The following is a 144,179-nucleotide window of genomic DNA, read 5'->3' as shown; positions in this document are numbered from 1 at the left end:
TGGTTCTTCCTGACCAGCACACTGCCGTGGAGGACTTCTGCCTGAAGATCCACAAGAACCTCATCAAAGAGTTAAAGTAGTACGTATACAGAAGATCTTTCACTCTCCAGGTGGAATGATGATTAGATGGATGAAATCGAGTGGAACAAATAGATATAGAAATAATATAGGAAATAAAAGGAATAGATAAAATAGACAGAATAGATTACATAGAAAGAATAGAGAAAATACAAATAATAAATATAATTAATAGATGAAATAGAATGAATAGATTAAATGGAAAAAATAGATAAAAGAATAGAGTAAATAGGAATATATTAAAAAGAAAGAATAGATTAAATGGAAAGAATATATTAAATAGAAAGGATAAAATAAAAAGAAGGAATAGAAAGAATAGATTAAATAAAAAGGATAGATTAAATAGTAGAAACTCAATCTGCTCAAAAGAAGGTCAGTTTTGTAGCTTCTGTAACGAGCTAAACTGTTTTCAGATGTGTGAACATGATTGCACAAGGGTTTTCTAATCATCAATTAGCCTTCTGAGCCAATGAGCAAACACATTGTACCATTAGAACACTGGAGTGATAGTTTTTGGAAATGGGCCTCTATACACCTATGTAGATATTGCACCAAAAACCAGACATTTGCAGCTAGAATAGTCATTTACCACATTTGCAATGTATAGAGTGTATTTCTTTAAAGTTAAGACTAGTTTAAAGTTATCTTCATTGAAAAGTACAGTGCTTTTCCTTCAAAAATAAGGACATTTCAATGTGACCCCAAACTTTTGAATGGTAGTGTAGGAAGTATATTTGTGCTGGGACCCTGCAGACGTAGAAAATGTATATTTGTGCTGGGACCCTGTAGACGTAGGAAGTATATTTGTGCTGGGACCCTGCAGACGTATGAAGTATCTTTGTGCTGGGACCCTGCAGACGTATGAAGTATCTTTGTGCTGGGACGCTGCAGACGTAGGAAATATCTTTGTGCTGGGACCCTGCAGATGTAGGAATTATATTTATGCTGGGACCCTGCAGATGTAAGAAGTATATTTGTGCTGGGACCCTGATGATGTAGGAAGTATATTTGTGCTCGGACCCTGCAGATGTAGAAAGTATTTGTGCTGGGACCCTGCAGATGTAGGAATTATATTTGTGCTAAAACTCTGCAGACGTAGGAAGTATATTTGTGCTAGGACCATGCAGACGTAGGAAGTATATTTATGCTGGGACCCTGCAGACGGAGGAAGTATAGTTGTGCTTGGACCCTGCAGATGTAGGAAGTATATTTGTGCTGGGACCCTGCAAACGTAAGAGGTATATTTGTGCTGGGACCCTCAGACATAGGAAATATATCTGTGCTGGGACGCTGCAGACGTAGGAAGTATATTTGTGCTGGGACCCTGCAGACGTAGGACGTGTATTTGTGCTGGGACCCAGCACAAATACACGACGTCCATTAATCGGTGCAATGGACGTCGAGTGGATCTAGTTAAGTGGGAATTGAACTCCCTTTGTCCCAACACAAAGGGAGTATCTTTGTGTTGGGACCCTGCAGACGGAAGAAGTATATTTGTGCTGGGACCCTGCAGATGTAGGAAGTATATTTGTGCTGGGACCCTGCAGACGTATGAAGTATACAGTATTTGTGCTGGGACCCTGCAGACGTATGAAGTATATTTGTGCTGGGACCCTGCAGACGTAGGAGGTAAATTTGTGCTGGGACCTTGCAGACGTAGGAAGTATATTTGTGCTGGGACCCTGCAGATGTAGGAAGTATCTTTGTGCTGGGACCCTGCAGAGATAGGAAGTATCTGAAGCTTGGCTGAGGTCTCGATGTGCTCATCAATCAGCCAACACATTAGTGCTGCTGAGCATTAGGAATCCTCTCGGGAGAGGAGGCTGGCCTAACCCTGTCATAGTGGTTTGTTGTTCACTAGGTGATTGATGTGAACACCAACCTTGCTTTCTTTTTTAGTGCGCTGGTGTGGGGATCGTCTGTGAAACACAATCCTCAGAAGGTGGGCAAGGACCACGTGATGGAGGACGAGGACGTTATCCAGTTGGTGAAGAAGTAAACATTATAATTTTTTAATGTTTGCTTTAAAGAGAATATGGAATTCACTTAAATAGCAGGATTGGTTCATATTGAATATTGACAATAAAAACTCCAACAAATGACTTATTTCTTTCATCTAAACTTTTTTTTCTGTCTAATCAAACGATTTTTGACCTTAGCATATTTTTAAATAATGATAAATGGGTTATACTTGTATAGCGCTTTTCTACCTTCAAAGTACTCAAAGCGCTTTGACAGTATTTCCACATTCACCCATTCACACACACATTCACACACTGATGGCGCGAGCTGCCATGCAAGGCGCTAACCAGCAGCCATCAGAGGCAAAGGGTGAAGTGTCTTGCCCAAGGACACAACGGACGTGACTAGGAAGGTAGAAGGTGGGAATTGAACCCCAGTAACCAGCAACACTCCGTTTGCTGGCACAGCCACTCTACCAACTTCGCCTGCTGAAATAATTCTTCCTATGTTCATATATGACAACTTTCGTCAACATTTATTTTTAATTTGGTTTCTTTGTAGTTTTGCTCCAAGCTACCTTTTCATAAAGGGGTGATACTGTTAAATATTATTGAGTGCTAATATCACATGATGGTTAATTATTATATTAATGTATTGAGTGCTATGTCACATGATGATTCAATATTTTATTAATCGGTGCAATGGACGTCGAGTGGATCTAGTTAATCGTGTGAGAGTCCAGTCCATAGTAGGGCCAGCAGGGGATCATCTTGAGTGGAAACAGGTCAGCAGCACAGAGACGTCCCTAACTGATGCACAGAGGAGTGGTCCACCCCGGGTCCCGACTTTGAACAGCTAGTGCATCATCTGTGGTCACCTAATAACCCCTCCACGCAGGAGAGGGGGGCAAATAGAGTTTAGACACAACAACACTACACTATATATTAAAAAAAACAGTGGAAGATAGCGGAGGGATTCTATTCCTCTGATTTTTCTTTTAGCGATGTAGACAACATCCAGGAAACCCACAATGGGCCACCCAAATGTGGCCACATGTAAGGATAAAACAATGCCCAAAACATTCATGTAAGCCCAAATCAAAACTGGAAGACGTGACTTTGGCAGACATGGGATGACTTTTGCTACAGTATAGTCTGTCTAAATCAGGGGTGTCAAACTCATTTTAGATCGGGGGCCACATGGAGAAAAATGTACTCCCAAGTGGGCCGGACTGGTAAAATCACGGCACGATAACTTGGGCGGCGTGGCGAAGTTGGTAGAGTGGCCGTGCCAGCAATCGGAGGGTTGCTGATTACTGGGGTTCAATCCCCACCTTCTACCATCCTAGTCACGTCCGTTGTGTCCTTGGGCAAGACACTTCACCCTGGCTCCTGATGGGTGCTGGTTAGCGCCTTGCATGGCAGCTCCCGCCATCAGTGTGTGAATGGGTGAATGTGGAAATACTGTCGCTTTGAGTACCTTGAAGGTAGAAAAGCGCTATACAAGTATAACCCATTTTTCATTTATTTATAACTTAAAAATAAAGACAACTTCAGATTGTTTTCTTTGTTTAAAAATAGAACAAGCACAATCTGAAATTGTACAAATCATAATATTAGGTTTTTTTTTTTATAATTACTTGTTGCGGTTAATAGAATATATACTTTATTTGTCGTTATTTATATTTTTTGAATAAATTATGTGATAATGTTCATCAGTCAACTCATTGGTGTTCATTTTCAATCTATCAAGATAACAAAATGATATCAAACTCAAATTGCAGTATATTATTTATGTAGTTTGATCATTTTCTCGACTGATGTACTAACACAGGGGTCACCAACGCGGTGCCCGCGGGCACCAGGTAGCCCGTAAGGACCAGATGAGTAGCCCGCTAGCCTGTTCTAAAAATAGCTCAAATAGCAGCACTTACCAGTGAGCTGCCTCTATTTTTTAAATTGTATTTATTTACTAGCAAGCTGGTCTCGCTTTGCTCGACATTTTTAATTCTAAGAGAGACAAAACTCAAATAGAATTTGAAAATCCAAGAAAATATTTTAAAGACTTGGTCTTCACTAACTGACAAAGAAACAGATAACAGATTTGGTGTCCAATTCAAAGTGTGACATGATTTATCTAAAAATTTGAGAGTTGACTTCTGTATTTTACATGAGTTATTATTTGTACAAACATGGTGCAAAGTAATTCATGATTTGTTAAAAAATGTTAGTGGCTATCTGGTTAAAATGGGATATTGTGATTTCACAAGACTGTCTTAGAAGTGATCATTTGAAAATGTTCAATTTGAAAAATGTGCACTTAGAGAAAATATAAAAATAAAGTGTTGATATTGATATTTATCTGTTTCCATATATATTTATTGTGAGAAATCATTAAGTTGATCACAACGATAAATATCATTAATTATTAATAATAACATAGAGTTAAAGGTAAATTGAGCAAATTGGCTATTTCTGGCAATTTATTTAAGTGTGTATCAAACTGGTAGCCCTTCGCATTAATCAGTACCCAAGAAGTAGCTCTTGGTTTCAAAAAGGTTGGTGACCCCTGTACTAACATCATGTTTTTTTTTTTGGTTCATATGCAGCATCATCTACAAAGATACAAATAATTGCTATTGCAACATCCAGTGGACACATTTAGAACAGCTGTTTCTATCATTCAAAAATTTCAGGTTAATTTTTATACTTAGCAAACTCATCCCGCGGGCCGGATAAAACCTGTTCGCGGGCCTGATCCGGCCCTCGGGCCGTACGTTTGACACCCCTGGTCTAAATGCTACATTTCATTTTCATCTGTGTTTTAGAACAAGACAGTAGCTGGAAATTAAAAAGTGCCTGCCTGCAAATGTATTTTATATCTGATTTTGATACATTTTGTATTATTTGCACAGCTATGTCATTTATTTTATGCAGAAATAATATTTTTCTTTTTTATGTATACATTCTTTGTTTTTCTATTTTACTCATGTCATGTGATTCTGTGCTGCTTAAACAGTTTCTTTTTGTGATGTTAATACCAGTATTGGGTTAGTTACTGAATACCAGTAACTACAGTTACTAGTTACTTTATTTCAAAAGTAACTCAGTTACTTACACCAAAAAGTAATGCGTTACTGTGAAAAGTAACTAGTTACTTGTTTTTCTTCTTTTTTTTTAAGGCTCCCATTAATGCCCTTTTAGCCTTCATTTCAGTACTGTTATTGCACTGGAGAATAATACAATCTGTTGATCAACTTGACATGCATTTGCATCACTGAACTCAGAAAGCAATGTGGTCTACAAACTCCGTTTCCATATGAGTTGGGAAATTGTGTTAGATGTAAATATAAACGGAATACAATGATTTGCAAATTGTTTTCAACCCATATTCAATTGAATGCACTACAAAGAAAAAGATATTTGATATTCAAACTCATAAACTTTTTTTTTTTTTGCAAATAACTTAAAATTTCATGGCTGGAACACGTGCCAAAGTAGTTGGGAAAGGGCATGTTCACTAGGGTGACCATTTCCATTACACCAAAAAGGAGGACAATTTGCGGCATATGACACCAAAAAGGAGGATATTATGCGGCATATCAATAAATTACTATGGTGTACATAGGACTCTGGTATACTCTTATTTATAGTACAATTTTGAGTGGTTTAAAGATGATGTTTGTGTGGCTGAATAGGAAAAAATATTAAAGTCAAGTGTTTGTTAACAGTATTTGTATTTATTCAATACATTGTGGTGTTCAAAAAGTGACCACTGAGATAAATGGGTTATACTTGTATAGCGCTTTTCTACCTTCAAGGTACTCAAAGCGCTTTGACAGTATTTCCACATTTACCCATTCACACACACATTCACACACTGATGGCGGGAGCTGCCATGCAAGGCGCTAACCAGCAGCCATCAGAGGCAAAAGGTGGAGTGTCTTGCCCAAGGACACAACGGACATGACTAGGAAGGGAGAAGGTGGGAATTGAACCCCAGTAACCCAACACTCCGATTGCTGGCACAGCCACTCTACCAACTTCGCCAAGTGCAGAGTGCCACAAAGCATAACATGTGTGGACTTAAATGTAAACAACAATTAACAGGTAACATATACAATTTTTTAAAAATGTGAGCGACATCAGACGTGCACACTGTGGCCACACCAGCGTCACACCTGTCCCAAACCTGACATCATAACAATTTAAATGTTTTATTAAAATAATTTTCTGATATAAGTGATTTTGCCCTCTTACAATGACAATAACAAAAAAACATGTTTTTCATGACCTATGTGCTAGTATTGTATGTCTGGCTGCGGGTCCTGCCTTTAAAAGAAATGTTACCCCTTTCAGAGATTACATTTAGTTCCTGTCACTTTCTGTCTGTAAAATACATCTTTTTATTAGCATTTATGAAATCTAGTGACAATATTTCATGAGTAATATCCTTAGATTAACATTCTTAATAAATGGCAGTAAAATAAGCACACATCTGATTGAGGAGTCAGTGTTACAACCTGTCATTTACACATTGTGTGGCGTTAGGGTTGTCCGACTTTTTGTGTGGCCATAAACGCAGCATTGGCTAAGTGCCATAAGTGCGTGTGTTGGTGCAGGTGAGCGAGCGAGCGGCTTCTGTTGAAACGACGGATGACAACGTTGGTTTAAGCCTGGTTTGTATGGCAGAAAATTACCAGTTTTTATAGACAAAAGTTTTTTTTACTCATGTTTTTGGTGTGGTTACAAACTTTTGCTCAATAAAGTGATTGATGGAATTCCTGTCCGTAGTGTCTCGACAGACGATAATTGAACTGTGTTGAGTGACAAAGATTGTTGTATTCATTGGGGCCACTCTTGTTGTCACCTGTCACTCACAGAGTTGCATTGCAAAATCATACAGAATAAATTGTAATGTGTTTATTTTGTTTAAAGTTCAGATGGGATTTTTGATTTCCTGCGCGGCATTAATTTGCTGTGCGCAGCGCGTGAGCGGTGCGCCATTGCGCAGGCGCGCACCATAGAGGGAAGTTGGACCCTTGTTTACCTTTTTAACCAATGATAAGCAGATTTGTATCGGACACCGCTCTTAGCCAATCATTTGATATGTTACTGCGTTGGGGGCATTTTTTTACGGTCTTTGATTGGCTATTGCGCTGCAGCCCAGCAAAGATGAAAAAACTCTAGTGCCTCAAAAAGGAGGACAAATACGTGTCCAGCTTGATGCTGCGCCGGACGCCGGACAGGGCATTAAAAATCCGGACTGCCCGGCCTAAATCCGGACACCTGGTCACCCTAATGTTCACCCTAATGTTCACCACTGTGTTACATGGCCTTTCCTTTTAACAACACTCAGTAAACGTTTGGGAACTGAGGAGACACATTTTTTAAGCTTCTCAGGTGGAATTCTTTCCCATTCTTGATTGATGTACAGCTTTAGTTGTTCAACCTTCTCCGTTGTGGTATTTTAGGCTTCATAATGCGCCACACACTTTCAATGGGAGACAGGTCTGGACTACAGGCAGGCCAGTCTAGTACCGGCACCCTTTTACTATGAAGCCACGCTGATGTAACACGTGGCTTGGCATTGTCTTGCTGAAATAAGCAGGGGCGTCCATGGTAACGTTGCTTGGATGGCAGCGTATGTTGCTCCAAAACCTGTATGTACCTTTCAGCATTAATGGCGCTTTCACAGATGTGTAAGTTACCCATGTCTTGGGCACTAATACACCCCCATACCATCACAGATGCTGGCTTTTGATGGCCGGATGGCTCTTTTCCTCTTTGGTCCGGAGGACACGATGTCCACAGTTTCCAAAAACAATTTGAAATGTGGACTCGTCAGACCACAGAACACTTTTCCACTTTGTATCAGTCCATCTTAGATGAGCTCAGGCCCAGCGAAGCCGACGGCGTTTCTGGGTGTTGTTGATAAACGGTTTTTGCCTTGCATAGGAGAGTTTTAACTTGCACTTACAGATGTAGCGACCAACTGTAGTTACTGACAGTGGGTTTCTGAAGTGTTCCTGAGCCCATGTGGTGATATCCTTTACACACTGATGTCGCTTACATGCAGTGATTTCTCCAGATCCTCTGAACCCTTTGATAATATTACGGACCGTAGATGGTGAAATCCCTAAATTCCTTGCAATAGCTGGTTGAGAAATGTTTTTCTTAAACTGTTCAACAATTTGCTCACACATTTGTTGACAAAGTGGTGACCCTCACCCCATCCTTGTTTGTGAATGACTGAGCATTTCATGGAATCTACTTTTATACCCAATCATGGCACCCACCTGTTCCCAATTAGCCTGTTCACCTGTGGGATGTTCCAAATAAGTGTTTGATGAGCATTCCTCAACTTTATCAGTATTTATTGCCACCTTTTCCAACTTCTTTGTCACGTGTTGCTGGCATCAAATTCTAAAGTTAATGATTAGTTGCCAAAAAAAAAAAGTTTATCAGTTTGAACATCAAATATCTTGTCTTTGTAGTGCATTCAATTGAATATGGGTTCAAAATTATTTGCAAATCATTGTATTCCGTTTATATTTACATCTAACACAATTTCCCAACTCATATGGGAACGGGGTTTGTACATACAACACACAAAGACAAAGATATGTTTCAAAGGGCCAATTTATTTCAGGGCAGAACAAATTGACAAAACTATTTTAAATAGCTGCAACATAACATACATAAGTAACAAACAGCTTAATAACAGCATAGCTGTAAACCTGGCTTCACCCAAGGAAGGCACACATGACATACACAAAGCCTAACCAGGCATTTTTTTTCTCTCAAGGAATTTGGAAAAAAAATAATGTATTCAGGAGATCAACTCTGTACTGTAGCCCAGAACACTACACATTTCCCCAGTTTTAGTTTAGAGATAAGGAAAGATTGCCCCGGCCCACTAGGATCCCTCTTTATGTTTGTGAACATTATAGTCTATACATTTAGAGTGATGTGATAATCAAACACTCTAGAAGTCTAGAAAGAAAGAGTATATAAGAGAATTGACAAGAGTGTGTACCTTCAATTATGAATGATGAGCAGAGGCAGAGTTTGGAGTGTTTTATTTAGCTCGCTTTCCATAAACATGGAAAGCGAGCTCACACGAAACCTCACTGTCCAGGTACTTGGAACATGTTTTCCATGCCATTTGCTGTTTGACGCCGGTATCATGCTAATTAGCTGCCTGAAAGCGGGTGCCTCCACTGTAGAAATAGCCTGCATGTCTTCTAGCACATACACTGATTGCAGTGTATGTGCTAGAAGACATGCAGGCTATTTCTACAGTGGAGGCACCCGCTTTCAGTCCCTCCGTTAAAATCCTTACGTGGAGCTGAAGTGGCATCGGAGTCTGTCCGATGCCGCTCTCTTTACTAGCTTCGTCGAAGCATGTTGCTTTTGTAGCTGTTTCAGCAGATTTGAATTGCTGTTTTGGGCAGTATTCCCGGGAGCTCACTGCTCCCCTCCCCTTCCAGGGGGTGATCAATGGTGATGGGTCAAATGCAGAGAATAATTTCGCCACACCTAGTGTGTGTGTGACAATCATTGGCACTTTAACTTTAACTTTAAGTAGATGCTATCTTTGATCCAAGACACAACTTACATTTACCTAAAATGTTACTTTCTTTGTGCTCGACAAAAGAAAAGCAGTGAGAATGTCTCCATGTTAACAAACTCGACTTCTGGCTTTGTTTGTTGTTATGAGAGTAGCGTATGTGTGTGTGTGTGTGTGTGTGTGGCCCTTTAAGATATGACAGCATGTGAGGTGAGTGACGTCAGTGCGTGAGTGGGCGAGAGAGGTGAGGGAGCAGCAACAGTGAGTGCGTGCAGGTGCTCTAGCTTGGTGGATGGCTGCGTGCAAGACACCAATAAAGTCACAAAGTTGCAACAAACCGCCGGCCTCATCATTCACCCCCGAGTCCGAAGCTGTAAAGACCCACTGCCTGGTAAAGTGAAGGTTGATAGCCCGGAAGTACATAGGCCCTGGAGGAACGTCTCCCCTGCGCTCCTCGACTACGGTCTGGGAGCCCCCCGCCCCCGCTCCCACCCACACAAAGCATGCCTTTTCTTTTCCTTGTGACACAGAAGGACGACACCGCAGCGCTCTAATAAAACACACTCAGATCTTCTGTTTGTAGCTGATACTACATAAAAAATTACGTAAAATAACGCAGTAACACATCATGTAGTAACGGTAACTGAGTTACTGAATATAAAAAAATAATGCGTTACAATACTAGTTACCGCCAAAAATAACGGCGTTACAAAGTAACGCGTTAGTCCCAACACTGGTTAATACCCATCTTGACTAACTGGGTTTTAATAGAAGTGCCACTGACAAAAATGAGTATATTTTATATTTATATTTTCACCGGAAAATATATTGAGATTTTTCGTCCATATCGCCCAGCCCTAATGTGTGCTATGGCTATGAGTTTTTTTCCCCCCTGGCCTCAGTCTGGACCCCCTCCCAAGAGTCCAGTCTTTGACTGAATATTTTTCACCCTCCTCCTTCCCCCAATATTCACCTGTTTCCCACATTTTTAAGGGGCACCATAAGTGGTCCTGTCTTGTCTCCCTGTAATGTATAGACATACATTACTCTTAGTGGGACTGTGCTGAAAACTTAATTTCTGTTCCTATATGTCTTGTACATGTGAAGAATGGACAATAATAAAGCAACTTGAACTTGATGGTTAAATAATATATTCATGTATTGAGTGCTAATGTCACATGATGGTTCGCTCTCGTTTGAAAAGGTGTTTTCATGCCAGTGATTTATGTGACATTGATGATAAACACACTTACTCAGAATGCTGGACCCATTCTCTCTCTCTCTCTCTCTCTCTCTCTCTCTCTCTCTCTCTCTCTCTCTCTCTCTCTCTCTCTCTCTCTCTCTCTCTCTCTCTCTCTCTCTCTCTCTCTCTCTCTCTCCTCCCTCTGCCAGCCACTCAGGTTAATCAGTTGATTGACTCTCATGTGTTGTCATGCAGCAGTTGTTTACCACTAATGTGTTGTATTGTGCACCAAGAGCAGCGGCCATTTTACGCTCAAGCATTGGGGTCCAAGTATGTAGTGTACCATAGTAGTCAACATATTTAGTGTACTACAGACGATCGTAGTCCAAGTATTTAATATACTACAGTATATAGTAGTCAAAGTATTTAGTCTACCACAGTAGAGAGTAGTTGAAGTATTTAGTGCACTACCTGTAGATAGTAGTCCAAGTATTTAGTGTACTACAGTAGATAGTAGCCAAATTATTTAGTGTACTACAGTAGATAGCAGCCAAATGTTTTCTGTACTACAGTAGGTATTAGTATATATATATATATATATACATATAGTTGGTAGTCCAATTATTAGTGTAACACAGTAGTTAGTAGTCCAAATTATTTAGTGCACTACAGCAGATAGTAACCAAATTTGTTAGTGTACTACAGGCGATAGTTTAGTGTACCACAGTAGATAGTAGTCTTAAGTTTTTAGTGTACTACAGTAGATAGTAGTCCAATATATCTAATGTACAGTAGTAATACCAGTGACGTGCAGTCAGGGGAGGCAGGTGACGCAGTGCCTCACGTGCCATCATGGAAAGAAAAAAAATGTAAAAAGAAAAAAAAAAATTACATTTTTATATGTATCCAGTGATTATACTATAAAGTTATTTTCCATTTAACTTAACCAGTTTTAGATTATTTTTATTCAAAATCGCAGAATTTTCATATTTGCCGTTCAAAAACTGAGAAGAGACTTGCGGTTAGTCAGCAGCCAGTTGAGCCTCACCATGGATAACGCAATGACTGCTGGCCTGCTGTGCAGTGAGACCGTATTGCTATATGAATTATATTATACATTTCCATAGTTTAGTTAGCTGAGGTATATAATGTACAGTGTATTTTGTCAACAACTGTATGTGTGTAACGTATTTCTTGTGCTGAGCAATCATAAAACGGCTGCGAAGACGCACTGGGCGAGGCACGCAGTTCTCCCGCCTCATGGTGGTAGAGGGCGCTAGTGATCCCAGGGATCATTCTTGCGACTACTTTGGCTGCAGAATAAGTGACAACAAGCTACAGTTAGCAAGTCAAGTGCAGCGGTAGCGATCGTTTAGTTTTTCCTCCCTGGACTTTTAACATGGAGGATTACATATCTAAAATAAAACAGTTTTCTAAACTGGACTTTCAATCGAAGCAGGAGGTAATAATTAAAGGAAGACTAACACCGGAGCTAAAAGGTTTGCTTCAGACTTCGGGACAGAAGACCCGTTCTTTTCAAACGGCGTGGTACACACGAAAAGGCTGGCTGTGTGGATGTCCAGCAAGAAACCGCCTTTTCTGCTTTTCCTGTCTTCTTTTCTCTTCTTGCGACAATGTCTGGACTCAGATGGGATATTGTGACCTGAAGAATTTGCAGAGAAGCCTCATCAAACATGAGCGGTCGACCACTCATTCAAAGCCAAATCGCGCTCAAAACGTTCGGGATGTCCAAGATAGACTTGGCTTTGGATGAACAGCGAAGACTCAACATCAGCACCCACAATGCTAAGGTAAAGGAGAACCGAAAGATTTTAAAAGACCTCATCAATGTCACCTGCTTCCTCGCCAAACAGCAACTGGCATTCCATGGAAATTATGAAAGTACAGGCTCTACCAATCGTGGCAACTATGTTGAACTCTTGCATGCTATTGCTGAGAAAGATGACAGGCTAGCTAGGCATTTGGAGACATCCAGTGTATTTTCTAGTTTGTCAAATAGAATACAGAAGGATTTAATCGAAGCAGTTGGGGATGTCATTAGAAATTACATTAAAAAGGAGATCAGTGCAGCCCCATTTGTTGCTGAAACTGAAGAAAGATAGGGAAGACTTCTATAAACAAGTTATTGATGCTTTTGTTCAGAAGAGAACAAAAGCATAAATGGACTTCATTTATAAGTAAAGGTAAGACCATAATAAAGTTTTTTTTTATTAAATGTGCTTTTTTGTGTGCTACAGTTTGTATGTGTAAAGAATGCTGGTATGAGCTTTTAAACATAACTCGTTAACTGCTGCCAATCAAATGGTGAATAAGATACTCTTTAGGGTTCATATGTTTGTAAATCTGACTGTGAAGAAGTCAGTGCCTCACCAGCCATGAACCTCACCGCACGTCACTGGGTAACACAGTAGGTATTAGTCCAAGTATTTAATGTACCACAGTAGTCTAAGTATTTCTTTTACTACAGTAAATAGTAGTCCAATACATTCAATGTACAGTAGTAATACAGTAGATAGTAGTCTAAGTATTTATTTTACTACAGTAAATAATAGTCCAATATATTTAATGTACAGTAGTAATACAGTAGATAGTAGTCCAAGTATTTAGTGTACTACAGTAGATAGTAGCAAGTATTAAGTGTACTACAGTAGATCATAGTCCAAATTATTTAGTGTACTACAGTAGATAGTAGTCCAAGTATTTAGTGTGCCACAGTAGATAGTAGTCCAAGTATTTAGTGTACTACAGTAGATCGTAGTCCAAATTATTTAGTGTACTACAGTAGATAGTAGTCCAAGTATTTATTGTACTACAGTAGAGAGGAGCCAAATTACTTTGTGAACTACAGTAGATAGTAGTCTAAGTGATTAGTTTACTGCAGTAGATAATAGTCCAATATATTAAGTGTACTACAGTAATCCAAGTATTTAGTGTACCACAGTAGATAGTAGTCCAATTATTTAGTGTACTACCGTAGATAGTAGTCCAAGTATTTAGTATACTACCGTAGATAGTAATCCAAGTATTTAGTGTACCTAAGTAGACAGAAGCCACCAAAGCAGATAGTAGCCAAATTATTTAGTGTACTACAAGTAGATAGTAGTCCAAGTATTTAGTTTACTACAGTAGATAGTAGTCCAATATATTTAATGTACAGTAGTAATACTGTAGGCATTAGTCCAAGTATTTAGTGTACCACAATAGATCATAGTCCAAGTATTTAGTGTACTACACTAGATAGTAGTCTAAGTATTTAGTGTACTGTACAGTAGATAGTAATCCAAGTATTTAGTGTACTATAGTAGATAATAGTCCAAGTATTTAGTGTACCAAAGTAAATAGTAGCCACCAAAGTAGATAGTAGCCAAATTATTTTGTGTACTACAGTAGATCGTAGTCCAATATATATTAATGTACAGTAGTAATGCAGTAGGCATTTGTCCAAGTATTTAGTGTACCACAGTAGATAGTAGTCTAAGTATTTATTTTACTACAGTAAATAGTGGTCCAATATATTTAATGTACAGTAGTAATACAGTAGATAGTAGTCCAAGTATTTAGTGTACCACAGTAGATAGTAGTACAAGTATTTAGGGTACTACAGTAGAGAGTAGTCCAAGTACTTAGTGTACTACAGCAGATAGTAGTCCAAGTATTTAGTGTACCACAGTAGATAGTACTCTAAGTATTCAGTGTACTACAGTAGATAGTAGCCAAATTATTTAGTGTACTACAGTAGATAGTATACCATGTATATAGTACAACACAGTAGATAGTAGTCCAAGTATTTAGTGTACTACAGTATACAGTAGTCCAAGTATTTTGTGTACGACAGTAGATAGTAGTCCAATTATTTAGTGCACTGCAGTAGATAGTAGTCCAAGTACTTAGTGTACTACAATAGATAGTAGTCAAAGTATTTAGTTTACTACAGTAGCTCGTAGTCCAAGTATTTAGTGTACTACAGTAGATAGCAGCCACATTTTTAGTGTACTCCATCCATCCATCCATCTTCTTCCGCTTATCCAAGGTCGGGTCGCGGGGGCAACAGCCTAAGCAAGGAAGCAGACTTCCATTTCCCCAGCCACTTCGTCCAGCTCCTCCCGGGGCATTCCCAGGCCAGCCGGGAGAGACAGTCTTTCCAACGTGTCCTGGGTCTTCCCCGTGGCCTCCTACCGGTCGCACGTGCCCGAAACACCTCCCTAGGGAGACGTTCGGGTGGCATCATGACCAGATGCCCGAACCACCTCATCTGGCTCCTCTCGATGTGGAGGAGCAGCGGCTTTACTTTGAGCTCCTCCCGGATGACAGAGCTTCTCACCCTATCTCTAAAGGAGAGCCCCGCCACCCGGCGGAGGAAACTCATTTCGGCCGCTTGTACCCGTGATCTTGTCCTTTCGGTCATGACCCAAAGCTCATGACTATAGGTGAGGATGGGAACGTGGATCGACGGGTAAATTGAGAGCTTTGCCTTCCGGCTCAGCTCCTTCTTCACCACAACGGATCGATACAGCGTCCGCATTACTGAAGACGCCGCACGGATCCGCCTGTCGATCTCACGATCCACTCTTCCCTCACTCGTGAACAAGACTCCGAGGTACTTGAACTCCTCCACTTGGGGCAAGATCTCCTCGCCGAGAACCATGGACTTGGAGGTGCTGATTCCCATCCCAGTCGCTTCACTCGGCTGCGAACCGATCCAGTGAGAGCTGAAGATCTTAGCCAGATGATGCCATCGGGACCACATCATCTGCAAATAGCAGAGACCTAATCCTACAGCCACCAAACCAGATACCCTCAACGCCCTGACTGCGCCTAGAAATTCTGTCCATACAAGTTATGAACAGAATCGGTGACAAAGGGCAGGCTTGGCGGAGTCCAACCCTCACTGGAAACGGGTCCGACTTACTGCCGGCAATGCGGACCAAGCTCTGACACTGATTATACAGGGAGCGGACCGCCACAATAAGACAGTCCGTTACTCCATACTCTCTGAGCACTCCCCAAGTCCACAAAGCACATGTAGAGTGGTTGGGCAAACTCAAGGACCATGCCGAGGGCCCTGACATATACTGTAAATCAATTATTCTCATTTGACTGACATATACTGTAAATCAATTATTTTCATCTAACTGACCTATACTGTAAATCAATTATTGTCATCAGACATATACTGTAAATCAATTATTATCATTTAACTGACATACTGTAAATCAATTATTGTCATCTAACTGACATATACTGAAATCTAATTATGGTCATCTGACTGACATGTACTTCTGATTCTGATTCTGATATACTGTAAATCAATTATTGTAATCTCACTGACATAAACTGCACACCTAGTGTGTGTGTGTGACAATCATTGGCACTTTAAATTTTAACTTTAACTTTATATACTGTAAATCAGTTATTGTCATCTGACTGACATACAGTATACTGTGAATCAATTATTGTCATCTGACATACACTGTAAATTAATTATTGTCATCTAACTGATCATACAGGGAGCGGACCGCCACAATCAGACAGTCCGATACCCCATACTCTCTGAGCACTCCCCACAGGACTTCCCGAGGGACATGGTCGAATGCCTTCTCCAAGTCCACAAAACACATGTAGACTGGTTGGGCAAACTCCAATGCACCCTCAAGGACCCTGCCGAGAGTATAGAGCTGGTCCATAGTTCCACGACCAGGACGAAAACCACACTGTTCCTCCTGAATCCGAGATTCGACTATCCGGCATAGCCTCCTCTCCAGTACACCTGAATAGACCTTACCGGGAAGGTTGAGGAGTGTGATCTCACGATAGTTGGAACACACCCTCTGGTTCCCCTTCTTAAAGAGAGGAACCACCACCCGGGTCTGCCAATCCGGAGGTATCGCCCCCGATGTCCACGCGATGTTGCAGAGTCTTGTCAACCAAGACAGCCCCACAGCATCCAGAACCTTAAGGAACTCCGGGCGGATCTCATCCACCCCCGGGGCCTTGCCACCGAGGAGCTTTTTAACTACCTCGGCAACCTCAGCCCCAGAAATAGGAGAGCCCACCACAGATTCCCCTGGCACTGCTTCCTCATAGGAAGACGTGCTGGTAGGATTGAGGAGGTCTTCGAAGTATTCCTTCCACCGATCCACAACATCCGCAGTCGAGGTCAGCAGAACACCATCCCCACCATACACGGTGTTGACAGTGCACTGCTTCCCCTTCCTAAGGCTTCTGCCTTATATGTCAGGCATCGTTAGCCTGACATATAGCCATTCTGCTTGCCATTACGTTCAACAAAAAATATAAACTCTACCACTCTGTTAAAAATATCCTGTGTTCTTCTTCATATTTTCTGTGGGGAGGCGGGGCCGGTAGATCGACAACGAGGCAGGGCACGCCGGAGCCCGCTCCAAGATGGCGGCGAGGAGGCGTGGCCGGCGGACCCGCGTCCAAATGGACTACAGGTGCGTGGATCGCGCAGCTGGGCAGAATTAAGTGATCTCTTCTCAGTGTTTAAAAGGACGGGAGCTGAGAACGACGGGGGAGAAGGTGGTGGAGAGCCAGACACAGAGCGAGAGACAGGGCGAGCAGTGGATGCAGAGCGGAAGCGACCAAGAGCACGAGAGAGCCCAGGGGAGACGACGATGCGCTGCTGGAAAGCAGACGGAGGAGCGAGCAGAGCGAGGCGGAGCTGAAAAGCAATCCGCAACAGACTTTCATATTGCAAAATAAAGGAAAGTCAACCCTGCTCCCGCCAGTGTTTTCTTTTGTTTATTTTTGCCGGGTCAAATTTCTGTCCCCGTTTATTGCGTTTTTATTTGTCATAAATTTTGATTCGCCGAAAGTTTTATCAATGACAAATTTGCACTCAGACAAATTTACCGCGACTGGCTGTCAAAATAAAGACTTCATGGTAAAAACTAAGGCACTACTATTAGTGCCTTAGTGTTTGTTACACCTTTCCTGCTTCCGACTCCCAGACCGTAGTCGAGGAGCGCAGGGGAGACGTTACTCCAGGGCCGATGTACTTCGGGGGTAACACCCTTCACTTTACAGTGGGTCTTTACAGCTCCGGACTCGAGGGTGGATGACGAGGCCGGCGGTTTGTTGCAACTTTGTGAATTTACTGGTGTCCTGCACGCAGCCATCCACCAAGCTACTAGCACCTGCACTCACTGTTATCGCTCCTTCACTTCTCTCGCCCACCCACTCACTGACGTCACTCACCTCACATGCTGTCATATCTTAAAGGGCCACACACACACACACACATACGCTACTCTCCGACCAGAGTTAAGAGCCGCATGAAACCAGCCAAAGAGCCGCATGAGGCTCGCGAGCCGCGGGTTGGCCAGATCTGATTTAGTGTAATACAGTAGTTAGTAGTCCAAATTATTTAATGCACTACAGTAGATAGTGAACAAATGTGATAGTTAGACTGACCATACGTCCTTTTTTTCCCCGGACATGTCCTCTTTTGCGGGGCTGTCCGGGCGGGGTTTCTTAAATGCCTCAAATGTCCGGCATTATGAGTCTGGGTTGCGTGTATTTTCAATGTACGTCCAGGATTAAGAAGGGGTTAAAAACAAAACAAATTGTGAATGTGTGCGCACGCAGCAACATTCGCGAGGGAGGGGCATAGACAGAGAGAGCGAGGGAGAGGATTGATTGACATACTTAAACCGCCTCGATTTTCCCGGGAGACTCCCGCAATTCAGTGCCCCTCCTGAAAATCTCCCGGGGCAACCATTCTCCCGGTTCCCCCCCAGACAACAATATTGAGGGCGTGCCTTACAGGCACTGTCTTGGCGTGACGGCCGCTTTTCACACACACACACAAGTGAATGCAATGCATACTTGATCAATAGCCATACAGGTCACACTGAGGGTAGCCGTATAAACAACTTTAACACTGTTACAAATATGCGCCACACTGAACCCACACCAAACAAGAATGACAAACACATTTCGGGAGAACATCCGCAACATAACACAACATAAACACAACAGAACAAACACCCAGAACCCCTTGCAGCACTGACTCTTCACCCCCGCTACCCCCTAAAACACTTTTTACACTTATATACTGAAATAAATACACCTACAACTTATTAAATAAAAACATAGAAAAAACTTCCAGCAGCGGTAAAGTTTAGATCCATGAAGAATAAAAAGAAAGTGTATAAATTTGCATATGCATGCATACAAATTTGTCTTCTTTTTTTATTATTTCTTTTAATGAATTAAGTAACGTTTATGACAACCTTTTTCCAAAACACAATATAAAATGTGAGATATAACAGGACAATGCATACGTTTATCATTTGTTTTCGAAACGCTTACAAAAAAGTGGGACACCAAAAATTTACTGTGGGACCCCATTTTATGACTTGATGGGGTCCATGAGACTCCATTTTGAAAATTCCTAGCGCCAACACTGCTGTCAACAGAGGAGAAAAAATGCTTTATTTAAATAAATATATTATTTATAAAGCAAGTTCAAGTATCATTGGCAAATTTTCACCTAGTCTCGGCCTTGGCGTGCTGCCCGCCTTGGCACGCATATGTGTCCTCTTTTTGGGATTTCAGAATATGGTCAGGAGATAGTAGTCCAAGTATTTAGTGTACTACAGTAGATAGTAACCAAATTATTTAGTGTACCACAGTAGATAGTAGTCCAAGTATTTAGTGTACTACAGTAGATAGTAGTCCAATATATTTAATGTATAGTGGAAATACAGAAGATAGTAGTCCAAGTTTTTAGTGTACTACAGTAGATAGTAGTCCAATATATTTAATGTACAGAAGTAATACAGTAGGTATTAATCCAAGTATTTAGTGTACCACAGTAGATAGCAGTCTAAGTATGTATTTTACTACAGTAAATAGTAGCAAGTATTTAGTGTACTACAGTAGATCATAGTCCAAATTATTTAGTGTACTGCAGTAGATAGTAGTCCAAGTATTTAGTGTGCCACAGTAGATCGTAGTCCAAAATATTTAGTGTACTACAGTAGATAGTAGTCCAAGTATTTATTGTACTACAGTAGAGAGTATCTTAATTATTTAGTGTACTACAGTAGATAGTAGTCCAAGTGATTAGTGCATTACAGTAGATATTAGTCCGAGTATTTAGTGTACCACAGTAGATAGTAGTCCAAGTATTTAGTGTACAACAGTAGATGGTAGTCCAAGTATTTAGTGTACTACAGTAGATAGTAGTCCAAGTATTTAGTGTACTACAGTAGATAGTAATCCAAGTATTTAGTGTACTATAGTAGATAATAGTCCAAGTATTTAGTGTACCAAAGTAGATAGTAGCCAAATTATTTAGTGTACTACAGTAGCTAGTAGTCCAAGTATTTATTTTACTATAGTAGATAGTAGTCAAATATATTTAATGTACAGTAGTAATACAGTAGGCATTAGTCCAAGTATTTAGTATACCACAGTAGATAGTAGTCTAAGTATATGTAATGTACAGTAGTAATGCAGTAGATAGTAGTCTAAGTATTTAGTGTACCACAGTAGATAGTAGTACAAGTATTTAGTGTACTACAGTAGATAGTAGTCCAAGTATTTAGTGTACTACAATAGATAGTAGTCCAAGTATTTAGTGCACTACAGTAGATAGTAGTCCAAGTATTTAGTGTACTACAGTAGATAGTAGCCAAATTATTTAGTGTACTACAGTAGATAGTATACCAATGGTATAGTACACCACAGTAGATAGTAGTCCAAGTATTTAGTGTACTACAGTAGATAGTAGTCCAAGTATTTAGTGCACTACAGTAGATAGCAGTCAAAGTATTTAGTGTACTACAATAGATAGTCGCCAAATTATTTTGTGTACTACAGTAGCTTGTAGTCCAAGTATTTAGTATATACTACAGTAAATAGTAGCCAAAATATTTAGTCTACTACAGTAGATACTAGTCTTAGTATATAGTAGTCAAAGTATTTAGTTTAGTACAGTAGATAGTAGTCCAGGTATTTAGTGTATTACATTAGATAGTAGTCCAAGTAGTGTAGTAGTGTAGTATGTGTCTGTTGCTGTCGTGCGGGTTCCATGGACCACCAAGAATTGACTTTACGTCGAGCAGGTTTGACTTTCTTTATTTTTCAATAAATACGCAGTCTGTGGTCGGGTCGCTTTTCAGCTCCTTCCTCTTCCTGCTCGCTCTTCGGTTCACTTTTCAGCTTGCCGCGTCAGTGTCTTCCCCTGGCTCTCCGTCTCTTGCGCGCTGCATGTGCTGCGGACTCTTCAATTCTTTCTGCCCCGTCGTTCTCTGCTGCTGCCCTTTTACACATTGCGAGGAGAATATCTGATTGTGCCCAGGTGGGCGATCCACGCACCTGATATTTTTTACGGCGTCGATCCCGGCGCGACCCGCCTCGCCGCTGGCCCGCCTCGCCGCTGGCCCGCCGGCCACGCCTCCTCGCCACCATCTTGGAGTGCCCTGCTTCACTGTCAGTCTGGCGGCCACACCTCCCCACAGTGTACTACAGTAGGTAGTAGGGATGATACTCGAAACCGGTTTACCCGGTTGTTCGATAAGAAAAGAACCGAGTTCTCGGACTCGAATCCCTTTTTGAGAACCGGTACCCGTTATCGAGACCACTATAGTAAAGAAAAAGAGTTGGTTCTTTATTCGAATCCCTCGGAACGAATCCCGTCCCGACCAGAAATGCTCCGTGTGACATCACAAGAAATGACGTCACGTAGCTCAGTCATTAGGCGCAGATAGCGAAAGCAGGAAAAAAATGGACGGGAAAAAGCGCTCCAAGGTGTAATAAAGTTCAAAACAAAAGGTATAATCCAATGAATAACTTTACTGAGAGATTTGAGCAGACTACAAACACATGACGAACACTTTTACGACCAACCGGAAACATAGCCACCAGGCTAGCAACGCACCTCCTTTACGGCAGCTGTCGCAACGTTCTTAAAGCAACCGCAGCATATATGACATCTCCCTTTTTTAACTTTTGTTTTTCTTTCCTTGTAAACAAAACGAAATCACACTGTATATGTGTTGTCTGTCTAATTATAAATAATGCAGACGAGGCGTGTTGGCTTAGTTCTTGACGTTTACTTTCACAGCGTGCTCATAACCTCATTCTTACGTGACGACATGCAACAACACTTTTTGGGGCTACCGCGTATGCTCGTCACTCCCGTTGCATGCTGGGTAGTGTAGTTGTTATATTCCCTAGCTCAGGGGTCGGCAACCCGCGGCTCCGGAGCCGCATGCGGCCCTTTGACCACTCTGATGCGGCTCAGCTGCATACTTGCCGACCCTTCCGATTTTCCGGATCTCAGTGCTTCTCTTAAAAATCTCCCGGGGAAAATATTCTACAATTTTCACCCAAACAACTAAATTAAGGGCATGCCGTGTTGGCACTGCATTTATTATCCTCTATAACCTGTACAAACAGCGTGCCAGACCGGCCACATGTTGTATGTAGCTTTTACTTACACACATAGGAGACAGCAAGGCCTACTTGGTCAACAGCCACACAGCTTACACTGACGGTAGCCGTATAAAACAACTTTAACACTGTTACGTTACAAATATGCGCCACACTGTGAACCCACACCAAAAAAGAATGACAAACACATTTCTGGAGAACATCCGCACCGTAACACAACATAAACACCACAGAACGAATACCCAGAATCCCATGCAGCCCTAACTCTCTACATTATACACCCCCTCTACCACCAAACCCCCCCACACTTCAACCCCCCTCCTCACCCCCCTCCGTGCGTCGGTTTCAGGTGGCTGCAAGCATCATAACAAACAGTTATGTCAAATAGCAGCAGAACTGCACTTTTTGGAGAGCTGTATTATTTTCAGTTTTGTGCCCAAGGGACTGATTTTATTTAACACTATGGTATTATTTATACACCTATAGTGAGACAGGTTGTTTCTGTGTTACTGTATATATTTGTTTTTTCTGAAAAATCCCACTTAATATACTTTGGGTAACAACAGTCAATATTTATTTATTTTTATCTAATTTTTTTAGGGGGTAACAGTCAATATTTATTTATTCATTAGATTAAATTGTTTTCTTATATAATAAAAGTGAGCTTTTGTTAAACCAATTATTGTGTGTTTTTTTTCCATATACAACAACCTGTCTGGACTCGATAAGAGAATCGATAAGGAATCGGTTCGATAATAGGATTCGATAATAGGCTCGAACTCGATAATTTCTTATCAAACATCATCCCTAGTAGGTAGTAGCCAAATTATTTAGTGTACTACAGTAGATAGTAGATAGTAGTCCAAGTATTTAGTGTACTACAGTAGATAGTAGTCCAAGTATTTAGTGTACCACAATAGATAGTAGTCCAAGTATTTAGGGTAGTACAGTAGATAGTAGTCCAAGTATTTAGTGTATTACAGTAGCTAGTAGTCCAAGTATTTAGTGTACTACAGGAGATAGTAGTCAAATTATTTAGTGTATTACAGCAGTGGGAGCCGACCATCAGCTCCCTCATCAAGAAGGCGCAGCAGAGGATGTACTTCCTGCGGCAGCTAAGGAAACTTAAGGTGCCGACCGAGATGCTGGTGCAGTTTTACTCAGCCATCATAGAGTCCATCCTGATCTCCTCCATCACAGTGTGGTTCCCCGGCACCACAGTCCAGGATAAGCATAGACTGCAGCGCATCGTACATGCTGCTGAGAAGGTGATTGGCTGAAAGCTCCCATCCCTCCAGGACTTGTTGTCCTCCAGGACCAGGAGGCGTGTGGGTCGGATCACAGCTGACTCTTCTCACCCTGGACACACACTATTCTCCCCTCTCCCATCAGGCAGGAGACTACGCTCCATCCAGACCCACACCTCCCGCCACCTGAACAGTTTTTTCCCCTCGGCCATCAGGCACATGAACAATAACTCCTAACAGTAGCTCCTTGAATTCCTTGAATTCCTTCTAAGTCTATAAACAAGATCTGATAGCTCAGTTACAGCTCTTTTTATTACCAAATATGTGTTATATGTGTGGTTTATGTTGCACGATTGCACCAAGAAAAATTCCTAGTTTGTGAACCCGTTCTCAAACAATGGCAATAAAACTATTCTGATTCTGATTCTGATTCTGATTCTGATAGTAGTCAAAGTATTTAGTGTGCTACAGTAGATAGTAGCCAAAATATTTAGTGTACTACAGTAGGTAGTAGCCAAATTATTTAGTGTACTACAGAAGATAGTAGTCCAAGTATTTATTGTACCACAATAGATAGTAGTCCAAGTATTTAATGTACTACAGTAGATAGTAGTCCAAGTATTAGGGTAGTACAGTAGATAGTAGTCCAAGTATTTAGTGTATTACAGTAGATAGTATTCCAAGTATTTAGGGTACTACAGTAGATAGTAGTCCAAGTATTTAGTGTACTACATTAGATAGTAGTCAAAGTATTAAGTGTACCACAGTAGATAGTAGTCAAATTATTTAGTGTACTACAGTATATAGTAGCTAAAATATTTAGTGTACTATAGTAGATAGTAGTCCAAGTATTTAGTGTACTACAGTAGATAGTATTCCAAGTATTTAGTGTACTATAGTAGATAGTAGTCCAAGTATTTAGTGTGCCAAAGTAGATAGTAGTCCAAGTAATTAATGTACTACAGCAGATAGTAGTCTAAGTATTTAATGTACCACAGTAGATAGTAGTCCAAATATGTAGTGTACTACAGTACAAAGTAGTAAAATATGTTTAGTGTACTACAGTAGATAGTAGTCCAAGTATTTAATGTACCACAGTGGATAGTAGTCCAAGTATTTAATGTACTACAGTAGATAGTAGTCCAAGTGTTTTAGTGTATTACAGTAGATAGTAGCCAAATTATTTAGTGTATTACAGTAGATAGTAGTCCAAGTATTTGGTTGTCTACAGTAGATAGTAGTCCAAATTATTTAGTGTACTACAGTAGATAGTAGTCCAAGTATTGTGTACTACAGTAGAGTACACTAAATACTTGGAATACTATCGTATTCCAAGTATTTAGTGTATTACAGTAGATATATACAAGTATAATGTGCAAGTATAATATACAAGTTTAATATAAAAGTGTAATATACAAGTATAATACAGTATACAAGTATAATATACAAGTGTAATATACAAGTACAATATACAAGTATAATATAGAAGTGTATACAAGTGTAATATACAAGTATAACATACAAGTATAATATACAAGTATAACCCATTTACCTCCACGAAGGAGAAGTTTACAGATGTCAGTTCGGTATGATTACTTTTATTTCATGTATATATTTATAATATAGCGACAATACTGTCATTAATAATAAACAACTGAAAGAGATGGAAAAATATCATAACAACATTTATTATATTTAGTAATGATCACTGAAAAATTGTCTAACAACGTTTGGTAAGTGGTGTCATTCAGACAGTAGAGTGACCTGATTAATGTTAAAGACAATAAAATATAAATGTTTGTCTTTCTATGAACTCAATGTTTTTGGAAAATTGTACTACAGATTTGTGTTTTGCTGTAAAAAAAAGGCATGTGTGTTCTTGAAGGACCTGGCAGGTCCAACAGCTCGTGGATGAGACTCCGCCCCTTCCCCCTCCCCCTGTAAATTATAGCAGCACTTTAGCTAATGAAAGAGTTGAAGAGCGGCCACTAATAAAAAGCATTTAGTGAATAAAGCACTCCCACTCCCCCTCTAACAAAATTAAAAAAAAACAGCCATTGAGGGGGGTGGGGGGGGGGGGGGGGGGGGTTGCTCTGTATTAATATTTATGAAATGCGGACTCGAAGCCATCCTCCTTCCAAAAAAAAAAAAAGACTCCCCATCCATGTCCAATGGTACACCTATCCCGAGAGAACATCACTGACCCCTCCTAGCTGGAAGGAGGGGTTAGGGATGGAGACTTGAAGGGTGCCCAGGACGCAGCCGGGACAGTCCGTCTCCAGCCGACCAAGAGAGCCTTCACACACTGCTGTGGGGCGGCCAACAGATGGAAGAGGCGCATCTCTTTATTTCCTCCAGTTGTATTGAAATGTTCTTTTCTCCACTTTGCAGACGATGACAGCACCACAGGTGAAGGCGTCAGACAGGTAATGAAGTATCATAATCAACATCTTCACGTCATTCCACCACTAACCCCACCTTTCATGCCACCATTGCTTCGCCATACAAGCCCAGGTCATGGCGTTAGTTCATGAGGTTAGGTCCAAAATGTCGGAACAACGTCCTTACATGGGCGACGGCAGCGGACGTCCTTCGAAAAAGATATCGTTAGTTTGCAGTTTTAGGAAAATCATCCATTTGCAACAAACGCAAAGAAGGCAGGGTGGGCGTGGGCGTGGGCGCGGTCTGGCGCAGTTTTACCGCAGGAAGGGTGGAGCCCCGTTTTTTTTTCCGCAGTGAGCTAACCCTTTTTCAAACGTAATCATGCAACATTTGGACTGCAAGATACCACTTTCCATTTTTCTTATCCTTTATTTTGGATTGATGGGCTGAAAAGGACACAAAAAGACCCAAAGAAGTTGAGGAGGAAAACATTTTGTCATAATTCTTGTAATTGACTCTGGAAAAAAGATTCATAACTAAATATTTCGCAACATTGGGAGGGATTCAACATTACAAATGGTTATTTGCTACTTTCTATTTACAGCTAACATTAAAAAGTCAACAAATATTTTCCTGGTCAAAGTCAGTCCTTCAACAAAATACTTAGAATTTAGTTCTTAGTCATTTAGGGCTGAAGTAGACATTCCTAGTCATTTACTTCTTAGTAATTTAGGGCTGAAGTAGACATTCTTAGTCATTTAGTTCTTAGTCATTTAGGGCTGAAGTAGACATTCTTAGTCATTTAGTTCTTAGTCATTTAGGGCTGAAGTAAACATTCTTAGTCATTTAGTTCTTAGTCATTTGGGGCTAAAGTAGACATCCTTAGTCATTTAGGGCTGAAGTAGACATTATTAGTCATTTAGTTCTTAGTCATTTAGGGCTGAAGTAGACATTATTAGTCATTTAGTTCGGGGTCATTTAGGGCTGAAGTAGTTCTTAGTAATTTAAAGCTGAAGTAGACATTCTTGGTCATTTAGTTCTTAGTCATTTAGGGCTGAAGTAGACATTCTTAGTCATTTAGGGCTGAAGTAGACACTCTTAGTCATTTAGTTCTTAGTCATTTAGGGCTGAAGTAGACATTCTTAATCATTTGGGTCGGAAGTAAACATTGTTAGTCATTTAGTTCTTAGTCATTTAGGGCTGAAATATACATTCTTAGTCATTTAGTTCTTAGTCATTTAGGGCTGAAGTACACATTCTTAGGCATTTAGTTCTCAGTCATTTAGGGCTAAAGTAGACATTCTTAGTCATTTAGACTACGAAGTCATTTAGGGCTAAAGTACACATTCTTAGTCATTTAGTTCATAGTCATTTAGGGCTAAAGTACACATTCTTAGTCATTTAGTTCTTAGTCATTAGGGCTGAAGTAGACATTCTTAGTCACTTAGGGCTGAAGGAGACATTCTTAGTCATTTAGTTCTTAGTCATTTAGGGCTGAAGTAGACATTCTTAGTCATTTAGGGCTGAAGTAGACATTCTTAGGCATTTAGTTCTTAGTCATTTAGGGCTAGAGTAGACATTCTTAGTCATTTATTTTGTAGTCATTTAGGGCTGAAGTAGACATTATTAGTAATTTAGTTTTTGGTCATTTAGGGCTGAAGTAGACATTCTTAGTCATTTAGTTTTTAGTCATTTAGGGCTGAAGAAGACATTCTTAGTCATTTAGTTCTTAGTCATTTATGGCTGAAATAGACATTCTTGGTCATTTAGTTCTTAGTCATTTAGTTCTTAGCCATTTAGGGCTGAAGTAGACATTCTTAGTCATTTAGGGCGGAAATCGACATTCTTAGTCATTTTGTTCTTGGTCATTTAGGGCTGAAGTAGACATTCTTAGTCATTTAGTTCTTAGTCATTTAGGGCTGAAGTAGACATTCTTAGTCATTTAGGGCTGAAGTAGACATTCTTAGTCATTTAGTTCTTAGTCATTTAGGGCTGAAGTAGACATTCTTAGTCATTTAGTTCTTAGTCATTTAGGGCTGAAGTAGACATTCTTAGTCATTTAGGGCTGAAGTAGACATTCTTAGTCATTTAGTTCTTAGTCATTTAGGGCTGAAGTAGACATTACAACCACACAAATGTTTGCTATTTCACTCTAACTCGAAAACATTGCATTTTTAAATGTTTATGGTGTTATTTCCAGACAAAAGATACTTTTTTACTCAGTGGCCTAGTGGTTAGAGTGTCAGCCCTGAGATCGGTAGGTTGTGAGTTCAAACCCCGGCCGAGTCATACCAAAGACTATAAAAATGGGACCCATTACCTCCCTGCTTGGCACTCAGCATCAAGGGTTGGAATTGGGGGTTTTAATCACCAAAAATGATTCCCAGACGCGGCCACCGCTGCTGCTCACTGCTCCCCTCACCTCCCAGGGGTTGAACAAGGGGATGGGTCAAATGCAGAGCACACATTTCACCATACCTAGTGTGTGTCTGACAATCATTGGTACTTTAACATTAACTTAACTTAATACTTTTTTAGCAAATTAAATATTGCACTTCAGCTCCAAATGTTGACTAATAATGTTGGTGAGAGTTGCATGCCAAATATCTGACAATGTTTTGTCATTTGACCAACAAAAGAATGTACTTTAACTAGAACTTTGGCCGACATATGATGACGGTATACTTTAGAATAAGAATACCTGTTTTTTCCACTCTTACTTTTGCCAACAACGGCCGACTCGCCGACCTTGACACTTTTTGGACACCTCCTTGAAGATTTTGATGGCAGACACTTGATTTTGTCTCTCGTTAAAAGTTTGATGTACAAAAATGGTCACGATGATAAGAATGAAATAAAAATGTTCTGCCATTGTGTCATCTCCAGATAGCAGACATCCAATAAATCAGAGTGTTTTCAACAAACAATAAGATTTCTTGTGACGTGTCCAGGGCGCCATTGTGCTTGATCTAACCATGCAGTGCGTCATCCGTCCATGGTTGTGCCAAGCACTTTGGCGCCTTTGTGAGCACCTTCTGCAAATGCTTCCATGAAAAAATATTTTTTCCTTTGTCCTGAACTCCTGTCACCCTGTAATAAAATCCACGTGAACACTCTGCGTCTTTTCATTGGGAGCAAAAAATAAAGTGTTTCCGTCTGAGTGCTCGTTTCCTCTCACCCCCGAAAGCCAACATGGTCGATCAATTACAGTAATCAATTACAGTAAGTGCTTGCCTCTCCATAACTGCAGCCAATCATTGATTAGTGGTTTGATTTAGAGATGTGTAAATCAAAGCAGGAGACGTTGCGTCATGCCGATGTGTGCTTTTAGACCCAGATAATAAAAGTCCTGCTCCTCAGTGTCTATGAAGAATACTGACATCTTGAATAAATCAGGATAATCACTTGGATTTGTGTGCAGTAAAGCAGACAGATGCTGCATGAGGACGTCCGCCTTGACCTTTAACCCAGACAGGCTTTTCTACAAGATGTGATTAGCCTGAACTACGGCAGCTGTCATAGACAAAAAAGTTGATTCGATCTGCTTCGTTAAATCCAATAATTCATTTACTGCTACTTGTTTCAGACTTCAAAGATTATTTCTATTAAATTCTTGTTCTCAAGTTTGAGGAATGAAGGAATTATAGTGCATGTGGATATATACACATGGGAATGTGTGGGTGAATGTGTGGGTGATTGTGTGTGCGTGTGTGAATGTGTGTGTGACTGTGTGGGTGAATGTGTGGGCGAATGTGTGGGTGAATGTGTGTGTCCAGGGCGTCATTTGAATGTGTGTGTGTGTGAATGTGTGGGTGAATGAAAAGGGTGAATGTGTGGGTGAATGAAAAAAAGCATCTTAAAACAAAACTTGAAATGCATCTAAAAAAACCAAATTAAAAGCACCATTAAGTGATGATCCCTTATCAATAAAAATATACAGTAAGTCTACATTTACATTATTATGATGATGTGTATTGTGCATGGACGTATTATTACTAGATACTAGATCATAAATAATATCCATTTCCAGGCGTTCTCCTTCGAGCTCTCATCATTTCCCGTTCTTTGGGTCAGATTCATTTCTTTGAAATGTAATTAGTCTCATGGGTCGCAGTCATAAACTAATGTCTCTCAAGAAGTTGGAGCCTGTGCTATCAGTGGATCAGAAGATCAAAAGATGCTGGAATGAACACAATAGTGTGACGAAGTTCTACAAGCCACATGCAGGTGGAGATGCCAGAGGTGGATCAAAGCTTACTCTGGACTACATGTACTGGGCAGAGAAGGACAGACTCTGGGAGGCCTTCTTGGGGAGACCCTATGGAGCTGACCTAACTATTTGGTTTGGTGGCTGAGGTGGTCTCTCTTTCTTCTTCAGTCAACCACACTGTCGAATAAATCTAAGACGGTGAATCTGATAATTGACAACGACTCTATTAAAAGATTAAACGAACACACCTGGGAGAAAAAATTATCCTCCCTTCAGGAACAGTAGTCACAGACATGGTATGACCGTAAAAGGCCGCCATACACACAGGAGCGGTGGGCTTGCCAATTCCCTGGAAAAGAAAATAATGACACTTTGCAGGGCTGCTCCACTCGATTCTACACTATGGGACTCCAACCAATAAAAAACATTTTTTGGAACAATTCAACATATCAGAATCATAAATTGATGCTAAAAAAAGTAAAGTTCTTATGTACAGTATATGTACAGTATGTGTACATGTATGTTTGTACAGTGAATGTATATGTACAGTATGTGTATATATATGTTTGTACAGTGAATGTATACTGTATGTTCAGTATGTGTATATGTATGTGTGTACGTGAATGTATATGTACAGTATATATATATATATATATATATATATATATATATGCAGTGTTGGGTTAGTTACTGAAAACCAGTAACTAGTTACAGTTACTAGTTACTTTATTTAAAAAGTAACTCAGTTACTAACTCAGTTACTTAAACCAAAAAGTAATGCGTTACTGTGAAAAGTAACTATTAAGTTACTTATATTTATTTTTTTTTATTTTTTTAAGGCCCCATTTATTGCCCTTTTAGCCTTCATTTCAGTACTGTTATTGCACTGGAAAATAATACAATCTGTTGATCAACTTGACATGCATTTGCATCACTGAACCAATTTGTTTCAGGCCAGAACAAATTGACAAAACTATTTTAAATAGCTGCAACATAACATACATAAGTAACAAACAGCATAATAACAACATAGCTGTAAACCAAGGAAGGCACACACTACATACATAAAGTCTAACCAGGCGATTTTTTATCTCAAGGAATTGTGAAATAAAATCATGTCTGAAGCCCAGAACACTCTACACCAGGGGTCACCAACGTGGTGCCCGCGGGCACCAGGTAGCCCGTAAGGACCAGATGAGTAACCCGCCGGCCTGTTCTAAAAATAGCTCAAATAGCAGCACTTACCAGTGAGCTGCCTCTATTTTTTAAATTGTATTTATTTACTAGCAAGCTGGTCTCGCTTTGCCCGACATTTTTAATTCTAAGAGAGACAAAACTCAAATAGAATTTGAAAATCCAAGAAAATATTTTAAAGACTTGGTCTTCACTTGTTTAAATAAATTCATTAATTATTTTACTTTGCTTCTTATAACTTTCAGAAAGACAATTTTAGAGACAAAATACAACCTTAAAAATGATTTTAGGATTTTTTAAACACATATACCTTTTTACCTTTTAAATTCCTTCCTCTTCTTTCCTGACAATTTAAATCAATGTTCAAGCAAATTTTTTTTTTTCATTGTTAACAATAATAAATACATTTTAATTTAATTCTTCATTTTAGCTTCTGTTTTTTCGACGAAGAATATTTGTGAAATATTTCTTCAAACTTATTATGATTAAAATGTAAAAAAAAATATTCTGGGAAATCTAGAAAATCTGTAGAATCAAATTTAAATCTTATTTCAAAATCTTTTGAATTTATTTTAAAATTTTTGTTTTGGAAAATCTAGAATAAATAATGATTTGTCTTTGTTAGAAATATAGCTTGGTCCAATTTGTTATATATTCTAACAAAGTGGAGATTGGATTTTAACCTATTTAAAACATGTCATCAAAATTCTAAAATGAATCTTAATCAGGAAAAATTACTAATGAATTATTTTTTTATTTTTTTCAAAAAGATTCGAATTAGCAAGTTTTTCTCTTCTTTTTTTCGGTTGAATTTTGAATTTTAAAGAGTCGAAATTGAAGATAAACTATGTTTCAAAATTTAATTGTCAATTTTTACATGTTTTCTCCTCTTTTAAACCGTTCAATTAAGTGTAAATATCATTAATTATTAATAATAACATACAGTTAAAGGTAAATTGAAAAAATTGGCTATTTCTGGCAATTTATTTAAGTGTGTATCAAACTGGTAGCCCTTCGCATTAATCAGTACCCAAGAAGTAGCTCTTGGTTTCAAAAAGGTTGGTGACCCCTGCTCTACACATTTCCCCACTTAGTTTAGAGAAAAGGAAAGATTGGCCAGGCCCACTAGCATCCCTCTTTATGTTTGTGAACTTTATAGTCTAAACATTTAGAGTGATGTGATAATCAAACACTCTAGAAGTCAAGAATGAAAGAGTATATAAGAGAATTGACATTCAGTGTGCAGTGCCTCGTTAAAATCCAGCCGCTGTTGGAAGTGGAGGTGAAGTGTGTGTCTCTTTACTAGCTCCGTCGAAGCATGTTGTTTTGTAGCGGTTTCAGCATATTTGAATTGCTAAGATAGGATCTTTGATCCAAGACACAACTTACATTCAACTTAAATGTTATTTTCTTTGTGGTCGACAAAAGAAATGTACTGAAAATATCTCCATTTTAAGAAACCCGGCTTCGGGCTTCGCCATGACGTCTTGTTAGTAAACACAGACACGCCCCCTCCCACACACACACACACACACACACACACACACACACACACACACACACACACACACACACACACACACACACACACACACACACACACACACACACACACACACCCACACACACACACACACCCACCCACACAGACACACACACACACACAGACACACACACACACACACACACACACACACACACACACACACACACACACACACACACACACACCACACAGACACACACACACACACACACAGACACACACACACACACACACACACACACACACACACACACACACACACACACACACCCACACAGACACACACACACACACACACACACACACACACACACACACACACACACACACACACACACACACACATACACACAGACAGCGCGCGGCGCGCCTCTTCCTTGTCGCCTCTTCCGCAGCGCTGCAATAAAACACTTAGATCTTCTCAGTTTCTAGCCGATACTACATAAAAAATAACGCAGTAACGCATCATGTAGTAACGGTAACTGAGTTACTGAATATAAAAAATAACGCGTTAGATTACTATTTACCACCGATAGTAACAGCGTTACAGTAACGTGTTACTGTAACGCCGTTAGTCCCAACACTGTATATATGAATGTATATGTACAGTATGTGTATATGTATGTTTGTACAGTGAATGTATATGTACAGAATGTGTAGATAGATGTATGTTTCTACAGTGAATGTATATGTGTACAGCCAGGGACGTGCACATGATTATAGAGGGGCAGGGGCTCAAAGTCAGAAAAGGGCAGGACATTTTTTTTTGGTCCTTTACACAATATGGAAATTAATGTAAAATTAAATTTGCTAATAGGAAGCTAACTACTTAGCTGTGTGTCCTTTGTAGGTAAAAGTGATTGCCATGTCTTTTGTGTCAACAAATTATACATACAAACATACCATCCTTGTCTGGTGAGTATTCCAACTACGGCCTAGTGTTATACCAGTTTCTTTGAAATGATCGCCATCTGCATTTTTGGGACATCTAAGTACAGGTTGACATGGTCCTCTATCAACACACATTTTGACATAGCTGGCATTACATTTTAGATCAAAAGCTTGTTGGTAGGATACTTTAACAGTACAATATTTGATAAGACCTCTTCTCCTACATCACTTGTAGCTCCTTCAACTTCCCCCTCATCTATGGCTTCCTCTGCAGTAGTATCATCTGCCTCCCTTCCTGTGGATTCTTCCTCCCCAACATTTACCGGGATTTCTATGGCTTCCTCTGTGTCAGGAGTTGCATCTAAAGCCTCTTCTCTCTCAGGTGTTGCTTCTACACTCTCCTCCTCCTCTCTCTCAGGTGTTGCTTCTAAGGTCTCTGCCTCTCTCTCAGGTGTGACACTTTCTGAGGTCTGTGGTCTTTCTTGAATTCTGGTACTAGTACTTGGTTTTAGCCATGCATTAAGAGGTCTGCTACCCTTAACTGCTTCCTGGCGCTCCTTCTCCTTCCTTTTCTGTATCCTTTCTTTTTTTGGCATTGTGCTGCAGGCATAATCAACATGAATCAAGTTTAAATACAGATGGTAATATTCCTAACAGATAACCTACATCTTATATCCCCAGAATGCTGAAATTATTATTATTATTAATAATAATAATAATAATTATTATTATTATCATTATCATTATCATTATTATTCTTTTTATTATTGTTATTATTATCCTTATTATTATTATTATTATTTTGTTAACCCACACAGTAATAGCAAAGTCACAATAAACTTTATATCTAAACCTCTACTGTGAGAGAAATGTGATCCGCCGTAAACACAGTGCATTTTATTTTGAAAATTAACCTGGTGTTTTATTTTGTATTTTGTACACTATTTCCTGTCCCGCACGATCCACTCTGCTCTGTGCGGAATTGATATGCCGTGCTCAATTGATGCGATGGCAAAAACAGAAGCTGACACATTGAATAATAGAATAATACAGCGTTTTTCTGAAATATTACCCATATTAGATGCTGAATAAGTGGACGGCGACTAGACCATAACTCACAGGTTCAAGTTGCTCCACTGTCACGTCTCCTCAGGGGCGCAGTTGGCTCTCTCTCCTCTCACTTACTCACTCACTCGCCCTCTCTCTCTCTCTCTGGCGGAAGCAGCAGGCTCAAACAACCCGGTATTACAAGAAAACGTGGAGTTTTTGTACCGCTGTTTTGTTTTTTTTTACATCCCTGACAGGAATTTATTAATGTTGTTTAAAGAAAAAAGAAAAAAACACACACACAGGCAGAGGGCGCTTTTTAAGACGAGGCAAAAAAAGGGCAGGGGCTCAAGCACTCATAGGGCACTACGTGTGCACGTGCCTGTGTACAGCATGTGTAGATGTATGTTTCTACAGTGAATGTGTGTGTGGATGTATGTACCATGAGTTTTAAAAATAGATTATCTGAACATTTAACACATTATGACTTATAAAAAATGGATTGGTATGATCATGGTAGCAGCTTTGTGTATTGTTGAAATGAGCCTGTTAAGTTTAAGTATTGGGTCTACATTTCTTCTATAAACATTCCCCCAAACTTCAAAACAATGTTACATATGGAAAAATAAATGAATGACATAACATATGCAGACATTTCTTATTCAGCATGTGTTTTACTTTATACCGAATAGCAATGGATTTGGATATTTTTCTTTTATATGTTCAATATGCGGCTTCCAACATATTAATGATCAATTACTATTCTCAAGAATGTAGTTCATATACTCTGTCAATTTCCACTTGATTCAACTTTAATTTTTGTTTCACAATTTGACTTTGCACCCTGGACAGGTCGTCATCTCATCACAGGGCCAACACAGATAGATAGACATACAACATTCAAACACTAGGGCAAATTTAGTCTTATTAATTTCCCCATATTGAGATCTATTACTCAAAACAACTACTTAACCACTATTGTGAAACACCTTTCTAATTTATGGGAGTATTGGGATAGGATTGAGGAAGATGTCTGCTGTGGTGGTGGTTAGTTTGGAAATTAATTTAATAAAAGTAAGTTTAAGTCGGGTAACTTTAAAGTGTAGTCTGACATTTTTAATTTGGAGTAATTTATTTTTATTTAGACATTGCAGTACACCATACTTTTGGATGTTGAGATAGAAGAGGATAATGGCATGACAGAATAAAGTTAGAGTTAAAGTTGGGGTGCCAGTGATTGTCACACACACACTGGATGTGGTGGAATTTGTCCTCTGCATTTGGCCCATCCCCTTGATCGCCCCTGGGAGGTGGGGGGAGCGGTGGGCAGCAGCGGTGGGCAGCAGCGGTGGGCAGCAGCGGTGCCGCGCCCGGGAATCATTTTTGGTGATTTGGCTCCCAAATTTTTTATAGTCTTTGGTATGACTCGGCCGGGGTTTTGAACTTGCGACCTACCGATCTCAGGGCGGACACTCTAACCAATAGGCCACTGAGATGAAGGAGGCAAACCAAATCTCAACAGCTTTCAGTTAGCTATAGATTTTGAGAGTATAATGCGAATAACTATAACTTTACAACTGTTTGCTGTGAATAGTGTTGAATAATAATTAAAAATAACAGTCTACAATAATAATCAGAATAAGAGCCGATATGTAAAGTGTTAAAAAGAGGAGAAGTGTGATTAGGCCTGGCGCTTATAGCATGGCCTTGTGTGTTTGTTGTGACTAGGTTGGATAACCAGTCGGAGACAGGCAAGGCAAGGCGGGGCAGCTTTGTTTGTGTGGCGTTTTTCATGCAAAGGGCAGACTCAAAGTGCTTCACAGACAACAAAGTGAAATGAAAGAAAATAAAAGCAAAATTAAAATGCAGACAATAAAAATAAACACAGTGCGAACGTTAAAAGTTAAAAGATTAAAAGATTTAGCTGAAAGATAAGGAGAAACGTGAATAAAAACATTCTTTTGTTTTGGAGAATATCACGCACAGCGGGAGGTCAGAGTGCAAGCATGACAGCTTGCTCGCGCCTACTGATGGACAAATGATAGTTTAAATTAATTTATAGATAATCTTTAAGTGAATTAAAGGGGTACTTAAATACACATGAAGTAGCACGTATAATCTTTGAATTAGGGTTATTGATTAACATTTAATGGGATAGTTAAGACTGTGATTTAAAACGTGATATGCAAAATTGAACTAACCAAGAGGATATGAAAACGATGGGTGTACATGTTTTGAGTTCCAAATTCTGGAGGAAAAAAAAAAAACCTCAACAAAACGTAAAACCACACAGACGGACTTGGGTGGTAGCCGCGGTTGTCCTAGGTCAAGCGAGGGTGGAAAGGATATGCAGCCGGGGGACTGCCAACTTCTCTGAACAAGACAAGCTCCAAAGTGTAGCCAGAACATGCTCACAAAAAATACAGGTGTGACAGAGGACGCCCACAGCAGGACGAACAGCAGGATACAAACAGACCCCTGCTGGACATAAGTGTCAACGGACAATGTTCAACACAATCTTTGAAGCATTCCTTTGTGGTCAACCTGCACACACCTTGTAATGACCTGCTTACGAACTGTGCCCTGACAATTCAATACCGCACAGAAGGAACTTCCTGATGTTGCCTGACAGCACGACATCAGCTGACAACTACTGGGGACGCCTCCCAGGAACGAATGGAGGACGGGGACTGCTCCAACTGTCCTAGCACTGGCTGACTGAGGTGCGTCCGTGTGCCCTGCCACCCAAACCGCCAAAGTGTATGATCACCAATTAGACGACTCATAATAGGAGCCTTTTGACTCTTATATATGGTGGGACTCAAGGTTTGGCCGCTCATGTGAACTATCCTTACAACAATTAGCATGGTATAAGATGGACAACTAATGACCCACATTGTTCCTTTGCTCTCTGTCCTGCCTACGAAACCAAAAATTTAGGTCAAATGATAAAACAGGGCGTAGCTGCCGCTGATTGGACCGATACGCAAATACCACATTTTTAATTATTTCGGTTGTCTGTTAAAAACATAGCTATTGGCTGCAATTTGGACATTCCTGCTGTAGGCTACAAGGAGCAAGCAGCTACACAACAGCTGAGCTAAAATAACAAATTTAAGCATATCAAATATTTATAGTTGCTTAATACATACACAAAGTCGCAGAGAGACAGAAGTCTGTAGAAAGTATTCAGTAACAAACGTGTCCGCATTATTAAACTTTCTACCACAGGAAACATACTGAACAAATACAGCAGTTACTGTCAGACTCTAATCCGGATTACCTTGTCTATCAGAGACATGGTTAAAACCCACAACACCTTTCGTTCTAATTAATGTCCCGGGGGACAAGATTACAGAAAAGACAGATCGAGTGACAAAGGGGGGAGGAATTATGATTTATGAAAGAGAAAACATTAAAAGTAGATCAATTTGAGTATGTTAAAATTTAATTTAATTAAATTTTCCTCAGAAATGTATTTCAAGGTAATTGTAGTATACCGACCGACCACAGCTAAAGACATTTTTCTCGATTCATTTTCAGACATCCTCAAACAGCATAGTATGAAAGAATTGAACGTCATGGGGGACGTTAAGCTGGACTGGTTAAATAAGACGCGTAGAAAGAAACTTAAGGATATTATAAACGGCTTCTACAATGATACGAAGGATAAGCAGCCCTACTAGAATTACAATTGGATGACAAAAATCAAAGAGATCATCTGTAAATACACTAATACAAAACCAGAAAGAAGAGTGGTAAAATAAAAATACCATTGGATTAATAAAACAATTTGGATTCTAATAAGACGTCGGGACTCAGCTCTCAAAAGAGCAATTAAAACAGGTCTAAATACAGATCGTATGATTTTAAAAGTTTGGAGGAACAAAGTTACAATGTTTATGCGGAAGTCTAAGGCTGACTTTCACTTAGAATTAATCAAAGCTGCAAAAGGGAACATTAGAAAGTTATGGAAACCAGATACAAACTTACGGAAAGAGAGCAAACAAGAAACAACACTATAACATTAAATATCAATGGCGCTACTATCGCAGACAGTCTGGACATAAGTAATCATTTTAATGAACATTTCATCCAGTCTGTACAAACCCTGAATAAAAAGTCCCTCAAAATCAGTGCAAATAATTGTCATTTATTCAGGATGGACTAATTTTAGAATTAACAAATGAAACAAAGTTAAACAAAATCTTCACTGCATTATCAGACTCACGATCTAGAGATATATATACGGGTTGGACACTATCTTCCTAAAAACGTATAAGGATTGTATTATTGCTCGTATAACAACAATTGATAAATAAATCAATAACGAAAAACACTTTCCCTACCACGTCGAGAAACTGCTACTATAATTAAATCCATAAAGCAGGAAATAAAGAAGACCAGAACATGTACAGACCAATTAGCCTTCTCCCCGTTATAACAAAAGGAATAGAAAATTTGAAGTTAAAAAGTGGCTTTGGAGCAATCAAGGATGCTCACACGGTCACTAAGAGGGGCATTAAGTAGACACATCAATTTAATGAGTATTATATTTATCCATGAGAGCATTTTTGTTGTAGATTGTGAGGTATGGCTGTTAAAATCTTGGTTGTTGTTACGAATGATGACAGATGTGAACAAGAGCATGTATTGTCCTTGTGTGATGATGTAAATAAGGTGTGGTTGTATTGTATGTTAAGTATGTGTCCATGAAGGGGAATTTTATGACTTTCCCTAAATTTCATTACATGCTACAGTATGATTATTTTTTGATTAATTATTGATTATTATGAATGTATATATTTATTATGATTAATTAGTGTCATAATTTTATTGCTTGATTTTTGGATCCCTTTAATTTAGGTAGCCAGGGGCTACAGATGGAAAGTAGCTATTTAGATATAATCTGGTACAGAACATATCTGTTTCTGAACTTAATGTTTCTGTGCATTGTCCCATCATAGATAGACTAAATTAAATACAACTATTTAGTGAATTATTGAGGCCACAATAATTCACTGGGTGTTGTAAAATATCAAAGTACTATTGCAAAAGCGAACAGTGACCTCAAACATGACCTGTCCTCCGCCTCTGTTCTTGCTACACTTGACTATCAGCTGCCTTTTCTTTTTCTTGGATGTTTCTGAAACTACTACTACTACCACTACTACTACTACTATTACTATTACTATTACTATTACTATTACTATTACTATTACTACGACTAACACTGTCCCTGTTTCAGGGACAGAGGGGGGAGGTGAGTTTGGATTGGGTCAAGTTTGAGCGTGTTGAGGTTTTATTTAAACGATATGATCAATCCGGTAAAAGGATAAAGGAACGTAATGATTTAGATTGACAAGTGCAGTGGTTGGCGGAAGCAACCCCAACCTCAAAGGAGAATGCCAATTCAGTAATTAAATGTTTTGTGAATGATCTAATATCCCGACATGGTTTCCCCAAAAAGATTAGGTCAAACAACGGCACCCATTTTAAGAAAACAGGTTATCATCTTCAGTCACAAGATCAGCATTTCTCAGGACCAGCAGCTTCCTAGGAAGGCGGAAAGACAATGAGACCAAAATGGTAAGTTTGCAAAATGTAGAATTTGTGTGCCAGTTCCTCTGTGCAGATTTGAGGATGAAAGCAGCCACCCCAGATTCCCTTGCACTCGCTAAGAGGGGCACGGTCAAAGCCAATCCAAGACCAACACCCGATACCGGACTGGGAGGACCCCAAGGAGAGAAAACACCTAGCCAGCAACGATGCATCCATCGGGACTCCAGCAGCTGTGGAAAGGAGGTGTCGGGAGTGCCGAAGCGGCGTAGAGGCTTTGAAGCAAGCAGAGGGCCTGGACCAAAGCCCCAACGCCCCATACTTTGCCCCAGCCTTCACCAAAGCCCCCATGATCCCAAACTCTATCTCAGCTTTCCCCAATTTCGGCCAGCACGCACCGGCCACTGAACAGTCTGCCCAATGGACTGAGCCACACCCCAAAGAGAGACAGACTGTTTGAGTGGATCTCCTTCTCCACCAAGGCAGGCCACCAACTCGAGGCACCATCTGTTAGTCTACACGAGTACTAATAGAGCATGGACTCATACGAAATTCAGTGTTGTGTACAAAATCAACTGGTAATCAACAATATTGGTAACTACATTCATTGCAAATGGCGGGAAAAATAATAATGCAACAGCTTACAGTCATAAGTCTATATTAATTCTAAACCAGATCTTGTTTGATTCATTATTAATGTGAAAATACATCTTGAATAAGCATATATATATATATTCATCTAATTATGTTCAATGATGTTCATGATCAAAGTATTCTGGTATTACTTTACTAAATCAAAGGGTAGGCCACTAATTGTGTTCTGTGAGATGGTTTTACTGCAGGCTGGTAACAGCGATCGCTCTGAAGGAGGGTCATAGACGGAATTTTTGCCTCGTATAAAAACATTGAGGTTTTTGCCTCTATCTGTGGTAGAGATTTAAGTTAGTGGTCTACATCAGAAATTGTTTTGGTCCAGGGTCTTAAGACCCTGGAAGGCGGGTATGTAGTAGAATTTCTGACCTTTGACTTTTATTTCATGTCTGTCAAGAATGTATGCTCATTTTGATTTCTCTTCTATTCTGGGACAAAAGTGAATTTTAAGTCATGCCAACCTGTCTACAGAATGTGTTGACTGTCTAAAGGATTCGAGTTGTTATGGAACAGATAGGGAAAACAAAAAGACATGACGCACTAACAAGAGAGATAAGAAAGGGATAAAGTCAAACGAAGAGAGTGTTTTGGTAGCCATTATTCCATGCTGTCGGGTGCGCCCGGGGGAAAACTTTCTGTGTGCTCGACAACTCAACCCAACCATTGTACCATTTGATTATGAGTAAAATAAAACTCTTGTGTTAAATCTACTTTGGTTCTCATTGACAACCTGGACTTTCCACTACAATTGCAAGCCGTAAAAAATGATATGTTTCGAGTAAAACTCACAAGTATGCATTATTTCAGACATTATTAGCCGTTTTTCATGTGTAGTTTAGGAGTTATGTTTAAAAGACTGTCATATTGAGTGTGGCAGTTATACTGTCATATTGAGTAAAAAAAACAAACTTGTGTCTTTGCAAACCTTACAAAAGAAAATATAAGGGTGTCCATATGTGCACTTGGCACCAAGACACCCTTGGCCGCAGTTCCATGATTGACTTTGTAGTTGTGTCCTCGGATTTGCGACCTCATGATGGAATACATTTTTATTGCTTTTTTCGCATTATCTCAGGATTCTAAGAACATAATTGTCATATTAAGTAAAAAACAACTTTTTGTTTTTGCAAACCTTACAAAATATTTTTTTTCCAGTAAAACTCACAAAGATACATTTCTCCAGGCAATATTAGCCATTTTGCATTTGTGGTTTAGGAGTTATGTTTAAATAACTGTCACATTGTTTGTGGCATTTATACTGTCATTATGAGTAAAACATAATTTTTGTATTTGTAAACCTTACCAAAATACCTGATTCTGGTAAAACTCACATATATACAACATTACAGGCATTTTTAGACATAATGCATGTTTGGTTTTGGAGTTAGGTTTATATAACTTTCATATTTAGTATGACAGTTATACTGTCATATTGAATTAAAAAAACTAACTTATGTCGTTGCAAACCTTACAAAAGATTATTTTTCTAGTAAAACTAACAAAGATACATATCTCCAGGTATTATTAGCCATTTTGCATCTGTTTTTTAGGAGTTATGTTTGAATACATTTTTATTGCTTTTTTTGCATTATCTCAGGATTCTAAGAACATTACAGTCATATTGAGTAAAAAACTCCTTTTTGTGTTTGCAGGCCTTAAAAAAGCATATGTTTAGAGTAAAACTCCCAATGATGCAAATGATTCAGACATTTTTAGCCATTTTGCATGGGTGGTTTACTAGTTATGTTTAATAACTCTCATATTGAGTGTGACAGTATACTGTCATGGTGAGTAAAACCTAATTTTTGTATTTGCAAACCTTACAAAAAATGATCTGATTCTAGTAAAACTCACATGGATTCAATATTACAAGCATTTTAGACATGTTGCATGTTTGGTTTGGGAAATATGATGGAATACATTTGTATTGCTTTTTTCGCAATATCTCAGGATTCTAAGAACATTATTGTCATATTGAGTAAAAAACTACTTTTTGTGTTTGCAAGCCTTAAAAAAGCATATGGTTCAAACAAAACTCACAAGAATGCATCATTTGAGACATTATTAGCCATTTTCATGTGTAGTTTAGGAGTTATATTTAAATAACTTACATATTGTCATATTGAGTAAAAAAAATAACTTGTGTGTTTGCAAACCTTACAAAAGAAAATGTTTCTAGTAAAACTCACAAAGATACATTTCTTAATTCATTTTTAGACATTTTGCATGTTTGGTTTAGGAATTATGATGGAATACATTTTTATTGCTTTTTTCGCATTATCTCAGGATTCTAAGAACATTATTGCCATATTGAGTAAAAAACTACTTTTTGTGTTTGCAAGCCTTAAAAAAAGCATATGTTTTGAGCAAAACTCACAAGAATGCATCATTTGATGCATTATTAGCCATTTTTCATGTGTAGTTTAGAAGTTATGTTTAAATAACTTACATATTGAGCGTGGCAGTTAAACTGTCATATTGAGTAAAAAAAATTAACTTGGGTGTTTGCAAACCTTACAAAAGAAAATGTTTCTATTAAAACTCACAAAGACACATTTCTTAATTCATTTTTAGACATTTTGCATGTTGGTTTAGGAATTATGATGGAATACATTTTTATTGCTTTTTTCACATTATCTCAGGATTCTAAGAACATAATTGTCATATTGAGTAAAAAACTACTTTTTGTTTTTGCAAACCTTACAAAATATTTTTTTTCCAGTAAAACTCACAAAGATACATTTCTCCAGGCAATATTAGCCATTTTTCATTTGTGGTTTAGGAGTTATGTTTAAATAACTGTCATATTGTTTGTGGCAGCTATACCGTCATTATGAGTAAAACATAATTTTCGTATTTGTAAACCTTACCAAAATACCTGGTTCTGGTAAAACTGACATAGATTCAATATTACAGGTATTTTTAGACATATTGCATGTTTGAATTTTGGAGTAATGTTTATATAACTTTCATATGTAGTCATATTGAGTAAAACAACCAACTTGTGTCTTTGCAAACCGTACAAAAGATCATTATTCTAGTAAAACTAACAAAGATACATTTCCCCAGTCATTATTAGCAATTTCGCATGTGTTGTTTAGGAGTTCTGTTTAAAAAGTGTCATATTGAGTGTGACAGTATACTGTCATAGTGAGTAAAACCTAAATTTTGTATTTGCAAACCTTACAAAAAAACTGATTCTAGTAAAGCTCACATTGATACAATATTACAGGCATTTTTAGACATAATGCATGTTTGGTTTTGGGGTTATGTTTTTATAACAAAATATGATTTTTCTTGTAAAACTCACAAAGATACATTTTTCACACATTATTAGGCATTTTGCATGGTTGGTTTAGGAATTATGTTGGAATACATTTGTATTGCTTTTTTCGCATTGTCTAAGGATTTAAAAAAAATTACTGTCATATTATGTTATGTATCATGTTATGTTTGGGGTGGCGTGGCGAAGTTGGTAGAGTGGCTGTGCCAGCAATCGGAGGGTTGCTGGTTACTGGGGTTCAATCCCCACCTTCTACCATCCTAGTCACGTCCGTTGTGTCCTTGGGCAAGACACTTCACCCTTACTCCCGATGGCTGCTGGTTAGCGCCTTGCATGGCAGCTCCCGCCATCAGTGTGTAAATGTGGAAATACTGTCAAAGCGCTTTGAGTACCTTGAAGGTAGAAAAGCGCTATAACCCATTTATCATTATTATTTATCATTTACTAACTGTCATATTGAGTGTCATAGTGAGTAAAACCTAATTTTTGTATTTGCAAACCTTACACAAACAACTGATTCTAGTAAAACTCACATGGATTCAATATTACAGGCATTTTTAGACATTTTGCATGTTTGGTTTAGGAATTATGCTGGAATACGTTTTTATTGTTTTTTTCGCATTATCTCAGGATTCTAAGAACATAATTGTCATATTGAGTAAAAAACAACTTTTTGTGTTTGCAAGCCTTAAAAAAACATATGTTTCGAGCAAAACTCACAAGAATGCATCATTTGAGGCATTATTAGCCATTTTTCATGTGTAGTTTAGGAGTTATGTTAATAACTTACATATTGAGCGTGGCAGTTACACTGTCATATTGAGTAAAAAAAAATAACTTGTGTGTTTGCAAACATTACAAAAGAAAATGTTTCTAGTAAAACTCACAAAGACACATTTCTTAATTCATTTTTAGACATTTTGCATGTTTGGTTTAGGAATTATGATGAAATACATTTTTATTGCTTTTTTCGCATGATCTTAGGATTCTAAGAACATTATTGTCATATTGAGTAAAAACCTACTTTTTGTATTTGCAAACCTTACAAAATATGTTTTTTCCAGTAAAACTCACAAAGATACATTTCTCCAGGCAATATTAGCCATTTTGCATTTGTGGTTTAGGAGTTATGTTTGAAACAACTGTCATATTGTTTGTGGCCGTTATACTGTCATTATGAGTAAAACATAAATTTTGTATTTGTAAACCTTACCAAAATACTTAATTCTGGTAAAAATCACATGGATTCAATATTACAGGAATTTGTAGACATGTTGCATGTTTGGTTTAGGAATTATGATGGAATACATTTTTATTGCTTTTGTCGCATTATCTCAGGATTCTAAGAACATTATCGTCATATTGAGTAAAAAACAACTTTTTGTTTTTGCAACCTTACAAAATATGTTTTTTCCAGTAAAACTCACAAATATACATTTCTCCAGGCAATATTAGCCATTTTGCATTTGTGGTTTATAATTGAAAAAACTGTCATATTGTTTGTGGCAGTTATACTGTCATTATGAGTAAAACATAATTTTTGTATTTGTAAACCTTACCAAAATACCTGATTCTGGTAAAACTCACATAGATTCAATATTACAGGCATTTTTAGACATAATGCATGTTTGGTTTAGGAGTTATGTTTATATAACTTTCATATTTAGTATGACAGTAGTACTGTCATATTGAATAAAAAAACTAACTTGTGTCTTTGCAAACCTTACAAAATATTATTTTTCTAGTAAAACTAACAAAGATACATATCTCCAGGTATATTAGCCACTTTGCATCTGTTGTTTAGGAGTTATGTTTTAATACATTTTTATTGATTTTTTTGCATTATCTCAGGATTTTAGAATCTATTAACATTACAGTCCTATTGAGTAAAAAACTACTTTTTGTGTTTGCAGACCTTAAAAAAGCATATGTTTAGAGTAAAACTCCCAATGATGCATTATTTCAGAATTTTTGAGCCATTTTGCATGGGTGGTTTACTAGTTATGTTTAATAACTCTCATATTGAGTGTGACAGTATACTGTCATAGTGAGTAAAACCAAATTTTTGTATTTGCAAACCTTACAAAAAAATATCTGATTCCAGTAAAACTCACATGGATTCAATATTACAGGCATTTTTAGACATGTTGCATGTTTGGTTTAGGAATTATGATGGAATACATTTTTATTGCTTTTTTCGCATTATCTCAGGATTTAAGAACATTATTGAGTAAAAAACTACTTTTTGTGTTTGCAGGCCTTAAAAAAGCATATGTTTCGAGTAAAACTCCCAATGATGCATTATTTCAGAATTTTTGAGCCATTTTGCATGGGTGGTTTACTAGTTATGTTTAATAACTCTCATATTGAGTGTGACAGTATACTGTCATAGTGAGTAAAACCTAATTTTTGTATTTGCAAACCTTACGAAAAATCATCTGATTCCAGTAAAACTCACATGGATTCAATATTACAGGCATTTTTAAACATGTTGCATGTTGGTTTAGGAATTATGATGGAATACATTTTTATTGCTTTTTTCGCATTATCTCAGGATTTAAGAACATTATTGAGTAAAAAACTACTTTTTGTGTTTGCAAGCCTTAAAAAAAGCATATGTTTCGAGCAAAACTCACAAGAATGCATTATTTGAGGCATTATTAGCTATTTTTCATGTGTAGTTTAGGAGTTATGTTTAAATAACTGACATATTGAGCGTGGCAGTTACACTGATATTTTTTTACTCATATTGAGTAAAAAAAAAAAACTTGTGTGTTTGCAAACCTTACAAAAGAAAATGTTTCTAGTAAAACTCACAAAGACACATTTCTTAATTCATTTTTAGACATTTTGCATGTGTGGTTTCATATTGAGCGTGGCAGTTATACTGTCATTATGTTTAAAACCTAATTTTTGTATTTGCAAACCTTACAAAAACAACTGATTCTAGTGAAACTCACATATATTCAATATTACAGGCATTTTTAGACATTTTGCATGTTTGGTTTAGGAGTTGTGTTTGAATCATTTTTTATTGCTTTTTTCACATTATCTCACACTGTAAGACATGTCACCATTTAATTACAGTAACCTACTGGCAGCTAATGGTTCCAGTATAAAACTGTTTTTAAAAACTGCTATGCAAATGTATTCATACTGCATAGCAGTTTTTAAAAAACAGTTTTATACTGGAACCATTAGCTGCCATTAGGTTACTGTAATTAAATGGTGAAATTCTGTTGTTAGGGAGTTTTTGACGTGGCGACTTGAATTGTAATGGAGCTGTCCAGCTCTTGTCTGTATCCTTCTTCCATTATTTTCAAGAAGGCTTTGTCCTGAATGGAGGGTGCGATGTAATTGTCATATCTGGTTTGTTTGAACACATTACATCCTAAATGATCAGGTTCACAAGCGCTATCCACAAGTTGAGTGCTGAAGCTGAATGGAACTTGTAGCTCACAATGTCTCGCTATTACATTAAATACATTGGGGCATGGCTCAAACATTGTAGGACGCCCCTTCTCAGTTGTATTTGTGAACAGCGTCTTCACAGCGAGAGTTTTGTGGACATCACCTAAACACACGTTTCCTACTATGACCCACCCGAGGTCCAATTTTTGTGCATAGGGTGCGTTGTTAAGGCCACTTATCTGTTTATGGACTTTGTGAACTCTAACAACATCCCGTCCGAGAAGCATGAGTATAGGGGCATTAGAGTCCAGGTCAGGGATAAGGTGAGCTACTGACTTTAGGTTGCATAGCTGCACTGGGTGTGGGAATTTCATCTCTTCGTTTGGGATATATATACATTCAATGAGGCTAGGCAATGGGATGTGGACTGAACCATCCAAGGCTGGCCCTAAACCTGACACCAAGAAGGATGAAGAGAAAAAGAAATGAGCATTTAAAAAGCTCTCCTGCCCATTGCTTTTTTAGTACCAGCACATGTGTGAGTAAGTGGAACTAGGGCCACGGTCATTGAACAATTCAAAAAACTCAGGACATACTAACGACCTGTTACTTTGTTCATCATGGATGGCATAGAGCCTTACTGCTTGTTCAGGATGGCCTGCTGGGTACACTTTAACAAGACTAATTTTAGAGCAGGATCTGCCTGCTTCGTTCACGCCACAAACCTGTGTGCACTTGGACGTGATCTCCTCCGACTTAGCGGAGTCACTTTCCCCGCCATACTCTGCTGCAGGTTCGGTTTCTTTAAACCAGGGTGCTGGTCCTGGGTGAAGAGCAGTGTAGTGTTTTTCATCAAGACACTCAGAGCACTGTATCTTGACCATACAGTTTTTTGCATTGTGTGTAGATGAAGAACAGCATTTGAAGCAAATGTGGTTCTCTTTTAAGAATGCTTTTCGATCATCGAGTGTTTTCATTCGAAATGATCTGCACTTCGAGAGGGGATGAGGTTTCATGTGAATTGGGCAAAGCTTGTCGCTGTTAACAGCTTTGTTTGCCGTTCTTTGTGTATCTAAATTGTAACGGGAGACAACATCAGTTTTGTGCATTGAAATTTATTTTTGTTTATATGCTCTCCAAGGCAGTTTGTCGAGTTTGGGTACGTCAGGGAACGATGTAAAGTTAAAGCTTGGGTCATTTCTTGAGTTAGCTTCTTGCGTTACAAAGTCTATAAAAACATTGAATGGTGGGAAGGGGACACGTTGTGTGCATTTGTATTTAGCTCCTACTGTGATCCACCTTTCTTGCAAATTGAAGGGAAGTTTCTGCACAATTGGATTTAGTCCTCTTGCAGTATCCAAAAACGCAAGACCAGGAAGGTCTCCTTCAGCTTTAGCACTCTGCATTTCCATGAGCAGGTCACTAAACTTCCTTGGTTTTGTGTAGTCTTTGTATGTGATTTTGGGGAACATATCAATTCTTTTGAAGAGTGTATCCTCATCACTTCAACTGAGCCTTAACATTGCTCAAGCCTGTCCCACATCATATTGAGACCTTTGGTTGGGTTGTTAATGTGTATGACTCTAATTTGTTCTATGTGTTCAGAGGACTCTTTGCCAAGCCACTTTAACATCAAGTCCATCCCCTCACTTGTTAAATCTAATCCATTTATTGCATTTTTAAAGGAGTGTTTCCAAGCTCTGAAATTTTGAGGCTTGTCGTTAAATTGCAGTAGTCCTGTTGCTACTATTTCCCGGCGAGCAAAGTATCTAATGAAGTCACTCACATTAGAGATTTGGGCTCTTGGCATGAAAGCCGGACTTTGATTGATTGATTGATTGCGACTTTTATTAGTAGGTTGCACAGTGAAGTACATATTCCATACAATTGACCACTAAATGGTAACACCCAAATAAGTTTTTCAACTTGTTTAAGTCGGGGTCCACTTAAATTGATTCATGATACAGATATACACTACCAGATATATACTATTATCATAATACAGTCATCACACAAGATAATCACATTGAATTATTTACATTATTTACAATCGGGGTGTGGAGGGGGAGGGGGGTGTTAGGTTTGGTTGTTATCATCAGTCATCAACAATTGAGAACAGAGAAATGGATATTGGAACATTGTAGGTCTGACTTGGCCTACCAAGTGTACAGCAAGTAGTGGACATAGAGAGAGAGAGAGAGAGCTCAGAAGGCATAAGAAAAAGTATCTGCATTTGATTGTTTACATTTGATTATTAACAATCCGGGGAGGGTGTTAGTTTAGGGTTGTAGCTGCCTGGAGGTGTACTTTTATTGCGGTTTTGAAGGAGGATAGAGATGCCCTTTCTTTTATACCTGTTGGGAGCGCATTCCACATTGATGTGGCATAGAAAGAGAATGAGTTAAGACCTTTATTAGATCGGCATCTGGGTTTAACGTGGTGAGTGGAGCTCCCCCTGGTGTTGCGGTTATGGCGGTCATTAACGTTAAGGAAGTAGTTTGACATGTACTTTGGTATCAGGGAGGTGTAGCGGATATTATAGACTAGGCTCAGTGCAAGTTGTTTTACTCTGTCTTCCACCCTGAGCCAGCCCACTTTTGAGAAGTGGGTAAGAGTGAGGTGGGATCTGGGGTGGAGGTCTAGAAGTAATCTGACTGGCTTGTTCTGGGATGTTTGGAGTTTAGAATTGAGGGTTTTGGAGGTGCTAGGGTACCAGGAGGTGCATGCGTAATCGAAAAAGGGTTGAACGAGAGTTCCCGCCAGAATACTCATGGTGCTTTTGTTGACCAGAGAGGAGATTCTATAGAGAAATCTCATTCGTTAGTTGACCTTTTTGATTAGCTTGGTTGCCATTTTATCGCAGGAAAGATTAGCCTCTAGAATGGAACCTAGGTAGGTGACCTCATCCTTCCTGGTGATAACAATGACACCCACTTTTATAGTGAAGTCATTGACTTTCTTATGGTTGATGTGGGACCCAAACAGGATGGATTCCGTTTTACCCAACTGTATGGATAGCTTGTTGTCAGCGAGCCAGGTGCAAGTTCTACAGAGTTCAGCACTGAGGATTTTCTCCACCTGTGACTTGTCCCTTGTCTGATACCAGCAAGGCCGAGTCATCCGCAAACAAGAACAATTCACAGTTGCATGCCGATGACAAGTCGTTTATGTATATTAGGAACAGTAAAGGCCCCAATATACTGCCTTGGGGGACTCCACAGCTCACTGAGAGGGGGGGGGGGCACGGTGCCGTTCACCTCTACCACCTGTTCTCTCCCCTCAAGTAAGATTGCATCCAGCTCGATGAGGTTTTGTTAAATCCGATTGCTCTGAGCTTATCCAACAGTATAGCCTGGTGAACGGTGTCAAATGCCTTCTGAAGGTCCAGCATGACCATGCCGCAGTATTTGCCCGCGTCCACCTCATGTTTGATGTGGTCGGTCAGATAGAGAAGGCATGTGTCAGTGGAATGGTTAGTTCTGAAGCCGGATTGGAATTTGTATATGAGTTTATTAGTGGCAAGGCAACTATCAACCTGTTCATAAACGATTTTTTCCATTACTTTCGAAATGGAACTGAGAATAGAAACAGGTCGGTAGTCGCCAGGTTCCAATTTGCTTCCTTTTTCAATTTGCTGTCTTAAAATCTTTTTGCACTTGGCCGTGTGAAATTGAAAGGTTTATTATGTGCGTGATGATGGAGGAAGAGTCCCTGAGGAATCTGAAGGGAATATTATCAAGGCCGGTGGCCTTGTTTGGGTGGAGCGCGCTCAATTTTTTAAGCACCTCATCAGCTGTGACCATTTCTAATTTGAAATCATTGTTGGATACTCCTAGCTTTCTGTAGAAGGCTTTAATGTGTTCTACACCAAAGCGACCAGAGTGGTGGGACAGCTTGTTGACAATCTTGTGCTTTTTCCTTCCAGACCCTAGTGGATTTGCCACTTCAAAGGAATCTTGATAAAGAATTATGCCTAAGCTGTCTGTCCTGTCTTTGAGCAGCATGTTCTTTTAAAAATTTGTGCCATCCCACAAATCCTGAATAACATTATCAGGTTGGATTCTAGTTTTTACTTGCTGTATTTGCTCCCTCGCAGACTTTAAGGATAACAGTGACTCAATGGTGTTTTTCACTGGCACATATTGTAGTAAACATTCTTTGCCTGATTCATTCTGACCAAGACAAATTGGGAGTGGCTCCACATATAAAGTTATTTTTGTAAAACGTTTTTCTTTTATGGTCAGTTTTGAGTGTGTGTGTATTGCTGGCACTGTGGAGATCCTCACTTTTCAGGGTATCAATCACAGTACTTACAGCGGCTTCATCAAGCCCAAGCAGTGTCAACTTGTCTTCAAGTTTGGACAGCAAAAGTGACTGATTTGTGTCATGTAATTCTTGCTAGTGATCAATGATGGTTTGAACAGTAGAAGATGGAAGTAGCAATTTCGCTTGTAGTTTCATATAAAACAAGGCTACGTTTCTGAGAAATTGACCTTCATCTGTTTTTTCTGGGTAGACCTCCATGTCTTCATAACAAGAATAACCTGAATTCTCAAGTTGTGTATCACAATAGTCATCATCAGTGTTGCACAGGAGCTGCTTGGATTTTCTATTGAGCAAGTCAAACTTTGTTCAGTGTAGCCGTAGAGCTTCCTTGACACGTGCGATGTGAAAGTAGACTTGACTGTAAATCTTTTTTCACATTGACTGAAGGGGCACGTAACTGTCCTACCTTCGGTAATATGACTTTTCAAATGCAGGAGAAGGCCCCGTATATCATCGCACTTCGCTCTACATGAGACAATATTACAAGGTAAACCTTCTGCGCTATACAGATCAGTCCTACTCTTGCCATATTTATGGTGACGGCTGTGAGTTTTGAAGGCTGAGAAGTTGAAAAAAACTCTTGTGCATTCAGGGAAAGCACACTTAAACGATGCATTAGGCATTCAACTGAGACTTCGCATGTGTCTAACATACGCAAATACATTGCTGCAAGTCGTAGCACATATGTTGCAAGTTATCATCTTTTTGAGATGACTATGACATTATGATCACTATGACAAAAATGAAGAAAACTTAGCTAGCTAGCATGCGGCGGTACATGTGGTCAACGATAGTGTCTGTGATGCTGACTGTGACGCTATTTAATTTAGGACTTTATAAATATATATATATAAGCAATTCAAACAGAAAATGACACATCAAGGTACAAGTGACTCTGATTGCACGGGAATTACCTTGTTATCAAAAACACACCAGTAGGATGGATTTAGCTGCGGCGGCCAGGTGGCAGCAGGTTATCGCTCGTCCATCCATCGGTACTTGGGCTTCTATGCCCCCTGGTAGGGTCTCCCAGACAAACAGGTCCTAGGTGAGGGATCAGACAAAAAGCAGCTCAAAGACCTTTATGAGAAGTACAAATCGAGGACCTAGATTTTTCCTCGCCCTGACGCGGGTCACCGGGGCTCCCCTCTGGAGCCAGGCCCAGAGGTGGGGCACGATGGCGAGCGCCTGGTGGCCGGGCCTGTCCCCATGGGACTCAGGCTCAGCTCGAAGAGGCAATGTGGGTCCCCCCTCCAATGGGCTCACCACTCATGGGCTGGGTCATAGAGGTCGGGTGCAGTGTGAGCTGGGCAGCAGCCGAAGGCAGGGCACTTGGCGGTCCAATCATCGGCGACATAAGCTAGCTCTTGAGACGTGGAACGTCACCTCGCTGGGAGGGAAGGAGAAGTTCCGGCTTAGATATAGTTGGAATCACTTCTACGCACAGCAAGGGCTCTGGAACATGTTCTCTCTAGAGGGGCCAGACTCTCTTCCACTCTGGCATTGCAAGCAATGAGAGGCGACAGGCTGGGGTGGCAATTCTTGTTGCCACCGGCTCAAAGCCTGCACGTTGGACTTTAACACAGTAGACGAGATGGTAGCTTCCTCCGCCTTCGGGTTGGGGGACGGGTCCTGACTGTTGTTTGTGTTTACGCACCAAACAGCAGCTCAGAGTACCCACTTCTTTGAATTCCCTTGAGGGAGTACTGGGAGTGCTCCCTCGGGTGATTCCCTTGTTCTGCTGGGGGGCTTCAACGCTCATGTTGGCAACGACAGTGAAACCTGGAGAGGCGTGATTGGGAAAAATGGCCACCCGGATCTGAACCCAAGTGGTGCTTTGTTATTGGACTTTTGTACCCGTCACGGATTGTCCATAACAAACACAATGTTCAAACATAAGGGTGTCCATATGTGCACTTGGCACCAGGACACCCTCGGCCGCAGTTCCATGATTGACTTTGTAGTTGTGTCATCGGATTTGCGGCCTCATGTTTTGGACACTCGGGTGACGAGAGGGGCAGAGCTTTCTACCGATCACCACCTGGTGGTGAGCTGGCTCCGATGGTGGGGGAGGATGCCGGACAGACCTGGCAGGCCCAAATGCATTGTGAGGGTCTGCTGGGAACGCCTAGCAGCGTCTCCTGTCAGAGAGAGTTTCAATTCCCACCTCCGGAAGAACTTTGAACATGTCACGAGGGAGGTGCTGGACCATTTTCCGTGCCTCTCTTGTCGAGGCGGCTGATTGGAGCTGTGGCCTCAAGGTGTTTGGTGCATGTCGTGGCGGTAATCTTAGAACCCGCTGGTGGACACCAGCAGTGAGGGAAGCCGTCAAACTGAAGAAAGAGCCTATCTGGAGGGGGGGGGGGGGGGGGGGGGTGAGCAGTTTACTGTCAACACCGTGTAATGTGTGCTGCTGACCTCTACTGCGGCTGTTGTGGATCGGTGGAGGGAATACTTCGAAGACCTCCTCAATCCTACCAACATGTATTCCTATGATTAAGCAGTGCCTGGGGAATCTGTGGTGGGTTCTCCTATTTCTGGGAGCTGAAGTTGCTGAGATCGTGAGATCCACAGGTGGATCGGTGCGGCATCTTCAGTAATGAGGACGCTGTATCGATCCGTTGTGGTGAATAAGGAGCTGAGCCTTAAGGCAAAGCTCTCAATATACCGGTCGATCTACGGTCCCAATTCACCTATGGTCATGAGCTTTGGGTTATGACCGAAAGGACAAGATCACGGGTACAAGCGGCCGAAATGAGTTTCCTCCGCCGGGTGGCGGGTCTCTCCCTAGAGATAGGGTGAGAAGCTCTGTCATCCGGGAGGAACTCAGAGTAAAGCTGCTGCTCCTCCACATTGAGAGGAGCCAGATGAGGTGGTTCGGGCATCTGCTCAGGATGCCACCCGAACGCCTCCCTAGGGAGGTGTTTAGGGCAAGTCCGACCGGCAGGAGGCCACGGGGAAGACCCAGGACACATTTGGAAGACTATGTCTCCCGGCTGGCCTGGGAATGCCTTGGGATCCCCCGAGAAGAGCTGGACAAAGTGGCTGGGGAGAGGGAAGTCTGGGCTTCTCTGCTTAGGCTGCTGCCCCCGCAACCCGACCTCGGATAAGCGGAAGAAAATGGATGGATGGATGGATTTAGTATGACAGTTTTACTGTCATATTGAGTAAAACAACTAACTTGTGTCTTTGCAAACCTTACAAAATATATTTTTTCTAGTAAAACTCACAAAGATACATTTCTCCAGGCATTATTAGCCATTTTCATGTGTGGTTTAGGAGTTATGTTTAAATAACTGCCAGATTGAGTTTGACAGTATACTGTCATAGTGAGAAAAACCCATATTTTGTATTTGCAAACCTTACAAAAACAACTGATTCTAGTTAAACTCACATGAATACAATATTACAGGCATTTTTAGACATAATGCGTGTTTGCTTTTGGAGTTATGTTTATATAACTTTCATATTTAGTATGACAGTTATACTGTCATATTGAGTAAAAAAAACTAACTTGTGTCTTTACAAACCTTACAAAATATTTTTTTTCAGTAAAACTCACAAAGGTAAATTTTCCAGGCAATATTAGCCATTTTACATGTAAAATAATGAATGATAAATGGATTATACTTGTATAGCGCTTTTCTACCTTCAAGGTATTTCCACATTCACCCATTCACACACTGATGGCGGGAGCTGCCATGCAAGGCGCTAACCAGCAGCCATCAGGAGCAAGGGTGAAGTGTCTTGCCCAAGGACACAATGGACGTGACTAGGATGGTAGAAGGTGGGGATCGAACCCCAGTAACCAGCAACCCTCCGATTGCTGGCACGGCCACTCTACCAACTTCGCCACGCCGCCCCATGTGTGGTTTAAGAGTTATGTTTAAATAACTGTCATATTGAATGTGGCAGTAAAACTTTCATTATGAGTAACACCTAATTTTTGTATTTGTAAACCTTACCAAAATACCTGATTCTGGTAAAACTCACATAGATTCAATATTACAGGCATTTTTAGACATATTGCATGTTTGAATTTTGGAGTAATGTTTATATAACTTTCATATGTAGTCATATTGAGTAAAACAACCAACTTGTGTCTTTGCAAACCGTACAAAAGATCATTATTCTAGTAAAACTAACAAAGATACATTTCTCCAGTCATTATTAGCAATTTCGCATGTGTTGTTTAGGAGTTATGTTTAAAAACTGTCATATTGAGTGTGACAGTATACTGTCATAGTGAGTAAAACCTAATTTTTGTATTTGCAAACCTTACAAAAAAACTGATTCTAGTAAAACTCACATAGATCCAATATTACGCTCGTCCATCCATCGGTACTTGGGTTTTTATGCCCCCTGGTAGGGTCTCCCAGACAAACAGGTCCTAGGTGAGGGATCAGACAAAAAGCAGCTCAAAGACCTTTATGAGAAGTACAAATCGAGGACCTAGATTTTTCCTCGCCCTGACCGGGTCACCGGGGCTCCCCTCTGGAGCCAGGCCCAGAGGTGGGGAAATGTGGTCCCCCCTCCAATTGGCTCACCACTCATGGGCTGGGTCATAGAGGTCGGGTGCAGTGTGAGCTGTGCAGCAGCCGAAGGCAGGGCACTTGGCGGTCCAATCATAGGCGAAATAAGCTAGCTCTTGAGACGTGGAACGTCACCTCGCTGGGAGGGAAGGAGAACTTCCGGCTAGATATAGTTGGAATCACTTCTACGCACAGCAAGGGCTCTGGAACATGTTCTCTCTAGAGGGGCCAGACTCTCTTCCACTCTGGCATTGCAAGCAATGAGAGGCGACAGGCTGGGGTGGCAATTCTTGTTGCCACCGGCTCAAAGCCTGCACGTTGGACTTTAACACAGTAGACGAGATGGTAGCTTCCTCCGCCTTCGGGTTGGGGGACGGGTCCTGACTGTTGTTTGTGTTTACGCACCAAACAGCAGCTCAGAGTACCCACTTCTTTGAATTCCCTTGAGGGAGTACTGGGAGTGCTCCCTCGGGTGATTCCCTTGTTCTGCTGGGGGGCTTCAACGCTCATGTTGGCAACGACAGTGAAACCTGGAGAGGCGTGATTGGGAAAAATGGCCACCCGGATCTGAACCCAAGTGGTGCTTTGTTATTGGACTTTTGTACCCGTCACGGATTGTCCATAACAAACACAATGTTCAAACATAAGGGTGTCCATATGTGCACTTGGCACCAGGACACCCTCGGCCGCAGTTCCATGATTGACTTTGTAGTTGTGTCATCGGATTTGCGGCCTCATGTTTTGGACACTCGGGTGACGAGAGGGGCAGAGCTTTCTACCGATCACCACCTGGTGGTGAGCTGGCTCCGATGGTGGGGGAGGATGCCGGACAGACCTGGCAGGCCCAAATGCATTGTGAGGGTCTGCTGGGAACGCCTAGCAGCGTCTCCTGTCAGAGAGAGTTTCAATTCCCACCTCCGGAAGAACTTTGAACATGTCACGAGGGAGGTGCTGGACCATTTTCCGTGCCTCTCTTGTCGAGGCGGCTGATTGGAGCTGTGGCCTCAAGGTGTTTGGTGCATGTCGTGGCGGTAATCTTAGAACCCGCTGGTGGACACCAGCAGTGAGGGAAGCCGTCAAACTGAAGAAAGAGCCTATCTGGAGGGGGGGGTGAGCAGTTTACTGTCAACACCGTGTAATGTGTGCTGCTGACCTCTACTGCGGCTGTTGTGGATCGTCGGAGGGAATACTTCGAAGACCTCCTCAATCCCACCAACATGTCTTCCTATGATTAAGCAGTGCCTGGGGAATCTGTGGTGGGTTCTCCTATTTCTGGGGCTGAAGTTGCTGAGGTAGTTAAAAAGCTCCTCTGTGGCAAGGCCCCGAGGGTGGATGAGATCCTTAAGGCTCTGGATGCTGTAGGGCTGTCTTGGTTGACAAGACTCCGCAACATGGCGTGGACATTGGGGGCGGTACCTCTGGATTGGGAGACCGGGGTGGTGGTTCCTCTCTTTAAGAAGGGGAACCGGAGGGTGTGTTCCAACTATCGTGGATCACACTCCTCAGCCTTCCCGGTAAGGTCTATTCATGTGTACTGGAGAGGAGGCTACGCCGGATAGTCGAACCTCGGATCCAGGACGAACAGTGTGGTTTTCGTCCTGGTCGTGGAACTCTAGACCAGCTCTATATTCTAGGCAGGGTCCTTGAGTGTGCATGGGAGTTTGCCTAACCAGTCTACATGTGCTTTGTGGACTGAGAAGGCATTCGACCGTATCCCGAAGTCCTGTGGGGAGTGCTCAGAGAGTATGGGGTGTCGGACTGTCTGATTGTGGCGGGTCGCTCCCTGTATGATCAGTGTCAGCGCTTGGTCCGCATTGCCGGCAATAAGTCGGACCCCTTTCCAGTGAGGGTTGGACTCCGCCAAGGCTGCCCTTTGTCACCGATTCTGTTCATAACTTTTATGGACAGAATTTCTAGGCGCAGACATGGTGTTGAGGGGATCCGGTTTGGTGGCTGCAGGATTAGGTCTATGCTTTTTGCAGATAATGTGGTCCTGATGGCTTCAACTGGCCAGGATCTTCAGCTCTCATTGGATCGGTTCGCAGCCGAGTGTGAAGCGACTGGGATGAGAATCTGCACCTCCAAGTCTGAGTCCATGGTTCTCGCCCGGAAAAGGGTGGAGTGCCATCTACAGGTTGGGGAAGAGATCTTGCCCCAAGTGGAAGAGTTCAAGAACCTAGGAGTCTTGTTCATGAGTGAGGGAACAGTGGATCGTGAGATCCCTAGGCGGATCGTAGCGGCATCTTCAGTAATGAGGACGCTGTATCGATCCGTTGTGGTGAATAAGGAGCTGAGCCTTAAGGCAAAGCTCTCAATTTACCGGCCGATCTACGGTCCCAATTCACCTATGGTCATGAGCTTTGGGTTATGACCGAAAGGACAAGATCACGGGTACAAGCGGCCGAAATGAGTTTCCTCCGCCGGGTGGCGGGTCTCTCCCTAGAGATAGGGTGAGAAGCTCTGTCATCCGGGAGGAACTCAGAGTAAAGCTGCTGCTCCTCCACATTGAGAGGAGCCAGATGAGGTGGTTCGGGCATCTGCTCAGGATGCCACCCGAACGCCTCCCTAGGGAGGTGTTAGGGCAAGTCCGACCGGCAGGAGGCCACGGGGAAGACCCAGGACACATTTGGAAGACTATGTCTCCCGGCTAGCCTGGGAATGCCTCGGGATCCCCCGAGAAGAGCTGGACAAAGTGGCTGGGGAGAGGGAAGTCTGGGCTTCTCTGCTTAGGCTGCTGTCCCCGCAACCCGACCTCGGATAAGCGGAAGAAAATGGATGGATGGATGGATTTAGTATGACAGTTTTACCGTCATATTGAGTAAAACAACTAACTTGTGTCTTTGCAAACCTTACAAAATATATTTTTTCTTGTAAAACTCACAAAGATACATTTCTCCAGGCATTATTAGCCATTTTGCATGTGTGGTTTAGGAGTTATGTTTAAATAACTGTCAGATTGAGTGTGACAGTATACTGTCATAGTAAATAAAACCCATATTTTGTATTTGCAAACCTTACAAAAACAACTGATTCTAGTTAAACTCACATGAATACAATATTACAGGCATTTTTAGACATAATGCGTGTTTGCTTTTGGAGTTATGTTTATATAACTTTCATATTTAGTATGACAGTTATACTGTCATATTGAGTAAAAAAAACTAACTTGTGTCTTTACAAACCTTACAAAATATTTTTTTTCAGTAAAACTCACAAAGATAAATTTTCCAGGCAATATTAGCCATTTTACATGTGTGGTTTAAGAGTTATGTTTAAATAACTGTCATTTTGAATGTGGCAGTAAAACTGTCATTATGAGTTACACCTACTTTTTGTATTTGTGAACCTTACCAAAATACCAGATTCTGGTAAAAGTCACATAGATTCAATATTACAGGCATTTTTAGACATATTGCATGTTTGAATTTTGGAGTAATGTTTATATAACTTTCATTTGTAGTCATATTGAGTAAAACAACCAAATTGTGTCTTTGCAAACCGTACAAAAGATCATTATTCTAGTAAAACTAACAAAGATACATTTCTCCAGTCATTATTAGCAATTTCGCATGTGTTGTTTAGGAGTTATGTTTAAAAACTGTCATATTGAGTGTGACAGTATACTGTCATAGTGAGTAAAACTTAATTTTTGTATTTGCAAACCTTACAAAAAAACTGTTTCTAGTAAAAATCACATAGATACAATATTACAGGCAATCTTAGACAGATTGCATAGTTGGTTTTGGAGTTATGTTCAAATAACTTTCATATTTAGTATGACAGTTATACTGTCGTATTGAATTAAAAAAACTCACTTGTGTCTTTGCAAACCTTACAAAAGATCATTTTTCTAGTAAAACTAACAAAGATACATGTCTCTAAGCTTTATTAGCCATTTTGCATGTGTTGTTTAGGAGTTATGTTTGAATACATTTTATTGCTTTTTTTGCATTATCTCGGGATTCAGAACATTACTGTCATATTGAGTAAAAAACTACTTTTTGTTTTTGCAAGTCTTAAAAAAGCACATGTTTAGAGTAAAACTCCCAATGATGCATTATTTCAGGTATTATTAGCCGTTTTGCACGTATGGTTTACTAGTTATGTTTAATAACTGTCATATTGAGTGTGACAGTATACTGTCATAGTGAGTAAAACCTAATTTTTGTATTTTCAAACCTTACAAAAACAACTGATTCTAGTAAAACTCACATGGATTCAATATTACAGACATTTTAGACATGTTGCATGTTTGGTTTAGGAATTATGATGGAATACATTTTTATTGCTTTTTTCGCATTATCTCAGGATTTAAGAACATTATTGTCATATTGAGTAAAAAACTACTTTTTGTATTTGCAAGCCTTAAAAAAGCATATGTTTCGAGCAAAACTCACAAGAATGCATTATTTGAGGCATTATTAGCCATTTTTCATGTGTAGTTTAGGAGTTATGTTTAAAAAACTTACATATTGAGCGTGGCAGTTAAACTGTCATATTATTAAAAAAAATAACTTGTGTGTTTGCAAACCTTACAAAAGAAAATGTTTCTAGTAAAACTCACGAAGATACATTTTTAGACATCTTGCATGTTTGGTTTAGGAATTATGATGGAATACATTTTTATTGCTTTTTTCGCATTATCTCAGGATTCTAAGAACATAATTGTCATATTGAGTAAAAAACTACTTTTTGTTTTTGCAAACCTTACAAAATATGTTTTTTCCAGTAAAACTCACAAAGTTACATTTCTCCAGGCAATATTAGCCATTTTGCATTTGTGGTTAAGGAGTTATGTTTGAAAAAACTGTCATATTGTTTGTGGCAGTTATACTGTAATTATGAGTAAAACATAATTTTTGTATTTGTAAACCTTACCAAAATACCTTATTCTGGTAAAACTCACATATATTCCATATTACAGTCATTTTTATGTCAATATGACATAATTGTCATATTGAGTAAAAAACTACTTTTTGTTTTTGCAAACCTTACAAAATATGTTTTTTCCAGTAAAACTCACAAAGTTACATTTCTCCAGGCAATATTAGCCATTTTGCATTTGTGGTTAAGGAGTTATGTTTGAAAAAACTGTCATATTGTTTGTGGCAGTTATACTGTAATTATAAGTAAAACATAATTTTTGTATTTGTAAACCTTACCAAAATACCTTATTCTGGTAAAACTCACATATATTCCATATTACAGTCATTTTTAGACATAATGCATGTTTGGTTTTGGAGTTATTTTTATATAACTTTCATATTTAGTATGACAGTTATACTGTCATATTGAACAAAAAAAACTAACTTGTGTCCTTGCAAACCTTACAAAAGATTATTTTTTTAGTAAAACTAACAAAGATACTTATCTCCAGGTATTATTAGCCATTTTGCATCTGTTGTTTAGGAGTTATGTTTGAATACATTTGTATTGCTTTTTTTTTTTACATTATCTCGGGATTCTAAGAACATTACAGTCATATTGAGTAAAAAACTACTTTTTGTGTTTGCAGGCCTTAAAAAAGCATATGTTTGGAGTAAAACTCCCAATGATGCATTATTTCAGACATTTTTAGCCATTTTGCATGGGCGGTTTACTAGTTATGTTTAATAACTGTCATATTGAGTGTGACAGTATACTGTCATAGTGAGTGAAACCTAATTTTTGTATTTGCAAACCTTACAAAAACAACTGATTGTAGTAAAACTCACATGGATTCAATATTACAGGCATTTTTAGACATGTTGCATGTTTGGTTTAGGAATTATGATTGAATACATTTTTATTGCTTTTTTCGCATTATCTCAGGATTCTAAGAACATAATTGTCATATTGAGTAAAAAACTAATTTTTGTGTTTGGAAGCCTCAAAAAAGCATATGTATCCAGCAAAACTCAAAAGAATGCATCATTTGAGGCATTATTAGCCATTTTTAATGTGTAGTTTAGGAGTTATGTTTAAATAAATGACATATTGAGCGTGGCAGTTATACTGTCATTATGTTTAAAACCTAATTTTTGTATTTGCAAACCTTACAAAAACAACTAATTCTAGTGAAACCCACATATATTCAATATTACAGGCATTTTTAGACATTTTGCATGTTTGGTTTAGGAGTTGTGTTTGAATCATTTTTTATTGCTTTTTTCACATTATCTCACACTGTAAGACATGTCACCATTTAATTACAGTAACCTACTGGCAGCTAATGGTTCCAGTATAAAACTGTTTTTAAAAACTGCTATGCAAATGTATTCATACTGCATAGCAGTTTTTAAAAAACAGTTTTATACTGGAACCATTAGCTGCCATTAGGTTACTGTAATTAAATGGTGAAATTCTGTTGTTAGGGAGTTTTTGACGTGGCGACTTGAATTGTAATGGAGCTGTCCAGCTCTTGTCTGTATCCTTCTTCCATTATTTTCAAGAAGGCTTTGTCCTGAATGGAGGGTGCGATGTAATTGTCATGTCTGGTTTGTTTGAACACATTACATCCTAAATGATCAGGTTCACAAGCGCTATCCACAAGTTGAGTGCTGAAGCTGAATGGAACTTGTAGCTCACAATGTCTCGCTATTACATTAAATACATTGGGGCATGGCTCAAACATTGTAGGACGCCCCTTCTCAGTTGTATTTGTGAACAGCGTCTTCACAGCGAGAGTTTTGTGGACATCCCCTAAACACACGTTTCCTACTATGACCCACCCGAGGTCCAATTTTTGTGCATAGGGTGCGTTGTTAAGGCCACTTATCTGTTTATGGACTTTGTGAACTCTAACAACATCCCGTCCGAGAAGCATGAGTATAGGGGCATTAGAGTCCAGGTCAGGGATAAGGTGAGCTACTGACTTTAGGTGACTGTGTTGCATAGCTGCACTGGGTGTGGGAATTTCATCTCTTCGTTTGGGATATTTATACATTCAATGAGGCTAGGCAATGGGATGTGGACTGAACCATCCAAGGCTGCCACTACATATCCTGTAGCTCTCCTGCCCATTGCTTTTTTAGTACCAGCACATGTGTGAGTAAGTGGAACTAGGGCCACTGTCATTGAACAATTCAAAAAACTCAGGACATACTAACGACCTGTTACTTTGTTCATCATGGATGGCATAGAGCCTTACTGCTTGTTCAGGATGGCCTGCTGGGTACACTTTAACAAGACTAATTTTAGAGCAGGATCTGCCTGCTTCGTTCACGCCACAAACCTGTGTGCACTTGGACGTGATCTCCTCCGACTTAGCGGAGTCACTTTCCCCGCCATACTCTGCTGCAGGTTCAGTTTCTTTAAACCAGGGTGCTGGTCCTGGGTGAAGAGCAGTGCAGTGTTTTTCATCAAGACACTCAGAGCACTGTATCTTGACCATACAGTTTTTTGCATTGTGTGTAGATGAAGAACAGCATTTGAAGCAAATGTGGTTCTCTTTTAAGAATGCTTTTCGATCATCGAGTGTTTTCATTCGAAATGATCTGCACTTCGAGAGGGGATGAGGTTTCATGTGAATTGGGCTAAGCTTGTCGCTGTTAACAGCTTTGTTTGCCGTTCTTTGTGTATCTAAATTGTAACGGGAGACAACATCAGTTTTGTGCATTGAAATGTATTTTTGTTTATATGCTCTCCAAGGCAGTTTGTCGAGTTTGGGTACGTCAGGGAACGATGTAAAGTTAAAGCTTGGGTCATTTCTTGAGTTAGCTTCTTGCGTTACAAAGTCTACAAAAACATTGAATGGTGGGAAGGGGACACGTTGTGTGCATTTGTATTTAGCTCCTACTGTGATCCACCTTTCTTGCAAATTGAAGGGAAGTTTCTGCACAATTGGATTTAGTCCTCTTGCAGTATCCAAAAACGCAAGACCAGGAAGGTCTCCTTCAGCTTTAGCACTCTGCATTTCCATGAGCAGGTCACTAAACTTCCTTAGTTTTGTGTAGTCTTTGGATGTGATTTTGGGGAACAAATCAATTCTTTTGAAGAGTGTATCCTCATCACTTCAACTGAGCCATAACATTGCTCAAGCCTGTCCCACATCATATTGAGACCTTTGGTTGGGTTGTTAAATGTGTATGGCTCTAATTTGTTCTATGTGTTCAGAGGATTCTTTGCCAAGCCACTTTAACATCAAGTCCATCTCCTCACTTGTTGTTAAATCTAATCCATTTATTGCATTTTTAAAGGAGCGTTTCCAAGCTCTGAAATTTCGAGGCTTGTCGTTAAATTGCAGTAGTCCTGTTGCTACTATTTCCCGGCGAGCAAAGTATCTAATGAAGTCACTCACATTAGAGATTTAGGCTATTGGCATGAAGGCCGGACTTTGATTGATTGATTGATTGCGACTTTTATTAGTAGGTTGCACAGTGAAGTACATATTCCGTACAATTGACCACTAAATGGTAACACCCAAATAAGTTTTTCAACTTGTTTAAGTCGGGGTCCACTTAAATTGATTCATGATACAGATATACACTACCAGATATATACTATTATCATAATACAGTCATCACACAAGATAATCACATTGAATTATTTACATTATTTACAATCCGGGGTGTGGCGGGGGAGGGGGGTGTTAGGTTTGGTTGTTATCATCAGTCATCAACAATTGAGAACAGAGAAATGGATATTGGAACATTGTAGGTCTGACTTGGTAGGATATGTACAGCAAGTAGTGGACATAGAGAGAGAGAGAGAGAGAGAGAGAGATAGAGAGAGCTCAGAAGGCATAAGAAAAAGTATCTGCATTTGATTGTTTACATTTGATTATTAACAATCCGGGGAAGGTGTTAGTTTAGGGTTGTAGCTGCCTGGAGGTGTACTTTTATTGCGGTTTTGAAGGAGGATAGAGATGCCCTTTCTTTTATACCTGTTGGGAGCGCATTCCACATTGATGTGGCATAGAAAGAGAATGAGTTAAGACCTTTATTAGATCGGAATCTGGGTTTAACGTGGTTAGTGGAGCTCCCCCTGGTGTTGCGGTTATGGCGGCCATTAACGTTAAGGAAGTAGTTTGACATGTACTTCGGTATCAGGGAGGTGTAGCGGATTTTATAGACTAGGCTCAGTGCAAGTTGTTTTACTCTGTCCTCCACCCTGAGCCAGCCCACTTTTGAGAAGTGGGTAGGAGTGAGGTGGGATCTGGGGTGGAGGTCTAGAAGTAATCTGACTGGCTTGTCCTGGGATGTTTGGAGTTTAGAATTGAAGGTTTTGGAGGTGCTAGGGTACCAGGAGGTGCATGCGTAATGAAAAAAAGGTTGAACGAGAGTTCCCGCCAGAATCCTCATGGTGCTTTTGTTGACCAGAGAGGAGATTCTATAGAGAAATCTCATTTGTGGTTGACCTTTTTGATTAGCTTGGTTGCCATTTTATCGCAGGAAAGATTAGCCGCTAGAATGGAACCTAGGTAGGTGACCTCATCCTTCCTGGTGATAACAATGACACCCACTTTTATAGTGAAGTCATTGACTTTCTTATGGTTGATGTGGGACCCAAACAGGATGGATTCCGTTTTACCCAAGTGTATGGATAGCTTGTTGTCAGCGAGCCAGGTGCAAGTTCTACAGAGTTCAGCACTGAGGATTTTCTCCACCTGTGACTTGTCCCATGTCTGATACCAGCAAGGCCGAGTCATCCGCAAACAAAAATAATTCACAGTTGCATGCCGATGACAAGTCGTTTATGTATATTAGGAACAGTGAAGGCCCCAATATACTGCCTTGGGGGACTCCACAGCTCACTGAGAGGGGGGTCACGGTGCCGTTCACCTCTACCACCTGTTCTCTCCCCTCAAGTAAGATTGCATCCAGCTCTATGAGGTTTTGTTAAATCCGATTGCTCTGAGCTTATCCAACAGTATAGCCTGGTGAACGGTGTCAAATGCCTTCTGAAGGTCCAGCATGACCATGCCGCAGTATTTGCCCGCGTCCACCTCATGTTTGATGTGGTCAGTCAGATAAAGAAGGCATGTGTCAGTGGAGTGGTTAGTTCTGAAGCCGGATTGGAAATTGTATATGAGTGTTTTAGTGGCAAGGCAACTATCAACCTGTTCATAAACTATTTTTTCCATTACTTTCGAAATGGAACTGAGAATAGGTTCCAATTGCTTCCTTTTTCAAAGAGGGGAGTTACTCTTGCTGTCTTAAAATCTTTTTGTACTTGGCCGTGTGAAATTGAAAGGTTTATTATGTGCGTGATGTTGGAGGAAGAGTCCCTGCATGGCACTCCACCCTTTCCCGGGAGAGAACCTCGGACTTGGAGGTGCTGATTCTCATCCCAGTCGCTTCACACTCGGCTGCGAACCAATCCAATGAGAGCTGAAGATCCTGGCCAGTTAAAGCCAAAAGGACCAAATCATCTGCAAAAAGGAGAGACCTAATCCTGCAGCCACCAAACCGGATCCCCTCAACGCCATGACTGCGCCTAGAAATTCTGTCCATAAAATTTATGAACACATTTGGTGACAAAGGGCAGCCAACACGAGGGTTGGACTCCGGTCCAACCCTCACTGGAAAGGGGTCCGACTTACTGCTGGCAATGCGGACCAAGCTCTGACACTGATCATACAGGGAGACACCCGCCACAATCAGACATGCCGATACTCCATACTCTCTGAGCATTCCCCACAGGACTTCCCGGGGTGGCCACGGTCGAATGTCTTCTCCAAGTCCACAAAGCACATGTAGACTGGTTGGACAAACTCCCATGCACACTCAAGGACCCTGCCGAGAGTATAGAGCTGGTCTACCGTTCCACGACCAGGACGAAAACCACACTGTTCGTCCTGGATCCGAGGTTCCTCCTCTCCAGTAGACATGAATAGACCTTACCGGGAAGGCTGAGGAGTGTGATCTACGATAGTTGGAACACACCCTCCGGTTCCCCTTCTTAAAGAGAGGAACGACCACCCCGGTCTGCCAATCCAGAGGTACCGCCCCCGATGTCCACGCGATGTTGCAGAGTCTTGTCAACTAAAACAGCCCCACAGCATCCAGAGCCTTAAGGAACTCCGGAGGGAGCTCATCCACCCCCGGGGCCTTGCCACCGAGGAGCTTTTTAACTACCTTGGCAACCTCAGCCCCAGAAATAGGAGAGCCCACTACAGATTCCCCAGGCACTGCTTGGCCTGTCGGTATGCCCGCTGCCTCTGGAGTCCCATAAGCCAAAAGGACCAGATAAGCTCTTTCTTCAGCTTGACGGCATCCCGCACTGCTGGTGGCCACCAGCGGGTTCTAGGATTACCGCCACGACAGGCACCAAACACCTTGCGGCCACAGCTCCAATCAGCTGGCTTGAAAAGAGAGGCACGGAACATGATCCATTCAGACTCAATGTCCAGCACCTCCTTTGTGACATGTTCAAAGTTCCTCCGGAGGTGGAAAAAGAAACTCTCTCTGACAGGAGACTCTGCTAGGCATTCCCAAAAGACTCTCACAATGCTTTTGGGCCTGCCAGGTCTGTCCGGGATCTTACCCCACCATCGGAGCCAGCTCACCAGGTGGTGATCGGTAGAAAGCTCGCCCCTCTCTTCACCCGAGTGTCCAAAACATGAGGCCGCAAATCCCATGACACAACTACAAAGTCAATAATGGAACTGCGGCCGAGGGTGTCCTGGTGCCAAGTGCACATATGGACACCCTTATGTTTGAACATTGTGTTTGTTATGGACAATCCGTGACCAGCACAAAAGTCCAATAACAAAGCACCACTTGGGTTCAGATCCGGGTGGCCATTTTTCCCAATCACGACTCTCCAGGTTTCAAAGTCGTTGCCAACATGAGCGTTGAAGACCCCCAGCAGAACAAGGGAATCACCCGAGGGAGCACTCTCAAGGGAATCCAAAAAGAGTGGGTACTCTGAGCTGCTGTTTGGTGCGTAAACACCAACAACAGTCAGGACCCGTCACCCAACCCGAAAGCGGAGGGAAGCTACCATCTCGTCTTCTGGGTTAAGTCCAACGTGCAGGCTTTGAGCCGGGGGGCAACAAGAATTGCCAACCCAGCCTCTCATTACTTGCAACGCCAGGGTGGAAGAGAGTCCAACCCCTCTTGAGAGAACAGGTTCCAGAGCCCTTGCTGTGCGTCGAAGTGAGTCCAGCTTTATCTAGCCGGGAACTTCTCCACCTCGCGAGGTGACGTTCCACGTCCCAAGAGCGAGCTTATGTAGCCGATAATCGGACCGCCAAGTGCCCTGCCTTCGGCTTCCGCCCAGCTAACACTGCACCCGACCTCTATGACCCAGCCCATGAGTGGTGAGCCTATTGCAGGGGGGACCCACGTTGCCTCTTCGAGCTGGGCCCCATGGGCACCAGTCGCTCGCCATTGTGCCCCACCTCTGGGCCTGGCTCCACAGGGGAGCCACGGTGACCCGCGTCCGGGCGAGAAAATATCTAGGTCCTCGATTTGTACCTTTCATAAAGGTCTTTGAGCTGCTCTTTGTCTGATTCCTCACCTAGGACCTGTTTGTCTTGGGGGCCCCTACCAGGGGGCATAGAAGCCCCCGGACAACATAGCTCCTAGGATCAGTGGGACACGCAAACCACAAAGGTGGCGGCTCAGAAAGCAGGTTATATAAACATAACTCCAAAACCAAACATGCAAGATGTCTAAACATGCCTGTAATATTGTATCAATGTGAGTTTTACTAGAATCGGTTGTTTTTTTAAGGCTTGCAAACACAAAAAGTTTTTTTTACTCAATATGACAGTAAGTTCTTAAAATGCTGAGATAATGTGAAAAAAGCAATACAAGTGTATTCCAACATGATTCCTAAACCAAACATGCAAAATGTCTAAAAATGCCTGTAATATTGAATCCATGTGAGTTTTACTAGAATCATTTGTTTTTGTAAGGTTTGCAAATACAAAAATTGAGTTTTATGACAGACACAAGTTAGTTTTTTTTACTCATTATAACAGTATAGATGTCATACTACATATTAAAGTTATATAAACATAACTCCAAAACCAAACGTGCATTATGTCCAAAATTGCCTGTAATATTGTATAGATGTGAGTTTTACTAGAATCAGGTTTGCAAATACAACAATTGGGTTTTATGACAGTATACTGTCACACTCAATATGACAGTATAACTGTCATACTAAATCCATCCATTTTCTTCCGCTTATCCGAGGTCGGGTTGCGGGGGCAGCAGCCTAAGCAGAGAGCCCAGACTTCCCTCTCCCCAGCCACTTCGTCCAGCTCTTCTCGGGGGATCCCGAGGCGTTCCCAGGCCATAGTCTTTCCAATGTATCCTAGGTCTTCCCCATGGCCTCATGCCGTTCGGACCTAGGGAGGCGTTCGGGTGGCATCCTGAGCAGATGCCCGAACCACCTCATCTGGCTCCTCTCAATGTGGAGGAGCAGCGGCTTTACACTGAGTTCCTCCCAGATGACAGAGCTTCTCACCCTATCTCTAAGGGAGAGACCCACCACCCGGCGGAGGAAACTCATTTCGGCCGCTTGTACCCGTGACCTTGTCCTTTTGGTCATAACCCAAAGCTCATGACAATAGGTGAGGATGGGAACGTTGATCGACCGGTAAATTGAAAGCTTTTCCTTCTGGCTCAGCTCCTTCTTCACCACAACGGATCGATATAGCGTCCTCATTACTGAAGACGCCGCACCGATCCGCCTGTAGATCTCACAATCCACTCTATCCTCACTCGTGAACAAGACTCCTAGGTACTTGAACTCCTTCACTTGGGGCAAGATCTCTTTCCCAACCTCGAGATGGCACTCCACCCTTTTCCGGGCGAGAACCATGGACTCAGACTTGGAGGTGCTGATTCTCATCCCAGTCGCTTCACTGCGAACCGATCCAATGAAAGCTGAAGATCTTGGCCAGTTGAAGCCATCAGGACCACATCATCTGCAAAAAGCAGAGACCTAATCCTGCAGCCACCAAACCAGGCGCAGTCATGGCGTTGAGGGGATCCTCAAAGCCATGACTGCGCCTAGATATTCTGTCCATTAAAGTTATGAACAGAATCGGTGACAAAGGGCAGCCTCGGCGGAGTCCAACCCTCACTGGAAAGGGGTCCGACATACTGCCGGCAATGCGGACCAAGCTCTGACACTGATCATACAGGGAGACACCCGCCACAATCAGAAATGCCGATACTCCATACTCTCTGAGCACTCCCCACAGGATTTACCGGGGGCCAGGGTCGAATGTCTTCTCCAAGTCCACAAAACTTATGTAGACTGGTTGGGCAAACTCCCATGCACACTCAAGGACCCTGTCGAGAGTATAGAGCTGGTCTACCGTTCCACGACCGAGGTTCCTCCTCTCCATTACACATGAATAGACCTTACCGGGAAGGCTGAGGAGTGTGATCTACGATAGTTGGAACACACCATCCGGTTCCCCTTCTTAAAGAGAGGAACCACCACCCCGGTCTGCCAATCCAGAGGTACCGCCCCCGATGTAGACGCAATGTTGCAGAGTCTTGTCAACCAAGACTGCCCCACAGCATCCAGAGCCTTAAAGAACTCCGGACGGAGCTCATACCCCTGGGGCCTTGCCACCGAGGAGCTTTTTAACTACCTTGGCAACCTCAGCCCCAGAAATAGGAGAGCCCACCACAGACTTCCCAGGCACTGTTTCCTCATAGGAAGACGTTTTGGTGGGACTGAGGAGGTCTCGCTTGGCCTGTCGGTATGCCCACTGCCTCTGGAGTCCCATGAGCCAAAAGGACCCGGTGGCTCTTTCTTCAGCTTGACAGCATCCCTCACTGCTGGTGGATTACCGCCACGACAGGCACCAAACACCTTGCGGCCACAGCTTCAATCAGCTGGCTCAACAAGAGAGGAACGGAACATGGTCCACTCAGACTCAATGTCCAGCACCTCCCTCGTGACATGTTCAAAGTTCTTCTGGACATGTTCAAAGTTCTTCAGGAGACTCTGCTAGGTGTTCCCAGAAGACCTTTACAATGCGTTTGGGCCTGCCAGGTCTGACCGGCATCCTCCCCTACCATCGGAGCCAGCTCACCACCAGGTGGTGGTTGGTAGAAACTCTGCCCCTCTCTTCACCGAGTGTCCAAAACATGAGGCCGCAAATCCCATGACACAACTACAAAGTCAATCATGCGGCCGAGGGTGTCCTTGTGCCAAGTGCACATATGGACACCCTTATGTTTGAACATTGTGTTTGTTATGGACAATCCGTGACACGCACAAAAGTCCAATAACAAAGCACCACTTGGGTTCAGATCCGGGTGGCCATTTTTCCCAATCACGACTCTCCAGGTTTCACTGTCGTTGCCAACATAGCGTTGAAGTCCACCAGCAGAACAAGGGAATCACCCGAGGGAGCACTCTCCAGTACTCCCTCAAGGGAATCCAAAAAGAGTTGGTACTCTGAGCTGCTGTTTGGTGTGTAAACACAAACAACAGTCAGGACCCGCCACCCAACCCGAAGGCTGAAGGAAGCTACCATCTCGTCTATTGGGTTTAAAGTCCAACGTGCAGGCTTTTAGCCGGGGGGCAACAAGAATTTCCACCCCAGCCTCTCATTAGTTGCAACGCCAGTGTGGAATCTCTTCCACTCTGGCGTTGCAAGTAATGAAAGTTCAGCTCAGTCCAGCCCCTCTGAGAGAACAGGTTCCAGAGCCCTTGCTGTGAGTCCAACTATATCTAGCCGGGAACGTCTCCACCTCAAGCACCAGCTCAGGCTCCTTCCCTCCCAGCGAGGTGACGTTCCATGTCCCAAGAGCCAGCTTATGTAGCCGATAATCGGACCACCAAGTGCCCTGCCTTCGGCTGCCGCCCTGCTCACACTGCACCCTCTATGACCCAGCCCATGAGTGGTGAGCCCTGGAGGGGGGATCCACGTTGCCTCTTCGAGCTGAGCACGGCTGGGCCCCATGGGGACAGGCCCGTCAATCGCCATCGTGCCACACCTCTGGGCCTGGCTCCACAGGGGAGCCACGGTGACCTGCGTCCGGGCGAGAAAAAATCTAGGTCCTCAATTGTACTTTTAATAAAGGTCTTTGAGCTGCTCTTTGTCTGATCCCTCACCTAGGTCCTGTTTGTCTTGGGAGACCATAGAAGCCCCCGGACAACATAGTTCCTGGATCAGTGGGACACGCAAACCACAAAGGTGGCGGCTCAGAAAGCAGGTTATATAAATATAACTCCAAAACCAAACATGCAATATGTCTAAACATGCCTGTAATATTGTATCAATGTGAGTTTTCCTAGAATCGGTTGTTTTTGTAAGGTTTGCAAATACAAAAATTAGGTTTTACTCACAATGACAAAATCACACTCAATATGACAGTTATTTAAACATAACTCATAAACCACACAAAAAAATGGCTAATAATGCCTGAAATAATTAATCATTGGGAGTTTTACTGAGTTTTACATTTTGCAAACACAAAAAGTAGTTTTTTACTTGACTGTAATGTTCTTAGAACCCTGAGATAATGGGAAAAAAGCAATAAAAATGTATTTAAACCTAACTCCTAAACAACACATGCAAAATGGCTAATAATGCCTAGGGAGACATGTAACGTTGTTAGTTTAAAAAAATGATCTTTTGTAAAGATATCAAAGACACAAGCTAGTTTTTTTTATTCAATATGACAGTATAACAGTCATACTAAATATGAAAGTTATATAAACATAACTCCAAAACCAAACATGTGTCATGTCTAAAAATGCCTGTAATAATGTATTTACGTGAGTTTGTAAGGTTTGCAAAAACAAAAAGTAGTTTTTTACTCAATATGAAAGTAATGTTCTTAGAATCCTGAGATAATGCGAAAAAAGCAATACAAATGTATTCAAACACAAATTTTAAACCAAACATGTAAAATGTCTAAAAATGCCTGTAATATTGAATCTATATAAGTTTTACTAGAATCAATTGTTTTTGTAAGGTTTGCAAATACAAAAATTAGGTTTTACACATAATGGCATTAAAACTGTAACACTCAATATGACAATTATTTATTTATAACTCCTAACCACACATGAAACATGTCTAATAATGCGTGAAAAAAATTATCTTTGTGAGTGTTACTAGAAACATTTTCTTTTGTAAGGTTTGCAAAGACAGGTTAGTTTTTTTTACTCAATATGACAGTATAACTGCCACACTCAATATGACAGTTATTTAAACATAACTCTTAAACTACACATGAAAAATGATTAACAATGCCTGAAATAATGCATTCTTGTAAGTTTTACTCGAAACATATGCTTTTTTAAGGCTTGCAAACACAAAAATTATTTCTTTACACAATATGACAGTAATGTTCTAAAATTCTGAGAAAATACGAACAAATTAATAAAAAATGATTCCAACATAATTCCTAAACCAAACATGCAAAATGTCTAAAAATGTCTGTAATATTGAATCCATGTGAGTTTTACTAGATTTAAATGATTTTGTAAGGTTTGCAAATACATAAATTAGGTTTTACTTACTATGTCATAACTGACAGTATATGACAGTTATTTAACCATAACTCAAACCACACATGAAAAATGGCTAATAATGCCTGAAATAATGCATCCTTGGCCGTTTTACTCGAAACACATGCTTTTTTAAATCTTGCAAACACAAAAAGTAGTTTTTTTACACAATATGACTGTAATGTTCTTAAAATCCTGAGATAATGCGAAAAAAGCAATAAAAATGTATTTAAACATTACTCCTAAACAAACATATGCAAAATGGCTAATAATGCCTGGAAACATGTATCTTTGTTAGTTTTACTGGAAAAATGATCTTTTGTAAAGTTTGCAAAGACACAAGCCAGTTTTTTTTTATTCAATATGACAGTCATATTAAATATGAAAGTTATATAAACATAACTCCAAAACCAAACATGTGTCATGTCTGAAAATGCCTGTAATAATGTATTAATGTGAGTTTGTAAGGTTTGCAAAAACAAAAAGTAGTTTTTTACTCAATATGAAAGTAATGATCTTAGAATCCTGAGATAATGCGAAAAAAGCAATACAAATGTATTTAAACATAACTCCTAAACAACCCAGGCAAAATGGGTAATAATGCCTGGAGACATTTAGTTTTACTAGAAAATGTATCTTTTGTAAAGTTTGCAAAGACACAAGCTAGTTGTTTTTATTCAATAAGACATTTTAACAGGCATACTATATATGAAAGTTATATAAACATAACTCCAGAACCAAACGTGTGTCATGTCTAAAATTGCCTATAATAATGTATTTATGTGAGTTTGTAAGGTTTGCAAAAACAAAAAGTAGTTTTTTCCTCAATATGAAAGTAAGGATTTTAGAATCCTGAGATAATGCGAAAAAAAGCAATAAAAATGTATTTAAACATAATTCCTAAACAACCCATTCAAAATGGCTAATAATGCCTGGAGACATGTATCTTTGTTAGTTTTACTAGAACAATTATCTTTTGTAAAGATATCAAAGACACAAGCTAGTTTTTTTGATTCAATATGACAGTATAACAGTCCTACTAAATATGAAAGTTATCAAAACATAACTCCAAAACCAAACATGTGTCATGTCTAAAAATGTCTGTAATAATGTATTTATGTGAGTTTGTAAGGTTTGCAACAACAAAAAGTAGTTTTTTACTCAATATGAAAGTAATGATCTCAGAATCCTGAGATAATGCGAAAAAAGAAATAAAAATGTATTTAAACATAATTCCTAAACAACCCATGCAAAATGGGTAATAATGCCTGGAGACATGTATCTTTGTTAGTTTTACTAGAAAAATGATCTTTTGTAAAGTTTGCAAAGACACAAGCTAGTTTTTTTTATTCAATATGACAGTATAACAGTCCTACTAAATATGAAAGTTATCAAAACATAACTCCAAAACCAAACATGTGTCATGTCTAAAAATGCCTGTAATAATGTATTAATGTGAGTTTGTAAGGTTTGCAAAAACAAAAAGTAGTTTTTTACTCAATATGAAAGTAATGATCTTAGGATCCTGAGATAATGCGAAAAAAGCAATAAAAATGTATTTAAACATAACTCCTAAACAACCCAGGAAAAATGGGTAATAATGCCTGGAGACATGTATCTTTGTTAGTTTTACTAGGAAATGTATATTTTGTAAAGTTTGCAAAGACACAAGCTAGTTGTTTTTATTCAATTTGACAGTATAACAGTCATACTAAATATGAAAGTTATATAAACATAACTCCAGAACCAAACGTGTGTCATGTCTAAAATTGCCTATAATAATGTATTTATGTGAGTTTGTAAGGTTTGCAAAAACAAAAAGTAGTTTTTTCCTCAATATGAAAGTAAGGATTTTAGAATCCTGAGATAATGCGAAAAAAGCAATAAAAATGTATTTAAACATAATTCCTAAACAACCCATGCAAAATGGGTAATAATGCCTGGAGACATTTATCTTTGTTAGTTTTACTAGTAAAATGATATTTTGTAAAGATATCAAAGACACAAGCTAGTTTTTTTTATTCAATATGACAGTATAACAGTCATATTAAATATAAAAGTTATATAAACATAACTCCAAAACCAAACATGTGTCATGTCTATAAATGCCTGTAATAATGTATTTATGTGAGTTTGTAAGGTTTGCAAAAACAAAAAGTAGTTTTTTACTCAATATGAAAGTAATGATCTAACAATCCTGAGATAATGCGAAAAAAGCAATAAAAATGTCTTTAAATATAATTCCTAAACAACCCATGCAAAATGGGTAATAATGCCTGGAGACATGTATCTTTGTTAGTTTTACTAGAAAAATGATCTTTTGTAAAGTTTGCAATGACACAAGCTAGTTTTTTTTTTAATTCAATATGACAGTATAACAGTCATACTAAATATGAAAGTTATATAAACATAACTCCCAAACCAAAGATTTGTTATGTCAAAAAATGCCTGTAATAATGTATTTATGTGAGTTTGTAAGGTTTGCAAAACAAAAAGTAGTTTTTTCCTCAATATGAAAGTAAGGATTTTAGAATCCTGAGATAATGCAAAAAAAGCAATAAAAATGTATTTAAACATAATTCCTAAACAACCCATGCAAAATGGGTAATAATGCCTGGAGACATATATCTTTGTTAGTTTTACTAGGAAATGTATATTTTGTAAAGTTTGCAAAGACACAAGCTAGTTGTTTTTATTCAATAAGACAGTATAACAGTCATACTAAATATGAAAGTTATATAAACATAACACCAGAACCAAACGTGTGTCATGTCAAAAATTGCCTATAATAATGTATTTATGTGAGTTTGTAAGTTTTGCAAAAACAAAAAGTAGTTTTTTACTCAATATGAAAGTAATGATCTTAAAATCCTGAGATAATGCGAAAAAAGCAATAAAAATGTCTTTAAACATAATTCCTAAACAACCCATGCAAAATGGGTAATAATGCCTGGAGACATGTATCTTTGTTAGTTTTACTAGAAAAATGAACTTTTGTAAAGTTTGCAACACAAGCTAGTTTTTTTATTCAATAAGACAGTATAACAGTCATACTAAATATGAAAGTTATATGAACATAACACCAGAACCAAACATGTGTCATGTCTAAAAATACCTGTAATAATGTATTTATGTGAGTTTGTAAGGTTTGCAAAAACAAAAAGTAGTTTTTTAGTCAATATGAAAGTAATGATCTTAAAATCCTGAGATAATGCGAAAAAAGCAATAAAAATGTCTTTAAACATAATTCCTAAACAACCCATGCAAAATGGGTAATAATGCCTGGAGACATATATCTTTGTTAGTTTTACTAGGAAATGTATATTTTGTAAAGTTTGCAAAGACACAAGCTAGTTGTTTTTATTCAATAAGACAGTATAACAGTCATACTAAATATGAAAGTTATATAAACATAACTCCAGAACCAAACGTGTGTCATGTCAAAAATTGCCTATAATAATGTATTTATGTGAGTTTGTAAGTTTTGCAAAAACAAAAAGTAGTTTTTTACTCAATATGAAAGTAATGATCTTAAAATCCTGAGATAATGCGAAAAAAGCAATAAAAATGTCTTTAAACATAATTCCTAAACAACCCATGCAAAATGGGTAATAATGCCTGGAGACATGTATCTTTGTTAGTTTTACTAGAAAAATGATCTTTTGTAAAGTTTGCAAAGAAACAAGCTAGTTTTTTTTTTTTCAATATGACAGTATAACAGTCATACTAAATATGAAAGTTATATAAACGTAACTCCAAAACCAAACATGTGTCATGTCAAAAATTGCCTATAATAATGTATTTATGTGAGTTTGTAAGGTTTGCAAAAACAAAAAGTAGTTTTTTACTCAATATGAAAGTAATGATCTTAGAATCCTGAGATAATGCGAAAAAAGCAATAAAAATGTATTTAAACATAACTCCTAAACAACCCAGGCAAAATGGGTAATAATGCCTGGAGACATGTATCTTTGTTAGTTTTACTAGGAAATGTATAGTTTGTAAGGTTTGCAAAGACACAAGCTAGTTGTTTTTATTCAATAAGACAGTATAACAGTCATACTAAATATGAAAGTTATATAAACATAACTCCAAAACCAAACATGTGTCATGTCAAAAATTGCCTATAATAATGTATTTATGTGAGTTTGTAAGGTTTGCAAAACAAAAAGTAGTTTTTTACTCAATATGAAAGTAATGATCTTAGAATCCTGAGATAATGCGAAAAAAGCAATAAAAATGTATTTAAACATAATTCCTAAACAACCCATGCAAAATGGCTAATAATGCCTGGAGACATATATCTTTGTTAGTTTTACTAGGAAATTTATATTTTGTAAAGTTTGCAAAGACACAAGCTAGTTGTTTTTATTCAATAAGACAGTATAACAGTCATACTAAATATGAAAGTTATATGAACATAACACCAGAACCAAACATGTGTCATGTCTAAAAATACCTGTAATAATGTATTTATGTGAGTTTGTAAGGTTTGCAAAAACAAAAAGTAGTTTTTTAGTCAATATGAAAGTAATGATCTTAAAATCCTGAGATAATGCGAAAAAAGCAATAAAAATGTCTTTAAACATAATTCCTAAACAACCCATGCAAAATGGGTAATAATGCCTGGAGACATATATCTTTCTTAGTTTTACTAGGAAATGTATATTTTGTAAAGTTTGCAAAGACACAAGCTAGTTGTTTTTATTCAATAAGACAGTATAACAGTCATACTAAATATGAAAGTTATATAAACATAACTCCAAAACCAAACATGTGTCATGTCAAAAATTGCCTATAATAATGTATTTATGTGAGTTTGTAAGGTTTGCAAAAACAAAAAGTAGTTTTTTACTCAATATGAAAGTAATGATCTTAGAATCCTGAGATAATGCGAAAAAAGCAATAAAAATGTATTTAAACATAACTCCTAAACAACCCAGGCAAAATGGGTAATAATGCCTGGAGACATGTATCTTTGTTAGTTTTACTAGGAAATGTATAGTTTGTAAGGTTTGCAAAGACACAAGCTAGTTGTTTTTATTCAATAAGACAGTATAACAGTCATACTAAATATGAAAGTTATATAAACATAACTCCAAAACCAAACATGTGTCATGTCAAAAATTGCCTATAATAATGTATTTATGTGAGTTTGTAAGGTTTGCAAAACAAAAAGTAGTTTTTTACTCAATATGAAAGTAATGATCTTAGAATCCTGAGATAATGCGAAAAAAGCAATAAAAATGTATTTAAACATAATTCCTAAACAACCCATGCAAAATGGCTAATAATGCCTGGAGACATATATCTTTGTTAGTTTTACTAGGAAATGTATATTTTAAAAAGTTTGCAAAGACACAAGCTAGTTGTTTTTATTCAATATGACAGTATAACAGTCATACTAAATATGAAAGTTATATAAACATAACTCCAAAACCAAACATGTGTCATGTCTAAAAATGCCTGTAATAATGTATTTATGTGAGTTTGTAAGGTTTGCAAAAACAAAAAGTAGTTTTTTAGTCAATATGAAAGTAATGATCTTAGAATCCTGAGATAATGCGAAAAAAGCAATAAAAATGTATTTAAACATAATTCCTAAACAACCCATGCAAAATGGCTAATAATGCCTGGAGACATATATCTTTGTTAGTTTTACTAGGAAATGTATATTTTGTAAAGTTTGCAAAGACACAAGCTAGTTTTTTTTATTCAATATGACAGTATAACAGTCATACTAAATATGAAAGTTATATGAACATAACACCAGAACCAAACATGTGTCATGTCTAAAAATACCTGTAATAATGTATTTATGTGAGTTTGTAAGGTTTGCAAAAACAAAAAGTAGTTTTTTAGTCAATATGAAAGTAATGATCTTAAAATCCTGAGATAATGCGAAAGAAGCAATAAAAATGTCTTTAAACATAATTCCTAAACAACCCATGCAAAATGGGTAATAATGCCTGGAGACATGTATCTTTGTTAGTTTTACTAGAAAAATGAACTTTTGTAAAGTTTGCAACACAAGCTAGTTTTTTTATTCAATATGACAGTATAACAGTCATACTAAATATAAAAGTTATATAAACATAACTCCAAAACCAAACGTGTGTCATGTCTAAAATTGCTTATAATAATGTATTCATGTGAGTTTGTAAGGTTTGCAAAAACAAAAAGTAGTTTTTTACTCAATATGAAAGTAATGATCTTAGAATCCTGAGATAATGCGAAAAAAGCAATAAAAATTCATTTAAACATAATTCCTAAACAACCCATGCAAAATGGGTAATAATGCCTAGAGACATGTATCTTTGTTAGTTTTACTAGGAAATGTATATTTTGTAAAGTTTGCAAAGACACAAGCTAGTTGTTTTTATTCAATAAGACAGTATAACAGTCATACTAAATATGAAAGTTATATAAACATAACTCCAAAACCAAACATGTGTCATGTCTAAAAATGCCTGTAATAATGTATTAATGTGAGTTTGTAAGGTTTGCAAAAACAAAAAGTAGTTTTTTACTCAATATGAAAGTAATGATCTTAAAATCCTGAGATAATGCAAAAAAAGCAATGAAAATGTATTTAAACATAATTCCTAAACAACCCATGCAAAATGGATAATAATGCCTAAAGACATGTATCTTTGTTAGTTTTACTAGAAAATCGAACTTTTGTAAAGTTTGCAAAGACACAAGCTAGTTTTTTTTAATTCAATATGACAGTATAACAGTCATATTAAAAATAAAAGTTATATAAACATAACTCCAAAACCAAACATGTGTTATGTCTAAAAATGCCTGTAATAATGTATTTATGTGAGTTTGTAAGGTTTGCAAAAACAAAAAGTAGTTTTTTACTCAATATGAAAGTAATGATCTTAAAATCCTGAGATAATGCGAAAAAAGCAATAAAAAATATATTTAAACATAATTCCTTATTAACCCATGCAAAATGGGTAATAATGCCTGGAGACATGTATCTTTGTTAGTTTTACTAGAAAAATGATCTTTTGTAAAGTTTGCAAAGACACAAGCTAGTTTTTTTTATTCAATATGACAGTATAACAGTCATACTAAATATAAAAGTTATATAAACATAACTCCAAAACCAAACATGTGTCATGTCTAAAAATGTCTGTAATAATGTATTTATGTGAGTTTGTAAGGTTTGCAAAAACAAAAAGTAGTTTTTTACTCAATATGAAAGTAATGATCTAAGAATCCTGAGATAATGCAAAAAAAGCAATAAAAATGTCTTTAAACATAATTCCTAAACAACCCATGCAAAATGGGTAATAATTCCTGGAGACATATATCTTTGTTAGTTTTACTAGGAAATTTATATTTTGTAAAGTTTGCAAAGACACAAGCTAGTTGTTTTTATTCAATAAGACAGTATAACAGTCATACTAAATATGAAAGTTATATGAACATAACACCAGAACCAAACATGTGTCATGTCTAAAAATACCTGTAATAATGTATTTATGTGAGTTTGTAAGGTTTGCAAAAACAAAAAGTAGTTTTTTAGTCAATATGAAAGTAATGATCTTAAAATCCTGAGATAATGCGAAAAAAGCAATAAAAATGTCTTTAAACATAATTCCCAAACAACCCATGCAAAATGGGTAATAATGCCTGGAGACATATATCTTTGTTAGTTTTACTAGGAAATGTATATTTTGTAAAGTTTGCAAAGACACAAGCTAGTTGTTTTTATTCAATAAGACAGTATAACAGTCATACTAAATATGAAAGTTATATAAACATAACTCAAGAACCAAACGTGTGTCATGTCAAAAATTGCCTATAATAATGTATTTATGTGAGTTTGTAAGTTTTGCAAAAACAAAAAGTAGTTTTTTACTCAATATGAAAGTAATGATCTTAAAATCCTGAGATAATGCGAAAAAAGCAATAAAAATGTCTTTAAACATAATTCCTAAACAACCCATGCAAAATGGGTAATAATGCCTGGAGACATGTATCTTTGTTAGTTTTACTAGAAAAATAATCTTTTATAAAGTTTGCAAAGACACAAGCTAGTTTTTTTTTTTTCAATATGACAGTATAACAGTCATACTAAATATGAAAGTTATATAAACATAACTCCAAAACCAAACATGTGTCATGTCAAAAATTGCCTATAATAATGTATTTATGTGAGTTTGTAAGGTTTGCAAAAACAAAAAGTAGTTTTTTACTCAATATGAAAGTAATGATCTTAGAATCCTGAGATAATGCGAAAAAAGCAATAAAAATGTATTTAAACATAACTCCTAAACAACTCAGGCAAAATGGGTAATAATGCCTGGAGACATGTATCTTTGTTAGTTTTACTAGGAAATGTATATTTTGTAAAGTTTGCAAAGACACAAGCTAGTTGTTTTTATTCAATAAGACAGTATAACAGTCATACTAAATATGAAAGTTATATAAACATAACACCAGAACCAAACATGTGTCATGTCTAAAAATACCTGTAATAATGTATTTATGTGAGTTTGTAAGGTTTGCAAAAACAAAAAGTAGTTTTTTAGTCAATATGAAAGTAATGATCTTAGAATCCTGAGATAATGCGAAAAAAGCAATAAAAATGTATTTAAACATAATTCCTAAACAACCCATGCAAAATGGCTAATAATGCCTGGAGACATATATCTTTGTTAGTTTTACTAGGAAATGTATATTTTGTAAAGTTTGCAAAGACACAAGCTAGTTGTTTTTATTCAATAAGACAGTATAACAGTCATACTAAATATGAAAGTTATATGAACATAACACCAGAACCAAACATGTGTCATGTCTAAAAATACCTGTAATAATGTATTTATGTGAGTTTGTTTGTAAGGTTTGCAAAAACAAAAAGTAGTTTTTTAGTCAATATGAAAGTAATGATCTTAAAATCCTGAGATAATGCGAAAGAAGCAATAAAAATGTCTTTAAACATAATTCCTAAACAACCCATGCAAAATGGGTAATAATGCCTGGAGACATGTATCTCTGTTAGTTTTACTAGGAAATGTATAGTTTGTAAAGTTTGCAAAGACACAAGCTAGTTGTTTTTATTCAATAAGACAGTATAACAGTCATACTAAATATGAAAGTTATATAAACATAACTCCAGAACCAAACGTGTGTCATGTCAAAAATTGCCTATAATAATGTATTTATGTGAGTTTGTAAGGTTTGCAAAAACAAAAAGTAGTTTTTTACTCAATATGAAAGTAATGATCTTAAAATCCTGAGATAATGCGAAAAAAGCAATAAAAATGTATTTAAACATAATTCCTTATTAACCCATGCAAAATGGGTAATAATGCCTGGAGACATGTATCTTTGTTAGTTTCACTAGAAAAATGATCTTTTTTAAAGTTTGCAAAGACACAAGCTAGTTGTTTTTATTCAATAAGACAGTATAACAGTCATACTAAATATGAAAGTTATATAAACATAACTCCAAAACCAAACATGTGTTATGTCTAAAAATGCCTGTAATAATGTATTTATGTTAGTTGGTAAGGTTTTCAAAAACAAAAAGTACTTTTTTACTCAATATGAAAGTAATGATCTAAGAATACTGAGATAATGCGGAAAAAGCAATAATAATGTATTCAAACATAATTCCTAAACAACCCATGCAAAATGGGTAATAATGCCTGGAGACATATATCTTTGTTAGTTTTACTAGGAAATGTATATTTTGTAAAGTTTGCAAAGACACAAGCTAGTTTTTTTTTTATTCAATATGACAGTATAACAGTCATACTAAATATGAAAGTTATATAAACATAACGCCAAAACCAAACATGTGTCATGTCTAAAAATGCCTGTAATAATGTATTTATGTGAGTTTGTAAGGTTTGCAAAAACAAAAAGTAGTTTTTTAGTCAATATGAAAGTAATGATCTTAGAATCCTGAGATAATGCGAAAAAAGCAATAAAAATGTATTTAAACATAACTCCTAAACAACCCAGGCAAAATGGGTAATAATGCCTGGAGACATGTATCTTTGTTAGTTTTACTAGGAAATGTATAGTTTGTAAAGTTTGCAAAGACACAAGCTAGTTGTTTTTATTCAATAAGACAGTATAACAGTAATACTAAATATGAAAGTTATATAAACATAACTCCAGAACCAAACGTGTGTCATGTCAAAAATTGCCTATAATAATGTATTTATGTGAGTTTGTAAGTTTTGCAAAAACAAAAAGTAGTTTTTTACTCAATATGAAAGTAATGATCTTAAAATCCTGAGATAATGCGAAAAAAGCAATAAAAATGTATTTAAACATAATTCCTAAACAACCCATGCAAAATGGCTAATAATGCCTGGAGACATGTATCTTTGTTAGTTTTACTAGAAAAATGATCTTTTGTAAAGTTTGCAAAGACACAAGCTAGTTTTTTTTTATTCAATATGACAGTATAACAGTCATACTAAATATGAAAGTTATATAAACATAACTCCAGAACCAAACGTGTGTCATGTCAAAAATTGCCTATAATAATGTATTTATGTGAGTTTGTAAGTTTTGCAAAAACAAAAAGTATTTTTTTCCTCAATATGAAAGTAAGGATTTTAGAATCCTGAGATAATGCGAAAAAAGCAATAAAAATGTATTTAAACATAATTCCTAAACAACCCATGCAAAATGGCTAATAATGCCTGGAGACATGTATCTTTGTTAGTTTTACTAGAAAATGATATTTTGTAAAGTTTGCAAAGACACAAGCTAGTTTTTTGAAATTAAATATGACAGTATAACAGTCATATTAAATATAAAAGTTACATAAACATAACTCCAAAACCAAACATGTGTCATGTCTAAAAATGCCTGTAATAATGTATTTATGTGAATTTGTAAGGTTTGCAAAAACAAAAAGTACTTTTTTCCTCAATATGAAAGTAATGATCTTAAAATCCTGAGATAATGCGAAAAAAGCAATAAAAATGTATTTAAACATAATTCCTAAACAACCCATGCAAAATGGGTAATAATGCCTGGAGACATGTATCTTTGTTAGTTTTACTAGAAAAATGAACTTTTGTAAAGTTTGCAACACAAGCTAGTTTTTTTATTCAATATGACAGTATAACAGTCATACTAAATATAAAAGTTATATAAACATAACTCCAAAACCAAACATGTGTTATGTCTAAAAATGCCTGTAATAATGTATTTATGTGAGTTTGTAAGGTTTGCTAAAACAAAAAGTAGTTTTTTACTCAATATGAAAGTAATGATCTGAAAATACTGAGATAATGCAAAAAAAGCAATAAAAATGTATTTAAACATAATTCCTAAACAACCCATGCAAAATGGGTAATAATGCCTGGAGACATGTATCTTTGTTAGTTTTACTAGAAAAATGAACTTTTGTAAAGTTTGCAACACAAGCTAGTTTTTTTATTCAATATGACAGTATAACAGTCATACTAAATATAAAAGTTATATAAACATAACTCCAAAACCAAACGTGTGTCATGTCTAAAATTGCTTATAATAATGTATTCATGTGAGTTTGTAAGGTTTGCAAAAACAAAAAGTAGTGTTTTACTCAATATGCGAATAAAGCAATACAAATGTATTCAAACACAACTTTTAAAACAAACATGTAAATTGTCTAAAAATGCCTGTAATATTGAATCTATGTAAGTTTTACTAGAATCAATTGTTTTTGTAAGGTTTGCAATTCCAAAAATTAGGTTTTACACATAATGACATTATAACTTTAACACTCAATATGAAAGTTATTTAATTATAACTCCTAAATACACATGAAACATGTCTAATAGCGTGAAAAAAATTATCTTTGTGAGTGTTGCTAGAAACATTTTTTTTTGTAAGGTTTGCAAGGACACAAGTTAGTTTTTTTTAACTCACTATGACAGTATAACGCCACACTCAATATGACAGTTATTTAAACATAACTCCTAAACCACACCTGAAAAATGGCTAATAATGCCTGAAATAATGCATCTTTGGGAGTTTTACTGGAAAAATATGCTTTTTTTAAGGCTTGCAAACACAAAAATTATTTTTTTACTCAATATGACAGTAATGTTCTAAAAATCCTGAGATAATGTGAAAAAAGCAATACAAATGTATTACAACATAATTCCTAAACCAAACATGCAAAATGTCTGAAAATGCCTGTAATATTGAATCCATGTGAGTTTTATTTGAATCAGTTGTATGGTTTGCTAATACAAAAATTGGGTTTTATGACAAACACAAGTTAGTTTTTTTACTCAATATAACAGTTTAGCTGTCATACTATATATGAAAGTTATATAAACATAACTCCAAAACCAAACATGCATTATGTCCAAAACTGCCTGTAATATTGTATATATGTGAGTTTTACTAGAATCAGGGTTGCAAATACAAAAATTGGGTTTTATGACAGTATACTGTCACACTCAATATGACAGTTATTTAAACATAACTCAAACAACACATGCAAAATGGCTAATAATGCCTGGAGCATGTATCTAGTTAGTTTTACTAGTAAAATGGTATTTTGTAAGGTTTGCAAAGACACAAGTTAGTTGTTTTTTTTATTCAATATGACAGTACAGCTGTCATACTAAATATGAAAGTTATATAAACATTACTCTAAAACCAAACATGCATTATGTCTAAAAATGCCTGTAATATTGTATCTATGTGAGTTTAACTAGATTTAGTTGTTTTTGTAAGGTTTGCAAATACAAAATAAGGGTTTTACTCACTATGACAGTTTACTGTCACACTCAATCTGACAGTTATTTATTTAAACATAACTCCTAAACCACACATGTAAAATGGCTAATAATGCCTGGGGATATGTATCTTTGTGAGTTTTACTAGAAACATTATATTGTGTAAGGTTTAGTTAGTTTTTGTACTCAATCTGACAGTATAACTGTCATTCTAAATCCATCCATTTTCTTCCGCTTACCCGAGGTCGGGTTGCGGGGGCAGCAGCCTGAGCAGAAAATCCCAGACTTCCCTCTCCCCAGCCACTTCGTCCAGCTCTTCTCGGGGTATTCCGAGGCGTTCCCAGGCCAGCCGGGGACAGAGTCTTTCCAATGTGTCCTAGGTCTTCCCCGTGGCCTCCTGCCACACCTCCCTAGAGGCGTTCGGGTGGCATCCTGAGCAGATGCCCGAACCACCTCATGGCTCCTCTCAATGTGGAGGAGCAGCGGCTTTACTTTGAGTTCCTCCCGGATGACGGAGCTTCTCACCCTGTCTCTAAGGGAGAGACCCACCACCCGGCAGAGGAAACACATTTCGGCCGCTTGTCCTTTCGGTCATAACCCAAAGCTGGGAACGTAGATCGACGGTAAATTGAGAGCTTTTCCTTCTGGCTCAGCTCCTTCTTCACCACAACGGATCGATATAGCGTCCTCAATACTGAAGACGCCGCACCAATCCGCCTGTGGATCTCTCGATCCACTCTATCCTCACTCGTGAACAAGACTCCTAGGTACTTGAACTCCTCCACTTGGGGCAAGATCTCCTCCCCAACCTGGAGATGGCACTCGACCCTTTCCTGCGCGAGAACCATGGACTTGGACTTGGAGGTGCTTATTCTCATCCCAGTCGCTTCACACTCAACGACCCTGCCGAGAGTATAGACCTGGTCTACCGTTCCACGACCAGGACGAAAACCACACTGTTCGTCCTGGATCCGAGTTTCCTCCTCTCCAGTACACATGAATAGACCTTACCGGGAAGGCTGAGGAGTGTGTTTCACGATAGTTGGAACACACCCTCCGGTTCCCCTTCTTAAAGAGAGGAACCACCACCCCGGTCTGCCAATCCAGAGGTACCGCCCCCAATGTTCACGCGATGTTGCAGAGTCTTGTCAACCAAGACAGCCCCACAGTATCCAGAGCCTTAAGGAACTCATCCACCACCGGGGCCTTGCCACAGAGGAGCTTTTTAACTACCTAGGCAACCTAAGCCCCAGAAATAGGAGAGTCCACCACAGATTCCCCAGGCACTGCTTGGCCTGTCGGTATGCCCGCTGCCTCTGGAGTCCCATGAGCCAAAAGGACCCGATAGGCTCTTTCTTCAGCTTGACGGCATCCCTCACTGCTGGTGGCCACCAGCGAGTTCTAGGATTACCGCCACGACAGGCACCAAACACCTTGCGGCCACAGCTCCAATCAGCAGGCTCGACAAGAGAGGCACGGAACATGGTCCACTCAGACTCAATGTCCAGCACCTCCCTCGTGACATGTTCAAAGTTCTTCCTTATGTTTGAACATTGTGTTTGTTATGGACAATCCGTGACGAGCACAAAAGTCCAATAACAAAGCACCACTTGGGTTCAGATCCGGGTGGCCATTTTTCCCAATCACGACTCTCCAGGTTTCACTGTCCTTGCCAACATGAGCATTGAAGTCCCCCAACAGAACAAGGGAATCACCCGAGGGAGCACTCTCCAGTACTCCCTCAAGGGAATCCAAAAAGAGTGGGTACTCTGAGCTGCTGTTTGGTGCGTAAACACAAACAACAGTCAGGACCCGTCACCCAACCCGAAGGCGGAGGGAAGCTACCATCTCGTCTACTGGGTTAAAGTCCAACGTGCAGGCTTTGAGCAACAACAATTGCCACCCCAGCCTCTCATTGCTTGCAACGCCAGAGTGGAAGAGAGTCCAGCCCCTCTTGAGAGAACAGGTTCCAGAGCCCTTGCTGTGCGTCGAAGTGAGTCCAACTATATCTAGCTGGAACTTCTTCACCTCGCGCACCAGCTCAGGCTCTTTCCCTCCCAGCGAGGTGACGTTCCACGTCCCAAGAGCGAGCTTATGTAGCCGATAATCGGACCGCCAAGTGCCCTGCCTTCGGCTGCCGCCCAGTTCACACTGCATCCGACCTCTATGACCTCAATGGGCCCATGAGTGGTGAGCCCATTGGAGGGTTGACCCACGTTGCCTCTTCGAGCTGAGCCCGGCAGGGCCCCATGGAGACAGGCCCGGCCACCAGTCGCTCGCCATCGTGCCCCACCTCTGCGCCTGGCTCCACAGGGGTGACCTGCGCCTGGGCGAGAAAAAATCTAGGTCCTCGATTTGTACTTTTCATAAAGGTCTTTGAGCTGCTCTTTGTCTGATCCCTCACCTAGGACCTTTTCTCAGGGGATCCCGAGGCGTTCCCAGGCCAGCCGGGAGACATAGTGTTCCCAATGTGTCCTGGGTCTTCCCCGTGGCCTCCAGGATGACAGAGCTTCACCTTCACCAGGGGTGTCAAACTCAAATACAGAGTGGGCCAAAGTTTAAAACTGAACAAAGTCGCGGGCCAAGGTTGAACAAATTAACCTTTTAATAGGGACCCAAACAAGTTTTGCATTGAATATTGAACAAGCAAGGCTTATATAACTTTATAGTGACATGCAAAATGGAGTTTCAAATAATAATAATAATAATTAAAAAACATCAATTGCATATCAAATACAATTTAAATAAAAATTGAATGCCTCTTTTCTATTTGCAGCCTTCTGAGGCAAATATCAACATTAACTTTTTCCACAGGCTAATAAATTTGAAAATAAAATAACAATGAATAAAACAACCATTCAGGACTTTAAACTGCTCAGTTTGCAACACACTGATCTAATTTGATGTGCCCAAGCCAGATACCTGGCATCTTTTTTTAGATGCTAGTTCTTTAACGTCGGGGCTCAGGCTTTGAGCTGAGGCAACTTTCATTATCGAACGAAGGTGTTCAACAGTCATATCTCGTACACCCAATTCTAACATCATTCACACCCAGTCACAAGAAATGTGCAGCTTCAGCACGCATACACAAATGAATGCAACGCATACTTCATCAACAGCGATACAGGTTACACTGAGAGTGCCAGTATAAAAAACTTTAACACTGTTAGAAATATACGCCACACTGTGAACCCACACCAAACAAAAATAAAAAACACTTTTCAGGAGAACATCCGCACCGTAACATAACATAAACACAAAAGAACAAATACCCAGAATCTTTTGCAGCACTAACTCTTTCGGGACGCTACAAAATACACCCCCCCCCCCCCCCCCCCCCCCCCACACACACACACACCTTGTAGCGTCCCGGAAGATTTAGTGCTACAAAGGGTTCCGGGTATTTGTTCTGTTGTGTTTATGTTGTGTTACGGTGCGGATGTTCTCCCGAAATGTGTTTGTCATTCTTGTTTGGTGTGGATTCACAGTGTAGAGTATATTTCTAAAAGTCTTAAAGTTATTTATTTGGCTACCGTCAGTGTAACCTGTATCGCTGTTGATGAAGTATGCGTTGCATTCAAGTGTGTGTGGGTGCAGAAGCTGCACTGACATGAAACTGGGCCGGCACTTGTTTGACTAGCTGAAAAAAAAAAGAAAAATTCGGGAGGAGTGCTGGAGTCATTCCCGGGAGGGTTGGCAAGTATTAGAAGTAGCGGTGAATGCGGTGTTACCGCGGCACTGCCGCAATGTATAATCGACGGTCCAGCTTTAGTGTTAATTTGATATTGCTTCAAGGGCCAAGTCAAATTACACGTTGGGCCAAATTTGGCCCACTGGACAGAGTTTGACACCCATGACCTTCACTGTAAAAAATTACTGTAAAAATAAAAAATAAAATTACAGTTATATACTCCATCCATCCATCCATTTTCTACCGCTTATTCCCTTCGGGGTCGCTGGAGCCTATCTCAGCTACAATCGGGCGGAAGGCGGGGTACACCCTGGACAAGTCGCCACCTCATCGCAGGGCCAACACAGATAGACAGACAACATTCACACTCACATTCACACACTAGGGCCAATTTAGTGTTGCCAATCAACCTATCATGTTCTTCTTAAATGCAGTTAAGTACTGTAAATGTTGTTGCATTTTTCAAAAAATATCGACCAGCAGTAAGTTACTGTAAAACCTACAGTGTAATTCAGTATTTTTCAGACTTGTTTCTTGGGTCCGCCCACAATTCGTCCAACCGAGCTTCATTTCACCTGGCCGACCCTGCTAAATCCATCCTACTGCATCGTGTGTTTTTGATAACAAGGTAAGAGTCACTTGTACCTTGATGTGTAATTTTCTGTTTGAATTACTTTATATATATATTTATAAAGTCCGAAATGACATAGCGTCACAGTCAGCATCACAGACACTATCGTTGACCACGCGCATGTACCGCCGCATGCTAGCCAGCTAAGTTTTCTTCTTTTTTGTCATAGTCATCATAAAAGATGATAACTTGCAACATATGTGCTACGACTTACAGCAATGTATTTGCGTATGTTAGACACATGCGAAGTCATAGTTGTATGCCTAATGCATCGTTTAAGTGTGCTTTCCCTAAATGCACAAGAGTTTTTTCCAACTTCTCAGCCTTCAAAACTCACAGCCGTCGTCATAAATATGGCAAGAGTAGGACTGATATGTATAGCGCAGAAGGTTTACCTTGTAATATTGTCTCATGTAGCGCAAAGTGCGATGATATACGGGCCTTTCTCCTGCATTTGAAAAGTCATATTACCGAAGGTAGGACAGTTGCGTGCCCCTTCAGTCAATGTGAAAAAAGATTTACAGTTAAGTCTACTTCCACATCGCACGCGTCAAGGAAGCACTACGGCTACACTGAACGAAGTTTGACTTGATCAACAGCAAATCCAAGCAGCTCTTGTGTTATTAACACTGATGATGACTATTGTGATATGCAACTTGAGAATTCAGGATATTCCTGTTATAAAGACATGGAGGTCTACTTGCATTAAAAAAATGTTCACAGCACTGAAAAAAGGTTGAGAACCACTGCCTTAGGACAGTGGTTCTCAACCTTTTTTCAGTGATGTACCCCTGTGAACATTTTTTAAATTCAAGTACCCCCTAATCAGAGCAAAGCGTTTTTGGTTGAAAAAAAGAGATAAAGAAGTAAAACACAGCACTATGTCATCAGTTTCTGATTTATTAAATTGTATAACAGTGCAAAATATTGCTCATTTGTTGTGGTCTTTCTTGAACTATTTGGAAAAAAAGATATAAAAATAACTAAAAACTTGTTGAAAAATAACCAAGTGATTCAATTATAAATAAAGATTTTTACACATAGAAGTAATCAACTTAAAGTGCCCTCTTTGGGGATTGTAATAGAGATCCATCTGGATTCATGAACTTCATTCTCAACATTTCTTCACAAAAAAAGAAATCTTTAACATCAATATTTATGGAACATGTCCACTACGCTTTAACCAAGCCTCCATTGTTTTCTACATGGATAGTTGATTGACAGTTGGTGCCGTGTGGCACCGCCAGGTAGGGTCAAACCATCATGGCATGGGGGAAACTCTGGCTTTATGGTAATGAATGGAATAGCCTACTTGATTAGTTGTTCAGTTTATGAACTTACATTCATATTTTGTCGAAGTATTATTCAATAAATATACTTATAAAGGATTTTTGAATTGTTGCTATTTTTAGAATATTAAAAAAAAAATCTCACGTACCCCTTGGCATACCTTCAAGTACCCCCAGGAGTACGTGTACCCCCATTTGAGAACCACTGCCTTAGGAGACTAGATGTAAACAGAGGAAAGAGAGAGCAAGTGAGGTGGCCATTCCAAATACTTTTAAAATGCTACCCATATTGGATACTGTTTAGGAGCATAAACTGCATTTCTTGACTGTACCAGTTGCTGGTGACAAAGTCACAATAAAACGTTGGATGATCAGCATGGAAGGTGATGTCATCTGCAAAGGCGTCCAACCTAGCTTAATCTCAGGGCTTGCTGCCCTTCTTGCCACATACTATGTGTTCAACTTGGAATACCAAGAGGAAGGTCCTCGGACATTGGAATTTGTTCAAAGGTAAATCCTCTTGATACTGTTAAAATACTGTTAGGATATTTTATTTTATATTTCTCACCTCTGTTCAGGAATTTGACTTGTCATTTCCCCAATTTGGTGCCTTAAATCAATGACTCTTCTGTTCCTTTGTGGACCTTCTTATTAGGGACCGACGCACCCGTTTGACTCGAGGATACAGAGAAGGTAATGTGCAGGTAAAGATATGTTGACTGGGTCAAAGAAGGAAGCACCTGTTTGACCCCAGGATGCAGAAAAAGTAGGTACTTTGCAGGTAAAGATATGTTGACTGGATGATGGCAGGAAGCACCAGCTTGACCCGAGAATGCAGAGCAAGTAGGTAATGTGCGGGTGAAGATATGTTGAATGGGTAAAATGGGTGAAAGAAGGAAGCGCAGGTGTGGTCGAGGCCATGCAGACAAGGTAGGTATGTGCAGGTGAAGATATGTTGTATGGTGAAAGAAAGAAGCACCAGTGTGACCCAAGGATGCAGGGAAGGTAGGTAATGTGCAGGTAAAGATATGTTGAATGGGTGAAGGCAGGAAACACCAGCTAGACGCCAGGATACAGAGAAGGTAGGTAATGTGCAGGTAAAGATATGTTGAATGAGTAAAGGCAGGAAACACCAGCTTGACTCCAGGATACAGAGAAGGTAGGTAATGTGCAGGTAAAGATATGTTGAATGGGTAAAGGTAGAAAGCACCAGCGTGACCACACTATGCAGAGAAGGTAGGTAATGTGCAGGTAAAGATATGTTGAATGGGTAAAGGCAAGAAGCACCAGTGTGACCCCAGGATGCAGAGAAGATAGGTAATGAGCAGGTAACGATATGTTAAATGGGTGAAAGCAGGAAACATCAGCGTAAATACATGGTCCCGTAGATGGAGAGAAAACATAAATAGAGAGAGGGATTGGGGAGGCTTTAGCATTGTCTTCCTCTCTGAATTTGTCTTAATGGGTTTTAGAGCATTCACTCATCTACAGCTGTGGTTATGGTATAGGCTCACATATATCCTAAAATTGATATTAATATTTGTGCAGTGCATATTCCTAAATAACAATGTGAGGGGGGTTCTGTATCGACTGCAAGTCATCTTCAATCACAACAGAATATCTAATATGCTTTCTCTCTTTTTTAGGCGATTCATTGGCGTTAACCCTGAGAGGGGAACAAAGGCTAGCCAGGGAAAGGTGGTGTCCAAGAAGACCGGGAAGCTGGTCCAGAAAAAGGCAGCAACTGTAAATCCTCACGTAGCCACCCTTATAAAACATCTCACAGACTTTGAGTGGGGCTTTATGTAGCCGACAACTAAACACTGGACTCGTGTTCAGTGTTTTGTCTCCAGTTAGAAATTAAGTGGACATGTTATAAATGTTAAAATGCTTTACTGAAAATAAGAAGAATGCACTAAATGTACAATGAATGTATTTGATGCACTTTAAAATAATTGGTTAATAAAAACATAATCTTGCAAGGCCATTTCTCCAGTCATTTTTATGCCAGCAGATTGCAGGGGTTTTGATTTTGAAAAATTAAAAGTTCAACTCATTAACTTCTAGTGGCATTATACTGTAAAGCTCAGTCTATAGTGCTTACAATTATTTTACTGTAATTAACTGTTAATGGATATTACAGTAGATACACTAAAATAACAGTGTAATGCCGCTAAACAGATGACAGTATTATGCTGTGAAGCGTATATTTGATACAGCACAGTGCTGTGATACTTTTTAAAGTAATAAACTGTAGTGATAAATCACAGTATGTGTGCTGTAGAAAAACAGTTTTATACTGGAACCATTAGCTGCCAGTAGGTTACTGTAATTAAACGGTGACAATTCTTACAGTAAGGGAGAGACCCGCCACCCAGCGGAGAAAACTCATTTCGGCCACTTGTACCCGTGATCTTGTCCTTTCGGTCATAACCCAAAGCTCAAGACCATAGGTGAGGATGGGAACGTAGATTGACCGGTAAATTGAGAGCTTTTCCTTCTGGCGCAGCTCCTTCTTACCACAACGAATCGATATAGCGTCCTCATTACTGAAGACGCCGCACCGATCAGCCTGTGCATCTCACGATCCACTCTTCCCTCACTCATGAACAAGACTCCAGGTACTTGAACTCATCCACTTGGGGCAAGATCTCCTGCCCAACCTCGAGATGGCACTCCACCCTTTCCCGGGCGAGAACCTTGGACTTGGAGGTGCTGATTATCATCCCAGTCGCTTCACACTCGGCTGCGAACCAATCCAATGAGAGCTGAAGATCCTGGCCGGTTAAAGCCATAAGGACCACATCATCTGCAAAAAGGAGAGACCTAATCCTGCAGCCACCAAACCGGATCCCCTAAACGCCATGACTGCGCCTAGAAATTCTGTCCATAAAATGTATGAACACATTTGGTGACAAAGGGCAGCCAACACAAGGGTTGGACTCCGGTCCAACCCTCACTGGAAAGGGGTCCGACTTACTGCTGGCAATGCGGACCAAGCTCTGACACTGATCATACAGGGAGCGACCCGCCACAATCAGACATGCCGATACCCCATACTCTCTGAGCACTCCCCACAGGACTTCCCGGGGTGGCCACGGTCGAATGTCTTCTCCAAGTCCACAAAGCACATGTAGACTGGTTGGACAAACTCCCATGCACACTCAAGGACCCTGCCGAGAGTATAGATCTGGTCTACCGTTCCACGACCAGGACGAAAACCACACTGTTCGTCCTGGATCCGAGGTTCCTCCTCTCCAGTACACATGAATAGACCTTACCGGGAAGGCTGAGGAGTGTGATCTACGATAGTTGGAACACACCCTCCGGTTCCCCTTCTTAAAGAGAGGAACCACCACCCCGGTCTGCCAATCCAGAGGTACCGCCCCTGATGTCCACGCGATGTTGCAGAGTCTTGTCAACTAAAACAGCCCCACAGCATCCAGAGCCTTAAGGAACTCCGGACGGAGCTCATCCACCCCCGGGGCCTTGCCACCGAGGAGCTTTTTAACTACCTTGGCAACCTCAGCCCCAGAAATAGGAGAGCCCACCACAGATTCCCCAGGCACTGCTTGGCCTGTCGGTATGCCCGCTGCCTCTGGAGTCCCATGAGCCAAAAGGACCAGATAAGCTCTTTCTTCAGCTTGACGGCATCCCGCACTGCTGGTGGCCACCAGCGGGTTCTAGGATTACCGCCACGACAGGCACCAAACACCTTGCGGCCACAGCTCCAATCAGCTGGCTTGACAAGAGAGGCACGGAACATGATCCATTCAGACTCAATGTCCAGCACCTCCTTTGTGACATGTTCAAAGTTCCTCCGGAGGTGGAAAAAGAAACTCTCTCTGACAGGAAGAACCTGTCAGAGAGAGGTAAAAAGTGGACTTGAAGTGGGTGTGGCATGGATGATTGTTTGGCGCCCAATAAAAGACTTGATGGAGGATTCTTCAGTCAGCAGATGTTAAAGCAGCATAAATCTACTGGAGCCTATCCCAGTGCACCTTGGCACTGGACAGGTGAAATGACAAACAGGTGTGTGCATCAGTCGCGGCGCGGCGCCATAGGCATTCCCAAAAGACTCTCACAATGCGTTTGGGCCTGCCAGGTCTGTCCGGGATCCTACCCCACCATCGGAGCCAGCTCACCAGGTGGTGATCGGTAGAAAGCTCGCCCCTCTCTTCACCCGAGTGTCCAAAACACGAGGCCGCAAATCCCTTGACACAACTACAAAGTCAATCAAGGAACTGCGGCCGAGGGTGTCCTGGTGCCAAGTGCACATATGGACACCCTTATGTTTGAACATTGTGTGACGAGCACAAAAGTCCAATAACAAAGCACCACATGGGTTCAGATCCGGGTGGCCATTTTTCCCAATCACGACTCTCCAGGTTTCAAAGTCGTTGCCAACATGAGCGTTGAAGACCCCCAGCAGAACAAGGGAATCACCCGAGGGAGCACTCTCAAGGGAATCCAAAAAGAGTGGGTACTCTGAGCTGCTGTTTGGTGCGTAAACACCAACAACAGTCAGGACCCGTCACCCAACCCGAAAGCGGAGGGAAGCTACCATCTCGTCTTCTGGGTTAAGTCCAACGTGCAGGCTTTGAGCCGGGGGGCAACAAGAATTGCCAACCCAGCCTCTCATTACTTGCAACGCCAGAGTGGAAGAGAGTCCAACCCCTCTTGAGAGAACAGGTTCCAGAGCCCTTGCTGTGCGTCGAAGTGAGTCCAGCTTTATCTAGCCGGGAACTTCTCCACCTCGCGAGGTGACGTTCCACGTCCCAAGAGCGAGCTTATGTAGCCGATAATCGGACCGCCAAGTGCCCTGCCTTCGGCTCCCGCCCAGCTAACACTGCACCCGACCTCTATGACCCAGCCCATGAGTGGTGAGCCTATTGCAGGGGGGACCCATGTTGCCTCTTCGAGCTGGGCCCCATGGGCACCAGTCGCTCGCCATCGTGCCCCACCTCTGGGCCTGGCTCCACAGGGGAGCCACGGTGACCCGCGTCCGGGCGAGAAAATATCTAGGTCCTCGATTTGTACTTTTCATAAAGGTCTTTGAGCTGCTCTTTGTCTGATTCCTCACCTAGGACCTGTTTGTCTTGGGGTACCCTATCAGGGGGCATAGAAGCCCCCGGACAACATAGCTCCTAGGATCAGTGGGACACGCAAACCACAAAGGTGGCGGCTCAGAAAGCAGGTTATATAAACATAACTCCAAAACCAAACATGCAAGATGTCTAAACATGCCTGTAATATTGTATCAATGTGAGTTTTAGTAGAATCGGTTGTTTTTTTAAGGCTTGCAAACACAAAACGTTTTTTTTTACTCAATATGACAGTAAGTTCTTAAAATGCTGAGATAATGTGAAAAAAGCAATACAAATGTATTCCAACATGATTCCTAAACCAAACATGCAAAATGTCTAAAAATGCCTGTAATATTGAATCCATGTGAGTTTTACTAGAATCATTTGTTTTTGTAAGGTTTGCAAATACAAAAATTTAGTTTTATGACGGACACAAGTTAGTTTTTTTACTCATTATAACAGTATAGATGTCATACTATATATTAAAGTTATATAGACATAACTCGAAAACCAAACGTGCATTATGTCCAAAATTGCCTGTAATATTGTATAGATGTGAGTTTTACTAGAATCAGGTTTGCAAATACAAAAATTGGGTTTTATGACAGTATACTGTCACACTCAATATGACAGTATAACTGTCATACTAAATCCATCCATTTTCTTCCGCTTATCCGAGGTCGGGTTGCGGGGGCAGCAGCCTAAGCAGAGAGCCCAGACTTCCCTCTCCCCAGCCACTTCGTCCAGCTCTTCTCGGGGGATCCCGAGGCGTTCCCAGGCCATAGTCTTTCCAATGTATCGTAGGTCTTCCCCATGGCCTCCTGCCGTTCGGACCTAGGGAGGCGTTCGGGTGGCATCCTGAGCAGATGCCCGAACCACCTCATCTGGCTCCTCTCAATGTGGAGGAGCAGCGGCTTTACACTGAGTTCCTCCCAGATGACAGAGCTTCTCACCCTATCTCTAAGGGAGAGACCCACCACCCGGCGGAGGAAACTCATTTCGGCCGCTTGTACCCGTGACCTTGTCCTTTCGGTCATAACCCAAAGCTCATGACCATAGGTGAGGATGGGAACGTTGATCGACCGGTAAATTGAAAGCTTTTCCTTCTGGCTCAGCTCCTTCTTCACCACAACGGATCGATATAGCGTCCTCATTACTGAAGACGCCGCACCGATCCGCCTTCAGATCTCACAATCCACTCTATCCTCACTCGTGAACAAGACTCCTAGGTACTTGAACTCCTTCACTTGGGGCAAGATCTCTTTCCCAACCTCGAGATGGCACTCCACCCTTTCCCGGGCGAGAACCATGGACTCGGACTTGGAGGTGCTGATTCTCATCCCAGTCGCTTCACTGCGAACCGATCCAATGAAAGCTGAAGATCTTGGCCAGTTGAAGCCATCAGGACCACATCATCTGCAAAAAGCAGAGACCTAATCCTGCAGCCACCAAACCAGGCGCAGTCATGGCGTTGAGGGGATCCTCAAAGCCATGACTGCGCCTAGATATTCTGTCCATTAAAGTTATGAACAGAATCGGTGACAAAGGGCAGCCTTGGCGGAGTCCAACCCTCACTGGAAAGGGGTCCGACATACTGCCGGCAATGCGGACCAAGCTCTGACACTGATCATACAGGGAGACACCCGCCACAATCAGACATGCCGATACTCCATACTCTCTGAGCACTCCCCACAGGATTTACCGGGGGCCAAGGTCGAATGTCTTCTCCAAGTCCACAAAACTTATGTAGACTGGTTGGGCAAACTCCCATGCACACTCAAGGACCCTGCCGAGAGTATAGAGCTGGTCTACCGTTCCACGACCAGGACGAAAACCACACTGTTCGTCCTGGATCCGAGGTTCCTCCTCTCCATTACACATGCATAGACCTTACCGGGAAGGCTGAGGAGTGTGATCTACGATAGTTGGAACACACCCTCCGGTTCCCCTTCTTAAAGAGAGGAACCACCACCCCGGTCTGCCAATCCAGAGGTACCGCCCCCGATGTAGACGCAATGTTGCAGAGTCTTGTCAACCAAGACTGCCCCACAGCATCCAGAGCCTTAAGGAACTTAACTTAACTACCTTGGCAACCTCAGCCCCAGAAATAGGAGAGCCCACCACAGACTTCCCAGGCACTGTTTCCTCATAGGAAGACGTGTTGGTGGGACTGAGGAGGTCTCGCTTGGCCTGTCGGTATGCCCACTGCCTCTGGAGTCCCATGAGCCAAAAGGACCCGGTGGCTCTTTCTTCAGCTTGACAGCATCCCTCACTGCTGGTGGATTACCGCCACGACAGGCACCAAACACCTTGCGGCCACAGCTTCAATCAGCTGGCTCAACAAGAGAGGAACGGAACATGGTCCACTCAGACTCAATGTCCAGCACCTCCCTCGTGACATGTTCAAAGTTCTTCCGGACATGTTCAAAGTTCTTCAGGAGACTCTGCTAGGTGTTCCCAGCAGACCCCTACAATGCGTTTGGGCCTGCCAGGTCTGACCGGCATCCTCCCCTACCATCGGAGCCAGCTCACCACCAGGTGGTGGTTGGTAGAAAGCTCTGCCCCTCTCTTCACCGAGTGTCCAAAACATGAGGCCGCAAATCCCATGACACAACTACAAAGTCAATCATGCGGCCGAGGGTGTCCTTGTGCCAAGTACACATATGGACACCCTTATGTTTGAACATTGTGTTTGTTATGGACAATCCGTGACAAGCACAAAAGTCCAATAACAAAGCACCACTTGGGTTCAGATCCGGGTGGCCATTTTTCCCAATCACGACTCTCCAGGTTTCACTGTCGTTGCCAACATAGCGTTGAAGTCCACCAGCAGAACAAGGGAATCACCCTAGGGAGCACTCTCCAGTACTCCCTCAAGGGAATCCAAAAAGAGTTGGTACTCTGAGCTGCTGTTTGGTGTGTAAACACAAACAACAGTCAGGACCCGTCACCCAACCCGAAGGCTGAAGGAAGCTACCATCTCGTCTATTGGGTTTAAAGTCCAACGTGCAGGCTTTGAGCCGGGGGGCAACAAGAATTGCCACCCCAGCCTCTCATTAGTTGCAACGCCAGTGTGGAATCTCTTCCACTCTGGCGTTGCAAGTAATGAAAGTTCAGCTCAGTCCAGCCCCTCTGAGAGAACAGGTTCCAGAGCCCTTGCTGTGAGTCCAACTATATCTAGCCGGGAACGTCTCCACCTCAAGCACCAGCTCAGGCTCCTTCCCTCCCAGCGAGGTGACGTTCCATGTCCCAAGAGCGAGCTTATGTAGCCGATAATCGGACCACCAAGTGCCCTGCCTTCGGCTGCCGCCCAGCTCACACTGCACCCTCTATGACCCAGCCCATGAGTGGTGAGCCCTGGAGTGGGGTTCCACGTTGCCTCTTCGAGCTGAGCACGGCTGGGCCCCATGGGGACAGGCCCGTCAATCGCCATCGTGCCACACCTCTGGGCCTGGCTCCACAGGGGAGCCACGGTGACCTGCGTCCGGGCGAGAAAAAATCTAGGTCCTCAATTGTACTTTTAATAAAGGTCTTTGCGCTGCTCTTTGTCTGAGCCCTCACCTAGGACCTGTTTGTCTTGGGAGACCATAGAAGCCCCCGGACAACATAGTTCCTGGATCAGTGGGACACGCAAACCACAAAGGTGGCGGCTCAGAAAGCAGGTTATATAAATATAACTCCAAAACCAAACATGCAATATGTCTAAACATGCCTGTAATATTGTATCAATGTGAGTTTTCCTAGAATCGGTTGTTTTTGTAAGGTTTGCAAATACAAAAATTAGGTTTTACTCACAATGACAAAATCACACTCAATATGACAGCTATTTAAACATAACTCATAAACCACACAAAAAAATGGCTAATAATGCCTGAAATAATGAATCATTGGGAGTTTTACTGAGTTTTACATTTTGCAAACACAAAAAGTAGTTTTTTACTTGACTGTAATGTTCTTAGAACCCTGAGATAATGGGAAAAAAGCAATAAAAATGTATTTAAACCTAACTCCTAAACAACACATGCAAAATGGCTAATAATGCCTAGGGAGACATGTAACGTTGTTAGTTTAAAAAAAATGATCTTTTGTAAAGATATCAAAGACACAAGCTAGTTTTTTTTATTCAATATGACAGTATAACAGTCATAATACATATGAAAGTTATATAAACATAACTCCAAAACCAAACATGTGTCATGTCTAAAAATGCCTGTAATAATGTATTTATGTGAGGTTGTAAGGTTTACAAAAACAAAAAGTAGTTTTTTACTCAATATGAAAGTAATGTTCTTAGAATCCTGAGATAATGCGAAAAAAGCAATACAAATGTATTCAAACACAAATTTTAAACCAAACATGTAAAATGTCTAAAAATGCCCGTAATATTGAATCTATATAAGTTTTACTAGAATCAATTGTTTTTGTAAGGTTTGCAAATACAAAAATTAGGTTTTACACATAATGACATTAAAACTGTAACACTCAATATGACAATTATTTATTTATAACTCCTAACCACACATGAAACATGTCTAATAATGCGTGAAAAAAATTATCTTTGTGAGTGTTACTAGAAACATTTTCTTTTGTAAGGTTTGCAAGACAGGTTAGTTTTTTTTACTCAATATGACAGTATAACTGCCACACTCAATATGACAGTTATTTAAACATAACTCTTAAACTACACATGAAAAATGATTAACAATGCCTGAAATAATGCATTCTTGTAAGTTTTACTCGAAACATATGCTTTTTTAAGGCTTGCAAACACAAAAATTATTTTTTTACTCAATATGACAGTAATGTTCTAAAATTCTGAGAAAATACGAACAAATTAATAAAAATGATTCCAAAATAATTCCTAAACCAAACATGCAAAAGTCTAAAAATGTCTGTAATATTGAATCCATGTGAGTTTTACTAGATTTAAATGATTTTGTAAGGTTTGCAAATACATAAATTAGGTTTTACTTACTATGTCATAAAAAAATGGCTAATAATGCCTGAAATAATGCATCCTTGGCCGTTTTACTCGAAACACATGCTTTTTTAAATCTTGCAAACACAAAAAGTAGTTTTTACCCAATATGAAAGTAATGATCTAAGAATCCTGAGATAATGCGAAAAAAGCAATACAAATGTATTTAAACATTACTCCTAAACAACATATGCAAAATGGCTAATAATGCCTGGAAACATGTATCTTTTTTAGTTTTACTAGAAAATGTATCTTTTATAAAGTTTGCAAAGACACAAGCTAGTTGTTTTTTTTTCTCACTAAAACAGCATAACAGTCATACTAAATATGAAAGTTATATAAACATAACTCCAGAACCAAACGTGTGTCATGTCTAAAATTGCCTATAATAATGTATTTATGTGAGTTTGTAAGGTTTGCAAAAACAAAAAGTAGTTTTTTCCTCAATATGAAAGTAAGGATTTTAGAATCCTGAGATAATGCGAAAAAAGCAATAAAAATGTATTTAAACATAATTCCTAAACAACCCATGCAAAATGGCTAATAATGCCTGGAGACATGTATCTTTGTTAGTTTTACTAGAAAAATGATCTTTTGTAAAGTTTGCAAAGACACAAGCTAGTTTTTTTAAATTCAATATGACAGTATAACAGTCATATTAAATATAAAAGTTATATAAACATAACTCCAAAACCAAACATGTGTCATGTCTAAAAATGCCTGTAATAATGTATTTATGTGAGTTTGTAAGGTTTGCTAAAACAAAAAGTAGTTTTTTACTCAATATGAAATTAATGATCTAAGAATCCTGAGATAATGCGAAAAAAGCAATAAAAATGTATTTAAACATAATTCCTAAACAACCCATGCAAAATGGGTAATAATGCCTGGAGACATGTATCTTTGTTAGTTTTACTAGAAAAATGATCTTTTGTAAAGTTTGCAAAGACACAAGCTAGTTTTTTTTAATTCAATATGACAGTATAACAGTCATACTAAATATACATGTTATATAAACATAACTCCAAAACCAAACATGTGTCATGTCTAAAAATGTCTGTAATAATGTATTTATGTGAGTTTGTAAGGTTTGCAAAAACAAAAAGTAGTTTTTTACTCAATATGAAAGTAATGATCTTAGAATCCTGAGATAATGCGAAAAAAGCAATAAAAATGTATTTAAACATAACTCCTAAACAACCCAGGCAAAATGGGTAATAATGCCTGGAGACATGTATCTTTGTTAGTTTTACTAGAAAAATGATATTTTTTAAAGTTTGCAAAGACACAAGCTAGTTGTTTTTATTCAATAAGACAGTATAACATTATTACTAAATATGAAAGTTATATAAACATAACTCCAAAACCAAACATGTGTCATGTCTAAAAATGCCTGTAATAATGTATTAATGTGAGTTTGTGAGGTTTGCAAAAACAAAAAGTAGTTTTTTACTCAATATGAAAGTAATCATCTTAAAATCCTGAGATAATGCGAAAAAAGCAATACAAATGTATTTAAACATAATTCCTAAACAACCCATGCAAAATGAGTAATAATGCCTGGAGACATGTATCTTTGTTAGTTTTACTAGAAAAATTATCTTTTTTAAAGTTTGCAAAGACACAAGCTAGTTGTTTTTATTCAATAAGACAGTATAACAGTCATACTAAATATGAAAGTTATATAAACATAACTCCAGAACCAAACGTGTGTCATGTCTAAAATTGCCTATAATAATGTATTTATGTGAGTTTGTAAGGTTTGCTAAAACAAAAAGTAGTTTTTTACTCAATATGAAAGTAATGATCTAAGAATCCTGAGACAATGCGAAAAAAGCAATAAAAATGTATTTAAACATAATTCCTAAACAACCCATGCAAAATGGGTAATAATGCCTGGAGACATGTATCTTTGTTAGTTTTACTAGAAAAATGATCTTTTGTAAAGTTTGCAAAGACACAAGCTAGTTTTTTTTTTATTCAATATGACAGTATAACAGTCATACTAAATATAAAAGTTATATAAACATAACTCCAGAACCAAACGTGTGTCATGTCTAAAATTGCTTATAATAATGTATTCATGTGAGTTTGTAAGGTTTGCAAAAACAAAAAGCAGTGTTTTACTCAATATGAAAGTAATGATCTTAGAATCCCGAGATAATGCTAATAAAGCAATACAAATGTATTCAAACACAACTTTTAAACCAAACATGTAAATTGTCTAAAAATGCCTGTAATATTGAATCTATGTAAGTTTTACTAGAATCAATTGTTTTTGTAAGGTTTGCAAATACAAAAATTTGGTTTTACACATAATGACATTATAACTTTAACACTCAATATAAAAGTTATTTAATTATAACTCCTAAATACACATGAAACATGTCTAATAGCGTGAAAAAAAATATCTTTGTGAGTGTTGCTAGAAACATTTTCTTTTGTAAGGTTTGCAAAGACACAAGTTAGTTTTTTTTAACTCAATATGACAGTATAACGCCACACTCAATATGACAGTTATTTAAACATAACTCCTAAACCACACCTGAAAAATGGCTAATAATGCCTGAAATAATGCATCTTTGGGAGTTTTACTGGAAACATATGCTTTTTTAAGGCTTGCAAACACAAAAATTATTTGTATTGTATTATGTATTACAACATAATTCCTAAACCAAACATGCAAAATGTCTGAAAATGCCTGTAATATTGAATCCATGTGAGTTTTATTTGAATCAGTTGTATGGTTTGCTAATACAAAAAATGGGTTTTATGACAAACACAAGTTAGTTTTTTTTACTTATTATAACAGTTTAGCTGTCATACTATATATGAAAGTTATAAAAACATAACTCCAAAACCAAAACCAAACATGCATTATGTCCAAAACTGCCTGTAATATTGTATATATGTGAGTTTTACCAGAATCAGGGTTGCAAATACAAAAATTGGGTTTTATGACAGTATACTGTCACACTCAATATGACAGTTATTTAAACATAACTCAAACAACACATGCAAAATAGCTAATAATGCCTGGAGCATGTATCTTAGTTAGTTTTACTAGAAAAATGGTATTTTGTAAGGTTTGCAAAGACACAAGTTAGTTTTTTTTTTTTATTCAATATGACAGAATAACTGTCATACTAAATATGAAAGTTATATAAACATTACTCTAAAACCAAACATGCATTGTGTCTAAAAAATGCCTGTAATATTGTATCTGTGTGAGTTTAACTAGATTTAGTTGTTTTTGTAAGGTTTGCAAATACAAAATAAGGGTTTTACTCACTATGACAGTTTACTGTCACACTCAATCTGACAGTTATTTATTTAAACATAAGTCCTAAACCACACATGCAAAATGGCTAATAATGCCTGGAGATATGTATCTTTGTGAGTTTTACTAGAAACATTATATTGTGTAAGGTTTAGTTAGTTTTTGTACTCAATCTGACAGTATAACTGTCATTCTAAATCCATCCATTTTCTTCCGCTTATCCGAGGTCGGGTTGCGGGGGCAGCAGCCTGAGCAGAAAATCCCAGACTTCCCTCTCCCCAGCCACTTCGTCCAGCTCTTCTCGGGGTATTCCGAGGCGTTCCCAGGCCAGCCGGGGACATAATCTTTCCAATGTGTCCTAGGTCTTCCCCGTGGCCTCCTGCCACACCTCCCTAGAGGCGTTCGGGTGGCATCCTGAGCAGATGCCCGAACCACCTCATGCCTCCTCTCAATGTGGAGGAGCAGCGGCTTTACTTTGAGTTCCTCCCGGATGACAGAGCTTCTCACCCTGTCTCTAAGGGAGAGACCCACCACCCGGCAGAGGAAACGCATTTCGGCCGCTTGTCCTTTCGGTCATAACCCAAAGCTGGGAACGTAGATCGACGGTAAATTGAGAGCTTTTCCTTCTGGCTCAGCTCCTTCTTCACCACAACGGATCGATATAGCGTCCTCAATACTGAAGACCATGTATCTAGTTAGTTTTACTAGAAAAATGGTATTTTGTAAGGTTTGCAAAGACACAAGTTAGTTGTTTTTTTTATTCAATATGACAGTACAGCTGTCATACTAAATATGAAAGTTATATAAACATTACTCTAAAACCAAACATGCATTATGTCTAAAAATGCCTGTAATATTGTATCTGTGTGAGTTTAACTAGATTTAGTTGTTTTTGTAAGGTTTGCAAATACAAAATAAGGGTTTTACTCACTATGACAGTTTACTGTCACACTCAATCTGACAGTTATTTATTTAAACATAACTCCTAAACCACACATGCAAAATGGCTAATAATGCCTGGAGATATGTATCTTTGTGAGTTTTACTAGAAACATTATATTGTGTAAGGTTTAGTTAGTTTTTGTACTCAATCTGACAGTATAACTGTCATTCTAAATCCATCCATTTTCTTCCGCTTATCCGAGGTCGGGTTGCGGGGGCAGCAGCCTGAGCAGAAAATCCCAGACTTCCCTCTCCCCAGCCACTTCGTCCAGCTCTTCTCGGGGTATTCCGAGGCGTTCCCAGGCCAGCCGGGGACATAGTGTTCCCAATGTGTCCTGGGTCTTCCCCGTGGCCTCCAGGATGACAGAGCTTCACCTTCACCAGGGGTGTCAAACTCAAATACAGAGTGGGCCAAAGTTTAAAACTGAACAAAGCCGCGGGCCAAGGTTGAACAAATTAACCTTTTAATAGGGACCCAAACAAGTTTTGCATTGAATATTGAACAAGCAAGGCTTATATAACTTTATAGTGACATGCAAAATGGAGTTTCAAATAATAATAATAATAATTAAAAAATATCAATTGCATATCAAATACAATTTAAATAAAAATTGAATGCCTCTTTTCTATTTGCAGCCTTCTGAGGCAAATATCAACATTAACTTTTTCCACAGGCTAATAAATTTGAAAATAAAATAACAATGAATAAAACAATCATTCAGGACTTTAAACTGCTCAGTTTGCAACACACTGATCTAATTTGATGTGCCCAAGCCAGATACTTGGCATCTTTTTTTAGATGCTAGTTCTTTAACGTCGGGGCTCAGGCTTTGAGCTGAGGCAACTTTCATTATCGAACGAAGGTGTTCAACAGTCATATCTCGTACACCCAATTCTAACATCATTCACACCCAGTCACAAGATATGTGCAGCTTCAGCACGCATACACAAATGAATGCAACGCATACTTCATCAACAGCGATACAGGTTACACTGAGGGTGCCAGTATAAAAAACTTTAACACCGTTACAAATATACGCCACACTGTGAACCCACACCAAACAAAAATAAAAAACACTTTTCAGGAGAACATCCGCACCGTAACATAACATAAACACAAAAGAACAAATACCCAGAATCTTTTGCAGCACTAACTCTTTCGGGACGCTACAAAATACACCCCCGCTACCACCAAACCCCCCCCACACACACACACACCTTGTAGCGTCCCGGAAGATTTAGTGCTACAAAAGGTTCCGGGTATTTGTTCTGTTGTGTTTATGTTGTGTTACGGTGCGGATGTTCTCCCGAAATGTGTTTGTCATTCTTGTTTGGTGTGGATTCACAGTGTGGAGTATATTTCTAAAAGTCTTAAAGTTTTTTATTTGGCTACCGTCAGTGTAACCTGTATCGCTGTTGATGAAGTATGCGTTGCATTCAAGTGTGTGTGGGTGCAGAAGCTGCACTGACATGAAACTGGGCCGGCACTTGTTTGACTAGCTGGAAAAAAAAAAAAAAATTCGGGAGGAGTGCTGGAGTCACTCCCGGGAGGGTTGGCAAGTATTAGAAGTAGCGGTGAATGCGGTGTTACCGCGGCACTGCCGCAATGTATAATCGACGGTCCAGCTTTAGTGTTAATTTGATATTGCTTCAAGGGCCAAGTCAAATTACACGTTGGGCCAAATTTGGCCCACGGGCCAGAGTTTGACACCCTTGACCTTCACTGTAAAAAATTACTGTAAAAATAAAAAATAAAATTACAGTTATATACTCCATCCATCCATCCATTTTCTACCGCTTATTCCCTTCGGGGTCGCTGGAGCCTATCTCAGCTACAATCGGGCGGAAGGCGGGGTACACCCTGGACAAGTCGCCACCTCATCGCAGGGCCAACACAGATAGACAGACAACATTCACACTCACATTCACACACTAGGGCCAATTTAGTGTTGCCAATCAACCTATCATGTTCTTCTTAAATGCAGTTAAGTACTGTAAATGTTGTTGCATTTTTCAAAAAATATCGACTAGCAGTAAGTTACTGTAAAACCTACAGTGTAATTCAGTATTTTTCAGACTTGTTTCTTGGGTCCGCCCACAATTCGTCCAACCGAGCTTCATTTCACCTGGCCGACCCTGCTAAATCCATCCTACTGCATCGTGTGTTTTTGATAACAAGGTAAGAGTCACTTGTACCTTGATGTGTAATTTTCTGTTTGAATTACTTTATATATATATTTATAAAGTCCGAAATGACATAGCGTCACAGTCAGCATCACAGACACTATCGTTGACCACGCGCATGTACCGCCGCATGCTAGCCAGCTAAGTTTTCTTCTTTTTTGTCATAGTCATCATAAAAGATGATAACTTGCAACATATGTCTACGACTTGCAGCAATGTATTTGCGTATGTTAGACACATGCAAAGTCATAGTTGTATGCCTAATGCATCGTTTAAGAGTGCTTTCCCTAAATGCACAAGAGTTTTTTCCCACTTCTCAGCCTTCAAAACTCACAGCCGTCGTCATAAATATGGCAAGAGTAGGACTGATATGTATAGCGCAGAAGGTTTACCTTGTAATATTGTCTCATGTAGCGCGAAGTGCGATGATTTACGGGCCCTTCTCCTGCATTTGAAAAGTCATATTACCGAAGGTAGGACAGTTACGTGCCCCTTCAGTCAATGTGAAAAAAGATTTACAGTTAAGTCTACTTTCACATCGCACGCGTCAAGGAAGCACTACGGCTACACTGAACAAAGTTTGACTTGATCAACAGCAAATCCAAGCAGCTCTTCTGTTATTAACACTGATGATGACTATTGTGATATGCAACTTGAGAATTCAGGATATTCCTGTTATAAAGACATGGAGGACTACTTGCATTAAAAAAATGTTCACAGCACTGAAAAAAGGTTGAGAACCAATGCCTTAGGACAGTGGTTCTCAACCTTTTTTCAGTGATGTACCCCTGTGAACATTTTTTAAATTCAAGTACCCCCTAATCAGAGCAAAGCATTTTTGGTTGAAAAAATGAGATAAAGAAGTAAAATACAACACTATGTCATCAGTTTCTGATTTATTAAATTGTATAACAGTGCAAAATATTGCTCATTTGTTGTGGTCTTTCTTGAACTATTTGGAAAAAAAGATATAAAAATAACTAAAAACTTGTTGAAAAATAAACAAGTGATTCAATTATAAATAAAGATTTTTACACATAGAAGTAATCAACTTAAAGTGCCCTCTTTGGGGATTGCAATAGAGATCCATCTGGATTCATGAACTTCATTCTCAACATTTCTTCACAAAAAAAGAAATCTTTAACATCAATATTTATGGAACATGTCCACTACGCTTTAACCAAGCCTCCATTGTTTTCTACATGGATAGTTGATTGACAGTTGGTGCCGTGTGGCACCGCCAGGTAGGGTCAAACCATCATGGCATGGGGGAAACTCTGGCTTTATGGTAATGAATGGAATAGCCTACTTGATTAGTTGTTCAGTTTATGAACTTACATTCATATTTTGTCGAAGTATTATTCAATAAATGTATTTATAAAGGATTTTTGAATTGTTGCTATTTTTAGAATATTTAAAAAAAATCTCACGAACCCCTTGGCATACCTTCAAGTACCCCCAGGAGTATGCGTACCCCCATTTGAGAACCACTGCCTTAGGAGACTAGATGTAAACAGAGGAAAGAGAGAGCGAGTGAGGTGGCCATTCCAAATACTTTTAAAATGCTACCCATATTGGATACTGTTTAGGAACATAAACTGCATTTCTTGACTGTACCAGTTGCTGGTGACAAAGTCACAATAAAACGTTGGATGATCAGCATGGAAGGTGATGTCATCTGCAAAGGCGTCCAACCTAGCTTAATCTCAGGGCTTGCTGCCCTTCTTGCCACCTACTATGTGTTTAACTTGGAATACCAAGAGGAAGGTCCTCGGACATTGGAATTTGTTCAAAGGTAAATCCTCTTGATACTGTTTAAATACTGTTAGGATATTTTATTTTATATTTCTCACCTCTGTTCAGGAATTTGACTTGTCATTTCCCCAATTTGGTGCCTTAAATCAATGACTCTTCTGTTCCTTTGTGGACCTTCTTATTAGTGACCGAAGCACCAGTTTGACTCTAGGATACAGAGAAGGTAGGTAATGTGCAGGTAAAGATATGTTGACTGGGTCAAAGAAGGAAGCACCTGTTTGACCCCAGGATGCAGAAAAAGTAGGTAATTTGCAGGTAAAGATATGTTGACTGGATGATGGCAGGAAGCACCAGTGTGACCCCACTATGCAGGGAAGGTAGGTAATGTGCGGGTGAAGGTATGTTGAATGGGTGAAAGAAGGAAGCGCAGGTGTGGTCGAGGCCATGCAGACAAGGTAGGTATGTGCAGGTGAAGATATGTTGTATGGTGAAAGAAAGAAGCACCAGTGTGACCCAAGGATGCAGGGAAGGTAGGTAATGTGCAGGTAAAGATATGTTGAATGGGTGAAGGCAGGAAACACCAGCTAGACGCCAGGATACAGAGAAGGTAGGTAATGTGCAGGTAAAGATATGTTGAATGAGTAAAGGCAGGAAACACCAGCTTGACTCCAGGATACAGAGAAGGTAGGTAATGTGCAGGTAAATATATGTTGAATGGGTAAAGGTAGAAAGCACCAGCGTGACCACACTATGCAGAGAAGGTAGGTAATGCGCAGGTAAAGATATGTTGAATGGGTAAAGGCAAGAAGCACCAGTGTGACCCCAGGATGCAGAGAAGGTAGGTAAAGAGCAGGTAACGATATGTTAAATGGGTGAAAGCAGGAAACATCAGCGTAAATACACGGTCCCGTGGATGGAGAGAAAACATAAATAGAGAGAGGGATTGGGGAGGCTTTAGCATTGTCTTCCTCTCTGAATTTGTCTTAATGGGTTTTAGAGCATTCACTCATCTACAGCTGTGGTTATGGTATAGGCTCACATATATCCTAAAATTGATATTAATATTTGTGCATATTCCTAAATAACAATGTGAGGGGGGTTCTGTATCGACTGCAAGTAATCTTCAATCACAACAGAATATCTATTATGCTTTCTCTCTTTTTTAGGCGATTCATTGGCGTTAACCCTGAGAGGGGAACAAAGGCTAGCCAGGGAAAGGTGGTGTCCAAGAAGACCGGGAAGCTGGTCCAGAAAAAGGCAGCAACTGTAAATCCTCACGTAGCCACCCTTATAAAACATCTCACAGACTTTGAGTGGGGCTTTATGTAGCCGACAACTAAACACTGGACTCGTGTTCAGTGTTTTGTCTCCAGTTAGAAATTAAGTGGACATGTTATAAATGTTCAAATGCTTTACTGAAAATAAGAAGAATGCACTAAATGTACATTGAATGTATTTGATGCACTTTAAAATAATTGGTTAATAAAAACATAATCTTGCAAGGCCATTTCTCCAGTCATTTTTATGCCAGCAGATTGCAGGGGTTTTGATTTTGAAAAATTAAAAGTTCAACTCATTAACTTCTAGTGGCATTATACTGTAAAGCTCAGTCTATAGTGCTTACAATTATTTTACTGTAATTAACTGTTAATGGATATTACCGTAGATACACTAAAATAACAGTGTAATGCCGCTAAACAGATGACAGTATTATGCTGTGAAGCGTATATTTGATACAGCACAGTACTGTGATACTTTTTAAAGTAATAAACTGTAGTGATAGATCACAGTATGTGTGCTGTAGAAAAACAGTTTTATACTGGAACCATTAGCTGCCAGTAGGTTACTGTAATTAAACGGTGAAAATTCTTACAGTAAGGGAGAGACCCGCCACCCAGCGGAGAAAACTCATTTCGGCCACTTGTACCCGTGACCTTGTCCTTTCGGTCATAACCCAAAGCTCAAGACCATAGGTGAGGATGGGAACGTAGATTGACCGGTAAATTGAGAGCTTTTCCTTCTGGCGCAGCTCCTTCTTACCACAACGAATCGATATAGCGTCCTCATTACTGAAGACGCCGCACCGATCAGCCTGTGCATATCACGATCCACTCTTCCCTCACTCATGAACAAGACTCCAGGTACTTGAACTCATCCACTTGGGGCAAGATCTCCTGCCCAACCTCGAGATGGCACTCCACCCTTTCCCGGGCGAGAACCTTGGACTTGGAGGTGCTGATTCTCATCCCAGTCGCTTCACACTCGGCTGCGAACCAATCCAATGAGAGCTGAAGATCCTGGCCAGTTAAAGCCATAAGGACCACATCATCTGCAAAAAGGAGAGACCTAATCCTGCAGCCACCAAACCGGATCCCCTCAACGCCATGACTGCGCCTAGAAATTCTGTCCATAAAATGTATGAACACATTTGGTGACAAAGGGCAGCCAACACGAGGGTTGGACTCCGGTCCAACCCTCACTGGAAAGGGGTCCGACTTACTGCTGGCAATGCGGACCAAGCTCTGACACTGATCATACAGGGAGCGACCCGCCACAATCAGACATGCCGATACCCCATACTCTCTGAGCACTCCCCACAGGACTTCCCGGGGTGGCCACGGTCGAATGTCTTCTCCAAGTCCACAAAGCACATGTAGACTGGTTGGACAAACTCCCATGCACACTCAAGGACCCTGCCGAGAGTATAGATCTGGTCTACCGTTCCACGACCAGGACGAAAACCACACTGTTCGTCCTGGATCCGAGGTTCCTCCTCTCCAGTACACATGAATAGACCTTACCGGGAAGGCTGAGGAGTGTGATCTACGATAGTTGGAACACAACCTCCGGTTCCCCTTCTTAAAGAGAGGAACCACCACCCCGGTCTGCCAATCCAGAGGTACCGCCCCTGATGTCCACGCGATGTTGCAGAGTCTTGTCAACTAAAACAGCCCCACAGCATCCAGAGCCTTAAGGAACTCCGGACGGAGCTCATCCACCCCCGGGGCCTTGCCACCGAGGAGCTTTTTAACTACCTTGGCAACCTCAGCCCCAGAAATAGGAGAGCCCACCACAGATTCCCCAGGCACTGCTTGGCCTGTCGGTATGCCCGCTGCCTCTGGAGTCCCATGAGCCAAAAGGACCAGATAAGCTCTTTCTTCAGCTTGACGGCATCCCGCACTGCTGGTGGCCACCAGCGGGTTCTAGGATTACCGCCACGACAGGCACCAAACACCTTGCGGCCACAGCTCCAATCAGCTGGCTTGACAAGAGAGGCACGGAACATGATCCATTCAGACTCAATGTCCAGCACCTCCTTTGTGACATGTTCAAAGTTCCTCCGGAGGTGGAAAAAGAAACTCTCTCTGACAGGAAGAACCTGTCAGAGAGAGGTAAAAAGTGGACTTGAAGTGGGTGTGGCATGGATGATTGTTTGGCGCCCAATAAAAGACTTGATGGAGGATTCTTCAGTCAGCAGATGTTAAAGCAGCATAAATCTACTGGAGCCTATCCCAGTGCACCTTGGCACTGGACAGGTGAAATGACAAACAGGTGTGTGCATCAGTCGCGGCGCGGCGCCATAGGCATTCCCAAAAGACTCTCACAATGCGTTTGGGCCTGCCAGGTCTGTCCGGGATCCTACCCCACCATCGGAGCCAGCTCACCAGGTGGTGATCGGTAGAAAGCTCGCCCCTCTCTTCACCCGAGTGTCCAAAACACGAGGCCGCAAATCCCATGACACAACTACAAAGTCAATCATGGACTGCGGCCGAGGGTGTCCTGGTGCCAAGTGCACATATGGACACCCTTATGTTTGAACATTGTGTTTGTTATGGACAATCCGTGACGAGCACAAAAGTCAAATAACAAAGCACCACTTGGGTTCAGATCCGGGTGGCCATTTTTCCCAATCACGACTCTCCAGGTTTCAAAGTCGTTGCCAACATGAGCGTTGAAGACCCCCAGCAGAACAAGGGAATCACCCGAGGGAGCACTCTCAAGGGAATCCAAAAAGAGTGGGTACTCTGAGCTGCTGTTTGGTGCGTAAACACCAACAACAGTCAGGACCTGTCACCCAACCCGAAAGCGGAGGGAAGCTACCATCTCGTCTTCTGGGTTAAGTCCAACGTGCAGGCTTTGAGCCGGGGGGCAACAAGAATTGCCAACCCAGCCTCTCATTACTTGCAACGCCAGAGTGGAAGAGAGTCCAACCCCTCTTGAGAGAACAGGTTCCAGAGCCCTTGCTGTGCGTCGAAGTGAGTCCAGCTTTATCTAGCCGGGAACTTCTCCACCTCGCGAGGTGACGTTCCACGTCCCAAGAGCGAGCTTATGTAGCCGATAATCGGACCGCCAAGTGCCCTGCCTCCGGCTTCCGCCCAGCTAACACTGCACCCGACCTCTATGACCCAGCCCATGAGTGGTGAGCCTATTGCAGGGGGGACCCACGTTGCCTCTTCGAGCTGGGCCCCATGGGCACCAGTCGCTCGCCATCGTGCCCCACCTCTGGGCCTGGCTCCACAGGGGAGCCACGGTGACCCGCGTCCGGGCGAGAAAATATCTAGGTCCTCGATTTGTACTTTTCATAAAGGTCTTTGAGCTGCTCTTTGTCTGATTCCTCACCTAGGACCTGTTTGTCTTGGGGGACCCTACCAGGGGGCATAGAAGCCCCCGGACAACATAGCTCCTAGGATCAGTGGGACACGCAAACCACAAAGGTGGCGGCTCAGAAAGCAGGTTATATAAACATAACTCCAAAACCAAACATGCAAGATGTCTAAACATGCCTGTAATATTGTATCAATGTGAGTTTTACTAGAATCGGTTGTTTTTTTAAGGCTTGCAAACACAAAAAGTTTTTTTTACTCAATATGGCAGTAAGTTCTTAAAATGCTGAGATAATGTGAAAAAAGCAATACAAATGTATTCCAACATGATTCCTAAACCAAACATGCAAAATGTCTAAAAATGCCTGTAATATTGAATCCATGTGAGTTTTACTAGAATCATTTGTTTTTGTAAGGTTTGCAAATACAAAAATTGAGTTTTATGACAGACACAAGTTAGTTTTTTTACTCATTATAACAGTATAGATGTCATACTATATATTAAAGTTATATAAACATAACTCGAAAACCAAACGTGCATTATGTCCAAAATTGCCTGTAATATTGTATAGATGTGAGTTTTACTAGAATCAGGTTTGCAAATACAAAAATTGGGTTTTATGACAGTATACTGTCACACTCAATATGACAGTATAAATGTCATACTAAATCCATCCATTTTCTTCCGCTTATCCGAGGTCGGGTTGCGGGGGCAGCAGCCTAAGCAGAGAGCCCAGACTTCCCTCTCCCCAGCCACTTCGTCCAGCTCTTCTCGGGGGATCCCGAGGCGTTCCCAGGCCATAGTCTTTCCAATGTATCCTAGGTCTTCCCCATGGCCTCCTGCCGTTCGGACCTAGGGAGGCGTTCGGGTGGCATCCTGAGCAGATGCCCGAACCACCTCATCTGGCTCCTCTCAATGTGGAGGAGCAGCGGCTTTACACTGAGTTCCTCCCAGATGACAGAGCTTCTCACCCTATCTCTAAGGGAGAGACCCACCACCCGGCGGAGGAAACTCATTTTGGCCGCTTGTACCCGTGACCTTGTCCTTTCGGTCATAACCCAAAGCTCATGACCATAGGTGAGGATGGGAACGTTGATCGACCGGTAAATTGAAAGCTTTTCCTTCTGGCTCAGCTCCTTCTTCACCACAACGGATCGATATAGCGTCCTCATTACTGAAGACGCCGCACCGATCCGCCTGTAGATCTCACAATCCACTCTATCCTCACTCGTGAACAAGACTCCTAGGTACTTGAACTCCTTCACTTGGGGTAAGATCTCTTTCCCAACCTCGAGATGGCACTCCACCCTTTCCCGGGCGAGAACCATGGACTCGGACTTGGAGGTGCTGATTCTCATCCCAGTCGCTTCACTGCGAACCGATCCAATGAAAGCTGAAGATCTTGGCCAGTTGAAGCCATCAGGACCACATCAGGACCACCAAAAAGCAGAGACCTAATCCTGCAGCCACCAAACCAGGCGCAGTCATGGCGTTGAGGGGATCCTCAAAGCCATGACTGCGCCTAGATATTCTGTCCATTAAAGTTATGAACAGAATCGGTGACAAAGGGCAGCCTTGGCGGAGTCCAACCCTCACTGGAAAGGGGTCCGACATACTGCCGGCAATGCGGACCAAGCTCTGACACTGATCATACAGGGAGACACCCGCCACAATCAGACATGCCAATACTCCATACTCTCTGAGCACTCCCCACAGGATTTACCGGGGGCCAAGGTCGAATGTCTTCTCCAAGTCCACAAAACTTATGTAGACTGGTTGGGCAAACTCCCATGCACACTCAAGGACCCTGCCGAGAGTATAGAGCTGGTCTACCGTTCCACGACCAGGACGAAAACCACACTGTTCGTCCTGGATCCGAGGTTCCTCCTCTCCATTACACATGCATAGACCTTACCGGGAAGGCTGAGGAGTGTGATCTACGATAGTTGGAACACACCCTCCGGTTCCCCTTCTTAAAGAGAGGAACCACCACCCCGGTCTGCCAATCCAGAGGTACCGCCCCCGATGTAGACGCAATGTTGCAGAGTCTTGTCAACCAAGACTGCCCCACAGCATCCAGAGCCTTAAGGAACTCCGGACGGAGCTCATACCCCCGGGGCCTTGCCACCGAGGAGCTTTTTAACTACCTTGGCAACCTCAGCCCCAGAAATAGGAGAGCCCACCACAGACTTCCCAGGCACTGTTTCCTCATAGGAAGACGTGTTGGTGGGACTGAGGAGGTCTCGCTTGGCCTGTCGGTATGCCCACTGCCTCTGGAGTCCCATGAGCCAAAAGGACCCGGTGGCTCTTTCTTCAGCTTGACAGCATCCCTCACTGCTGGTGGATTACCGCCACGACAGGCACCAAACACCTTGCGGCCACAGCTTCAATCAGCTGGCTCAACAAGAGAGGAACGGAACATGGTCCACTCAGACTCAATGTCCAGCACCTCCCTCGTGACATGTTCAAAGTTCTTCCGGACATGTTCAAAGTTCTTCAGGAGACTCTGCTAGGTGTTCCCAGCAGACCCTTACAATGCGTTTGGGCCTGCCAGGTCTGACCGGCATCCTCCCCTACCATCGGAGCCAGCTCACCACCAGGTGGTGGTTGGTAGAAAGCTCTGCCCCTCTCTTCACCGAGTGTCCAAAACATGAGGCCGCAAATCCCATGACACAACTACAAAGTCAATCATGCGGCCGAGGGTGTCCTTGTGCCAAGTACACATATGGACACCCTTATGTTTGAACATTGTGTTTGTTATGGACAATCCGTGACAAGCACAAAAGTCCAATAACAAAGCACCACTTGGGTTCAGATCCGGGTGGCCATTTTTCCCAATCACGACTCTCCAGGTTTCACTGTCGTTGCCAACATAGCGTTGAAGTCCACCAGCAGAACAAGGGAATCACCCGAGGGAGCACTCTCCAGTACTCCCTCAAGGGAATCCAAAAAGAGTTGGTACTCTGAGCTGCTGTTTGGTGTGTAAACACAAACAACAGTCAGGACCCGTCACCCAACCCGAAGGCTGAAGGAAGCTACCATCTCGTCTATTGGGTTTAAAGTCCAACGTGCAGGCTTTGAGCCGGGGGGCAACAAGAATTGCCACCCCAGCCTCTCATTAGTTGCAACGCCAGTGTGGAATCTCTTCCACTCTGGCGTTGCAAGTAATGAAAGTTCAGCTCAGTCCAGCCCCTCTGAGAGAACAGGTTCCAGAGCCCTTGCTGTGAGTCCAACTATATCTAGCCGGGAACGTCTCCACCTCAAGCACCAGCTCAGGCTCCTTCCCTCCCAGCGAGGTGACGTTCCATGTCCCAAGAGCCAGCTTATGTAGCCGATAATCGGACCACCAAGTGCCCTGCCTTCGGCTGCCGCCCAGCTCACACTGCACCCTCTATGACCCAGCCCATGAGTGGTGAGCCCTGGAGTGGGGATCCACGTTGCCTCTTCGAGCTGAGCACGGCTGGGCCCCATGGGGACAGGCCCGTCAATCGCCATCGTGCCACACCTCTGGGCCTGGCTCCACAGGGGAGCCACGGTGACCTGCGTCCGGGCGAGAAAAAATCTAGGTCCTCAATTGTACTTTTAATAAAGGTCTTTGCGCTGCTCTTTGTCTGAGCCCTCACCTAGGACCTGTTTGTCTTGGGAGACCATAGAAGCCCCCGGACAACATAGTTCCTGGATCAGTGGGACACGCAAACCACAACGGCTCAGAAAGCAGGTTATATAAATATAACTCCAAAACCAAACATGCAATATGTCTAAACATGCCTGTAATATTGTATCAATGTGAGTTTTCCTAGAATCGGTTGTTTTTGTAAGGTTTGCAAATACAAAAATTAGGTTTTACTCACAATGACAAAATCACACTCAATATGACAGCTATTTAAACATAACTCATAAACCACACAAAAAAATGGCTAATAATGCCTGAAATAATGAATCATTGGGAGTTTTACTGAGTTTTACATTTTGCAAACACAAAAAGTAGTTTTTTACTTGACTGTAATGTTCTTAGAACCCTGAGATAATGGGAAAAAAGCAATAAAAATGTATTTAAACCTAACTCCTAAACAACACATGCAAAATGGCTAATAATGCCTAGGGAGACATGTAACGTTGTTAGTTTAAAAAAAAAGATCTTTTGTAAAGATATCAAAGACACAAGCTAGTTTTTTTTATTCAATATGACAGTATAACAGTCATAATACATATGAAAGTTATATAAACATAACTCCAAAACCAAACATGTGTCATGTCTAAAAATGCCTGTAATAATGTATTTATGTGAGGTTGTAAGGTTTACAAAAACAAAAAGTAGTTTTTTACTCAATATGAAAGTAATGTTCTTAGAATCCTGAGATAATGCGAAAAAAGCTATACAAATGTATTCAAACACAAATTTTAAACCAAACATGTAAAATGTCTAAAAATGCCCGTAATATTGAATCTATATAAGTTTTACTAGAATCAATTGTTTTTGTAAGGTTTGCAAATACAAAAATTAGGTTTTACACATAATGACATTAAAACTGTAACACTCAATATGACAATTATTTATTTATAACTCCTAACCACACATGAAACATGTCTAATAATGCGTGAAAAAAATTATCTTTGTGAGTGTTACTAGAAACATTTTCTTTTGTAAGGTTTGCAAGACAGGTTGGTTTTTTTTACTCAATATGACAGTATAACTGCCACACTCAATATGACAGTTATTTAAACATAACTCTTAAACTACACATGAAAAATGATTAACAATGCCTGAAATAATGCATTCTTGTAAGTTTTACTCGAAACATATGCTTTTTTAAGGCTTGCAAACACAAACATTATTTTTTTACTCAATATGACAGTAATGTTCTAAAATTCTGAGAAAATACGAACAAATTAATAAAAATGATTCCAACATAATTCCTAAACCAAACATGCAAAAGTCTAAAAATGTCTGTAATATTGAATCCATGTGAGTTTTACTAGATTTAAATGATTTTGTAAGGTTTGCAAATACATAAATTAGGTTTTACTTACTATGTCATAAAAAAATGGCTAATAATGCCTGAAATAATGCATCCTTGGCCGTTTTACTCGAAACACATGCTTTTTTAAATCTTGCAAACACAAAAAGTAGTTTTTACCCAATATGAAAGTAATGATCTAAGAATCCTGAGATAATGCGAAAAAAGCAATACAAATGTATTTAAACATTACTCCTAAACAACATATGCAAAATGGCTAATAATGCCTGGAAACATGTATCTTTGTTAGTTTTACTAGAATATGTATCTTTTATAAAGTTTGCAAAGACACAAGCTAGTTGTTTTTTTTTCTCACTAAAACAGCATAACAGTCATACTAAATATGAAAGTTATATAAACATAACTCCAGAACCAAACGTGTGTCATGTCTAAAATTGCCTATAATAATGTATTTATGTGAGTTTGTAAGGTTTGCAAAAACAAAAAGTAGTTTTTTCCTCAATATGAAAGTAAGGATTTTAGAATCCTGAGATAATGCGAAAAAAGCAATAAAAATGTATTTAAACATAATTCCTAAACAACCCATGCAAAATGGCTAATAATGCCTGGAGACATGTATCTTTGTTAGTTTTACTAGAAAAATGATCTTTTGTAAAGTTTGCAAAGACACAAGCTAGTTTTTTTTAATTCAATATGACAGTATAACAGTCATATTAAATATAAAAGTTATATAAACATAACTCCAAAACCAAACATGTGTCATGTCTAAAAATGCCTGTAATAATGTATTTATGTGAGTTTAGAAGGTTTGCTAAAACAAAAAGTAGTTTTTTACTCAATATGAAAGTAATGATCTAAGAATCCTGAGATAATGCGAAAAAAGCAATAAAAATGTATTTAAACATAATTCCTAAACAACCCATGCAAAATGGGTAATAATGCCTGGAGACATGTATCTTTGTTAGTTTTACTAGAAAAATGATCTTTTGTAAAGTTTGCAAAGACACAAGCTAGTTTTTTTTAATTCAATATGACAGTATAACAGTCATACTAAATATAAAAGTTATATAAACATAACTCCAAAACCAAACATGTGTCATGTCTAAAAATGTCTGTAATAATGTATTTATGTGAGTTTGTAAGGTTTGCAAAAACAAAAAGTAGTTTTTTACTCAATATGAAAGTAATGATCTTAGAATCCTGAGATAATGCGAAAAAAGCAATAAAAATGTATTTAAACATAAGTCCTAAACCACCCAAGTAAAATGGGTAATAATGCCTGGAGACATGTATCTTTGTTAGTTTTACTAGAAAAATGATCTTTTGTAAAGTTTGCAAAGACACAAGCTAGTTTTTTTTAATTCAATATGACAGTATAACAGTCACATTAAATATAAAAGTTATATAAACATAACTCCAAAACCAAACATGTGTCATGTCTAAAAATGCCTGTAATAATGTATCAATGTGAGTTTGTAAGGTTTGCAAAAACAAAAAGTAGTTTTTTCCTCAATATGAAAGTAAGGATTTTAGAATCCTGAGATAATGCGAAAAAAGCAATAAAAATGAATTTAAACATAATTCCTAAACAACCCATGCAAAATGAGTAATAATGCCTGGAGACATGTATCTTTGTTAGTTTTACTAGAAACATTATTTTGTTTTACTAGGAAATGTATATTTTGTAAAGTTTGCAAAGACACAAGCTAGTTGTTTTTATTCAATAAGACAGTATAACAGTCATACTAAATATGAAAGTTATATAAACATAACTCCAGAACCAAACGTGTGTCATGTCTAAAATTGCCTATAATAATGTATTTATGTGAGTTTGTAAGGTTTGCAAAAACAAAAAGTAGTTTTTTCCTCAATATGAAAGTAAGCATTTTAGAATCCTGAGATAATGCGAAAAAAGCAATAAAAATGTATTTAAACATAATTCCTAAACAACCCATGCAAAATGGGTAATAATGCCTGGAGACATGTATCTTTGTTAGTTTTACTAGAAAAATGATCTTTTGTAAAGTTTGCAAAGACACAAGCTAGTTTTTTTTAATTCAATATGACAGTATAACAGTCATATTAAATATAAAAGTTATATAAACATAACTCCAGAACCAAACGTGTGTCATGTCTAAAATTGCCTATAATAATGTATTTATGTGAGTTTGTAAGGTTTGCAAAAACAAAAAGTAGTTTTTTACTCAATATGAAAGTAATGATCTTAAAATCCTGAGATAATGCGAAAAAAGCAATAAAAATGTATTTAAACATAATTCCTAAACAACCCATGCAAAATGAGTAATAATGCCTGGAGACATGTATCTTTGTTAGTTTTACTAGAAAAATTATCTTTTTTAAAGTTTGCAAAGACACAAGCTAGTTGTTTTTATTCAATAAGACAGTATAACAGTCATACTAAATATGAAAGTTGTATAAACATAACTCCAGAACCAAACGTGTGTCATGTCTAAAATTGCCTATAATAATGTATTTATGTGAGTTTGTAAGGTTTGCAAAAACAAAAAGTAGTTTTTTCCTCAATATGAAAGTAATGATATAAGAATCCTGAGATAATGCGAAAAAAGCAATAAAATTGTATTTAAACATAATTCCTAAACAACCCATGCAAAATGGGTAATAATGCCTGGAGACATGTATCTTTGTTAGTTTTACTAGAAAAATGAACTTTTGTAAAGTTTGCAAAGACACAAGCTAGTTTTTTTAATTCAATATGACAGTATAACAGTCATATTAAATATAAAAGTTATATAAACATAACTCCAAAACCAAACATGTGTTATGTCTAAAAATGCCTGTAATAATGTATTTATGTGAGTTTGTAAGGTTTGCAAAAACAAAAAGTAGTTTTTTACTCAATATGAAAGTAATGATCTAAGAATCCTGAGATAATGCGAAAAAAGCAATAAAAATGTATTTAAACATAATTCCTAAACAACCCATGCAAAATGGGTAATAATGCCTGGAGACATGTATCTTTGTTAGTTTTACTAGAAAAATGATCTTTTGTAAAGTTTGCAAAGACACAAGCTACTTTTTTTTTTATTCAATATGACAGTATAACAGTCATACTAAATATAAAAGTTATATAAACATAACTCCAGAACCAAACGTGTGTCATGTCTAAACTTGCTTATAATAATGTATTCATGTGAGTTTGTAAGGTTTGCAAAAACAAAAAGTAGTGTTTTACTCAATATGAAAGTAATGATCTTAGAATCCCGAGATAATGCGAATAAAGCAATACAAATGTATTCAAACACAACTTTTAAAACAAACATGTAAATTGTCTAAAAATGCCTGTAATATTGAATCTATGTAAGTTTTACTAGAATCAATTGTTTTTGTAAGATTTGCAAATACAAAAATTAGGTTTTACACATAATGACATTATAACTTTAACACTCAATATAAAAGTGATTTAATTATAACTCCTAAATACACATGAAACATGTCTAATAGCGTGAAAAAAAATATATTTGTGAGTGTTGCTAGAAACATTTTCTTTTGTAAGGTTTGCAAAGAAACAAGTTAGTTTTTTTTAACTCAATATGACAGTATAACGCCACACTCAATATGACAGTTATTTAAACATAACTCCTAAACCACACCTGAAAAATGGCTAATAATGCCTGAAATAATGCATCTTTGGGAGTTTTACTGGAAACATATGCTTTTTTAAGGCTTGCAAACACAAAAATTATGTGTATTGTATTATGTATTACAACATAATTCCTAAACCAAACATGCAAAATGTCTGAAAATGCCTGTAATATTGAATCCATGTGAGTTTTATTTGAATCAGTTGTATGGTTTGCTAATACAAAAATTGGGTTTTATGACAAACACAAGTTAGTTTTTTTACTTAATATAACAGTTTAGCTGTCATACTATATATGAAAGTTATATAAACATAACTCCAAAACCAAAACCAAACATGCATTATGTCCAAAACTGCCTGTAATATTGTATATATGTGAGTTTTACCAGAATCAGGGTTGCAAATACAAAAATTGGGTTTTATGACAGTATACTGTCACACTCAATATGACAGTTATTTAAACATAACTCAAACAACACATGCAAAATAGCTAATAATGCCTGGAGCATGTATCTTAGTTAGTTTTACTAGAAAAATGGTATTTTGTAAGGTTTGCAAAGACACAAGTTAGTTGTTTTTTTTATTCAATATGACAAAATAACTGTCATACTAAATATGAAAGTTATATAAACATTACTCTAAAACCAAACATGCATTGTGTCTAAAAAATGCCTGTAATATTGTATCTGTGAGTTTAACTAGATTTAGTTGTTTTTGTAAGGTTTGCAAATACAAAATAAGGGTTTTACTCACAATGACAGTTTACTGTCACACTCAATCTGACAGTTATTTATTTAAACATAACTCCTAAACCACACATGCAAAATGGCTAATAATGCCTGGAGATATGTATCTTTGTGAGTTTTACTAGAAACATTATATTGTGTAAGGTTTAGTTAGTTTTTGTACTCAATCTGACAGTATAACTGTCATTCTAAATCCATCCATTTTCTTCCGCTTATCCGAGGTTGGGTTGCGGGGGCAGCAGCCTGAGCAGAAAATCCCAGACTTCCCTCTCCCCAGCCACTTCGTCCAGCTCTTCTCGGGGTAGTCCGAGGCGTTCCCAGGACAGCCGGGGACATAATCTTTCCAATGTGTCCTAGGTCTTCCCCGTGGCCTCCTGCCACACCTCCCTAGAGGCGTTCGGGTGGCATCCTGAGCAGATGCCCGAACCACCTCATGCCTCCTCTCAATGTGGAGGAGCAGCGGCTTTACTTTGAGTTCCTCCCGGATGACAGAGCTTCTCACCCTGTCTCTAAGGGAGAGACCCACCACCCGGCAGAGGAAACGCATTTCGGCCGCTTGTCCTTTCGGTCATAACCCAAAGCTGGGAATGTAGATCGACGGTAAATTGAGAGCTTTTCCTTCTGGCTCAACTCCTTCTTCACCACAACGGATCGATATAGCGTCCTCAATACTGAAGACCATGTATCTAGTTAGTTTCACTAGAAAAATGGTATTTTGTAAGGTTTGCAAAGACACAAGTTAGTTGTTTTTTTTATTCAATATGACACTACAGCTGTCATACTAAATATGAAAGTTATATAAACATTACTCTAAAACCAAACATGCATTATGTCTAAAAATGCCTGTAATATTGTATCTGTGTGAGTTTAACTAGATTTAGTTGTTTTTGTAAGGTTTGCAAATACAAAATAAGGGTTTTACTCACTATGACAGTTTACTGTCACACTCAATCTGACAGTTATTTATTTAAACATAACTCCTAAACCACACATGCAAAATGGCTAATAATGCCTGGAGATATGTATCTTTGTGAGTTTTACTAGAAACATTATATTGTGTAAGGTTTAGTTAGTTTTTGTACTCAATCTGACAGTATAACTGTCATTCTAAATCCATCCATATTCTTCCGCTTATCCGAGGTCGGGTTGCGGGGGCAGCAGCCTGAGCAGAAAATCCCAGACTTCCCTCTCCCCAGCCACTTCGTCCAGCTCTTCTCGGGGTATTCCGAGGCGTTCCCAGGCCAGCCGGGGACATAGTCTTTCCAATGTGTCCTAGGTCTTCCCCGTGGCCTCCTGCCACACCTCCCTAGAGGCGTTCGGGTGGCATCCTGAGCAGATGCCCGAACCACCTCATGGCTCTTCTCAATGTGGAGGAGCAGCGGCTTTACTTTGAGTTCCTCCCGGATGACAGAGCTTCTCACCCTGTCTCTAAGGGAGAGACCCACCACCCGGCAGAGGAAACACATTTCGTCCGCTTGTCCTTTCGGTCATAACCCAAAGCTGGGAACGTAGATCGACGGTAAATTGAGAGCTTTTCCTTCTGGCTCAGCTCCTTCTTCACCACAACGGATCGATATAGCGTCCTCAATACTGAAGACGCCGCACCAATCCGCCTGTGGATCTCTCGATCCACTCTATCCTCACTCGTGAACAAGACTCCTAGGTACTTGAACTCCTCCACTTGGGGCAAGATCTCCTCCCCAACCTGGAGATGGCACTCGACCCTTTCCTGCGCGAGAACCATGGACTTGGACTTGGAGGTGCTGATTCTCATCCCAGTGGCTTCACACTCAAGGACCCTGCCGAGAGTATAGACCTGGTCTACCGTTCCACGACCAGGACGAAAACCACACTGTTCGTCCTGGATCCGAGGTTCCTCCTCTCCAGTACACATGAATAGACCTTACCGGGAAGGCTGAGGAGTGTGTTTCACGATAGTTGGAACACACCCTCCGGTTCCCCTTCTTAAAGAGAGGAACCACCACCCCGGTCTGCCAATCCAGAGGTACCGCCCCCAATGTTCACGCGATGTTGCAGAGTCTTGTCAACCAAGACAGCCCCACAGTATCCAGAGCCTTAAGGAACTCATCCACCACCGGGGCCTTGCCACAGAGGAGCTTTTTAACTACCTAGGCAACCTAAGCCCCAGAAATAGGAGAGTCCACCACAGATTCCCCAGGCACTGCTTGGCCTGTCGGTATGCCCGCTGCCTCTGGAGTCCCATGAGCCAAAAGGACCCGATAGGCTCTTTCTTCAGCTTGACGGCATCCCTCACTGCTGGTGGCCACCAGCGAGTTCTAGGATTACCGCCACGACAGGCACCAAACACCTTGTGGCCACAGCTCCAATCAGCAGGCTCGACAAGAGAGGCACGGAACATGGTCCACTCAGACTCAATGTCCAGCACCTCCCTCGTGACATGTTCAAAGTTCTTCCTTATGTTTGAACATTGTGTTTGTTATGGACAATCCGTGACGAGCACAAAAGTCCAATAACAAAGCACCACTTGGGTTCAGATCCGGGTGGCCATTTTTCCCAATCACGACTCTCCAGGTTTCACTGTCCTTGCCAACATGAGCATTGAAGTCCCCCAACAGAACAAGGGAATCACCCGAGGGAGCACTCTCCAGTACTCCCTCAAGGGAATCCAAAAAGAGTGGGTACTCTGAGCTGCTGTTTGGTGCGTAAACACAAACAACAGTCAGGACCCGTCACCCAACCCGAAGGCGGAGGGAAGCTACCATCTCGTCTACTGGGTTAAAGTCCAACGTGCAGGCTTTGAGCAACAACAATTGCCACCCCAGCCTCTCATTGCTTGCAACGCCAGAGTGGAAGAGAGTCCAGCCCCTCTTGAGAGAACAGGTTCCAGAGCCCTTGCTGTGCGTCGAAGTGAGTCCAACTATATCTAGCTGGAACTTCTTCACCTCGCGCACCAGCTCAGGCTCTTTCCCTCCCAGCGAGGTGACGTTCCACGTCCCAAGAGCGAGCTTATGTAGCCGATAATCGGACCGCCAAGTGCCCTGCCTTCGGCTGCCGCCCAGTTCACACTGCATCCGACCTCTATGACCTCAATGGGCCCATGAGTGGTGAGCCCATTGGAGGGTTGACCCACGTTGCCTCTTCGAGCTGAGCCCGGCAGGGCCCCATGGAGACAGGCCCGGCCACCAGTCGCTCGCCATCGTGCCCCACCTCCGCGCCTGGCTCCACAGGGGAGCCACGGTGACCTGCGCCTGGGCGAGAAAAAATCCAGGTCCTCGATTTGTACTTTTCATAAAGGTCTTTGAGCTGCTCTTTGTCTGATCCCTCACCTAGGACCTTTTCTCAGGGGATCCCGAGGCGTTCCCAGGCCAGCCGGGAGACATAGTGTTCCCAATGTGTCCTGGGTCTTCCCCGTGGCCTCCAGGATGACAGAGCTTCACCTTCACCAGGGGTGTCAAACTCAAATACAGAGTGGGCCAAAGTTTAAAACTGAACAAAGCCGCGGGCCAAGGTTGAACAAATTAACCTTTTAATAGGGACCCAAACAAGTTTTGCATTGAATATTGAACAAGCAAGGCTTATATAACTTTATAGTGACATGCAAAATGGAGTTTCAAATAATAATAATAATAATTAAAAAATATCAATTGCATATCAAATACAATTTAAATAAAAATTGAATGCCTCTTTTCTATTTGCAGCCTTCTGAGGCAAATATCAACATTAACTTTTTCCACAGGCTAATAAATTTGAAAATAAAATAACAATGAATAAAACAACCATTCAGGACTTTAAACTGCTCAGTTTGCAACACACTGATCTAATTTGATGTGCCCAAGCCAGATACCTGGCATCTTTTTTTAAATGCTAGTTCTTTAACGTCGGGGCTCAGGCTTTGAGCTGAGGCAACTTTCATTATCGAACGAAGGTGTTCAACAGTCATATCTCGTACACCCAATTCTAACATCATTCACACCCAGTCACAAGAAATGTGCAGCTTCAGCACGCATACACAAATGAATGCAACGCATACTTCATCAACAGCGATACAGGTTACACTGAGAGTGCCAGTATAAAAAACTTTAACACTGTTAGAAATATACGCCACACTGTGAACCCACACCAAACAAAAATAAAAAACACTTTTCAGGAGAACATCCGCACCGTAACATAACATAAACACAAAAGAACAAATACCCAGAATCTTTTGCAGCACTAACTCTTTCGGGACGCTACAAAATACACCCCCGCTACCACCAAACCCCCCCCCACACACACACCTTGTAGCGTCCCGGAAGATTTAGTGCTACAAAGGGTTCCGGGTATTTGTTCTGTTGTGTTTATGTTGTGTTACGGTGCGGATGTTCTCCCGAAATGTGTTTGTCATTCTTGTTTGGTGTGGATTCACAGTGTGGAGTATATTTCTAAAAGTCTTAAAGTTTTTTATTTGGCTACCGTCAGTGTAACCTGTATCGCTGTTGATGAAGTATGCGTTGCATTCAAGTGTGTGTGGGTGCAGAAGCTGCACTGACATGAAACTGGGCCGGCACTTGTTTGACTAGCTGAAAAAAAATAAAAAAAATTCGGGAGGAGTGCTGGAGTCACTCCCGGGAGGGTTGGCAAGTATTAGAAGTAGCGGTGAATGCGGTGTTACCGCGGCACTGCCGCAATGTATAATCGACGGTCCAGCTTTAGTGTTAATTTGATATTGCTTCAAGGGCCAAGTCAAATTACACGTTGGGCCAAATTTGGCCCACTGGCCAGAGTTTGACACCCATGACCTTCACTGTAAAAAATTACTGTAAAAATAAAAAATAAAATTACAGTTATATACTCCATCCATCCATCCATTTTCTACCGCTTATTCCCTTTGGGGTCGCTGGAGCCTATCTCAGCTACAATCGGGCGGAAGGCGGGGTACACCCTGTACAAGTCGCCACCTCATCGCAGGGCCAACACAGATAGACAGACAACATTCACACTCACATTCACACACTAGGGCCAATTTAGTGTTGCCAATCAACCTATCATGTCCTTCTTAAATGCAGTTAAGTACTGTAAATTTTGTTGCATTTTTCAAAAAATATCGACCAGCAGTAAGTTACTGTAAAACCTACAGTGTAATTCAGTATTTTTCAGACTTGTTTCTTGGGTCCGCCCACAATTCGTCCAACCGAGCTTCATTTCACCTGGCCGACCCTGCAAATCCATCCTACTGCATCGTGTGTTTTTGATAACAAGGTAAGAGTCACTTGTACCTTGATGTGTAATTTTCTGTTTGAATTACTTTATATATATATTTATAAAGTCTGAAATGACATAGCGTCACAGTCAGCATCACAGACACTATCGTTGACCACGCGCATGTACCGCCGCATGCTAGCCAGCTAAGTTTTCTTCTTTTTTGTCATAGTCATCATAAAAGATGATAACTTGCAACATATGTGATACGACTTACAGCAATGTATTTGCGTATGTTAGACACATGCGAAGTCATAGTTGTATGCCTAATGCATCGTTTAAGTGTGCTTTTCCTAAATGCACAAGAGTTTTTTCCAACTTCTCAGCCTTCAAAACTCACAGCCGTCGTCATAAATATGGCAAGAGTAGGACTGATATGTATAGCGCAGAAGGTTTACCTTGTAATATTGTCTCATGTAGCGCAAAGTGCGATGATATACGGGCCTTTCTCCTGCATTTGAAAAGTCATATTACCGAAGGTAGGACAGTTGCGTGCCCCTTCAGTCAATGTGAAAAAAGATTTACAGTTAAGTCTACTTTCACATCGCACGCGTCAAGGAAGCACTACGGCTACACTGAACGAAGTTTGACTTGATCAACAGCAAATCCAAGCAGCTCTTGTGTTATTAACACTGATGATGACTATTGTGATATGCAACTTGAGAATTCAGGATATTCCTGTTATAAAGACATGGAGGTCTACTTGCATTAAAAAAATGTTCACAGCACTGAAAAAAGGTTGAGAACCACTGCCTTAGGACAGTGGTTCTCAACCTTTTTTCAGTGATGTACCCCTGTGAACATTTTTTAAATTCAAGTACCCCCTAATCAGAGCAAAGCGTTTTTGGTTGAAAAAAAGAGATAAAGAAGTAAAATACAGCACTATGTCATCAGTTTCTGATTTATTAAATTGTATAACAGTGCAAAATATTGCTCATTTGTTGTGGTCTTTCTTGAACTATTTGGAAAAAAAGATATAAAAATAACTAAAAACTTGTTGAAAAATAACCAAGTGATTCAATTATAAATAAATATTTTTACACATAGAAGTAATCAACTTAAAGTGCCCTCTTTGGGGATTGTAATAGAGATCCATCTGGATTCATGAACTTCATTCTCAACATTTCTTCACAAAAAAAGAAATCTTTAACATCAATATTTATGGAATATGTCCACTACGCTTTAACCAAGCCTCCATTGTTTTCTACATGGATAGTTGATTGACAGTTGGTGCCGTGTGGCACCGCCAGGTAGGGTCAAACCATCATGGCATGGGGGAAACTCTGGCTTTATGGTAATGAATGGAATAGCCTACTTGATTAGTTGTTCAGTTTATGAACTTACATTCATATTTTGTCGAAGTATTATTCAATAAATATACTTATAAAGGATTTTTGAATTGTTGCTATTTTTAGAATATTAAAAAAAAATCTCACGTACCCCTTGGCATACCTTCAAGTACCCCCAGGAGTACGCGTACCCCCATTTGAGAACCACTGCCTTAGGAGACTAGATGTAAACAGAGGAAAGAGAGAGCAAGTGAGGTGGCCATTCCAAATACTTTTAAAATGCTACCCATATTGGATACTGTTTAGGAACATAAACTGCATTTCTTGACTGTACCAGTTGCTGGTGACAAAGTGACAATAAAACGTTGGATGATCATCATGGAAGGTGATGTCATCTGCAAAGGCGTCCAACCTAGCTTAATCTCAGGGCTTGCTGCCCTTCTTGCCACCTACTATGTGTTCAACTTGGAATACCAAGAGGAAGGTCCTCGGACATTGGAATTTGTTCAAAGGTAAATCCTCTTGATACTGTTAAAATACTGTTAGGATATTTTATTTTATATTTCTCACCTCTGTTCAGGAATTTGACTTGTCATTTCCCCAATTTGGTGCCTTAAATCAATGACTCTTCTGTTCCTTTGTGGACCTTCTTATTAGGGACCGACGCACCAGTTTGACTCGAGGATACAGAGAAGGTAATGTGCAGGTAAAGATATGTTGACTGGGTCAAAGAAGGAAGCACCTGTTTGACCCCAGGATGCAGAAAAAGTAGGTACTTTGCAGGTAAAGATATGTTGACTGGATGATGGCAGGAAGCACCAGCTTGACCCGAGAATGCAGAGCAAGTAGGTAATGTGCGGGTGAAGATATGTTGAATGGGTAAAATGGGTGAAAGAAGGAAGCGCAGGTGTGGTCGAGGCCATGCAGACAAGGTAGGTATGTGCAGGTGAAGATATGTTGTATGGTGAAAGAAAGAAGCACCAGTGTGACCCAAGGATGCAGGGAAGGTAGGTAATGTGCAGGTAAAGATATGTTGAATGGGTGAAGGCAGGAAACACCAGCTAGACGCCAGGATACAGAGAAGGTAGGTAATGTGCAGGTAAAGATATGTTGAATGAGTAAAGGCAGGAAACACCAGCTTGACTCCAGGATACAGAGAAGGTAGGTAATGTGCAGGTAAAGATATGTTGAATGGGTAAAGGTAGAAAGCACCAGCGTGACCACACTATGCAGAGAAGGTAGGTAATGTGCAGGTAAAGATATGTTGAATGGGTAAAGGCAAGAAGCACCAGTGTGACCCCAGGATGCAGAGAAGATAGGTAATGAGCAGGTAACGATATGTTAAATGGGTGAAAGCAGGAAACATCAGCGCAAATACACGGTCCCGTAGATAGAGAGAAAACATAAATAGAGAGAGGGATTGGGCAGGCTTTAGCATTGTCTTCCTCTCTGAATTTGTCTTAATGGGTTTTAGAGCATTCACTCATCTACAGCTGTGGTTATGGTATAGGCTCACAAAAATCCTAAAATTGATATTAATATTTGTGCAGTGCATATTCCTAAATAACAATGTGAGGGGGGTTCTGTATCGACTGCAAGTAATCTTCAATCACAACAGAATATCTAATATGCTTTCTCTCTTTTTTAGGCGATTCATTGGCGTTAACCCTGAGAGGGGAACAAAGGCTAGCCAGGGAAAGGTGGTGTCCAAGAAGACCGGGAAGCTGGTCCAGAAAAAGGCAGCAACTGTAAATCCTCACGTAGCCACCCTTATAAAACATCTCACAGACTTTGAGTGGGGCTTTATGTAGCCGACAACTAAACACTGGACTCGTGTTCAGTGTTTTGTCTCCAGTTAGAAATTAAGTGGACATGTTATAAATGTTAAAATGCTTTACTGAAAATAAGAAGAATGCACTAAATGTACAATGAATGTATTTGATGCACTTTAAAATAATTGGTTAATAAAAACATAATCTTGCAAGGCCATTTCTCCAGTCATTTTTATGCCAGCAGATTGCAGGGGTTTTGATTTTGAAAAATTAAAAGTTCAACTCATTAACTTCTAGTGGCATTATACTGTAAAGCTCAGTCTATAGTGCTTACAATTATTTTACTGTAATTAACTGTTAATGGATATTACAGTAGATACACTAAAATAACAGTGTAATGCCGCTAAACAGATGACAGTATTATGCTGTGAAGCGTATATTTGATACAGCACAGTGCTGTGATACTTTTTAAAGTAATAAACTGTAGTGATAAATCACAGTATGTGTGCTGTAGAAAAACAGTTTTATACTGGAACCATAAGCTGCCAGTAGGTTACTGTAATTAAACGGTGAAAATTCTTACAGTAAGGGAGAGACCCGCCACCCAGCGGAGAAAACTCATTTCGGCCACTTGTACCCGTGATCTTGTCCTTTCGGTCATAACCCAAAGCTCAAGACCATAGGTGAGGATGGGAACGTAGATTGACCGGTAAATTGAGAGCTTTTCCTTCTGGCGCAGCTCCTTCTTACCACAACGAATCGATATAGCGTCCTCATTACTGAAGACGCCTGTGCATCTCACGATCCACTCTTCCCTCACTCATGAACAAGACTCCAGGTACTTGAACTCATCCACTTGGGGCAAGATCTCCTGCCCAACCTCGAGATGGCACTCCACCCTTTCCCGGGCGAGAACCTTGGACTTGGAGGTGCTGATTCTCATCCCAGTCGCTTCACACTCGGCTGCGAACCAATCCAATGAGAGCTGAAGATCCTGGCCAGTTAAAGCCATAAGGACCACATCATCTGCAAAAAGGAGAGACCTAATTCTGCAGCCACCAAACCGGATCCCCTCAACGCCATGACTGCGCCTAGAAATTCTGTCCATAAAATGTATGAACACATTTGGTGACAAAGGGCAGCCAACACGAGGGTTGGACTCCGGTCCAACCCTCACTGGAAAGGGGTCCGACTTACTGCTGGCAATGCGGACCAAGCTCTGACACTGATCATACAGGGAGCGACCCGCCACAATCAGACATGCCGATACCCCATACTCTCTGAGCACTCCCCACAGGACTTCCCGGGGTGGCCACGGTCGAATGTCTTCTCCAAGTCCACAAAGCACATGTAGACTGGTTGGACAAACTCCCATGCACACTCAAGACCCTGCCGAGAGTATAGATCTGGTCTACCGTTCCACGACCAGGACGAAAACCACAGTGTTCGTCCTGGATCCGAGGTTCCTCCTCTCCAGTACACATGAATAGACCTTACCGGGAAGGCTGAGGAGTGTGATCTACGATAGTTGGAACACACCCTCCGGTTCCCCTTCTTAAAGAGAGGAACCACCACCCCGGTCTGCTAATCCAGAGGTACCGCCCCTGATGTCCACGCGATGTTTCAGAGTCTTGTCAACTAAAACAGCCCCACAGCATCCAGAGCCTTAAGGAACTCCAGGCGGAGCTCATCCACCCCCGGGGCCTTGCCACCGAGGAGCTTTTTAACTACCTTGGCAACCTCAGCCCCAGAAATAGGAGAGCCCACCACAGATTCCCCAGGCACTACTTGGCCTGTCGGTATGCCCGCTGCCTCTGGGGTCCCATGAGCCAAAAGGACCAGATAAGCTCTTTCTTCAGCTTGACGGCATCCCGCACTGCTGGTGGCCACCAGCGGGTTCTAGGATTACCGCCACGACAGGCACCAAACACCTTGCGGCCACAGCTCCAATCAGCTGGCTTGACAAGAGAGGCACGGAACATGATCCATTCAGACTCAATGTCCAGCACCTCCTTTGTGACATGTTCAAAGTTCCTCCGGAGGTGGAAAAAGAAACTCTCTCTGACAGGAGACTATGCTAGGCATTCCCAAAAGACTCTCACAATGCTTTTGGGCCTGCCAGGTCTGTCCGGGATCCTACCCCACCATCGGAGCCAGCTCACCAGGTGGTGATCGGTAGAAAGCTCGCCCCTCTCTTCACCCGAGTGTCCAAAACATGAGGCCGCAAATCCCATGACACAACTACAAAGTCAATAATGGTACTGCGGCCGAGAGTGTCCTGGTGCCAAGTGCACATATGGACACCCTTATGTTTGAACATTGTGTTTGTTATGGACAATCCGTGACGAGCACAAAAGTCCAATAACAAAGCACCACTTGGGTTCAGATCCGGGTGGCCATTTTTCCCAATCACGACTCTCCAGGTTTCAAAGTCGTTGCCAACTTGAGCGTTGAAGACCCCCAGCAGAACAAGGGAATCACCCGAGGGAGCAATCTCAAGGGAATCCAAAAAGAGTGGGTACTCTGAGCTGCTGTTTGGTGCGTAAACACCAACAACAGTCAGGACCCGTCACCCAACCCGAAAGCGGAGGGAAGCTACCATCTCGTCTTCTGGGTTAAGTCCAACGTGCAGGCTTTGAGCCTGGGGGCAACAAGAATTGCCAACCCAGCCTCTCATTACTTGCAACGCCAGAGTGGAAGAGAGTCCAACCCCTCTTGAGAGAACAGGTTCCAGAGCCCTTGCTGTGCGTCGAAGTGAGTCCAGCTTTATCTAGCCGGGAACTTCTCCACCTCGCGAGGTGACGTTCCACGTCCCAAGAGCGAGCTTATGTAGCCGATAATTGGACCGCCAAGTGCCCTGCCTTCGGCTTCCGCCCAGCTACCACTGCACCCGACCTCTATGACCCAGCCCATGAGTGGTGAGCCTATTGCAGGGGTAACCCACGTTGCCTCTTCGAGCTGGGCCCCATGGGCACCAGTCGCTCGCCATCGTGCCCCACCTCTGGGCCTCCACAGGGGAGCCACGGTGACCCGCGTCCGGGCGAGAAAATATCTAGGTCCTCGATTTTTACTTTTAATAAAGGTCTTTTAGCTGCTCTTTGTCTGATTCCTCACCTAGGACCCTACCAGGGGGCATAGAAGCCCCCGGACAACATAGCTCCTAGGATCAGTGGGACACGCAAACCACAAAGGTGGCGGCTCAGAAAGCAGGTTATATAAACATAACTCCAAAACCAAACATGCAAGATGTCTAAACATGTCTGTAATATTGTATCAATGTGAGTTTTACTAGAATCGGTTGTTTTTTTAAGGCTTGCAAACACAAAAAGTTTTTTTTACTCAATATGACAGTAAGTTCTTAAAATGCTGAGATAATGTGAAAAAAACAATACAAATGTATTCCAACATGATTCCTAAACCAAACATGCAAAATGTCTAAAAATGCCTGTAATATTGAATCCATGTGAGTTTTACTAGAATCATTTGTTTTTGTAAGGTTTGCAAATACAAAAATTGAGTTTTATGACAGACACAAGTTAGTTTTTTTACTCATTATAACAGTATAGATGTCATACTATATATTAAAGTTATATGAACATAACTCCAAAACCAAACGTGCATTATGTCCAAAATTGCCTGTAATATTGTATAGATGTGAGTTTTACTAGAATCACGTTTGCAAATACAAAAATTGGGTTTTATCACAGTATACTGTCACACTCAATATGACAGTATAACTGTCATACTAAATCCATCCATTTTCTTCCGCTTATCCGAGGTCGGGTTGCGGGGGCAGCAGCCTAAGCAGAGAGCCCAGACTTCCCTCTCCCCAGCCACTTCTTCCAGCTCTTCTCGGGGGATCCCGAGGCGTTCCCAGGCCATAGTCTTTCCAATGTATCCTAGGTCTTCCCCATGGCCTCCTGCCGTTCGGACCTAGGGAGGCGTTCGGGTGGCATCCTGAGCAGATGCCCGAACCACCTCATCTGGCTCCTCTCAATGTGGAGGAGCAGCGGCTTTACACTGAGTTCCTCCCAGATGACAGAGCTTCTCACCCTATCTCTAAGGGAGAGACCCACCACCCGGCGGAGGAAACTCATTTCGGCCGCTTGTACCCGTGACCTTGTCCTTTCGGTCATAACCCAAAGCTCATGACCATAGGTGAGGATGGGAACGTTGATCGACCGGTAAATTGAAAGCTTTTCCTTCTGGCTCAGCTCCTTCTTCACCACAACGGATCGATATAGCGTCCTCATTACTGAAGACGCCGCACCGATCCGCCTGTAGATCTCACAATCCACTCTATCCTCACTCGTGAACAAGACTCCTAGGTACTTGAACTCCTTCACTTGGGGCAAGATCTCTTTCCCAACCTCGAGATGGCACTCCACCCTTTTCCCGGGCGAGAACCCACGACTCTCCAGGTTTCACTGTCGTTGCCAAAATAGCGTTGAAGTCCACCAGCAGAACAAGGGAATCACCCTAGGGAGCACTCTCCAGTACTCCCTCAAGGGAATCCAAAAAGAGTTGGTACTCTGAGCTGCTGTTTGGTGTGTAAACACAAACAACAGTCAGGACCCGTCACCCAACCCGAAGGCTGAAGGAAGCTACCATCTCGTCTATTGGGTTTAAAGTCCAACGTGCAGGCTTTGAGCCGGGGGGCAACAAGAATAGCCACCCCAGCCTCTCATTAGTTGCAACGCCAGTGTGGAATCTTTTCCACTCTGGCGTTGCAAGTAATGAAAGTTCAGCTCAGTCCAGCCCCTCTGAGAGAACAGGTTCCAGAGCCCTTGCTGTGAGTCCAACTATATCTAGCCGGGAACGTCTCCACCTCAAGCACCAGCTCAGGCTCCTTCCCTCCCAGCGAGGTGACGTTCCATGTCCCAAGAGCGAGCTTATGTAGCCGATAATCGGACCACCAAGTGCCCTGCCTTCGGCTGCCGCCCAGCTCACACTGCACCCTCTATGACCCAGCCCATGAGTGGTGAGCCCTGGAGTGGGGATCCACGTTGCCTCTTCGAGCTGAGCACGGCTGGGCCCCATGGGGACAGGCCCGTCAATCGCCATCGTGCCATACCTCTGGGCCTGGCTCCACAGGGGAGCCACGGTGACCTGCGTCCGGGCGAGAAAAAATCTAGGTCCTCAATTGTACTTTTAATAAAGGTCTTTGCGCTGCTCTTTGTCTGAGCCCTCACCTAGGACCTGTTTGTCTTGGGAGACCATAGAAGCCCCCGGACAACATAGTTCCTGGATCAGTGGGACACGCAAACCACAAAGGTGGCGGCTCAGAAAGCAGGTTATATAAATATAACTCCAAAACCAAACATGCAATATGTCTAAACATGCCTGTAATATTGTATCAATGTGAGTTTTCCTAGAATCGGTTGTTTTTGTAAGGTTTGCAAATACAAAAATTAGGTTTTACTCACAATGACAAAATCACACTCAATATGACAGTTATTTAAATATAACTCATAAACTACACAAAAAAATGGCTAATAATGCCTGAAATAATGAATCATTGGGAGTTTTACTGAGTTTTAAATTTTGCAAACACAAAAAGTAGTTTTTTACTTGACTGTAATGTTCTTAGAACCCTGAGATAATGGGAAAAAAGCAATAAAAATGTATTTAAACCTAACTCCTAAACAACACATGCAAAATGGCTAATAATGCCTAGGGAGACATGTAACGTTGTTAGTTTAAAAAAAATGATCTTTTGTAAAGATATCAAAGACACAAGCTAGTTTTTTTTATTCAATATGACAGTTTAACAGTCATACTAAATATGAAAGTTATATAAACATAACTCCAAAACCAAACATGTGTCATGTCTAAAAATGCCTGTAATAATGTATTTATGTGAGTTTGTAAGGTTTGCAAAAACAAAAAGTAGTTTTTTACTCAATACGAAAGTAATGTTCTTAGAATCCTGAGATAATGCGAAAAAAGCAATACAAATGTATTCAAACACAAATTTTAAACCAAACATGTAAAATGTCTAAAAATGCCTGTAATATTGAATCTATATAAGTTTTGCTAGAATCAATTGTTTTTGTAAGGTTTGCAAATACAAAAATTAGGTTTTACACATAATGACATTAAAACTGTAACACTCAATATGACAATTATTTATTTATAACTCCTAACCACACATGAAACATGTCTAATAATGCGTGAAAAAAATTATCTTTGTGAGTGTCACTAGAAACATTTTCTTTTGTAAGGTTTGCAAAGACAGGTTAGTTTTTTTTACTCAATATGACAGTATAACTGCCACACTCAATATGACAGTTATTTAAACATAACTCTTGAACTACACATGAAAAATGACTAACAATGCCTGAAATAATGCATTATTGTAAGTTTTACTCGAAACATATGCTTTTTTAAGGCTTGCAAACACAAAAATTATTTTTTTAGTCAATATGACAGTAATGTTCTAAAATTCTGAGATAATACGAACAAATTAATAAAAATGATTCCAACATAATTCCTAAACCAAACATGCAAAATGTCTAAAAATGTCTGTAATATTGAATCCATGTGAGTTTTACTAGATTTAAATGATTTTGTAAGGTTTGCAAATACATAAATTAGGTTTTACTTACTATGTCATAACTGACAGTATATGACAGTTATTTAACCATAACTCAAACCACACATGAAAAATGGCTAATAATGCCTGAAATAATGCATCCTTGGCAGTTTTACTCGAAACACATGCTTTTTTAAATCTTGCAAACACAAAAAGTAGTTTTTTTACTCAATATGACTGTAATGTTCTTAAAATCCTGAAATAATGCGAAAAAGCAACAAAAATGTATTTAAACATAATTCCTAAACAACCCATGCAAAATGGCTAATAATGCCTTGAGACATGTATCTTTGTTAGTTTTACTAGAAAATTATATTTTGTAAAGTTTGCAAAGACACAAGCTAGTTTTTTAAAATTAAATATGACAGTATAACAGTCATATTAAATATAAAAGTTATATAAACATAACTCCAAAACCAAACATGTGTCATGTCTAAAAATGCCTGTAATAATGTATTTATGTGAGTTTGTAAGGTTTGCAAAAACAAACAGTAGTTTTTTACTCAATATGAAAGTAATGATCTAAGAATCCTGAGATAATGCGAAAAAAGCAATAACAATGTCTTTAAACATAATTCCTAAACAACCCATGCAAAATGGGTGATAATGCCTGGAGACATGTATCTTTGTTAGTTTTACTAGAAAAATGATCTTTTGTAAAGTTTGCAAAGACACAAGCTAGTTTTTTTTATTCAATATGACAGTATAACAGTCATACTAAATATGAAAGTTATATAAACATAACTCCAAAACCAAACATGTGTCATGTCTAAAAATGCCTGTAATAATGTATTAACGTGAGTTTGTAAGGTTTGCAAAAACAAAAAGTAGTTTTTTACTCAATATGAAAGTAATGATCTTAAAATCCTGAGATAATGCGAAAAAAGCAATAAAAATTTATTTAAACATAATTCCTAAACAACCCAGGCAAAATGGGTAATAATGCCTGGAGACATGTATCTTTGTTAGTTTTACTAGGAAATGTATATTTTGTAAAGTTTGCAAAGACACAAGCTAGTTGTTTTTATTCAATAAGACAGTATAACAGTCATACTAAATATGAAAGTTATATAAACATAACACCAGAACCAAACGTGTGTCATGTCTAAAATTGCCTATAATAATGTATTTATGTGAGTTTGTAAGGTTTGCAAAAACAAAAAGTAGTTTTTTACTTAATATGAAAGTAATGATCTAAGAATCCTGAGATAATGCGAAAAAAGCAATAAAAATGTCTTTAAACATAATTCCTAAACAACCCATGCAAAATGGGTAATAATGCCTGGAGACATGTATCTTTGTTAGTTTTACTAGAAAAAATTATCTTTTGTAAAGTTTGCAAAGACACAAGCTAGTTTTTTTAATTCAATATGACGGTATAACAGTCATATTAAATATAAAAGTTATATAAACATAACTCCAAAACCAAACATGTGTCATGTCTAAAAATGCCTGTATTAATGTATTTTTGTGAGTTTGTAATGTTTGCTAAAACAAAAAGTAGTTTTTTACTCAATATGAAAGTAATGATCTAAGAATCCTGAGATAATGCGAAAAAAGCAATAAAAATGTATTTAAACATAATTCCTAAACAACCCATGCAAAATGGGTAATAATGCCTGGAGACATGTATCTTTGTTAGTTTTTCTAGAAAAATGATATTTTGTAAAGTTTGCAAAGACACAAGCTATTTTTTTTAAATTTAATATGACAGTATAACAGTCATACTAAATATAAAAGTTATATAAACATAACTCCAAAACCAAACATGTGTCATGTCTAAAAATGTCTGTAATAATGTACTTATGTGAGTTTGTAAGGTTTGCAAAAACAAAAAGTAGTGTTTTACTCAATATGAAAGTAATGATCTTAGAATCCTGAGATAATGCGAAAAAAGCAATACAAATGTATTCAAACACAACTTTTAAACCAAACATGTAAATTGTCTAAAAATGCCTGTAATATTGAATCTATGTAAGTTTTACTAGAATAAATTGTTTTTGTAAGGTTTGCAAATACAAAAATTAGGTTTTACACATAATGACATTATAACTTTAACACTCAATATGAAAGTTATTTAATTATAACTCCTAAATACACATGAAACATGTCTAATAGCGTGAAAAAAATTATCTTTGTGAGTGTTGCTAGAAACATTTTCTTTTGTAAGGTTTGCAAAGACACAAGTTAGTTTTTTTTTAACTCAATACGACAGTATAACGCCACACTCAATATGACAGTTATTTAAACATAACTCCTAAACCACACCTGAACAATGGCTAATAATGCCTGAAATAATGCATCTTTGGGAGTTTTACTGGAAACATATGCTTTTTTTAAGGCTTGCAAACACAACAATTATTTTTTTACTCAATATGACAGTAATGTTCTAAAAATCCTGAGATAATGTGAAAAAAGCAATACAAATGTATTACAACATAATTCCTAAACCAAACATGCAAAATGTCTGAAAATGCCTGTAATATTGAATCCATGTGAGTTTTATTTGAATCAGTTGTATGGTTTGCTATTACAAAAATTGGGTTTTATGACAAACACAAGTTAGTTATTTTACTCAATATAACAGTTTAGCTGTCATACTATATATGAAAGTTATATAAACATAACTCCAAAACCAAACATGCATTATGTCCAAAACTGCCTGTAATATTGTATATATGTGAGTTTTACTAGAATCAGGGTTGCAAATACAAAAATTGGGTTTTATGACAGTATACTGTCACACTCAATATGACAGTTATTTAAACATAACTCAAACAACACATGCAAAATGGCTAATAATGCCTGGTGCATGTATCTTAGTTAGTTTTACTGGAAAAATTGTATTTTGTAAGGTTTGCAAAGACACAAGTTAGTTGTTTTTTTTATTCAATATGACAGTATAACTGTCATACTAAATATGAAAGTTATATATACACATCACTCTAAAACCAAACATGCATTATGTCTAAAAATGCCTGTAATATTGTATCTGTGTGAGTTTAACTAGATTTAGTTGTTTTTGTAAGGTTTGCAAATACAAAATAAGGGTTTTACTCACTATGACAGTTTACTGTCACACTCAATCTGACAGTTATTTATTTAAACATAAGTCCTAAACCACACATGCAAAACGGCTAATAATGCCTGGAGATATGTATCTTTGTGAGTTTTACTAGAAACATTATATTGTGTAAGGTTTAGTTAGTTTTTGTACTCAATCTGACAGTATAACTGTCATTCTATATCCATCCATTTTCTTCCGCTTATCCGAGGTCGGGTTGCGGGGGCAGCAGCCTGAGCAGAAAATCCCAGACTTCCCTCTCCCCAGCCACTTCGTCCAGTTCTTCTCGGGGTATTCCGAGGCGTTCCCAGGCCAGCCTGGGACATAGTCTTTCCAATGTGTCCTAGGTCTTCCCCGTGGCCTCCTGCCACACCTCCCTAGAGGCGTTCGGGTGGCATCCTGAGCAGATGCCCGAACCACCTCATGGCTCCTCTCAATGTGGAGGAGCAGCGGCTATACTTTGAGTTCCTCCCGGATGACAGAGCTTCTCACCCTGTCTCTAAGGGAGAGACCCACCACCCGGCAGAGGAAGCGCCGGGTGGTGAAGCTGGGAACGTAGATCGACGGTAAATTGAGAGCTTTTCCTTCTGGCTCAGCTCCTTCTTCACCACAACGGATCGATATAGCGTCCTCAATACTGAAGACGCCGCACCAATCCGCCTGTGGATCTCTCGATCCACTCTATCCTCACTCGTGAACAAGACTCCTAGGTACTTGAACTCCTCCACTTGGGGCAAGATCTCCTCCCCAACCTGGAGATGGCACTCGACCCTTTCCTGCGCGAGAACCATGGACTTGGACTTGGAGGTGCTGATTCTCATCCCAGTGGCTTCACACTCAAGGACCCTGCCGAGAGTATAGACCTGGTCTACCGTTCCACGACCAGGACGAAAACCACACTGTTCGTCCTGGATCCGAGGTTCCTCCTCTCCAGTACACATGAATAGACCTTACCGGGAAGGCTGAGGAGTGTGTTTCACGATAGTTGGAACACACCCTCCGGTTCCCCTTCTTAAAGAGAGGAACCACCACCCCGGTCTGCCAATCCAGAGGTACCGCCCCCAATGTTCACGCGATGTTGCAGAGTCTTGTCAACCAAGACAGCCCCACAGTATCCAGAGCCTTAAGGAACTCATCCACCACCGGGGCCTTGCCACAGAGGAGCTTTTTAACTACCTAGGCAACCTAAGCCCCAGAAATAGGAGAGTCCACCACAGATTCCCCAGGCACTGCTTGGCCTGTCGGTATGCCCGCTGCCTCTGGAGTCCCATGAGCCAAAAGGACCCGATAGGCTCTTTCTTCAGCTTGACGGCATCCCTCACTGCTGGTGGCCACCAGCGAGTTCTAGGATTACCGCCACGACAGGCACCAAACACCTTGTGGCCACAGCTCCAATCAGCAGGCTCGACAAGAGAGGCACGGAACATGGTCCACTCAGACTCAATGTCCAGCACCTCCCTCGTGACATGTTCAAAGTTCTTCCTTATGTTTGAACATTGTGTTTGTTATGGACAATCCGTGACGAGCACAAAAGTCCAATAACAAAGCACCACTTGGGTTCAGATCCGGGTGGCCATTTTTCCCAATCACGACTCTCCAGGTTTCACTGTCCTTGCCAACATGAGCATTGAAGTCCCCCAACAGAACAAGGGAATCACCCGAGGGAGCACTCTCCAGTACTCCCTCAAGGGAATCCAAAAAGAGTGGGTACTCTGAGCTGCTGTTTGGTGCGTAAACACAAACAACAGTCAGGACCCGTCACCCAACCCGAAGGCGGAGGGAAGCTACCAT

The 144,179-nt window shown here is 40.0% G+C and overlaps 1 protein-coding gene across 1 annotated transcript in view; it reads left to right on the top strand.

The window, feature by feature from the left end:
- The window catches only part of drg1 (developmentally regulated GTP binding protein 1), a 62,457-nt gene extending 60,265 nt beyond the window's left edge, over positions 1–2,192 (top strand). The window contains exons 8-9 of the mRNA XM_062055068.1: positions 1–79; positions 1,978–2,192. The exon at positions 1–79 is cut by the window's left edge and continues 44 nt beyond it. Of these exons, the coding sequence (XP_061911052.1) occupies positions 1–79; positions 1,978–2,077 (179 nt within the window). The 3' untranslated portion in view covers positions 2,078–2,192. The remainder of the gene's footprint in view (positions 80–1,977) is intronic.
- The last annotated feature ends 141,987 nt before the right edge of the window (positions 2,193–144,179 follow it).

Source organism: Entelurus aequoreus, linkage group LG08, assembly GCF_033978785.1.
Source record: "Entelurus aequoreus isolate RoL-2023_Sb linkage group LG08, RoL_Eaeq_v1.1, whole genome shotgun sequence".
NCBI classification, from domain to species: Eukaryota; Metazoa; Chordata; class Actinopteri; order Syngnathiformes; family Syngnathidae; genus Entelurus; species Entelurus aequoreus.
The sequence above is the reverse complement of the archived record's forward strand: the minus strand, read 5'-3'. Positions and strand labels throughout refer to the sequence as shown.